General features: G+C 40.5%; 9 protein-coding genes across 18 annotated transcripts in view; 8 read left to right on the top strand and 1 right to left on the bottom strand.

The window, feature by feature from the left end:
• Positions 1 to 5,919, top strand: part of mast3a (microtubule associated serine/threonine kinase 3a) — a gene marked incomplete at its 5' end in the record, with an annotated part of 19,516 nt that extends 13,597 nt beyond the window's left edge. Inside the window, 7 exons of the mRNA XM_079651023.1 lie at positions 258 to 379; positions 468 to 656; positions 1,064 to 1,287; positions 1,507 to 1,629; positions 1,801 to 1,937; positions 2,148 to 2,332; positions 2,682 to 5,919. Coding sequence (XP_079507149.1) covers positions 258 to 379; positions 468 to 656; positions 1,064 to 1,287; positions 1,507 to 1,629; positions 1,801 to 1,937; positions 2,148 to 2,332; positions 2,682 to 3,550 — 1,849 coding nt within the window. The 3' untranslated portion in view covers positions 3,551 to 5,919. The remainder of the gene's footprint in view (positions 1 to 257; positions 380 to 467; positions 657 to 1,063; positions 1,288 to 1,506; positions 1,630 to 1,800; positions 1,938 to 2,147; positions 2,333 to 2,681) is intronic.
• A 525-nt stretch (positions 5,920 to 6,444) lies between these two features.
• Positions 6,445 to 39,906, top strand: pik3r2 (phosphoinositide-3-kinase, regulatory subunit 2 (beta)). Of its 3 annotated transcripts, none has more exons than XM_079649457.1 (16): positions 6,445 to 6,770; positions 13,382 to 14,250; positions 24,612 to 24,704; positions 27,111 to 27,185; positions 27,760 to 27,915; positions 28,044 to 28,254; positions 28,404 to 28,489; positions 28,712 to 28,814; positions 29,042 to 29,140; positions 29,331 to 29,511; positions 29,666 to 29,785; positions 31,499 to 31,641; positions 31,853 to 32,029; positions 32,130 to 32,201; positions 32,355 to 32,525; positions 33,288 to 39,906. In XM_079649457.1, exons 2-16 carry the CDS (start codon positions 13,932 to 13,934, stop codon positions 33,493 to 33,495), a joined length of 2,214 nt encoding a protein of 737 aa, XP_079505583.1. In that variant the 5' UTR covers positions 6,445 to 6,770; positions 13,382 to 13,931; the 3' UTR covers positions 33,496 to 39,906. The 3 variants fall into 3 exon arrangements, with proteins under 3 accessions (XP_079505583.1, XP_079505584.1, XP_079505585.1); XM_079649458.1 differs by lacking the exon at positions 6,445 to 6,770 and adding an exon at positions 11,669 to 11,812; XM_079649459.1 differs by lacking the exon at positions 6,445 to 6,770 and adding an exon at positions 13,139 to 13,285.
• A 1,422-nt stretch (positions 39,907 to 41,328) lies between these two features.
• ifi30a (IFI30 lysosomal thiol reductase a) lies at positions 41,329 to 45,067 on the top strand. Its single transcript, XM_079649470.1, has 7 exons — positions 41,329 to 41,577; positions 42,890 to 43,078; positions 43,376 to 43,450; positions 43,592 to 43,684; positions 43,834 to 43,986; positions 44,633 to 44,701; positions 44,807 to 45,067. The coding sequence occupies exons 1-7, from the start codon at positions 41,446 to 41,448 to the stop codon at positions 44,870 to 44,872; spliced, it is 777 nt and encodes a 258-aa protein (XP_079505596.1). The 5' UTR covers positions 41,329 to 41,445; the 3' UTR covers positions 44,873 to 45,067.
• A 1,566-nt stretch (positions 45,068 to 46,633) lies between these two features.
• Positions 46,634 to 94,488, top strand: pde4ca (phosphodiesterase 4C, cAMP-specific a). 6 transcript variants are annotated; one of them, XM_079649450.1, is made up of 17 exons: positions 46,634 to 46,939; positions 48,562 to 48,779; positions 83,291 to 83,482; positions 84,562 to 84,606; positions 85,248 to 85,284; positions 85,953 to 86,026; positions 86,130 to 86,182; positions 86,672 to 86,784; positions 88,836 to 88,929; positions 89,058 to 89,230; positions 89,315 to 89,413; positions 89,536 to 89,700; positions 89,807 to 89,906; positions 90,046 to 90,200; positions 90,296 to 90,418; positions 90,795 to 90,977; positions 91,185 to 94,488. In XM_079649450.1, the coding sequence occupies exons 1-17, from the start codon at positions 46,820 to 46,822 to the stop codon at positions 91,689 to 91,691; spliced, it is 2,451 nt and encodes an 816-aa protein (XP_079505576.1). In that variant the 5' UTR covers positions 46,634 to 46,819; the 3' UTR covers positions 91,692 to 94,488. The 6 variants fall into 6 exon arrangements, with proteins under 6 accessions (XP_079505576.1, XP_079505579.1, XP_079505577.1 ...); XM_079649453.1 differs by lacking the exons at positions 46,634 to 46,939; positions 48,562 to 48,779 and adding an exon at positions 57,198 to 58,262; XM_079649451.1 differs by lacking the exons at positions 46,634 to 46,939; positions 48,562 to 48,779 and adding an exon at positions 67,576 to 68,919.
• Positions 94,489 to 95,292: 804 nt separating this feature from the next.
• On the top strand, positions 95,293 to 107,915 carry rab3aa (RAB3A, member RAS oncogene family, a). Its single transcript, XM_079650483.1, has 5 exons — positions 95,293 to 95,422; positions 97,378 to 97,602; positions 101,705 to 101,823; positions 104,228 to 104,352; positions 105,162 to 107,915. Exons 2-5 carry the CDS (start codon positions 97,378 to 97,380, stop codon positions 105,350 to 105,352), a joined length of 660 nt encoding a protein of 219 aa, XP_079506609.1. The 5' UTR covers positions 95,293 to 95,422; the 3' UTR covers positions 105,353 to 107,915.
• Positions 107,916 to 108,218: 303 nt separating this feature from the next.
• LOC307019508 (transcription factor JunD-like) lies at positions 108,219 to 110,175 on the bottom strand. Its single transcript, XM_079650482.1, has one exon. It carries the CDS (start codon positions 109,864 to 109,866, stop codon positions 108,961 to 108,963), a length of 906 nt encoding a protein of 301 aa, XP_079506608.1. The 5' UTR covers positions 109,867 to 110,175; the 3' UTR covers positions 108,219 to 108,960.
• Positions 110,176 to 112,654: 2,479 nt separating this feature from the next.
• Positions 112,655 to 116,432, top strand: LOC307020617 (pyroglutamyl-peptidase 1-like). Its single transcript, XM_079652109.1, has 5 exons — positions 112,655 to 112,851; positions 114,083 to 114,135; positions 114,314 to 114,430; positions 114,543 to 114,775; positions 115,397 to 116,432. Exons 1-5 carry the CDS (start codon positions 112,821 to 112,823, stop codon positions 115,671 to 115,673), a joined length of 711 nt encoding a protein of 236 aa, XP_079508235.1. The 5' UTR covers positions 112,655 to 112,820; the 3' UTR covers positions 115,674 to 116,432.
• Positions 116,433 to 118,046: 1,614 nt separating this feature from the next.
• LOC307020839 (regulator of nonsense transcripts 1-like) lies at positions 118,047 to 135,886 on the top strand. The gene is made up of 24 exons (XM_079652437.1): positions 118,047 to 118,385; positions 119,198 to 119,334; positions 120,908 to 120,997; positions 121,693 to 121,860; positions 122,227 to 122,407; positions 124,545 to 124,706; positions 124,963 to 125,047; positions 125,285 to 125,383; positions 125,956 to 126,064; positions 126,533 to 126,692; positions 126,882 to 127,000; positions 127,359 to 127,523; positions 127,851 to 127,965; positions 128,324 to 128,467; positions 128,574 to 128,787; positions 129,210 to 129,327; positions 129,889 to 130,045; positions 130,940 to 131,082; positions 131,255 to 131,429; positions 131,665 to 131,743; positions 131,917 to 132,078; positions 132,171 to 132,433; positions 132,705 to 132,824; positions 133,635 to 135,886. Exons 1-23 carry the CDS (start codon positions 118,221 to 118,223, stop codon positions 132,819 to 132,821), a joined length of 3,327 nt encoding a protein of 1,108 aa, XP_079508563.1. The 5' UTR covers positions 118,047 to 118,220; the 3' UTR covers positions 132,822 to 132,824; positions 133,635 to 135,886.
• Positions 135,887 to 136,370: 484 nt separating this feature from the next.
• LOC307020840 (homer protein homolog 3-like) overlaps positions 136,371 to 142,708 on the top strand; it is a 10,453-nt gene continuing 4,115 nt past the window's right edge. For 2 of the 3 annotated variants that reach the window (XM_079652439.1, XM_079652438.1), the window contains exons 1-2: positions 140,831 to 140,857; positions 140,981 to 141,178. In XM_079652439.1, the coding sequence (XP_079508565.1) occupies positions 140,846 to 140,857; positions 140,981 to 141,178 (210 nt within the window). In that variant the 5' untranslated portion in view covers positions 140,831 to 140,845. Of the gene's footprint in view, positions 136,963 to 137,075; positions 137,125 to 140,830; positions 140,858 to 140,980; positions 141,179 to 142,708 lie in introns of those variants that run through there. The other variant, XM_079652440.1, reaches the window with a different exon arrangement.

Genomic DNA, 142,708 nt, shown 5'->3' on the forward strand with positions numbered 1-142,708 from the left:
GTTATAAATAAAGGATGAAAGACAAGTAGATACAGGCGAAAAGATGAATGTAAACATAAAAGAAACATACCAGCGCTAATTTGTCCAAACATATGGTAATGCAATTTACACTTAATAAGCGGTAAATCTGGATCATTGATAAAAAAAATGTAATTGCTCTATAGCTTTCCATAGGAAGAACATTGCTGCGACATCATTGTTCTACGTAAATAGACAAGTTTTCCTAAAATCGTCTTTCCACTGTATGTTCCTTGCAGTCTGCGACCTCGTGCTTCCTCCAGCTCCTCCCAGTCAGAGCGCAGTGCGAGCCCGCTGGTGATGAACAGCACCCAGAGCCTCGACATCATGCCCCGCTTCGCCATCTCGGCCGAGGAAGAAGGTAAGATAGGTAAAGACTGTATTCTCCTCTCCTGTTATTTGGCACTAATGAAGCATCATAACTCACACTCAATATGTCCTTATCCTAGATGGGTTGGTTTCCAACCTGCAGCGCATTCGGCTCCGGAGCAACAGCACAGGCACCAGGCCGTCCTTCCGCAGAGGGGCGTCCCGGCGCATCGCCCACCAGCTGGAGACCCCAGAGAAACCCAGATCCCCCGCTGGAAAAGTCCCCAAGTCTGCATCTGTCTCTGGCCTGTCCCTCATCATCACCCCAGGTATACAGGATTATAATACTGTCTATAAAATACAATGTACATGTTGGAATAGATTCAGTTGCTTAGTCAATTTCCAGCCATAGTAATATTTTGTTATATTTTATAGGCAGAACTGTAATCTCAATGCATGTGTTTACAGTGCCCTCTACAGCCTGATGCTGTGTAACTTGTGCAGTAAACACAAATCATAAATACAAATACTTTGGGGCCAAGATAAGAAGAATTTCACCTGACTAGTTATGATTCTGTATCCAAAAACCACACGTAGCAAAAATAACACCCCACCTTTAAGCAATATTATTGTATTTTTGTTATAGCAGTTTTATCTAATGCAAAATGTAGGAAAAATATCCATCCATAAGCACTCATCTGATGAGCTTTCTAATCATCTGTTCCTCCTGATCTAGATGACTCTGCAGGTCCTCCCACAAGCCCCAAATCGTCCCTGTCCCTGTCGTCCAACCCCTCGTCCAGGGACTCATCCCCCAGCAGGGACCTCTCTGTCAACGTCAGCTGCCTCCGGCCCCCTGTGGTCATCCACAGCTCTGGGAAGAGGTTCGGCTTTGCGTTACGAGCTATCAGAGTCTACATGGGGGACAGTGACGTCTACACCGTTCACCACATGGTCTGGGTACGTGTCTTCTCAGGTGTAGCCGTGGTAATCTTTAGTGAAACCAACCCATTCAACCAATTTAAAGTGTAATTGATTGATTAAACATGTTACATGTTTTTCTCACTGATAAATACATTGTTTGTGATAATTGCATAGGTGAAGTAGGTGTAGTCATGGTTACAGCTGATGGTTGCTTGAGCAGTCATTTTAATCTTTTGTGTGTGTTTGTGTCCACAGTGTGTTGAGGAAGGCAGTCCTGCGCACGAGGCAGGGTTGAGGGCCGGTGACCTCATCACTCATGTCAACGGGGAGTCGGTCCAAGGACTCGTCCACACTGAGGTCGTGGAGCTGCTGCTGAAGGTATGATAATTCATGATTCATTTATACAATTATGAAACAGTGTTGTATATTTTGATCATTACATTGTGTTTTAATTTAAACGTTTTGCTGCTAAATCATTCTGTGATAGCATATCATTTTGTGGCTCCTAAGAGAGATGCCTTATAGATTATGTTAATGTGTTTTTAACAGAGTGGCAACAGGGTGACTCTGCAGACTACCGCTCTGGAGAACACTTCCATCAAGGTGGGCCCTGCCAGGAAATCCAGCTACAAGGCAAAGATGGCCCGACGCAGCAAGAAGAGCAAGAAGAAGGATGGACAGGACAGGTACGTGACTTGATGCTTGACATATAGAACTCATGTCTGAAGCTTAGTATCAGATTTCAGATTGACACCTTACAATGACTCCATTCTTAAAGTCCTTCTCTTACATTTTGGTCGGCCTTTTGCCTCATAAGAGACACTTTTTTCCTTAACAGGCATACAAAAAACAATATTATTTACAAAACAAACCTGACACCTCTCTCCTCTGTGCAGCCGACGACGTAGCATCTTGAAGAAGCTGTCTAAGCAAACGCCTCCTCCGCCCATGCAGAGCAGTCGTAGCTTCTCTTCGGGTTTCCACCAGTCATCCAGCGACAGCCTCTCCGGCTCCCCCACACAGAGCCTCTCTCCTGGGCCATCCACACCGTGTCGCTCCCCTGCTCCCGATTACTCTGGAGGTGAGTGAGGTCACCCCACACTTGCATCCTTAATCTGCACACTTGTGCAAATATATCTTTATTCAAATGCTCAACATTTTACTGTGATACCTTCTTTCAACAGTTACTTTATCACTTTATTTTACAAACATTTTGTATTATTATTTTTTATTCTATTTTGTCTTTATTTTTACCTTGTGTGAATCCTGTTTTTTTAACTCTGACCCTGTTGCTGCCATAAACGCCTGAATTTCCCCAAGGGGATAAATAAAGTTTTATCTTATCTTATCTTAAAAGGAAGCTGTCAATCACTTTGTGTGTTGTGAAAAATATACTCATCCTAAGCTGTTTTATTTATTTATTTCGGCAGATTCAAGTTCCTCTCCGTGTTCCAGCTCCCCTAACTCTCCTGTCCCACAGCCCCGCCCCAGTTCCCTACATGTGTTGGGTCGTTACACCAAAGCAGGCCGCTGCAAGTCCACCAGCAGCATCCCTCCTTCACCTCTGGCCTGCATCCCGCCTCCTCAGCCCCTCTCTCCGCAGTGCTCTCCATCCTGCCTCCCGAATCACCCCAAGTCTCTTCAGGGTTTTCATGGAAAGACGTTGTCCCCTCCCACTATCACCCGCCACTCTGTGCGTCCCCGCAGCGCAGAGCCGCCGCGCTCACCGCTCCTCAAGAGGGTGCAGTCAGCGGAGAAGCTGACGGGAGACAAGATGACAGGGGGCTACCATGCTGAGAGGAAGGCCTACAGCACCCGCCGCCACACCATGGAGGTGCCTCTGTCTGAGGCGGAGGGGCTGGAGGACATGGAGGGGGACACCGCCACTGGGTTCGTCTGTGTCGGGGAGCATGGCCGTCAGGGTTTGTTCATTGGAGGGCAGAGAGGCTACCAGGACTCAGCCAGCGGAGGCAGCGAGCTCTACCGCTCCACCGCCTCGCCACAACACCGCAGCAGCAACCACCACTCCAACGAGGTGGTGGTGATGAGGAAGCTGGCCCTGTCGGATCGAAGGGATTCCTTTAAGAAGCAGGAGGCCGTGCAGGAAGTGAGTTTCGACGATTTGGAGGAGAGAGAGGCAACCCCGAGCCCAACGCCTCCTCTCACGCAGCCCAAGGATTTCAAGGCGTCCTGGATCAAGTCGGACAAGGCACAATCTGCTGTGAAACTGGAAGGAAGAGGAGCACAGGGTACAACAACACCGCAGAAAGCCAAGTCAAAAGACAAAGGAGGGTTTTAGTTGTATCGCTTTGCCAGGAAAACAGTACAATGAAGAGTGTCAGTGAGGCTGATTAGTGAAGAAGAGTCTTTGACCTGCTACTGTAACTTACATTTGAAGGCCTTGCATGTGTCCAGAAAACTGTGACCAAGTCAAAAATCATCACAAGCATCACCTCGAAGACGGAAGAGCAAATTAACATCAATTTTTCTCAGTAATATATGCATCCTGCAACACTGTTAACAGAATAATGACTGTCCAACTTCGTCCACTTCCTAGTTGCTTGTTTTCTCTCTTGGTTCTCAAATCACTGTGGGACCTGGAACTGATGTATTTTGTAAATAGTTTTTGTTTTAAATGAAGGAGACTTATTTATGAATTTGATTTGTATGCTCATCTTTGTTTGTGGTTGCTGAAAATGCCTTGGATGCTTCAGCTACTCTTGCACAAAAGAAAAGCCATGGAACAACTCTTCATTGTGGTTTTATAGCAGTTGCAGAAAAGGGCAGGTACCATCAGTCAATATTGTACCCTATTTTTTTTATACCTCAATACCTGTGTAGAATTGGGTGTTGTTTCCTGTTCCGTATGGGTCTTTAAAACAAACCAACGGTGTTTGTCCTGTGACGTATAATGTATTATAGACTCAAGAAGATTTAGCTGACTCTCCATCATACAGATTGTGGTGGCTCACAATTAGACTCATAGAACAAAGGCCTTGTATCAATATTTTGACAAAAATATCAACAGCTCAATACTCAAGGGCCTAGCTGTGGTGCCAAAGCATGGTTTAGCCATAGGAACCATTTAAACAGAGGTACTGTAGTTGTACATAAGAAGCTTCATGTATGCATGGGCTATACGTCCACTTCCTTTCTGTCCTGTAAAAAAAAGTGTGTCACTGATCAACACAGGTGTCTAGATAAAGCTTTGTGACTACCCTCAATAAGCAGACTGTTGTCCCTGTCACCCTTGTTGAATCGAGCCTCCGTCCACCTCCCCCCCACAAACCTTGTCTAGCTGAAGTGCACCAGTTGTCGTATCAGTATAAAAGTTAGCGCACCTTTTAATATTTCAGGACAATTTCATTCACTGATGGATTGAAAAGTTGTACAGTTGATGCCACAAAGAAAACTAGTTCCCTTGGCTGTTTTCTTAAAATGGGTGTTATGAATGATTGTTTACATTTTAGTGCAAATATGTGTGTGCTCATGGTTTTTGTTAAATTATTTAAAAAAAAAAAAAGTGAATGACTGGGAAGTCAACCAAAAGCCCTGCGCGGATGAAGGAATGAGTAGGGGTGATCTCCTTTTTGTATATTTTGATATGGAAACAGTCTTGTTGCAGTACTAATAGCCCATGCTGTTGATGTATATTGTATAAACAATGGTGGACCTTATAACAGCTGTTGAAAGTGTTTTTTGAAAGTGACCTTGTAACGGTAGATGGACTCGGATGCATTGTGTAATGTCACTTATGTGACAGGGTCTTAATCTCATGTTGTGATCAGCTTCAGAGGTTTGTGCATGTTTCACATCCCAGTATAAAATTCCTACTATTTTAAAACATATTTTTAGTTTTTCTTGAATTTGATGCCAAGTCACTGGTTTGGTCTTTAAAATTAGCGTCTTGTTAAGAAATGTGAACAAATTGCTTTTGGTTTTATCTTCTTTTAGAATTTTTTGTTCCTTTTTTTTAAAAAGCTGTTCTTTATTGGTTTTATTCAGAAACTGTTTTGATCAGCAACCGAAAATGAATATTTAAACTAATTAATTTTACAGAGATAAGACTTTTGTCCTGTTGGATTTTGGAGTAGAGGGAACTATTAATTTGGGAATTTATAACTGATGTTTAGCACATACTAAACCTTAAACGGTGCTTATAGATTGTTAGAAGCTTGTTTGTTACACATCGGTGAGGAAACTGTGTGTCTCTGTAGGATTTATCAGCGATTTTCTGATGCAATTAACATCATGGTATGTTATTTAAGATCCCTTTATTTTGTACCACCTCCAAACAGCCATATTATCTCTCGACCTTAAGTTGTATCATCATGTTATACTTCTTCAAACCAAGACTTCATTTTGTGGGGATAGGCTGTCCATGTTAGGTGTTTGGCATCACACATTAAAATGGAGCTCCAGTGTGTTTGTGTTTGTGTGTGTGTGATAAACTCAATGTGTTCATATGGGGGCTCAACTGTTTTCTCTTCCCCAACACTTAAGTTGTGGCTCTCCATTCAACCCCTTGTTCATAGATGACAAACTGGCCTTTATGAAATTCCTACAATGTGGGTATCTGATGCAGACTCGTGTGACATTTTTTTTTAATTGTCTTAACAGTGCTTGAAATAAATGCATTGCAAACGGGCTACAAGGTCCAGGAATACAGAGTGTGTGTGTCCTCGTCATTTGTCCCTCAAACAACAACAAATGCAAGGTAAACAATTGACACCATAAACAATCAAAAATCTTTCTTTGGTTTTATGCCGGTAATGTGTGGCACTTTAAACAGATAAACGCATATATAATCTAAATATAGATTACATATTTTGCACTATGTGTAGCAATAATAAACAATGTAAGATACACGTTTGACTCGCTAGATACAATTCAGGTTTTGTCCTTGGCAGTTGTTCTTCACACAGTTTTCCACATTTAATCCAAACCAGTCACATGTACAGTATGAATCATCTTTAAACTTTGAAAAAACGTAAGATATTGTTTGTAAAAAGTGACTTGAAGTGAACATTTGAGGATGTTCAAACATGGGAAAAGACACAGATTTCACATATATAGTCTTTTTCATAAGGACAGGATTATTTTAAATAAAAAAGAATTTAAAGTATACAGTAGGGGGAAAGCAGCCTTGCAGTTGAAATGGGTTCAAATTACCATTATGGGCCGAGTCAATCCGGTGACCCCTCACTGATCGTTCGGGATTTTCCGCTCGGCATCGTCCCTTTCCGCCCTCCTCATATTAGTTCCCACACACTCTCCTTCCCTGCGCCGTGCTGAGCTGGAAAATGGCTGTGTAGGGGAGCAGGGAGTCATGAACGGGAGAAGAAAGAAAGAGCGAGAGAAAGAAGCGAAGCAGTAAGTGAACCGAAGGTATACCTGATGTTTACTGCACACTGAGAAGCTATCGTCCGAAATAAAGCGCCACACGGACTCTTGTCTTCTACTTGGGAGAGTTTAAAGCTCCGCAACCTAAAGTGAGAAGAGTCAAGAAATATCTGCGGGTGAGTTTTTCCAAGTTATTGCAGATTTCCAGTACGGCCACTGTACTGGAAAATGGTGGAAGCGCTGCAAGTGTGCACACGCAGCTTCACGATGTTGACTCGTGCCCTGGTTTAAATGTTACAACTCGGGATTTATTTTTGTGTTCATTTAATTTATTTTGCGCAGCAGTACACATTTCGATAAAAAAGTATGTATGTATGTAAATGTATCGTGTGCTCGTCGTGCAGCATGTTGTCCGGTGCTTGTCGACAGTTGGACAGTTGACTTACTGAAACATTAATTTTTATTATTTATAGCTTTGAAGTTGTTTTTGTGTTGTTTCTTTATGACTTGAAAACACGTTTAAGAGGACTTTAACTAGCTAGTATCTATAAAAGCTGTCAACTTTTTCAGAATTGTAACCTCCGATTTACTTTGTGTAGTTAAATGCTTAATGTGTTAAATGGTGCTAACAAGTTGTACTGCAGGACCTTAACACAGTAAAGAAGCCACACTTTGCAATGTACTCCATGTGTGTACCACCATTGGTACGTTAGTCAGTATAACAGTGCCTTTACATTGACTGCAGACTATAGGAGGCCAACACAGCTGAAGGCCTGACATGATGTGTGTGCCTCCCTGGTTTGAGGATTTGGCATGCATCAGTTTATTGAAATTGTGCCACTTGCATAATAAGACAAGCCACTCAACTGTGTGGAGACCCATTTTCTCCTGTAATTACTGAATCCAGCATTATGCAACTTAAATGTAAATTATACTGCTTTATCAATGTGAAGCACGACTTGTGGCAAAGCCTTCATTCTTCTTTTAAAAGTCTTAAAATGCTCCAAATGACTCTCAGAGCTTGTTTCTTCCAAAATAAGTGAAGACTTCCTAAAATGCCAAGTTTCGTTTCTTGGAGTGGCTGCATAAAACATCAGCTAACTTCAAGTTCCACGAGACCGGAGTACAGCTGTGGTTATTTTTGTTACACGTCCTTCAGCAACCCAGTTAAACTGAAATGGTGTTATTTGATGGAAATAGCAGCAGAGTACGGATCTAAGGACAGCTTAAACGTTACTCCCCTTGGAAAAGCTGCACAAGCTGGGCTGGGACTGGTACCCAAGGGAAAAAATAAAATCTGATAGTTGACAAAAGTATGATTGTCTTAACTTTCCAGGAAGATAAGTGAGGCTATTTATACAAATATAGTTAGTCAGTTGTAATATACCTTTTCGAAAGCTCTGTCCTGGATGTGACCAATTGCTTACTGGAGTTGGAAAAACATCACCGACTTGTTGACTTGTCTTCAGGAACAATATTTACATCTTAAGACTTTTTTATAATATCAAAATTCCAATTGATAGAATGAAAGTCAGACTTGCAAATTAAATAGATGTAATGTAGGTACCAGTTAATTCGCATTACGTCATCGCCAGCCAAATAAAAGCGGTTACTCATTAATCTCTCGGATGGGATAAGTATTTGATTGGATTTGTCATTGCTGTGTTTACAATGGAGGCCACTGCCTGTTGCCAGCATATTTTCACGTTAAGGCAAAATAGAGTTAGTTATGGAGAGGTTAGTGGTTTTATGCTTTTATATCTATATATATATATATATATAAAGTACGAGGCCTGGTTACTAACCACTTTCTGGCCTACATACTAACTTCGGAGTAAAAAGTATTGTGTTATTTTCAACTAGTGCTGACTTTGCAGGTTTGTCAGATTGTATTTCTTTGTTCCAGACACAATGTTTACATATAACATTGTGGTTGCAGAGACTTAAGGTAGCATATTTGAGGCGTTGAATTGCCTGCATCTTATATTTTCTGATAAATACAGTGAGCCGTCTTTAACTGTAGAGCCTTGTGGTGTATTTGACTTTTCAGAACAGTGCCGTCTCAGTGCTTCATAATCTTCGTAGCAGATGTTTCTACTTAGTGAAGTGAGCTTTTCAGCTTCATTAAGGACAGATAGAATTTAGGTGAACATAACTTAAATCATAAAATGCCTAAGCCCACATTTTATGCTGAGAAAATGAGTCCTTTACAAGCGTCTGTGTTGTTGGCCTGTCCTCGCTGCCTGTGGCGCAGTAGATTTTTCAGCTCCATGTGGACAGATGGCTGGAGGCCAGGCTGCATGCGTGGTGACTCTGTAGTCAGCTCCTCACCAGAAGGGCCGTGAAGAGCCTACACTCACTTTAAAGCATAACTGGGTGTCCACGTAAATGTTTGAACTTAGTATAATGCATGTATTTCTGTTGGTGAAATTCACTTAAGGACAGCAGAAGACTGCAGCCTTTCTTTATGGATGCATGAAATCCATAAAGTGTGCCTCTGAGACATGACAGTGTTATCCTTTCGTGTAAGAACACTGTACTACTAACTAAGACTGCATTCTCTAATTTATTAACTCACAAGCTCTCTTTTAAAAATAATCCCAACCGTAGGGAGAATGTATATCTATCTATGTTTGCAGTAGATCTGCCAAGGCATGTTTCAAACGTTTGAACAAATCTATGGGTTTACATAATTTAACCCTGTACTACAAAGATGTAACTGTTGATGAAGTCGCAATGCATGATGATGATGATGATTGATGTACCACACCCTCAGGCCTTCAGAGAAACTTGTTCATCTGCATTGGTAACTGATAACTAGGTGACAGATTTACAAGACAAGTTAGTTTCATACAAGAGGTATGTTCCATGTGGGTAATCTAATATTTAATATGAAACGATTAAATGGCCAGGCTGATATAAGGGCTTGTAATTAGCTTGTTGCCGATAAATCATTATCAGTGTATACAGTATTCGGCAATACAATTGCCAAACAAAGTTTGAAGTGCTTAAGAAACCTGGCATATAGTATGGTATATTTGCACATTGGATAGCAAGTTCATTATTACGAAAAAAGTCAAATATTGTCCTATACCTAACGTATGAGTTACCACTGAAATAGCAAAACATTTTATTTTTACATTAATGTTATTTCTATCCACTCAAACTTTAGATTTTTCTAGAAAATATAACTTGCTATTGCATATAGCATCTTATCAACATTTCATTTTTTAAATACCATACAATATGATAATATCTTTATCACTCCCCCCTAATATACAGTATAGCACCATATAGTATATACATTAGTGAACATGTGGCTTAACAATATAAGGAAACGGGGTTAAAAGCCTAATTCATATTTTGTCTTATCAGAGCAACAGTCTTAGAGATTGATTCATATTCCTTCAACAAGATACAATAGAGAAAAGCAGGAATTTCACACATTGGAGAAGCTGGAACCTTAAAACAACCTTGAACATGTTTTTCGAGAAAATAACTCATAATAATAAATGAAATGCTAATTAGTGTTCTGTCAATCAACAAATCAGTTAAAAGACAATTTGTTGCAACTCTTAGTTAGTGCTGGGGTCTATTTATAAATGAAATAATCTTATAAATGAATATATCAGAAGTAAAAAAATCAATATTTTAGTTCAAACTACACTATTAAAGTCAAGGGCAGTATGAGTATATCTTCAAGCTGTATCAGTCGCTCTTGTCTCACTCCACTGTGTTAGTGACGCTCTGAATAGCTTATTTGACATTATGCATACCGGTGTATAATGAACAGGTCAGAGCTCCAGTGGCTGACTAAACAAATCAAGTCATGCGATGTCTGCAGACAGCGGAGGAAATCTCAATGCCATTTTGCGTTCAATCTAGGTCTCACTTTCCCCCGCAGTTAAACTTAACGTGAGTGAGATAAATAGCAAATGTGAAATAAGGATAATATTGATACTAACTGTGGCTGTTGAAATATAATTGTATATTATTTATAGAGTATTCATTACTTTACTAGTACACTTGCACTTGGAGTGGATTTTGTCATAGTTTCTCATCATGTTTCTTTTTATAAAGGCCAGCATTTCTTTTGCTTTCTTTTAGTTGCATATAATCATCACATTCATCATCCTGGTAACTCGGGAAAACAGAAATCCTCTCCTTTCACCTCATTGCTCCACTTCAACATGACTCATGGAATTCTCTCCAATCACACGCAGCCTTCAGTTTTTCCATGTTTTGTTTTTCATCATTATCCTGTGGCAGTTTCATTTGATTTGAATCACCGATGCATCAAAGATGATGAGCAGTCATCAAGGATGCACTGATGAAAAAAGTCAGGCGTGTGGGAAAAGCTGGAGTTGTTTGGTTCAGATGTTTGATCACTGCCTGGATACATTTTCTAATATTAGAACATTTCCTTGATTTGCCCGGCTTCTCTGGTGACTGTGGAGCACATGGCCTGAGCAGCAGCCAATCAGAACGCAGGATTAGCTTTCCCTCTCTCTAGCAACAGTGAGTTACTTGCTGCCTATTCATTAATTATTTTCGCGTGGTCTCCCTCAGCCCGTTGGACTCTGCTGATAGCAAAGTGCTCTGTCTCTCAGTTGGTATTTTTGTTCCCTGCTTTCTGTCGCTCTCTGCTCTGACTGAATACAAAGTCTTAAAGAAAGGATGGATCCTGTGACGCTGAGCCTGCCAGCTGCTGCTGCTGCCCTGTGAGCCACTTCAACACTATCAGACCAGGACTGTTTCAGAGATGACACTTCTCTCTCCTCGCACGACTTTTTCTCCTCTGGAACTAAATAATAAAAAGGGATTTCTGAATAACAGCGCTCCCTGCGTACTGCTTTTACTTCGCCTTCATCTTCTTTTCTCCTCTTTCCTGCAGCAGCGCTCTCGTAAACAAATAAAACATGGCAACTGGAAAAACGACTGGACTTTTTCGCTGGCTGAGGATGTGGGGGTGGGGGGGGAGCCGCAAGTTGGAGGCAGGACTCTGTGTGTGTTTGGGGGGGGGCTGGAGAGCAGGTGGAGAGAGGAAGGAGGGGGAGTTTAGGGTTGGGGGGGGTTATGGTGGTGTGAGGATTGCGGGCTGTGGTTGGGTATGCCAGTGCCACGTGTCTCGCCTGGCACCTCTTGCTTCTCGGCTCGGAGGATGTTGGACCGAGAATCTGCCTGAGCCTGTCCGGCTTCTCTCTGAACCAAAAGTGGGGTGAGTGTTGCACTCTGCCGCATCCACGGTAACTCTTTTTTTAAAAAGATGATAATGTTGCACACAAAGGTTTGCAGTGTACGTACGTTCGACTTCAGAATATCGTGTTGGGAGAGGGGATAATCTAGACTAATGTTTGAAAGCATGCACTTTGGTATTCAAAGATGCAATTTCGAGGTTAAGGTTTATTTTTTATGTTCTCCGTAGATTTTATTTAAGCGTCTGCATGCATCACTCGAAACATTTTCCACTCAGGAACGCTAATAAAAATGATTGCACAACATCGGGCCTCGCAAACCGGGCCTATTTTGATTCTGATGTTTTGGGAAATTGCCCCATATAGCTCCTTACTCCTGCCATACAAGAACTTCCCTCCACTATCTCTACCCGTCCCTCTCCACCTGCTCCATCTCCTCGCCGACCCCCTTTCATCTCGTCCTAACAGGTTAACAGGACTGCTGTCCTCGCCTGGTCCACAGATCACAGATGTACTTAATCTGGAAACCCTGATCTCTCATCTTCGCTCCCCGTCTCATCTCTTTGTATAGTTGCCATTTTGAATTGTTGAACTTTGTAGCTCAAATTTGGTCAGCCTAAAGACAAACATTATACTTCCATGTGTTGCTTTGGATATTATACTTAAGGGTTTTCAAATACGTAAATACTGATCAGTGTCTGATGAGTTTGATGGATTTTGTTTATTGGAACCTTTTTATTCTGATCAAATCGTATCGGTTATGTTGCTGGTAATATTTGCGGACTTTTGCATTTTATTGGGCCTCGATCATCTATTATCAGACAATATTCATTATGGGTCCGTGACTGCCGTTTTTGCTGTGCATATATGGATATTAAACTATGACACATTCAATACGAAGGAGTGTGATATTCTGCACGGAAACATTTCCTTTTAAGTGGTATTTTCTGCTATTGTGCAAGGTTTTGGTTTCTCAGCTGACTGTCCATTCGGACGCTATGATTTAGCTATTTTGACAGAGTGAAGCCGAAAATATTTGAGGCAACACAGAGCTGCCTTTTTTCTTTTCTACGGTGAGGGAACTGTTGTGAAGGGTTCTGCATGTTTCAGAAACCTCTGGTTGCCCTACAGCCATGAAGCTCAGCTTCTCCTGCATGCTCGTTCTGCGAAAAAAAATTCTTCGCCTTTTTTGCTTGAATTTGGATGCTGCTAATAAGTTGACGGGACGCCTATTTCACAGTGAAACTTGATGTTCCTGTGGATTATGTGATGGCTGTGGGTGTGTGCATGTAGAGTGGAGGGATTGGAGGCTCCCGTCCAGGGACCCTGTCTGCTGTTGGTCATGACGCAGCAGCATCATCCCATCTCTCTGTCCTAACCGAAGACTGCACAAGTACCGCAGATCGCCATTTTCATGCCCCGCTTTAAGCTTCGTTTCACATAGATATGCGCCGCTTTACTAACGGCTATTTATCGAATAGAAACAACATTCATTGGTAATAATTTGCAGTTTTCCGGATTGTTTTCTGTAATTTAAAATAATTATTTCCTTTTTTCCCTTTTTTAATTTTTGGGTTTTTTATGTCACGCAGGTCGGTCATAATCCGTGTCCAGAACATGTGGGAGCGTGAGAGAACCGAAGAGGATTAAAGACCTTCCCACTCGTCCTTCAGTCAGACCACTTCATCCGACCGCGGAGAGCCAACGACGCTGGGCCTTCGACTGGCAAAATATTTTACCCGACTGCTCCACTAGTAGCCAGCCAGCAGCTTTTGGCTGCTTGAAAGAGCATGTTGCCAAGGCGCTCCCTCTGCTCCATCATCTGGCTCAACCGGGGCATCAAGCTGAGGAAAGTGTCCACCAACACCGGTCAGGTCTGAAGCTGCTGCCCCTGCAGACACAGCAGCAGCAGAACGCCACCATATTGACTTTTTAAAAAATGCTTCTAAGCTTCGGGTGACTCCCCCTCCTCCCATCATCCCCCCCGACCCACCAAGAGTTAGTTACTCACCAGCCTTTTTGGTTTCAGAGGAGGATTTTTGTAGAGCCGAACTCTGTCGTCGCAGCATCATTGGTTGGTATTCCGGCTGCACCATATAATCCTAATTCAGTGGCCATTTTGATTTTTGCTTCCCGGACAAAATGGCGACGGAAGGTTTTCAGTACCTTGCCCTCTACGCCTTCACCAAGGACCAGGAGGAGGACTTGGACCTGCAGCCGGGGGATGTCCTGACGGTCAGCAGGGCCTCGCTGCTGTCCATGGAGAACTACCAGGAGGGCTGCGTGGAGCATCCCGAGCGCCTGGGCTGGCTGCTGGGCTACAACGAGCGCACCAAGCAGAGAGGCGACTTCCCCGGGACGTATGTCGAGTACGTAGGCCTCGTGAAGATGGCGCTCCCATTCAGTCAACCCAGGTTCCAGCGACCCCTCCCTGTTGCTCCAAGACTTGAGTCGTCTCAAGGTAAGAGTTTTTATATTTTACATTTTCACCTTGCTACCAAGCATGATACCATTTTAAATTTGAAGTGTTGCAATGTCATACATAGCGTTGGAGATAATTACCTTTGCAAGATCAGCAAAGCACAGTTGTGTACAGTGTGGTGCAAGTTGGATTGCAAACCTTCCCTTTCACACATTTTTAGATGCATTTATTGTGAATATTTGTTGTGAAACCTTCTGTATGCAAGTTCTATTTTTTATATTGGTATCGAAAGTTAAAAGACATGACCAACATGTTTACTTTTATCTTATTGGTTTGTTGGTGTGCAGAAATAATCAAAATGGAAAGGCTAAAAATAACAGTTGAAGATAAATGATAGCACCATTTGTGAATCATCTTTTTATTTTATTGTATTATTTTTTTAATTATCTTCTTTTAAGAATAAATCAAAACAATTGCAGGTAGTGTTTTTGACAGCGTTGTTAGTACAGGGCCAGATCAGCTATTGGCTGTTAGATAATTGGTGCTGTTAATGTTTGTTGCTGGTCAACCACCCTGGGAGTTTTGATAGGTCTCTCACATTTGGCAGTGACCTCGAGCTGAACCTCTAATCTATACTTAAACACGTCATAAGCCTTACCTCTTTGGAAGCGCAGCTAGCCAAACTCTGTTGAATAATAAAGGGCTAATCCATCTGCTTACTAGACTCTCCTGTACAGGTCTGCCATTGATTCTGTCCATCTGTGTGGCCCTCTTTACATTCAACATTAACATGTGTCCCGGGCTCCAAACTGCATCTGGGCTTATCTGCACAAAAATGCCTGGCTCTCCTCCGCTGTGACTTGTTATTGACCCTCTACTCTACTAAAAGATCACACAGGCAGGAGGGGCTGTACTGTTTTCAACTGTGTAATGGCCAAGTTTGAGATATGAGAGATGTTTTTGGCAACAGCTTGTTAACCAACGTTTGATGTGCAAATAGTTATATAACATCTCAGGAAATACAATGTCAAATGTTCTACTTGGAGATACGTGCTCCGTTCTTTTACACCTCTCTTCACTCCTGTGACTTTGGGAAAATATGCACTTCGGATATTTATTCATAATACATTGCTTTGAGCTGCGACAGTGTCCAACTCAAACATTCTGTTGGCTCGGATTGGCTGAATTTAGCAAGCTCCACTTCAAGTTAAAACTTTGATTTGTTTCCAACATTCTTCTACGCTCCCAAGATTTCCATCATTTTTCTCCTCATTAGCACTCCCTTGCTTTTGGCTTCAGCTGGTTAATTTATTGCTTCCTTGTATGGGATGCCAGAGGAGGCCAAAAGATGAATAAAAAAGTGTTTGTATAATTGTGCATATAAAACCATCCTCTGTCAAAAAGCTGTATCCTCTGTAATTCGCCTTTTCATTTTTATGACGGATGGGCTGAGTACCACTCTGAGCACGTAGGCTGTGAACTCTGAATTACCTCTGGTTGAGCCACTCGGCTATTCATCCCGTCGACACAGTACACTGGGCCTCATTCAATTGAACTCATTTCTCAGTAATAGATTTACTTAAAGGTTAATGTATCCGGTTTTCTTTTCACATGAGTGCCAACAATATAATACAAACTAAAAGTAAAGGGATATTTTAGTGAGTAAGCACAGGCCATAACTTTGTCCTGTGGATGCAGGTGAGGAGGAACAACAGTATCCTCGGGGTTTGACGGACAGTGAAACAAACCAGTCGGGCAGCAGAAAGTGAAACCCTGAGCGGGGGGGGGGGGCAGTGGCTAAAAGAAGTATATTGTAGATTAGAAATGGTCAAGTCCAATTTTTACAAAAATCATCTTCATCTCCCAGAAGGAGCCGAGGCCCTGGGTGTTGTTAGTGTGGCCCATTTACTATTCACAGGGATTTTATCATTTGATATCGGGGCTGGTGGTTGGGAAGGTTGCCCAAGTTACAGATTAAATCACAACGTCTGTCCGCGTAGCGGGAAAGGGCGTCCCCTCAGGTGAGCCACCACGGCGTCCAAAAGCTAGTTGTTTTCTTTCCCTAGTCAGTGCATTTTGACTTACTTAAGTGACTGGCTTGGTTAGGACATGTTCCTGCTGTGCAACATTGCTTATATGGAGTTGTTTATTTAAGTTTCAGTTTAATTCAAACATTTGGATTGAATTATTTTAAATAGAACTACAATTGATATTAACTTCCCTCCACATTGCTTCTTCTGCAGCACTCTCTCCGTCTCAGGTCTTTGTCATGCAAATACATGCATGTAAAACTCTCATTGGACACCCAGTTAAGAGTACTGTTGCCAAAAGATTAGGTTTCTATTGCTGAAATCGTTCTGCTAACTGGGTTTATAAATCTCCTACCCAGATTAAGGAAAACGGGTTTCTCATTTGCGGAAAGTCGACAACGACCCTTCTACTTTAGTGCAAACAAACCAATGTTTTTCAGCAGTAGCAGTCAAAATGAAAAGTTGGTCAAAAGATGCAAATGGCTCAGCGTTTCTTGTTTCTGAAACAGGAAGAAGGGTTGGCTGATGATGGCATATTATTGTTAATATTTGTCAGAGACGAACAGCAATACGAAAAGGGCCCTTGACCTGATGATGCATCACTCACAAACATACAAGAGCTTTTATGAATTGTTGTATGCTTAAAAACTAAATCCACATAACTGTTTTAAAGTAGTTCATATTTTATTTCTTTTTGTGGTTCTTTTTAGCCTTGTTTTAAAATAGAACAGTAGTGTTTCTGCATCAAACCACTAGTTATAGTACTGTTGGCTGGTTAACTAAAACTCATCCATCTCTGTTGTGCACATTTAGCGTCAGTACGACTTTTATTAAGTAGGCCAAGTATTTTTCTCGAGACAAATGATGAGTATAAATCAGTTTTATTCCCCAGATACGGAGGGAAACGTTTCTCAACTTGCAGCAGAAATAATTCTACAAACCCAGAGAGAGTTTTTCTTTTTTCTTTTCCTCTCCTTTCTGTCTCTCCTCTCCCTGGCCTCACTTTAACTGCCTGCTGAAGTGAACCATGGCTTGGCATGTTTGCAAACTCCTCCCTTCTTACTCCCTCCCCTCTCTTTCTCCCCCTCTTTTGCAGCCTCCCTCCCTGATTCACATACATGTCTGATACTGTCTCTGGGCAGCTATAAACCATGTTAGCGGGGCTAGTTCTCAGAAAGGAGAGGCCTCAACTCACTCTCCGCTCCCTGTGCCTTACCAGGAAAACACTTTCAAAGAACCCATGAAGGGAGGGGAGTCGAGAGAGAGGAGAAAGTGAATGGGAAAGATAAGGAGAGGCTGGAAGGAGAGGGAGAAGAGGGCTACATTGTAAGCCAAGGCCACCCTATCCAACTGCAAATATTAGAACGAGCTGTATTTGGTTTCTCTTCTGACTCTTGTATTTTCCTCCTGCAGTTCAGTAAATGTAGCATGTTACATTTGCAGGGTTATAGAAAATCCTTCTTTAGTGCCAGAGCACTAACTGAGAACTCGTTTAGGCGTAAAGTTGTCTTACTAAAAGATGAATGGCTTTCACAAAACCACAAACTGAGTAAAGTATATTCCGTACAGTTGCTCATTGTAGGAGTGAAGTAAAATCAAGTTTCCTGTTTGGTGCTTTTAGATTAAAATAATGGCACTAATGTGAGGTAGACTATGAACCAAATGATTCTCAGAGAGTCTGTATTTTTTGTCTGTGGGCAAAATCTCCAACTCAGCATTATATATATGTCCATGCTTCACTGAGTTGAAAGTATAGACTGACCGTGTCTAAAGGCAAAGGTGTTTATAGCTGTTCAAAATAGCTACGCTTGAAGGTGGGGTTTAAAAAAAAAACAGTGTGCCCAATTTGACCACGTCTCCTCTAAGGCATTCATGATGTTGCACAAAATGACTGCAGAAGTTATGTGAAGAATTAAAAAAAGGGTTTAAGCGATAAGTTAAAGTCCTGCCTACTTTATCATATCTGCTCAGTCGCTGCGAGAAGTGGGCATGAATGTTGGATTGACGCTTTTGGAAAGTTACAGAAATTGTTGGGTGCAGCTGGCCTTACTCCAACACTGGAAAGGCGTGGGGGAGGGGTGTTCAGACGGTGTTCAACAATCTGACAAGCACTTTGTTAGAAGCAAACTGGTCCCATTACTTTTAGACTGTGGAGAGTCATGTAACACTGACTCCAGTTGGACTCAATCCTATTTTGTCACACAGTCCTAGATGGCAATGTACCTGTTAATACAATCAGAAGCTTCATCAAACATTTACCAAAAAACACGGGTGGGGGAAGTACTCAGATCTTGTACTTAAGTAAAAGTAGAAGTACCACAGTGTAGGAATACTCTGTTACGAGTAAAAGTCCTGCATTAAAAATGTTACTCAAGTAAAAGTATCAGCATCAAAATATACTTAAATGTAAGTAAAAGTACTCATTATCCAGACTTGCCCATTTCCTAATAATATATAAGTTTTGATTATAATTATTGATGCATTAATGTGTTTATCAAAGCTGGTAAAGGTGAAGCTCATTTGAATTATTTGTATACTGCAGGGCAGCTTGTGAATGTACTCAAGTCTTACTTAAGAGTTAATAATATTTCACATCATTAATCAACATTTTCAAAGTAACTAAAGATATAACATGTAGTGGAGTAAAAGTAAAATATTGACCTCCTGACTTGTAGTGGGAAGAAGTACAACGTTTATGTCAGCAGAGTAAGCTTTACGTTCATTGCTGTTTAGCATCCAAATAAGCGGAGGAATAACGAAGCATCCGAGACAGTGGACACTCCCATTGGAGGGCGTGGCTTTATTTATACCCGTCATTGAACTTTAACCTGGTTCGCTATTGGCTCCAGCCATGCACAACAAATCACAAACACAAATTGGTAACACATTTACCTGAATGTTAACAGTTTACATTTAAATACTCAAGTAAAGTACAAGTCCCTCAATATTGTACTTAAGTAAAGTACTTGTGTAAATGTACTTTGTTAGTTTACACAACTGCAAATAGCCAACACATGCACAGCACAGATTTAAACTCATATTTTACATTAACACAACCATCGTCCACTCAATTCAAAGAAATAGGGCAACACAGCAGAAAAAACCCTTTTACTTCACAACACAAAGCGCCACACAAACTTCTATATGTAAAGCGAAATCGGGTAGCAATACATTAGCATTTGCATGGCATTATAAAGTATTTCTTCTCAGCAGAGCCCACAGGGGTATAAAACCAGATCCAGCGTTGTGCGGAGATCACCTGTCTGACATGTTTGCAGGGGCTCACTCGTACACGTGTAGCTGTGAAGCGTGTTGTGACAGAGGAATGGGTGGTGTGCCCGCTCACAACGCACTGCCTGTCTACATAGTTGGGATGCAGCGAGGACATGTAGCAGTGAAACCTGACCAGCAGCTACACACTGCTACACACCAGCCGTGAGCCAGACACCAACTGGCCTTGTCACCACGGCGCATTAGAAACACATGCTTGGAGTAACCGACATGGTTTGAAAATGTTTAAGCAAATGTTAAACCTCATTTGTTGATAAAAGTGTTTTGATTTAGCCTAAGTTTGTGTATTTGGAGGACACGGAAACATTTGGAGGTCTGTTTCTGTGGAGATTGAAATACTACATGTATTCTGTTTGTTAAGGATCCAGCATCAAACGCTTTTAGTAAACTGAATTAGGCTTGTGTTACTGCAGCAAATTGCCGATTAAAAATAAATGAATTTGTCTTCAAAAGTGTATTATTCCAGAAGTTGCTCAACATTGATTAATTCACGTGATCTCAAGACATGATTCAATGAATTTCCCATTATGTATTACTTACGGTACTTTGAAATGTAGATGAAGACAAAGAATAGACATGGGAAATAGGCCTTAAATTCAGTCATATTTTTTCATTTTTATTTGGTAAAGTATAAATGGATTTATCAAGCCAGTGACTTGAACCAGTGAATTTGGTTATCCCTGGATAAGATGAAAACTGAATGTATTACTTTATTAACGCATGTTTTAATTTCTTATTTCTCATTATCTTTTTGTCTACAGATCAGTAGTAATATTTTTCTTTTTTTTGTGGTAATATGTAGCTGTGACTGGCAGGGGTTGATTTAAATCCCAGATAGCCTAAAAGGTGACAGGGTCCAATGATAAACATTGGATTTAGTTTTTTATAGTAAGCATCGGGAGTTTTGAACTTGTAAAGAAATGGCCGAGTTTTAATACGAGCAGTGAAATCCTGTGAATGATTTCATGCTGTATCTGCATTTGGAAAAGCTTTGGTTTGTGACAAACCTCTGAGAGGGAGAATGCAGCAGAGCCAGCTATGTGTTACATAAGCATACTGATGCAGGAGATGCAGAGAACATATTTAGCTTCACATAGCTCTGCTTCATCCAGTGTGCTGTGCAAACACACAAAGACAGGATCTGCAACATTCATCTCACCATCAGCTTTATGTATAGATAACATCAGACAAAACCAATTATAGATGTTCTCACTAGCACAGATGATGTTGAATGACTCGGTTTGACTTTATCAAAGCATCTCTGAAGAAAACCAGCAGTCATGAGATCTAGCCAGTAGAAGTCTCTTCCAACCAATGCTTACATAAGCTCGACCTATATGGCCTCAAATTCACTCTGACTTACTTGTTAAGAGGCAAGAGTGCCAAACTCCACTCTGGCATGCTTTTTTTCTCTGTATCTCCCTCGCTCCTTATTTCTCCTTTTCTCCCATTGGCTATGTCTCATGGCATGTCAAGTCATAGGCCTGTCTCCCAGGGTGCAGTCTGCCAAGGAAGTGGTTCTAATTGACTAACAAGTTGCTGTTACTTTATCTCTCTTTCTGTCTTTCACTCTTTTTCCATACCTTTCCAAAACCCTGAGAAGACTGCAGGGCTTCAGCTGCTTTTGGCACGAAACGAGAAGAAAAAAAACCGATTCTCTCTTTGCACGAAAGTCAAAGTTTAATCATTTTTTTTCCCTTTTCGAGTGAATAGAAATATACTGTGAAATAAAGTGTTTATGTTTGTTTGCCTGTAGGGGTGAGAAAGTTCTTTCCTCTCGGGGAAAATATGGCAATCAAAATGTTCTTCCTACTCCCCTCCCAAACTGTTGGAGAGCATTCATTTTGTGGTTTTATAGCCTATATTTGTACTTATTTCCCTGTTTTTATTTGATTTCCATGTTTTATTGCCTGCATCCTGCCTAAACCCAACGGCATAACGGCTCCATGAAGATTGGCCTTTGCACGTCTGTACTGTATAACAAATACATTCTGCTTTCTAAAGTAATAACATTTGCATTTAGTTGCGTCAGTAATTATGACAATACATCATAATGTAGATGGTGTTCACTTATTCCATGCCTTCGTATTTTAAATGAAAGCATCAAACTAAGCAATTTAAAAAATGAATTTGTCCAAAGTGTTTGATTTTTCTCAGTAGTACCTTGTGTACGTTTATGAAGCGTGAAATAACCTTTATGTGCCAAAATCTATTTGCAGTTCAATATAATTGACCTGTTGATATTTTCTCATATGTGTTTCTACTCTTTTCACAAACTTGGATTAATATAAACCTTTCTGTTGGTCTACGAGAGGTGTCGATGCGAGCTGTGTGCAAAGGAGGAGCTTAACATGTGTACACATTTTTGATAGCACGCTATTTTAGTTTATATTTACATGACAGATATTTCTTGTCTGTCAGGAGAGAAGGCAGATGTTGCGAGCCATTGTCAGCTACCTCTTAGGACTCGTTCAGACTTCACTGCATTAAAAGCACAGCTAGCTCATTTATTTCAGCGACACATCTACGTTAGTACCAGTGGCGTAACTATCGATGGTGCAACGCACCGAGGCCCAGAGTCGGCAAGGGGCCCATGAAAAAAAAAAAAGAATACAAATGTAAACTTTTTTTTTTTTTTGGGGGGGGGGCCCAATGGCATTGGGGCCCCGTTCACGCAGTCTTCAAAGTAACCAAGCAACCTAAATTAATTTGTAATTTGTCTGTCCAATGACCTTGCTCCCTTTCATGTCATGTGATACCTTGCGTGACAAGCGAACCGTTTAATCAACCTGTAATGTACTGCAGCTGCAGCAGCAAGTTCGGTAGCATTATAAAAAATGTAATAGCTTGCATTTATAATGTACAGCAAACCAAAGCACAAGAGCAGCGCTCAAAAGAGAAAGGACAAGAGATAACAAGGAGATGTAACAGCTAAACTGACAAAATTAGACTGTTTTTTTTGTCATACATTGTCCTCGAAATCGAGCGCTAACGTTAGCAATGTTGACGTGCAGCCGGAACCGGAGGCTAACGATAGCTCACCTGCCTCACCAACATCATTGCCATCTAGCTCCACAAGTGAAGCTGTATCCGTGGCTGTGCAACCTTCTTCTCCAGCTAGCCAGGAGGAGAGGCTGGATGCAAAACAATATTTGCACCGGGGCCAATCACAACCTTGTTACGCCACTGGTTAGTACCTCAGGGTTGCAGACACTGGGGGCAGCAGCAGAAAAGGTACAGGGTTGCCCAGGAAAAGTGGGATCATGCACAACTTTGGTGAAACAGTGCAATCATCAAAGCTCACACTTGTGGCAGATTACTCAGTAACATGAATGGGTTACTAAAGGCTAGGATCTGCTAGATTGAGTTTAATCCTGTGGTATTGTGTTACAGATAAACATTTTGTGTAATGGTGCCTAAAAAGCCTTAAAACCCATGGAGCCATTACTGAAACCTGACTTTTTTTAAAGATTTATTTCATCTTCTCATGCCACCACAAACATGGCCAGTTTAGTTGCTTTAATGCAATTCTGTTTTCTGAAAATCAAGTCAGGGAGAAGACTGAAAGGGGAAGATATGGCTGTGTGCACGTTCAACATGACTTTGTTTTAAACTGTAGCACATCTCTGTGTAAAACACTACACTCTGTTGTCCTGTGGATAGGGGGGTCAGATCAGGATTCATCATGAGTTGTTTTGCAAGGCAAAAACAAACTTTAATTTGGGTTGACACTTTGTGCTAAAATGTGAAAACTGTACTGAACCCCAAAGAGAGACAATCTGAGGAGATGATGAGAGAAGGGGGTCCCACCAGCCAAAATGGCCAACATGGATAAGGAAGAGGCAGGGGTCTGTGATTTCGCTCCGTTAGGAAAAGTTTCTGTGTTTAACCGGCAGGCATGGAGACGGAGAGAGACGCAGAAAGAAAAGAGGGAGATTGTCTTAGAACTCAAGCAAAAGGGAGACAAATCTAAAGAAGGAGCAAAAGAGAAAGTCCAGCAAGCGCAAGAATGCAAAAGAGCAAAGGACGAAGAGAGGGAGCGAGAGGGAGAGAGACCTTCGGAGAAACTGAGAACAAGAACCAGAGTGAGAGAGAGAGAGGGGAACGGAATGTGCTGACGCTGTGTTTCTTGTCTGAACTCCCCAAATTAATAATCAGCAGCGGTTTAGCCCAGCCGTGCCAGGAACAGGAGCCTACTGCCAAGCCCCGGCCAGGCCAGGCCCTCCCTGCTCCCAGCGTCACCCCCACCCCTCACCCAAACCTCCCCCACCCCACAGGCCCGCTCTGGGGCCGAATAGGAGGCGCTGCCTGCCTGCCTGTCTGGGCCGGGCCGGGCCTGGCACACTGCCACAGGGCTTTTGCTTGTTCAGGAGTTTTGATTAAATCCTTTATTGTGCTCCACTCACGCAAAGAGCTAAGGCGAAACACCGAGCAGGACAGAGCGGGGGGGGAGGAGAGAAAGCGAGAGGGGAGAGAAGAAAAGGGGAAAAAAGAGAGGGGAGGGAGGGAGGGAAATGGGATCTCTCTTTTTTTCCCTCTTGCTTTCTCCTTTTCTCTTTCTCTCGGACTGAAAAGATGTTTGATTTGGTCTATGGGGAGTTGTAAAGTAGATAAAGTTTTTGCTCGCCATCAGCAGTCCTCCTCTGTGTAAAGCCTCTTTTCATTCTTTTGTACATTTACTAAATAGTTCTGGTTTTCATATCATATTTCTCATCAGCTAGACTTCCAGACTATAAATTCACACAGAAAGATGCATCACATGCGTTCAAGTGTTTGTGTTAGCTTTGGGAGTTTTTTATTTTATTTGAATACTTTCCAAACGAAAGCAACACACTGCACTGACTGCTGCTGCGCTTCATTGCAAAACAGGTGTTCTTCTTGCGAAATGGATACTAAAATCCACCTCATCATTTTTTTTATTGTCCTCCTCACAAATGTTATATGTTCTCTCAACATTATGCACACTCTATATCTCCAACTGCTCCTAGTTAACTGTGCCCATGTCAGTGGTGCAGCCCCCCGCGGTCTTTCAGGGGCTTTGTGCCAGAAGTGTAACAGTGATTTGTGGTGTTGTTTCAGCTGTTTCTGTGCTGGACCTGAGCGAGCAGTTCACACCGCCAGAGACGGCCCCAACAGCCCTCGCCAGCCTGATCCAAGCCATAGAGAAGAGAGGTATCTCCATGTCAACCGGCCAACGTGTTCGTCTGTCTCGCCTCCCCGTCTTTCCGTCTACGTGCGACTGTCTCCCTCCCGCCATCTGCCATCTTGCTTTCATGCCAGCATTTGCACAAGTGTAGACGCATAGGCATGTGGATCCAGTCAGGCAGTCACAGATGTAGAAATGCACACACATGTTCATGCACACTTGCAGTAGAGCTCCTCGGTTGGTTAGTGACTGCATTCAGATTTCATACATTGAAGATGAATGTAAAAAGTCAGAGCAGTTCTGTGAGGCCTCGCTGAGAGACCTGCACAGTGGGGCTGATTCACACTATGTTATTAACAAATAGCGCTCAGTGGGACTCCATTCACAGCTTTTTTCTTTTTTTCTGTCTTTACTTGTCTCTCTCTCAAACACACACACGCACACACACACATCCAAATTACACACACTCACGCACAAAGGCGCTGCAGCTACAGATTGTGTCATGTCAATCCTTAAATGGAAAAAAACATCAAAATGTCAGAGCCCTATGTAACGTCTTTAAATTAGCATTTTTCTCCAACCAACACTCCCAGACATCAGAATAAATTATTTTGGGTATTTACTTATTGATTAAACAACTTTTTCCGGCGCTACACCTATGCACATTTAATGTTCACTTAACCTGTGTCCCTATTCCACATTATTAATCTTTATGGTGTATTAGGTTTGCAAGAGCGAAAATAATCCACACATAGTATCCAACTTTATACAGAAACTAATGCATTACGTGTCCCCATTTTAGAATGAAGTTATACACTGATAGATGAACGAGGGGAGTAACATGTATTTCTCAAGTTATAATGATTGTCTCAACTTCCCACATTTTTTGCAGCTGTCGGAGCAGCATTTGCAATTAATCAAAACGGTTTGCATTTGTGAATAGCTTCTCTAAATTCGTACAACCATGTACACCAGCAGCAGTGTTCCTTTTTTATAAATATATTTAAATGTAATGTCACTTTCCTTTGTGAACACTCTACGTACTCAGTTATACAGAATTAGCTTGTTTGGAATGGGGCACTCTTTAGTTAAAAACAAACGGATAAGTTAGAGATTTCATTTCAATCTTTATTTCAAACAGATTAAAAAAATAACAAATAAGAAATGTGAAAAACAGAATACCGTATTGTTAAAATACAGTATTTATCCACATTCATGATAATATTTATATATTCAACAAAAAAAGTCTTCATATTAATATTAATAAATCATATGTATCCGAAAGGGAGCAGGAGGAAGCAAATGCTTATTAATTCCCACCCCTTACTTGATCAATGATTGTTCTTTAAATCATTATGCAAGTTTTTCCTACTACATTTACATGTATACATACATATACAATAGTTTCTATAATAAGATAGATAGTCAAAACATTTTCATGTGATTCTCCTGGCTTTCCATGCTGGAGATTCACTCATTGTTCTCATGCTAGGCCTTGATAAAATATTTATATATTAATATCTACTTGAAAGGCAACAGAAGGTCTGTCGTTTGAATGTAAATAAAATAATATTGAAATACTTCCCACTGTGACTGCATGGTGGGGTTTTCACACCTACCTGAGAAACTGGTCAGTCTCAAGGAATTGCAAGATGCATCTGTCCAGACCCTCTGTTCCTAAATGTTTGTTAAGCCTGGGACCCAAAGGGAAATGCAGTCATTCACAGTTAAACGATGTCTAAGGGGGTATTATAACTGGATGGATTACCCTCGTATGTTGACTGAAACATAAAGAAAATCAACGATTTGTTCACTTAAGTTTCCCTTATCTTAAATGGGAATAGATTACATGTATGTGCTTTCCAATGTGCTTTAAAACATGTCTTGATGATTTCATGATGTCTGCAATTCAGAGTGACTAAATGAATCACAAATGTTCCTCCAAGAAAAGAACCAACATGTGTTGGCTCTGCTCTGGTTAATATAACTTGTGGGAAATGTTTGACTAAATCTTCCACATTTGATTGATCACCTCCTTTTTGTTTCGATGTGAGGCTGGAAGGAAAACAACAAACAGCTGACACTTTGTGCGGAGTATTTCCATAGCAAACATCTGGCAATGTGCTTTGTCACGTACAAGTTGTTGCTTATTCACTAACATTATCCAGCTGGTGATAAATGTCAGTATTGATATTGGGTGTTGCATAACATGGCTTAACATTGCTTTTACATAGCAGTAGATGATATACTTCAAGTCAGGCAGATATAGAGTCATCCACTACATCAGACTAGTGCTATCGCTGCTCATGATTCCTCTTCTTTGAGCTTCTCTCTGCCTAACTGTGTTCTGTTTGCTGTACTTCACTGTATATTCTTTGAGATTGTCTGTCTGTTCAGACCTTTATTTAACTGGTCCTTTTGTCTTTTTTCAGGTCTGGACTGCCAGACATTATACAGGACAGATTTTTCCTCAGGTGCAGACAGCCCAATATACAGCCTGAGCTCTGGTGAGTTGGTTCGAGTCATACTTTTACATTTTCATTTAGTTCTGTTTTTAAAAAAAATAGTTTTCTTAATTAACTTTATTTGTATTTACATTGCATCAGAAATAAATCAATATATCGGATTATATCATTTATTGTAGATATTTCTTAATTGTGTCATAATTGCCAAATTTAGTTTGAGATCATTTACAAACTGTTTTATAGTTGCTTACATGCTCACTTCTGAGCACTGATAAGTTACATTTATCAGCATGCTTCCTGGTCATAATTGTTTAAGTAAAAAAATTACCATGACCTACTTTATTAGTTCAACGCTAAAATCCAAAAACCAGTGTGATCCAAAATCACATTTGATCAGTTAAGCTGTACATTTCATACTACAGAAGTATCATTGATTACTTTCATGGATATACATGGGAAGCTTTCTTTGTTTTTGAGCAATGCATTTCATCAGCAGGGTATCTTACAGCAGAATACATTTAGCAGATTGAGGTTTACTTTATGGTTGATTTATTGAATTTGGTGGGTTTTTCATAACTTGTCCCTAAATGTGTTTGTATGTGTCTTTGCGCTCCAGAAACTGAGATGTGTCAGAGAGATGTGGGATACCTGTCTGAGTGCGTCCTGAACTACCTGAGAGACCTCCCGTCCCCCGTCATCCCCGCCTGTGTGTACCCTCACCTTCAAACTGCCGTCACACTGCAGCAGCAGCAGCTCCTGCAGCAGTCAGCAGGTAGGCCTTGACATTAAGTTGACCTTTTAACCACTTCAATGTATCATCTTCTGAGATTCTTTTATATATTAAACCTGATGTTTACAGTATTTCATGTATACATCATTAATACCTTTATTTCCCTCCAGATGGTGCGGTCGCTGGAAGCCTGGACAGAGAGGTGAGCCTGGTCCTGGAGAGCTCCACCTCAGTGCCCCTCCACCACCGCCTCACGCTGCAGTACCTCCTCACACACCTGGCCAAGGTCACCCAGGCGCAGGCCAGCAACGGTCTGGACACACACACTCTGGGGAAGGTCTTCGGACCGCTGCTGATACGCACAGAACCTTCCACCCCCTGGCAAGTTTTGCTTGATATAAATTTGATACAAACACATATTGAAATTGGGTAAATATTTAGTGAATTCAGCAAATGTTGAGTTTGAATATCAAAAATGTGTCAAATAGGGAGGTTTTTTTTACACTGTCCCTCGATGGGTTGTTGTGCAGGTTGTCAGCGAATGAAGAGTTTCCTGCCCTCGTTGTGGAGAGGCTGCTGATCGAGAGAACTTCAGAGCAAGATCTCACTCCTCCAGGTACATTCCCTTTAGTAAAACTGGTAGAAATATGTCTTAGGTGAATCTTTTATCTTAGTATAGCACAAAGACATGCTTGGATACAATACAAGGTATTTCTGTTAGACTTTCTAAAAGTAATTTGTGCATATATAGGCAGATCTTTAGCAGCTTTAAGTGCCTGTGGGATCCTTTCCTTTAATATAAAATGATTCCTATGTGTGTGTCTGTGTCTGTTTCCAGTTCTTCCAGCAAAGCCACTCAAGTCAAAAGTTGCGCCATCAGCCATGACAGACATGAGCAGCCTGCTGAACGATGCTGAGTGGTACTGGGGGGAAATCTCAAGGTAAATTATTAAAATAAATATCTGATACTGGTGAATTTGATAAGAGTCAATACTAAGTTTGCATTTATTCAAAGTATTGGAGGAAAAATGTAATTGATACCAGACCAAATGTATGCTGGACATTGTAAAACAGGTTCCATACATCAATATATCTTATTTTATGATTGTGGAAATGTTATTTCAGCTTGTGTTAATGAAGTAAATACTGCATGTCACGATGTTTGCAGAGAGGAGGTGAACGAGAAGCTGCGAGACACTCCAGATGGCACCTTCCTGGTCCGAGATGCTTCTAGCAAACTGGAGGGCGAGTACACGCTCACCCTCAGGTAAAGCAACGCTACTGTCTCCTAAACCAGTTTTAACCACATCTGAATCCGTTGAATCGTAGCTATAGAAATACAAAAGTGTTACTTTCAATGGAAAAAACAGTCTTAGTTCTGAAAGTTCAGTCAGCATGTGCTATATGTGCTTTTATTTCCTTCCTTCCCCTCACATGGCTCCTGTCTCCCCCTGCAGGAAAGGGGGAAACAACAAGCTGATCAAGATTTACCACAGAGACGGCATGTACGGCTTCTCGGAGCCTCTCACCTTCCTCACAGTAGTGGAGCTCATCAATCACTACCACCACGAGTCCCTGGCCCAATACAATGCCAAGCTGGACACCAGGCTGCTGTTCCCTGTCTCCAAATACCAACAGGTTGGTGACTTTGTCAAATTAAATTCAACTACGAGCAGCATCCCTCTGCAAGTCTGCTTTGATTTAGAAACCCTTGATCTTCTTCTTTTTATGAATAACCAAAGCAGTTCTCAAAGTGATGATTTTGCTCTCATCTGCATTTTGATCGGCTCAGCTGGTGAAGGAGAACAGTATCGAGGAGGTGGGGGAGCAGCTGAAGGTCTATCACGAGCAGTACCAGGACAAGAGCCGCGAGTACGACTCTCTGTACGAGGAGTACACCCGCACCTCGCAGGTACAGGTTCAACACGCTGCAGTGGCATCAAATCCATTTTTATCCAGATTTGAATTCTTCATATACTGCTCAGACATATGTGTATCATTTAGATATCTTGAACACAGATACAATATATCCAAAAGATAAAACAACAATTATTCTACATTGGAAATGTGTTTAAAGCCATTTATAGCAAATGCAGTAGTAATAGAAAATTACAATGTACATGTAGATTATATATTTAATCTGAGTTACAAAAACATGAAGTTTAAACAGTTTTTTAAAATTAAAATAGTCAGAATATATTAGGAAAAAAGCGAATGTGCACTGAGAAAGTAAAAATGTGAATAACGAATGTATTTACATGAAGTTCTAAATTAGTAAGAGATACATCTGCAGTATACAGTGAAAATGTGAATTTAGATATTGAAGTCTTCATAAGGTCATTATGCATCTAAGTCAGGGGTGGGGAACCTCCGGCCTCCGGGCCGTATACGGCCCGCGAGACCATTTGGTACGGCCCTCGAGGTAATTTATAAACACACGCAAAAAAGAAAAATATTAAAGAAATCTAGACCGCAAAATAATTAAACAAGCGAGTGCCTGTTTTTCCTGGCCAAGGTCAGGGTCCTTGAACACAACACGAGCCTAACGTGTCATCACGTGGTATATGTGTTGTCTGACAGGGGTGCAGTTCTGACAGAGAGCACCAGAACGCGGCTCCGGCACTTCACAAATTGCAGTATCCATAAGGAGCCGTACACATGCTGCACTTTTTGCGTGGCTGTGTCTTTAGTTGAAAGCCCAGTTGCGATCTGTCCATCTGTCATACTGATCATACAGTCAATAACTTCTTTGTTATTAGCATCTGGTTAGCTAGCTATGCTAACGAATATAAGAAGCTTTTTCTACAAGCAGTGAGGTAAAGGCACATCTTTATATGATCATTATAGTTATAAAAAACAAGAGAATAAAGTAAACAGGTATAAAATACTATATGACAGTAAAAGAAAGTTGTTATTAATAAACAAAAATACAGTTTAAAATTGGGAGTGATGTGTAAAATATCCAAAAAGAAAAATCTGCTTACAGTTCTATTTCATATGGATGTTGATGTATCCATAGATCTCATGTTGCTCTCAAAGTGCACCAGATTGATGCTTTTAACTTCAACATATACAAAAAAAATCTTTCCGGGGGAGCATGGGACCCCCCTAGAGGAGGTTGGGTCCCCCTCCCCCGCCCCCCCCACCCCACCCCACACACACTTAAATCATGTTCACATGGATAGGAAACGAAATACATTTGCACACATCTTGTGTCCATATCTTTCTGTTTTGGTGGTAGTGCCACAACCGTGCATGCATGCGCGAGACATGGTAAGATATCTGGATTCAGAGGTTGCTTTTTCTTTGCACAGCATGAAAGAAAGGCCAAATGAATGGGCTTTGATTTTAATATTTTTAAGCAGAGATCAATCATTTGTACGGCCCTCGGAGGATATTGAAAAAATTGAAATGGCCCTTGAGAGGAAAAAGGTTCCCCACCCCTGATCTAAGTGCTGTGCTGTTAACTTGTGCAGTGTGAGAAACAAAGTATCCAACCTTCAGAAGAACATAAGCTTCACTGTCTCAAAGATGAAATACATGAAGCTAAAATGGCCTAATGTATATCAGCAGATAAGGATCAACGGGTCGTCACAGTCTGTTCCTCTGTCCCTGTCTCCCTCAGGAGCTGCAGATGAAGCGCACTGCCATCGAGGCCTTCAATGAGACCATCAAGATCTTTGAGGAGCAGTGTGAGACTCAGGAGCGCTACAGCAGAGAGTCTTTGGAGCGGTTCCAGCGCGAAGGCAACGAAAAAGAGATTCAGAAGTAAATTCATATTTATGTGCTTGTGTTTCTGTGTATCCTTGATGAATTCACCTTCGAAAGAAGGTTGGCATACGTTTAAAGCAGGCAGATGCAGAGCATGAATACCATTTGTTTTACTGAACTATAAAGGGGAACTAAGCTGCTAAATTGGAATGTATTCGTTTTTTGTTTAACATTTTAAAACCTATTTATCGCTATTCTCTCAAACCAGAATCCAGAGCAACTCGGAGCGTTTGAAGTCTCGTGTGAAGGAGATCCACGACAGCAAGTGTAAGCTGGAGCTGGACCTGAAGGAGCAGGTCTCTGACAACAGGGAGATCGACAAGAAGATGAACAGCCTCAAGCCCGATCTCATGCAGCTCCGCAAAATCCGAGACCAGTATTTAATGTGAGAATACATTAAAGTTAAAATACATACACTCAATTATTATCCTTATATCTTGAGTGTGATAGATCAGCATTACATCTGTGGTGCCCTGGCTTTGCAGATGGCTGACTCAGAAGGGGACAAGGCAGAAGAAGATCAACGAATGGCTGGGCATAAAGAACGACGCTGATGAGTGAGTGTTCAGACATGCTGTAAAGCCTCAGAGACGTGTGCTCTGATGTCCTGGCGCTGCTGTATCTCCACCTGTCATTTAGAGAGTTGCTGAAGCTTCATGATTGGCTGACGATATAACGTGTGACTAAAGTATCTGCTGCCTTATTTCCAGGTCCTACTCGCTGGAGGAGGACGAGGGTTCACCGCACCACGAGGAGTGCACCTGGTACGTGGGTGACATCAAACGCACCGAGGCTGAGGAGATGCTGAGAGGCAAATGTGACGGGACCTTCCTCATCCGTGAGAGCCAATCACAGAAGGGCTCCTACGCCTGCTCTGTTGTGTAAGTTTAGTCATTCTTTTTTAGTTTTCACTGTGATGATCTTTTTTTTTGTCTACTAAAATAACTGACCAAATGTATGCAAATGATAGCGGAATATTTCTTAACTATTTAAACACTATTGAATAAGCCCATTGAATTTGATTTGGGAAGCTAAAACTAATGAAAATGGAAAAGATATAAAGCTTGCTGTGGAAGCAATATATTTTAGAGAGGCGACCATCCGTTGTTTGATCGTGCTTTTGTGAACAGGAAACACCCCATGTCTACTGTTTTATAATTATATTGTTTTGTATTTATTTTTGCTTGTTTCTTTTCTTTTTATTATACGGTGGTCTGTTTGTTGTTTTTGGGTCACTAAAAAGGATAGAACTGTTAACTGAGCAAATTGTTCTATAAATACTATGTGACATTTTAAACTTTACAGTGGTAGCAGACAGTATTAATGCAAATTTGACCGACTGATCAAATGGAAAACATCTAGGATCACTAAGTCCGCCATGGCTCTAATAACTTATTGCAGATTTACGTTTGCTTCAAGACAAATGACTTCTTTAATGGACTTTTAGCACGGCAGATATTTGGACTTGTAGCAGGAAAGGCACAGTCGAGACACATTTCACTAACGAGGGCTTTGAGTTTTTAGTGTTATTAATGACATATGTGACATATTTTCTCTTCTACAACCAGTCCAAATATCTGCTGTGAAAGAGTCATGTATATATTTTCCCATAATTAACATTTGATGTCTGTCCTTCTCTCCAGTGTGGAGGGTGACGCCAAGCACTGCGTCATCTACAAGACGGCCACCGGTTATGGATTCGCCGAGCCCTACAATCTGTACTCGTCCCTCAGAGACCTGGTGCTCCACTACAAGAACGTCTCCTTGGTCCAGCACAACGACCAGCTGAATGTAAACCTGGCCTACCCAGTCCTGGCCCGCTCTCAGAACCAGAACCAGCACCCCAGATGAATGATCAACCAGCAGTGTAAGACACCGGCCAGGGGGGGAAACAACATTTTCACTTGTATGCGTTGGAAAAAAAGAATCCTCCAAACAATGCTTGTTCATGTTTAAGAGAAAAAAGACTCGACAGCCATGATTTAAAATTCATCCTTTTTGGGCTGGAAGCTGGTGCTTATTTTCCCACACCAACCCCAGCAAAGAGCACTCCTTGCTGACAGCATGGCTTCAAAATAAGCACAGTACTACCAGTATCAGAGCACTGTACAGTTAGCCCGGCTGACGCAGTGAGTTTGAACTTTAGGAGAGTTAGCCAGCCTTATCTGTACAGTAATGAAAAAACAAGAAAGTGTGAGAGTTTCACAAGAAAACACCTTCGGTACGGAGAAAAAAACAGTCAAGATGTGTTCGAAGAAGAAGACAAAATAAGCACACAACAATGTTGTTTTCAAGATCATGGGGAAGAGGAGGGGGAAACCAGATGGAGGAATGATTTACAGAAGGCACTTTTGTTTTTTTTGCCTTGAACACGTGATAACTGTCCATAGACAAAGGCCCGATCTGTCATCCCCAGACTGCCTGCAAACTCTCCGTCGACAAACGCCTGAGCTGTCGTCCGCTGAGAGGACTGGCTGGGCTGAAGCGGGCTGCTCGCTTCACACCTACATGTACAGGCTGAAAAACCACGGACCAGGGGCTTGAGTCACTGGAGCCGAGGGGGGTGAGGGAGGGAAAGCGAGAGAAATTGCCTGGGTTGATGTTTTGTATGGGTTTTAAAAAGATTGATTCAATTTCAAGCTTGCGTAAGTGCCATAGTAATAGCTTTGAATGACCACAAGCCTGTGTGACTATAACAAGGGGGCACGTCGAGGTTGAAAGAAGGAAGGAGGGGTTGAGCGGCTGTCGACAGCTACAGCTTTAAAAATAATACTCGTATATAGGTATATTTTTTATGAAATGATCTCTATTTCCAACTGCTTTGGCTCGTTGCACTCTCAGTGGGCCTCCTTTTGAATTGACGAGGTACAACGTACAGTAAATGCTGTATGGCGGCTTAGGAACGCATGGTACATTATTTGGTGTGTTGTGAATATAGAAAGGTAATCACAATACACTAAACGGAGAGGTACATTGATAAATGTAGTTTCACCACATGATTCAGGTTTCCTTTTTAAAGGGAAATTGTGGGAGTAATCCAGCATCACACGTCTCTTTATTTCTTCCTTCCTTTTTCATCTTCGTATATACTGTAGCACCTGTAGCCATTGACTTAAGGCATAACTGTTAGTGCTTCTCCTCTGTGTCTGGCTTCTTTATGCTAAAGACACTTGCAGAGCATCTATCTATGTGATTATTGTATCTTCGGTACTGTATTTGCCTTGTCTCTAGGTAGATTAGACTGTTTAGCGGTACTATGTCCTCGCAGATGTTTATTATTGTTTTTAAATGCAGATTTACTCACGGTACTTCCTTCCTTCCCGCGCTCGACTGTTCACTTATCACAAGCTTGACTCACAGAGCTGTAGAACATTTGATGTACAAAAAAAACAAAAAAAAAGCAGTAATATAAGTCATGTAAAGTATATCGCAGACATACAGTCAGTGTATCTGACACTACACAGTTTGATCGCTGTGATTCTTTTGTGTTTTCAGAATATTCGCTATGCTCTTAGATTCAGTTTAAGGATGCACAGTATCCAGCTAATGTGAGCCAAATGAAGGATGTCTTTTCATGTAGCAAGAAAACAAGTAACTGGTCCTTTTGCCATTCAGCATGGCCTCTTCGGTCTGAGAGATTATAGTATAGTATGCATGGAGTCCTTCATTTGGGTTGTTGTTTTTCTTTCTTCACTTGGCACCAGTGCTTAATTGTACTTTCTGTAGTGCAAGTACAGTATGATGTGTGCTAGTACTATGCACAACAGTCACATGTAGATAATAACTTCTGCCATTCGTTCCCTCCCTCGATCCTGGGCTGTGATGGGGAATTTCTCCCGGTTCACTCATAAAGATTGTACCATCGTTGTACTCTGTCACTTTCGAAGCACAGTTCATTTATTTAGAGGCAGGATTACTCAATTGTTGTTGGGAAAATGAGGCGTCACATGATGCCCCTTTTTTAGGTTTGATTTACAAAGCTGATATCTTGAGAATTAATGAAAATTAATAATCTCTTACATTTCTTACATGTAGACTCAGATTGCCAAAAAAAGAAACAAGTATTTTTGTAGAAAAGTATAGGAGAGTCAGACGTTGTGGGCAATAGAAGCTTTTAGAGAAAAGAAGTGCACTGTTTTTAAAGGTTGCACATTTGGCATTTTTTCACTTTTTTGTTAAGGAGGGATTGAAACCGAATTGAGATATTATCTACTCTTCCTCTCAAGAAATATAATTATGTACGTTTCATCTGAAGACCTTAGCTTCTGACAAACTCAATGCTTTTCGGCATAGTTTCATTTCTGTTTCACACATTTTCAGGTTTTTCCAAACAGACCAATCACACTTTCAAATGAACCCTAACTCAGCCTGAGAAGTTTCGAATCGAGACGTCATTTTTGATTTCGGTCAGGACGAATCAATTTGCACAGTTCTTGGCAAGTAGTAAATCCCAAGAATGAAACTAGAGGTGACGGCTGTGCTTCTGAAGGCTATAAACACGTGTGAGTTAGAAAGATTAGAAGTGCCTTTAAGTCATTGTGATGAGCTCGTCTTCTCCTCCTCTTCATCGGAGCGTCTCTCTACAAAGACGGTGCCACCACCACCATATGCTGTGCCCCCATGCTCACTCTTTTGCCATTTACCAAATTCTAAAAGGTAAAATAATGAGCATCGTGTGAGATTGTGTGTTAGAGCAAATCTGAGCATGTTCTAGATTTTAGTTGTGCCTATTTGTTGTTACATCTATAGTTGTTACATATTCCTTCTTTCTATGGTGGGGGCTGTACAGTAGCTTGGTTCTCTCTCACTGTGCACCAAAGCTAGATTTCTTTGGTGTGTTTTCTATTTGTCTGGTATATTTTTTGAGAAGTCTCAGATAAGATAGAAATGTGAACCATACACATCCAGGGCCCAGCCCAGTTTGAAGCTCATCTGATAAGCTCTCAAGTTAATGCATGCAGCATTTCTCAGTGTTTTATATAAAGAGTCAGTTCCTTTGCGAACAGGCAATCTGGTTGAGTCACCCGCCACTGCTGACACATCCATTATCCAGTTTGTTGGACCAACACTTTTGTGACTGCACTTTTTTTCTCAGTTCCACACACTCAAACTAGTGTGTCTGACGCCCAACAACCATAAACTCACACAGTGGTGAAGCTCAGTTGTCAATAGTGTTTTTAGTTGATAGTTTTATGGTCTCTCCTCCGTACAGTATATCGGGAATGATCGACAGTTTTCTTTATGATATCGGAGTATACAGTGTACAGTATATGCTTATGTTGTTTTGGCGGTCAACAGCTGTCATGTAATTCTGATGCTTTTTGACTGATTGCAATGTTTTCATTATAGAGTTAGTATTACTATATGGACTGTATAAACTCTAATACTTTCAAACAAACGGAGCTGATGGCTCATTATGCAATTTGTGTTCACACAGCATAATTGTCCAACTTAACAAGACAGAACATTTTCCTAAAAGGTAACTTCAACCAAATCACAGAAATACATGTGTTCACTTACCAATATCTAAACATGCAGATCGTTTACATTTTGAGATATCAATCCTTTCCAAGGTTTCAATAAACCACATAATCCACTTACCAAACAGTCGGGTTAATATATTTCGTTTCATGAAGAAACATGCGGTTTTGAAGCTGAATGGCTTCCTGCATCACTTGTTAAGATGAACTTTTTTGCAGTACAGGAAAAACACTTTTATCTGCCATATTTGCCATGTTAATCACAGATTATTGAAAGCTAGAAGCAATGCAACTTTAGTAGCAATGACACCTGGTCAGGCAGTGAGAGGGCAGGAGAGGAACTCTTTATTGTGCTTTGACTTCCAGTTGAGACTTTAAGCCCACTTTTGGCGGACGTTACTCTGAAACTCAAAGCTTTCATCCTGCTCGTCTAAAAAATATATGCATTTTATGTCCGAGCTTGTTGAAAAACATTTTTTTCTATATGACAAATGATCATTCAAGGGGTTAAATATTTTTTCATCCGCTTTGGTACACTGTAAATGATATTTCTTGAAATGGCCTCACACACAGAGCACATCTTTCACTGACTACAAAGAAACACACATTTGGTGTCTAAGGTTTTAAGAATGAGAGAATTACTAGAGAATAAATATTTTGAAATATATATACTTAGATATCTATATTTTTGGATGGTTGAATTCTGATTCGGACTGTGCTTGAAACGAATCGGAGAGAGGCTTTGATGTGAACGCGGTCTTTTGACTCGCTCTTTGCGCGGTTGCTTCGTACTCCTGCAGTTATTGAAACACATTTTTACTAATCAGCTGCAGTGAGCTTCATCGTGATTCGCAACAAACTGTGCTCACAGCTGACCGACATACAGGAAATCTATTAAGCATGATTATCAGGTGCGTTCAGAGGAAGAAGCAAGCTCATGTACATGTACATTCATATTTACAGAGCTTGGTCTTGGCTGCTTTGCATTTTATTAAATAATAGAGATTTGTTTTGTTTTTTTGAACATGAGAATCTTTTGTGTCTTTTTAGAAGATTCTGGTTTTGTGAGTAGATTGAGTGTTAACGTTGCACCACAAAAGATACACTTACAATAGTTTGCTGCCACAGAGATCCACCACAGACACTGAAGCTGTAACAGAGTGAACCATCTTACCACTGTATCGTCCCTCGGTGGATCTCTGCGGTCGCTGAAAGCAAAAAAAAACTGAGTTAAAAGGTACAGTTTGTGATCACTCCTTTACGCAGACCTTTGTACATGGAACTATGATGGCATTAGAAAGTGTTCTTTTATGGTGCCTGAGTATATGTTTTTTATTTGGCTTTTTAAAAAAGCCAATTGTTTGTCCAAGTGTTGGTTCTTTTTTTTTGTTTGTTTGTTTTGTTTATATCTGTTAATGATAACCTTACAGAGCCTATAAAGACAAAAATAAGCTAGCTTGAATTTTTTCCTCCGTACAGAAAAAAACGAAAAAAACAAATGTTTACATTATGTAATTAACCAAATAGTAAGTATGCGTTTGAGAATCAATCTGTCTGTCCCTCAAAGTGGCTGTGATAGATTGATTTATATTTCTTTATTTCCTCTGTCGTTTTAAACTTGAAAATGTTATGACTGCTTGTTCTGTTTCTGTTTTGGTTTGTTACTCTCTTTTTTTGACTAATGACAACAGTGCTCCCTCAATTTCAAAATAACAAGATTCATGTGTTCATAATACAAAGTCATCATCAGTCATTCTTTACCTGCTGACTACATCACATTACACTGAGCCTTGTATGTGCTGGAATGAACCCTCATTTGACACACTGTCTCATATTTGCTGTTTATATAAGTATAGATTACATAAAATAATCAGCAAGACTGCAAAGAATGGATATGGGGTTATCCACATGTTGTGCGTAATGCATGGGTACAGTTTTAGCATATTTTGAAATGAACTATCAAGATGATGTTGCACTACAAAGTAAATGATACTCGGATCTAAATCATTTGCTAACACATTTTAAGACCAAATGTACCCACTTTAGTCTCAGCTTGTTTGTTTCCATTGAAAATGAGGATGCCATCAACCACTGCACTTTCATTTCCACTTTCTCTGCCTTTTTCCTAACTGGTCATATCATCCGTCTTGATTTTGAACTGAAGGGTAGCCATTTTGTTTTATTAATCTGATTCTTCCCTGGTGTACAGTAGTTCATATCAAGACTCTGAATGTTGGAAACGAGATTGGCTGTGATTAATTTGGAAACAACCTGGGCAACATTACAGAGCGGCAACAATTTAAACATGTATCCACATTGTTTTACACTAATACCGTCTGGTCTGCTTTGCTCCACCATGTTGCCCAACAAGTTGCGTAATGTCACTTCCTCTGCATCAGATACAAGGCTGTTCATGCATTGTTAGCAATGATGTCTATTTCTTTAAAAAACGATAAACAATGGGGCAGTCAGATAAAGCTACTTTACACCAAAGTGCAATTGAACTCAGAGGGAGCACTGTTGTTTCAGCCAGTAGATGCCTATTGGTTGAGGTGTGCCCAACCCCTATGCACGATAAGATGGTTATTCTTCTTCTCTTCTCTTGTGTTATCCTCCCTCCGTTGGACTGTCAATTCAGATGGGACATCCTTCTTTCTCTCTCGTGTACAGCTTGCTTCAGAGTTGTGTTTGTCCTCAGACAGGTACTCTTTAATCTGTACGGTTCTTTCTTTAGGCTGATGCAATGATTTAAAAAGACAATAAAAGATATATAAAATCATAATGACTGTCTGGGTTTGTCTTTCGGTGTTGTTCTTTGGAGCATAATGTTGAGCGAATCATCAACTGATCACACTTTCACATACTCATGTATCAGACTATAATGGGCTGACTTCGCTGTACGTGAAACCATTCCTCATTTAAAGCACTCACTGAAAATAAAGGAACCATATGGCGTTGTATGACCACTACTACTGCTCTGGAGCAATGTTTTGGAGATATGGCCAAACGCATCAATAGCAGTGCACCAACAAATGAATTGGAAAACTGCCAGAATTTTTTTTTTTAATAATCTTTGCAAATGTTTTATGAGGAAAGAAGGCTTAAATGATACATGTTGCTAACTCCAAACCTACACATGGAAATCACTTTCTTATATTTCAGTTTCATAGGAAACTCTTTTCTAGAAAGCGGTTCAAATGAACACTGTACTTGGTTTTGTGGTGAAGAGTAAAACTAAAGGAAGTAAAAATATGTTTTTGAGAATGATGATGTTAGCCTTTTAAAAAGTATAATTGCTTAATGTAGTTTAAACCCACATACAGTATGATAACATGCATTCTCTTCCTTAAGAAGAGTTTGGAGACATAGACCTTATAAGGGTATTTCAAAATTCCCAATGAAGACATACATCTGAATGCTGACGACACCACAAGAGGGGGAGTGAGGACATATTGAATTTGTGACTTTGTCATACAGTATGATAGACTTTTTGATACACCATCATTAAATATGGTAAAGGCATATTTGAAAGTAGCACAGATTACACAAAACAGCGAAGCAGACGGGAAGCAGAGGGAGTCATGCAGTTGTGTTGTAATTTTGGCTTATCTGCCTCTTGTCCTGTTCTTTTAAAGAAGGCTGGGGTATCATGTGAGAGTCACCAGGTAATGTTCAAGGGTCAGTGTGTGTTTCTCATGACTCTTTCTTGAGCAAGACCTATGGCGTGAGGAGTTGAGCTGAGACGTGACATCATTTTATGATTAACCAGCAGGTGATGTGCAAACCATGCCAAAACTAGTATCCCATTAATGCATACTGAGAAATGATTACATTTTCAAGTTTTTGTGATGCAATCAATGACTTATGTTAAAGGTTTTTAACCAGTTCTTTCATTTTCAATTCCCAAGATTTGTGAAACCAGTGGTGGAATGTAACTTAGTATTTAAAGTAGGCCTAACTTTAAAAATAATACAAGTATGTACATTTTGCAATAGACCTATTTTTAACTAAGTAAAGGATTTCAAAATTTCTTAGTCAACACTACCATGTGAAACAATAGTCTTCTGACATTTTTGACTCATAATTTTCAGTCAACACAGTTGCGCACAGCATCAACGTTTCTCAGCATGGATCCTGCCTATGAACAAGTGACGCTGTCGTAATCATGTGACTGAGAGCCAATCAAAAATCAGGTAGCGTTCACGAGGAAGCGTCGGTGCGGTATTTAAAGTTGGACGCAGCGTATTTTGTAGGTCAGTACTGGGGGTGTTTTCTTCTTTGTTTTAAAGTGTTAAACCAAATACCTGTGCCGCAAGAGAAGATGAAGGCTGCTTTGCTGCTAGTTTTGACTGTTTGGTTAAATGTTCAGTACGGTGGTTGCACTTTTTCCTCTTCATGTTCACTCCCTCCGTCAAAGTGGTGTTCATCTCTGGACTCAGCTATCCAGTGCGGGGTAAGATTTAAGGTTTAATATTATTATCGTAATTTACATGTTCATTTTTCGGAATGAATGGTGTTTGTTAACATTAGAGCACACCCTGAATATACTTCTGGTCTTACCTAGATACCACTGCACTAGATAATACAGCAAAACAATAACACGAGTTGAGTGTCAACATCGCGTTATGTCTGCATAAGCTAGCTAGATTTCACTGTTGGGACTGCACACGTCACTACATTAATGACTTATTCGACTCATCCAGTCTGCTGTAACTAATTAAACGTAACAGAAACAAATGGTTCATTAAAGTGTCCGGGTGAGTAAAAAGGTATTTGGCGAAACATTTTCCTCATTTCTCTTTGTATCCAGCGTTAGCATTCTTCCCCCTGTTTTTTTAACAGTATAACTGTGTCGTTGTTAAGTTTAACAGGAGACGGCTACCTAAATGGTGTTAAGTGTTCTCTATGTCATCTAATTACATTACATTGCATTTAGCTGACGCTTTTGTCCAAAGCGACTTACAGGAAGTGCTATAAACCCTTAGAATTCAAACTCAGAACAAAAAAGAAAAGTGCTGGCATATCCACTTCAAACAAGCAAGGCCATTGTAAGGGCTGCTGCATAAGTTAAACTCCAAAAAAAATGAACTTTTGAGGAAGAAGTGGGCAGCCTACGTAGTAGTACCCAGCTGAAAACATACCTCTTCTCCCAAGCCTTCAACTTACCCTACCCCCCAACCCACTGACTTCACTCACACCCCACGCTGTATCTGTTATTCACCCCACGCTGCATCTCTTATTCATACATTCATCAACTTTTTCTTTCCTCTTTTCCATTATGTTGTCTTTTGCTCGTTGTCCTATGCTTGCTCCCCCCCTGTGTTGTCCTTTGCCTGTTCATGTAATGTTCATGTTCAATTTTCTTGTCCAATATGTTGTCTTCTGCCTGTTCACCCCCTTTCTGTACTTTTAATTTTTTTTGTAAGCGACTTTGGGTTATTGAAAAGCGCTATATAAATAAAAGTTATTATTATTATTATTATTATTATTATTGTGTATGCGACGACCGGATTTTTCTATGGAACAATCAAGGAGGAAGTTTAAACCTTTAAAAAAAAAAAACTGAAAAACCATATCATTTACATATTCGACTTTCTGGGTGAGCATTAATTTAAACTCCTATTAAATGGTAATGCCACCAACCTTAATTGAATTTCAGGAAAACAAACTGAAAAGTTTCCTCTTACATTTTTTGGTACCAAATGGAAAATGACACAGACAGACAGACAACAATAACCTCTAGCTGCTTTCCCCTCTTTTTGCAGGTTTTGAAGCAGTGTCTTCTGTCCAACTTCACCAGGTCCCATCAGACCTCAGACCAGGTGGAGGTGGGGCTGTACTATGAGAGTCTGTGTCCCGGCTGCAGGTTGTTCCTCACTCAGATGCTCCTCCCCACCTGGGTGTTACTGCAGGAAATCATGTCTGTGACTCTGGTGCCCTACGGCAATGCACAGGTAAGCAGTGGACGAACCCCATGGGGTGTACACTGGTCTAGAAACTCATCTTTAAATTATGATATGTTTTATATTGTTGTGCTGAAAAGTCATAAAGAATGAAAAGTTAGCGCAAAAGGCTTGTTTAAAACCATATACAGTCACTGAATAATCCAATAAACATAATTATCTGAGTGTGGATGTACCTTGAACTTGACCTGGAGGAATGGGCTTATCATGTGATGTATGTCATAATCTTGGTTTAGAAATGATTCTCTTTTTTTAATTTGTGAATCTCTTGCATGTTCCCAATCCCAGGAGAAAAATGTTGGAGGGAAGTATGTTTTTGAGTGCCAGCACGGAGAACAGGAATGTCTGGGAAACATGATTGAGGTACAGTAACATCCCCAACATGCAGAGGAAAAAACTGCCATCATTTCCCTGAGAAATGTTAATTCAAAATGCCTTAATTATTTTATTCTTAGTATTGTCACAATGCTGCCACTGATAAATGGACTCCCTTGTTCCTCTCAGACTTGTCTTCTGAACATGACAGACGCTAGTGCTGCTTACGAGACCATCCACTGTATGGAGTCGGCCGACGATGTTATCAGTGCAGCAAAGAGCGTAAGGAGGTCCCTCCCCGGTCATTTCGCTAGTGTCTTTGTCTCTCTCTCCTTCTTTTGATACATCTCTTCTGTCGCCGTCTCATCACTTTATTTATAATATCCCTACTGAAGTTGCTGTGTGTTAATTCCCTCCTTTGCTGATTGCAGTGTGTGGACCTCTTCAGCCCTGAGTTGAAGTGGGAAAGCATCGACAGCTGTGTGAATGGGGACAAGGGAAACCAGCTGATGCATCAGAACGCCTTGAAGACCCAAGCCCTGAATCCTCCCCATAAATATGTGCCCTGGATTACTGTTAACGGGGTAAGGCTCCAGCGCATCTTCTGGTAAAACATATGGCCTCTGGCGTTATGTAGGAAAAATATAACATGCTAGACCACAAGAAACTACAGCGTCAGAGCTAAATAGATCATCCCTCTTCCCATCATAACTCACTCTGAGGCCACTCTCCCTGCAATGCCCCCATTCTGCCACTGCCATTGATGCTCAGTGATGGTACATCTCCAGTGATGATATGATCTTGTGATTATTTTTGACATTTGATCTGCCCCAAAACTTCTCTCTGTAAGGGAAAGACAGCTGTGACTGTAATGTGTGTAGCTGCATCTTCTAAAGCCCAGCACCACCGAAGCCACTACCTCTCTGCCAAAGGGGAACTGAAGATGTTACAAATGGGTTGTCAGATAACACTTCAACACATATTAAACTGCAAATGTAAAGCATATAAATATCAATTCAGTCTGCCTGTAAGTGGCCATTTCTAATGGTTCTATTAAAATAGGGTGATGGGTGGCGTTTTTATTTCAAAGACTCTCCTTTATTCATATGGTGATCTGTCGCTTTTATCAATGCCTGTAGATCTGCTGTGTGAAAAGTCCACTATGTCCTTTGCCTAAATGCTTCTTGTTTCCAAGGCTTTAGGAGAGACTCATTCTTGTTTGATTTGCAGGCTCACACCGACGATCTGCAGGACAAGGCCTCGACTTCTCTCTTCTCTCTGGTCTGCAGCATGTACAAGGTGCAGATAATGCCCATTTTTCACTCTATTTTTAAGTCCAATTTAAGTGTGTGTGTTGTGAAAGTTCACGCCTCTCTTCATTAAGATGTTTATTTTTTTTCTCAGGGCCCCAAACCTGCGGCCTGTGGAGGGAGCCAGAGAGTTTTCAGAAGCTACTCCAACAATGAGTGAAGGAGCAGCCCTGCACATGTTGCTCTGTTCCAGGTGTGGCCCCCAATAAGGAGCACTGAACAATATCACCACATCTTCTTTAATCTTGGATTTTAATTTGTTTTTATAAAGGGAAAAAAAATGATCTCACTTTTATAACTTTCAGAATATAAATACAATACATTTTTTTGTCCTCATTAAAATGTTATCCACTGATTTCATAAACTCTTCTTTTTTTTTGTTCTAACATTTTGACTAATAGCCTTCTGCTATTTCCAGCATTCCTTGCATAATCTGTTCAAAGACAGTTTTCTATCAAAACTCTAGATGGCGCCATATATCAGAAACTAATCTTTAGTCCCCTGTTCCAGAGTTATTAACAAGTAACGTGTAAATAAATGCTGTACTACCCTTTATTATTTATAATGTTATTTAGGCATACTACTCTAAACTCTAAACCCAGTTTTTAACTTTGTATTCAAACACAGATACAAAGAATACTATATGATCCATCACACAAGGTGCATGTCAACTTTTAAGCCATAGATCATGGTCGGTTACTCGTAATGAGTTACAGCTGTGTTTTCCTTTTATCTAATGCATTTTTTTTAAACCTGCGTTACTGTGTGTGTGCAGCCGAAGGGGAGTGGCTCATTAAAGTTCATAACGTCTCCTGGGCCCAGGAGTTCAACACTTTTAATCCCTATCTGATCAGATCAGATTTGGATTTTGAGGAGTTCAAAACCAAAAAACAGGATTAGGATCACTTTCATATCAGATCAGGAAATCCAATCCAAGCTTTAATCTGGATCAAATCTTCAAAATGGGTAGTTCAAACCGACAACACAGGATTGGGATCAGTTTGATCCCAAAAAACTGGATTATCCTGATCCCACCAAAGGGGTGGATTTCCAGTGGATTACCAGAGCAAAATGTACTGTACAATTTATTTTTAAAATATGTTCCAATTGAAATAAGATGGCAAAGTTTGTTAACTGAAATAATACACAATTTTTAGCCTTCATGGGAAATACATTTTATTTTTTCCATTTTTGCTCACGTTTGTGGTGTTCTATTTTGTTTTTAACCAAATGTTGATGACATAAATGTTTATGCTCATAAAAGTATCACAGCAAAGATTGTCAATCACAAATGTAATTTAGATTAAAGTAAAAATATCTTCAACAAAAAAAAAGTCCATCTGTCATCACCTTTCAAATAAAAAAATATAATTAAACATTATAGATGTCTCTGCAATGTGGTCTCTTGTCTTCCTTTTATTATTTTTCATGTCCACTAGATGGCGATCGGTAGGATTAAAGCACTGATATTCAGGATCTAGTCATCTTGAAAAATCTTAATCTGGATCAGGCTGATCCTATCCTGAATTGCTTTGAACTCCAGGGACAAAATCTGGCCGATTTGTCTGATCCTGGATCACAAAAAATGGGATTTCAAAATCGGATCGGCTCTGATTGAGATTAAAAGTTTTGAACTCCTGGGCCCAGGGGATCAAACTGAATCTTGAACGCAGACTCACAATGCAAAAAGAAACCGTAAATCCATTTTTGTATGTTTAAAGGAGACGGCAGGTTGATCAAAGACAGAATCTGCCTAACCAGAAGGTTGGCTGATCCTACTGTCAGATAGACACAAATGAATTACAGCCTGTAATGCAGCTCCCCCACTTCTATGTCACAGCTCATCTGCATGTTCGTATCTTTATTATTCCTGCTGGTCGGACTAATTCTCACCATTTCATCACCCTTTTCCTCCAATATATGTATTACTTTAGGGTTTATACGGTTTACAGTATATTAAAGGCGCTGGTAGAAAACTCAAAAGCGTACAAAGAAAGATTTATCTTTCCACTAATGACTATTTGAGAGGGGGCGTGGAAATGGGTATTTAGTGAGTGACAGCATCAGGAAGTATTGGTGCCCCAGACTACTTCATATCTGATCCTAAATGTGGTATCTCTATCCTGAGCGTTGGTATTTCCTTTGCTATTTGTCTTGTTGCTCCCATGATGCAGTAGCCGAAAGTATGAGGAGAAATAACTCATCAAAAATATTCTACATCAACGAGGTAAGAAGAAATAGAGAACTCTTATATTGCACTAGTTGTGTTGATCTGCTGCTTAGGACTCATCGCTATCTGAATTTTAGCAAAAAACTGTTTACTTGCATTACTTATATTCCCATTCATGTATTCTTTTGTGCATTTGAGCTACTTCTGAACAGTTGAGAAGATTGTACAGTATGTGAAAATTAGCCCTTTGTAATTCAATGTTCAGGTTAAGAGCAATTATCTGTTGTGTTTATTAGCTTTAACAAATGAGCTTTGGGAGCCTGTTCAAAAGCCATTTTGAATTTAGATACATAACTTACAATCTTTTTGTGAAAGAAGATGAATGAGTTGATAACAAGACATTCTATATTTCACATGAGTGACATTTGCAGGAAATTGACACTGTATCTTGGGCAACTTGGTCAGAAATGGTGAACAATAAATAATGTGAGTTGACTATTGTTTATGGGGAGGATGAACTCTCCACTGAGGAGATAAGGTCACAGGATACAGCAGGAAACAAGCGCTCCTATCTGCTTCCCCCTAAACGCTGACGCTGAGAGAGACATGCCCTACGAGCTGGATCTCAAACACTATCTCACTGTGAGAACCGTCTATTGTGTCCAAGGTGATAGTGTGCGGGTCTCAGGATCTGCAATCAGATCAAACTTCCAAAAATGATACCTGACTGGGCTTTTTTACGTGACTCGACATATTTTCATCAACAGCACAAAACCAGCCCGGTCTGAAACTAACGTCCAGGTCTCACTGGATGCTTTTGTGTTTTACACTGTGTCTTTAAGATGTCCAACAAAGGCCAAGCATGACTTGTTTAATATACTAATTTATGAATAATCTAAATGTATTAATACAAAAGTGGAATTTTATATATTTTGCAGTGGTGGCTATAGACCCGTTCAAGTAAGGGGGGGCAGTGTACGGCGACATGCAATATTATGGGTAATAATAGTATCAGTTTGGTTCTCCGAAAGAGTAACTATACACATATAACACTTAAAAAGAAAATACTCATTCACTGTTAACATCCTTTTATTTCTTATCTATCTAGTGATGAAAAAGTGTGGACATTTTAACAATATAATTTCTTCAGTTAAGAGGGTGAAAGAGAGTCAAGGCGTAAGGGTCAAGAGAATTGCCCACCCTTAGAATCACCATTGTTCCACTACAAGAAATGTCAGTGTTTTTAGTGATGAGTCGCTCAAGTAGCCAAACTATAACTTCCCTTGTGCGTCAAAGCTCATACTGCACCAGTAATTCAATTCCAGTAACTGAGGTTACAGAGTATCAGTGTTTATTCACATGGCAATTACAAATAAATTGTGCTGACACGTAATTAGGCAAATACAATATTTAAAGAGCAAATAAGATGGAGGAAATGGCTTTCTGGTCCTTGAATTGGATGGGTACAATGCAGCTTACTTGAATAACTTGACTTTGCTTATCCTCTTTTCTAATAAGTGGCCAGTAATCAGCTGTCTATGCAGCATCTAGTTTCCACATATCCTTATGCAATCACAGTTGTTATCCGGTAGTGAGAAAAAGATAGTTATCTGATCTGATGATGTAACCAAACTGGCCTCAAACTGACCGCAGTGTCCTTTGTTTCTCCTGCCGTCCAGAGACAGTGGGACTCTTTGGAGCAGGACCCCGGCACAGAGCTCCTCCAGGACCCTGAGGTGAGATGTGCTGTGAAGAGGCTCTGCTCAGGCCCCCTGCAGCTGCCCAGGCTCTCCTGCAGACCCTCCACTCGTGATGGCCCCCAGTCCGGCCCCTCACATCGCAGAATCAAGCATTCCAGGAGCCTGGGGACTCTGACCAGCTGTATCTCCAGAGACTTGTGAGTCAACTTTTCTCCTTTCTACCTTTTTATTTGATATCCTTTTGACTTACACTTTGGAGTTATACATAACTAAACCTTCAAAGTGTCTTTTCATTCTTTAAATAATTCTGTTGAAATACAAAGATCACATTTAAGGTATTTTCTTTTATTTACTTTTAACGTTCAACTTCTGAAACAAATCCCACACAGTTCCTCGAGAAAAAGTGTATTATACAACTAAGTTTTTGCCAGTTTTGTTTGTGTGTTTTTTTTTCATCCTTTCCAAACAGTTTGGCACATGTTCAAGTTTCATGATTAAATGTGGTTAATAAATAGCGGAAGGTTGTGACTCCAGCATATTGTGTCACACATTATAGTCAACACACATTTTAGGATGACTTTGCAGAACGATCTTACAACTGCGTCTGGGAAGGGTTTGAGTATTTAGCAGAGTTTGATGATATGTTTTGCTTCAATTATAAAGAAATATGGATTTGCTTCTTCTGATTTTGCGTCTTGTATTTGAGCATATGATCCAACAAAGTCTCCAGCTTGAGGAGTTGCTCTCCCATATGTTGAATAACTATCACTATAAAAGATCAGACAAACAAGGCTCTTGTGATTGTTACCTTAAGAACATTCAATGTGCGGCTGCAAATACATCTCTGTGTGTCTGTTTGTGTGTGCGTGTGCAGCCCTTTTAATCTATTTGTTCACATGTTGAAGGAATGCAGACGGACCTGTTTGTTTACGTAGGCAGTTGTAGTGCATGTCAGAGGTGATCAGATATGGCTTCTCTCTGGACAAAGACACAATTGTATCATTGGTGTATTTTTCCGAGCTAACAAATCTCCACCATTGTGATATCAATCACTTTGAATGTTGAAAGCAATGCATACATGCTGAGTTCTGACAGACGTTTGTCTAACTTTAGTCACAGCACGAGAAACTTGCTTTTGTTCATGTCAAATTCTTCGATAGCATCTAATTTAAATCGATGAAATCAAGTTATGAAGTAATTAATTTAATCCTAAAATGATGTGTAGTATAATGGATTTCATTTGTTTACACAATTCTTTGAATAAAACTACAATTTATTTAGGTAATCGTGTCCATTCAACCGTTGTTCTGAACAGTACAGATATACAGTCTGCAACATAACATAATGTGGAACGATACGATTCATCATTTTTATTTGCTACGGTCAATGTTTGGTTAATATTTTGTGATGATCACGCCATATTTATTCCAATGTTGTTTATAAATCAGCAGGTATAAACCAATAGACAGGACTCCTCAGTGCTGATGAACTAAAAAGCATTTCATTGTGTTCTTCTCCATGAAGAGGGCCATGTGCTCGCCTGTTTACAAGTTGGTAGTGCAATTTTGATGCGGCGCCAGATAAATTGTTTATGGGGCAGCATTCAAAGCTGCAGATTGTTATATAACGACAATGCAACACATCATAAAATCTGAATTGGACTGAATTAGTTTGTTACTCATTTGATATAATATCATAGCTAATATTCACTGTGGCTTGAGCACTGCCTGAAATGATGACATCCTCAGTGGAGTGGACAAGTGTTGTGAGCGTTCTCACAGCAGAACTCAAGATGGTTTGGTTGGAGGCAATGAGTATTCATGACATTGTCAACAAGTCCTTGTTTGTTTTCCCCTCCTGGCTGTTTGATCGTGGAACATACTTTCCAGAGAAGATGGTTCCAGGAGGGAGCCGTAAGCTTCCCAAAATCATAAGATGAACAGTTACAGTATAGCTTGAAAGTATGTTAGGGACAATCTGTGGTCAATAATCGAAGAGTGAGTCTAATCAAAACCATGAAATGCTCCTCTTTGGAAATCTTAATCTCTAGGTTTACAGTAGCATTATGAGAGGGGGTAGCTCTGTTATAAAGTGTGCAGGAGGGTTGACTTTAACACACAGTTGTTGGGCACATTGGACGGAGCAGACTAATAGGATGTCGTATCAACGACTACGTTTGGGCACATGTTGTGACATCAAATCGGTTCGTTCTCAATTTGCCGATCCAGCCGAACTACCTCTTGAGGAACTTGGTGCTCCAGGACCAGTGAGAGTGCCTCATGGGGAATGTTCTCTCTATTCTGGCCTTCCTAAATCAAAGTGACGACTGGGCAGTCCTCACCTCTGCCTCTAGCATCCGCATGACTGGTGTTATGATGCACTTCAGGGCCAGAACCGCTTTGGGCCCCAGGATTATGAACACATTTACTTGGCGAAAGAAAAACATCTTGTTGCCTAGGCATTAGAACAAAGCAATATAAAAGTGTTTAACAATGCCCACTGGGCCTGGCACAAGTTAAACTGCGTCACACAAGGATAGTGATAAAGATATCACCAAAAAGGATTGAAATTGATATTCAGTGACTGTGAAACTCTAGTTCGGATGGAAAGTGGACATGGAAATCTTTTGCTAGTGGACGATCTGAGCAAAGAACAGAAGATTAAAGCAGTAGACTTCAGATGTTGAGATATTATCACCTTTGAAATGGAAACCAATTGCTTAATTTGGCAATGAGTAGACATGAAGTCATGATTGTGATCACCCAATACATTTTCAGTCAAAAATGTACTTTACGTTTAGATTTGATTGGGCACCACCAACTTCCAAAGGCTCCACTATACTGTATTTACCAGCCAATTGCTAACTTTGTCTGTGTTTTGTTTGATGTTGTCTTGATAGTAAACAGTTGGTTTGTCTAAGATTTCTGTTGCTCAAAAAAGGGGTTGAGAGTTTGGTTTGTAAAATCGCATCATTTCTGATAAATGTAAATCCAAGGCCAAGTCTCAGAGCAGGCTCTACAGTAGATCAATGACCAATGATGGCACTCCAGAGAAAATATTATCCATGATAGATGAAGTGTTGAAGCTGAAGTGTTGAAACTGGCGTCTGGTGGTGAAATGGAAGTTATCAACTGAGAAAGACAGACCAGAGGTTACATCCGGTGTTATACACTCATACTTTGTATAGTCCCTTGAGACATCCTTTGGTGATGACTGATGATGTAAATATCTGCATCTGCAGTGCTACATTAGAATACATTTCTCTGCCTACAAATACAGTATCATTGCTCCAGCTCACATACAGTGCAGGAGCAATGAGTGTTTCTCCGCCAACAGCCTTTAACCAAGGCATCTTTCTTCCCTGCTCTCCCTACCAGCTGTTGGTCATAGGTTCAGCCTTGTGTCAGATGCTCCAGCTCCTTGGGTTATTTCAGTTACTCCAGACACCGCCGGTGTTTAGCTGTGAGTCCTGAAACACAGGCGGACCTTTCCTCACTCCGCAGCGATAAACAAAGAGATTAGGTGGGGGTGAAGATGATGTTGCCTGTGGTCACAGATAGAGAGCGCCATCGTGACAGCACCCATGCTCTCTATAGCTTTTATCTACCTCTGCTTTTTATAGTCAGAGGCCCTTCATGTGACTCTTCCTGGTGTGCTCGGAGCATGTGAAAGGCAAAGAGGCCGTCTCTGAGGAAAGAGGCAACCTCACAACAAATAGCACCTCAGGGACCAGAGAAATCGCCTGAGTATGCAAAGTCATTTGGAGTGAGCGTAAGAAAGGCGAGCTGTAAGGCCGAGCCAGGCGACGGCTTAGTGTTTATACACTGGAGGAAGTAATTATGGAGCACAGTTTGAAGTTGATGTACAATATGCTCTGCGAGATTAGGAGTGAGGGAATGGGGGATGGCAGAGAGCTGGAAAGAGGGAGAGGGAAGCAGACGGAGGTGATCTGTCATGCTTCTCCCCTGTAAATCAGACGTCCATATTTAGCTGGAGAGAGGGAAGGCCCAGCGGTAATGTAAACACAGCCTGGGAGAGAGAGGCAGGGAGAGTGCATCAACACATAATGTTTGAGTTCATACCCCGGCACGGCAGTCAGCGTGGTCCTTAGGCAGAGACACAAAAGGGATTCTAGTTGATAGGTTACATCTAAAAATAAAAACTCTGATAGAGAGACCTTTGTTTTGGGTTTTTTTAGTGCTCTTTTGGGATTTTCAAAGGAATCATGAGCAAGCCTAAGTTTAGCTCAAAGATGAGTGAGCGTGGATTGGCTAGCTTTTCCTGGATTTGAAAAGCAAGAACTTTTTTTGTAGGCAATGTCACAAACAGGTCCTTTAGGTGTTTTTTGAGGAACCAGAAATACTAAAAACAACAGAGTGTACTTCGGACTAAAGTCACTCCAGGCAGAACAAGCGAAGGGACTGACTTCCTGACAGCTGACCTTCCTCGATGCGCTCGGAGAGCTCTGAAGAGGAGCAGGCCGAGGTGGAGGAGAAGCCTCAGGACCGCAGGTTGGGCCGGTTGCCCATCATTCAGCTCATGCCTCGGTCCAGAGCGGGCTCCCCGGGAGGGTCCCCAATGATCTCACCCAAGGATTCTCCACGTGGATCCCCCCGAAACTCCCCGCTGCTGTTCAGGAAGCTGCTGATGAACCGCAGCATCAACCTCCAGAGGCGCCGCTTCACTCTGGCCCACACGCCCAGGTAGAGTCCTTCACTCTGAGGCCTAAGATAGCAAAAGATCACATTTATAGTTAATTTAAATGCGAGCATATTGACTTCTACTGTGCTTGAGCTTTCAGAAGCACTTCTAGGTCTTCTACTTCTATGTCGATATTTAAACTCTCAATAGCTTTTCCTCTGGTTCAGAGTGTACCTTTAGGCGCTGTTTAATGTTTCAGCATATCTGTGCGTGTTGCTGTAGTAGGAAATGCTTCTTGTCACATGGCGTGGGGGCGGTTACTCTGCTTGATGTATTTTAGGTTTATTTCCGTGTAGGCAACAGCATTTTTACTAATATAGTAATGGTTTCCAGTAAGCTTATGTTGTTAAAATGGATCCTGAGAAGATGTGCAGGTATTGCTTCAAGTTGGCTGTTGTTTCAGAGAAATTCTGCTGAATAAAATTCTCGTAACGTAAGGATTGTAGAGGTGTTGTTTCATTCTCTATAAATAGATTAGCACTTAGTAATTTTACTGAGAATATATCACATCAGATCCAATATGGTTGTTGTTGACACTTGCTTGATTTTATTTTATTTTTGCAAAATAGATTCACTTTTGAAAAGGTAAGGTCTTAGAAAGAGTTGAGTTTCCACAGCGCATTCTGTGCGTATTTTCCTACAGGTGAACGTGTTTTTCCAGAGCTTTTGTTGTCCCAGCTAGTAGCATCATCTCAGTAAACACACAGCTTAACGACAACCCTGCTGTCCCTACAACCGCACACTGATGATGTTCCATTTCTATGTCAAACAAGTCCTTTAAACCTAACACACCTCTGGATTAGTGCACAATATTTCTTGCTTAGATAAAACATGTTACATTTAGTCTTGACTTTTTGTGACAGTGGCCATAGCTGGTTTGTAAAGAGTACAGCTGCCAGCTCTACACTGGTACATGTTAATAACTTTAGATTTATGAGCCATTATTGCATCAGAACCAACCCATGATTCAAATGCAAAAACATTTAGTTAGTTAATGGTGTCAAGGCAAGAACTGTATGATCAATTAAACTATACTTGACCTAAGAGAGGAAGAATAAACAGGGCAAAACAATTATGTGTGGATGGATAAACAAACAGGCTTGTTTGTTCTTTTTTTGCCATTAGGGGAACATTTGTTTTCCCTTTGGTGTGTTCAATACGTGTGTAGGTTGATTCACAATAAGAGCCTGTTGCAGAAAATTGTAAGATCAGTTTTTTACACAGATGGTTACTTTCGTCTTTGTAAATGTTTACCCTTCTCTCCTCAACATATAAACACAGTGAGATGTAGGCCCCTTGTAACTCTGAGCTGTTACAAGTTGTCCTCAAATTGTTGCAGTGATGTTAGATCCCATCCACCAAATTAAAAGCATGGAAGAAACTTTAGCCGGGGCTGTAAAACCCTGGCTTAGTTTTATTGGCACAAAATGCATATTAAACATTCCTAAAGAAAGCCCACTAGAAAAACTCAAAACGTGTTTAGAAGTTCATTCACCTTTTATAAACATGTAGGTCCCCCCCGGGCGTTTAATGGTTGTGCATTTGAGATTTAGAGAAACATATCTTGACCAAAGTTTACTCTGATTCGCAAAAACGGTTTCATTAATCTCCCTGTGTCTGTTGAAAATCTAACTATTACAGAGTAAGAGGCTCAATCTGACAAGTCAGCTTGCAGATATTCAACATGTCAGAGCTGTTATATTGCACAGCGTATATTGCAGGGTACGTAGAGTCACAGCTGAGGTAAATGGATGGACATGAGTTATTGCAGGATGGCTGGTAAGGAGAAGGGATTAAACAAACTGGGGGTCCAGCGGAAAATGAATGTCGCAGGGAGCTCAAATATAGAACGAACCCTTTTCACTTACTGTCTGAAGTGATTTAGCCTCTTTTTCCACTCCAGAGACACCACTTTACATTTTGTGAAAGAGTTTCATGAAAATGTTTTTCTCAGGCCAATTCTTGGGTTGAAAAGTTGTCTTGGCTTATTGAACATAAACACAATCATTTTCACTTTATTCATGGACGACTCTCTCTCGTTGGCTTAAAGGGGACCTATCATGAGTATTCTTTTTTGAGATGATTACAGCAGAGTTAACACATAAAGCAATTCAACTGTGGCCACCATTGGCACATGCAGTGGTGGAAGTACATTCACTCAAGTATTGCACTCAAAAATGTAGGTTCTTGTACTTGAGTATTTTTATTTCATGTTTTCTACCTCCACTCCACTACATTGTGTGAGAATATTTGGTACTTTCTACTCCACTACATTTTATAAACGTATTTAGTTACTACTTACTTTGCAGATTTAGGTTCTTAAAACATAAAATAAATCAATAATACATATAATATTATTGGTTAATCTACCTAGTTGTAGATAAACTAATTCAAATAAGTGCTACATTCAAGTGATAAACACATTAATGCATTAATAATTCCAATACAATCATTTTAAATACATGGTGCTTAAATTGGCCATTCTGCATGACGAGTACTTTTAATTTTGGTACTTAAAGTATGTTTTGTTGCTTATACTTTTGTACTTTTACTTAAGTACAGTTTGAATGCAGGGTTTTTATTTGTAACTTAGTAGTTTAGCACTCTACTATTGCTACTTTTACTTAAGTCAATAATTTGAGTTCTTCCATCCTGGGCATGTGTTAAAGTTCTAGTCGTGGAAACAGGGTTATGTTCAGGATGTTCATCCTTTCTCCGGATGAAAGTTGACATTGCATGTCCTGTTATTTTCCACTAGAGGCTGCTACGTTGTGAAATGAGAGCATGGAGCATCAAGAGAGTGTTTCTGTTGCTGTGATTGGTCAGAGAAGAGGAAAGAGGAGAGATATTCTCCTTTGGCTGGTGTGTGTGTGGGTGGGGAGGAAATGTAATATTTCAGGAGGTATAAAAAGATCCTGGTGTGAGAAATATTGTTGTTATTTCAGTTATGTTCAGCCCTTTCTCTCAGTGGGGACAGAATAACATGAAGCTGGCTTATAGCGTTCATATATCCGCGTAAAAACAAACATTTGACCCATTCCCTGTGGCATTCAAAACACCCCTTTTCATCCGACACTCAAAAAATGTAACATCCGGATATGCATTCAAAGAACCACAAGAATATAAATCATTAGTAACAACATATATATTTGTACTATTAGATGCTTTCAAATACCCCTTAAAATGTATTCAAATGAAGCTTTTTCTCTCAAGTAACTGCCTAATGTTTCTCAGTGGAACAGAGCTTTTTTAGTCCCAGCTTCAGAATAGATAATTTAGCTTGATGGCTATCATGGACAGTAAGTAAACCTCCAATATGTAACTTCCTGTCTGCTTCCTCCCTCACATTATGAAAAATCTGATGTTTCCATCCTTTACTAATCCCCTTTTCTCTGCAGTAATTTCACAGTTGCATATTTGCCGACACCAAATATTTGTTTAAAAGTGAAGAGGATAGTGTGCGAATCAGATGGATTATAGCGTGGCATGAGAGGAGAACTCAATATCAAAAAGGAAAATTGAATCTCACACACACACTATTGAAGTATTGATTGACCGGTGCACTATTGCTGCTGGCATGGAGGCAGGCTGGTTACACGGAAACAGAAACAGGACACACTTGCATATGATAAAATAGTTTGAATACTTAAAAAAAACTCTTCTATTTCCTCCATTAACCTCACCTCTTCTCCTCCTAAAATAACCCCAGTACTGTTCACACTGTTCCACTTTCTCATGCAATGACTGGCATTCTTTAACTCTCCGTTCAAATTGCTCTCGCTCTCCCAACCGCCCAGCACCCCACCCCTCCTCTCTGCCTCCACAATATATCTCTCTCTCTCTCACTCTCAGGGGAGATAGTGTTGTTGTTTGTTGTTTTAAGCCTGAGTTTGGTCCCACCACTCTCAGGAGAGACGAGAAGAGAGAGCAGAAGTCTGTTATGGCCTGCTGACAGGGTCTACATGGGACGGCCCACTCCAGGGAGCATCTGATGGGATTATAACACTCTTTCCAGCTCACTTTTTTCCCCTCCACTAAGAATAACTCTGCTCAGTCTCTTGCATCACAGAGGCAACCCGAAGTTCAAATGAACAACTTTGTGCCAAGTTTGTTGGACCTGATTTTTCTAAGAAAGAAAATACCTCATGGCCGCTTTTGAGGAATTTGTTTTGCTGCTGATTTGGGAGAAGCCAGAGAAGCGTTTATCTTGGCACGTCTGTGGTGAGCTGAAACAAGTGGAGGAAGGAGTCCCAGATGAGCAATGACAGCTGACACCATCCTCAATTTCACTTGATTTGATTCGGCCCCCTATCTTCAGTCACTGAGATGATATGATTACTGGGATCTAACAGCCAAGCCTTTTTAGGCTATTCACACACACATACACACACACACACACACACACACACACACACACACACACACACACACACACACACACACACACACACACACACACACACACACACACACACAAGCTTTCTGAATCTTCCTTCTTCACTAAAGCAAATGGACATATCCTGTACGCTGGGACCAAAAGCTGAACTGCAGTTTGATGCACTTTGATCCGTTGATTCTGCACTGAGCTGGAAGGGAATTACTTATAGCTAATAACTTTTATTTTATAAATACACAGAATACTCAGCAGGCCTGACTAACTGTTCCATCATTATTGCTCTTACCCTGCGTGGCTGATGATACTCCTGGGTTTGCAAATAGCTGTTTTTACCATTTAATGGACATTCTTATACAACATAAAGGAATTTGGAAAGCTCTCCTTTTTGATTCATGACGGCATGGGGGTTTTGGTCGCTCCACAGAGGTTCACTTTCATCACTCGCATCCCAAAGCTGCCGTTTTGATGCTGCTCTGAATTCAACTTACTCTTTTTGAACTACCAATACCATGATGAACAAAGACTCTCGCTTTCCAAGAAAGACGCTTAGCAACTTCTCCACCCGCAGACACTCGTGCATTAGGTATGTATCCAGGTTGTGTGTTGAGCATTTTGAATGTGACTGCAGTCGCTGATTTGATGCAAATATTTGGTATACTGGAATGCTGATTCCACTTGTTACTGTATCTCGCAAGCACCTGTTTTCTCTTTTAAAGTACTTGACATTTAGTCAGCTGATGGGGAATAGTTTGACGCTGCTGCTCTGTGTCTTTATTCTAACAGTGCGATTGCATTGGGTTAAGGGTTCGTTTTATGTGTTTTATTCTGTTGGTAGTCATGATGTTTCAGGCCCCAGTAGATTGATATAAAAAAGTTATTTAAAAACGTTGAACATGGATTTTTGGCAACTGTCTGACAATCTCAATCTTTATTTATATTGCACATTTAAAACAACCTCAGTTGACCAAAGTGCTGTACAAGGAACAAATACAATATAAAATAACACAAAATTAAAGTAGTGTTTTGGTTTGCTTTAGTGACGGTTTATCTGGTGGTGAATTTGCACCTGCATCCTTTTTCAATTAAACCCAATCGACTGTTAAAAACAAAACATGTGCCACATTATCCAGTGTGTGCTGTTGGTGTTGCTGTGGTTGGCGGCGCAGGCCTCAGGGGGGCTTGGTGGATCGATGGCTCTGACCACTGATGGCCCTCCTTGGGGTCCGTGGACCGGAGCCAAACCGAGGCGTCCGTGTTAGACACGGTATGCCTTTCATGTGGTCCAGGACTTTCATAACGAGGACTGAAGAATAACGGCACTTGGTGGAAAATTGTCGATGAAAGCGACAGATGGAGCAGATTTCATCTCTGTTTTCTATCTTGTCCTCTAGGTAACAAAACAGAGGAATAATACAATAATAATGAACTCACTTCATGTACGTCTGTCCTGGCTACAAACTGATGAGACTGATTGACTCGATTGCAGTTGTAAAATGATACGACTGTGTTATAACCAGCACGACCTAAGGAAAAAGCATAAAATCTACTACAGCTGTCATGAGATCCCTGCAGGACTCGTCGTTATGTGAGATTGCAAAAACTAAAAACAGATACTTGATAGATGAAGTACAGAAATACACACACATAAGATCACACAGCATATGAATATATACGCAGATCCGGGGGTCAGCAAGACTCCATTTGGATAGGGAATGGTAACTCAGAATTAGCCATGGGTCATTAAATAAGCACAACAGATTCATAAAGAATCTCCCTCCCTTTTTCATAGCACACAAAGAAAAAAGAAACATTTCAGGGCTTTGGTGGGATTTTTTTTGTTGCAATGTTTGGTACTTTTCTGAACTCTGGGCATAAGGCATGTGCTTCACAAGTGTCATCTGAACTCCTCCAGCCGTGAGCCTGTTTGGATCATATGAGGAGATCAAAGCAGGAGATTTTGGACCACAAACAGGGAAAGAGAAGTGCACAAGAGAACAGAAAAAGCCTCTATTCTCTCTACCTGATTTGTACATCGAGTTTCTTTACTAAAAAAAGAACAATCAAAACGTTGTCACTGTTGGGAGATTTACATCAAAGCAAAGTTCCGATATAGTTATTCCACTACCAGCAAACACCATCATATGGGGATTAAGAAGATATAGATGTGTGTGTTAAAGCAGTCGTAACATTTATTAGGGTTGTTATTATTTAGTAAATTAATTAATTTCTCTGCTTATGTAATAGAGACAACGCAGCCTCTTGTAATCCAGATGTGTCCATCACAATAGAGAAAGCTCTTTCCTCACTTGTACTAACAGTACCAAGGCACCATTCATCCTCTGACGCAAACACACACACACACACACACACACACACACACACACACACACACACACACACACACACACACACACACACACACACACACACACACACACACACACACACACACACACACACACACACACACACACACACACATACTCACAGTCCATATAACCTTCTCACCAATGCTTTTTATGGCTTCTCTGGTACATTTAAACAACATAGGGTCACTGTATTACTGTAGATGGAAAAGCTCTTAGTCCTTATCTTTAGAAGAGACTTTGGTGAAGCATCCAATCAGCTTGTAACAGTTTGAAGATGGGCTTTATCTAGAGTAGAGAACCATGGGTAAGAGACGTGAGTGATGTGAGAGCGAGAGAGATACTTCACAACGGCTCACCAAGTGGGAAAAATAGATAATTTAGGCCAAAAGGGTTACAGGCGCAGACGAGAGGGCGGTAGAAGTGATAGAGAGGCCGTTGGTCCAGATAGTGCTGCTCTCAGTGCAGAGATAATGACAGGAAGCGAGGGGTAAAACAGGAAGACCAGGGTGAAAAGAGAATTCAAAAGATACTTCTGAGAGGTTAAAGTGATTGTGAGGGAAAGAATAATGATGAAAACAAAGAAAAAAGTGTCAAGTGAGGTCATCCAACTAAAGGGCAACAGTGTCAGTGTCAGAGGTCCCAATATAGCTCCCATCCCCCCTCCTCAAACACACACCCAGATTAGTCAATAGAGCCTGTGTGGCTGTGGCGGGCCGGCTGCTCTGTGCGTCACTGCTGTACTCCATATTTTCAGCATGACTGATTTCCCCAATCGCCTCCAGAGCCTCATCGATTTGTGTAACTGGCAGGAACAGCAGCAGCCGGGTACAAAAATCTGCCATGCAGAATTTTTTTTCTAAACTAGTAATCTTTCTTTTATCCGAAAGAGTAAAAGGATGACGATGTGATTAACATGTCTGATAACCCTAACAGATCCAATGTGCTGCTACTTTAATACATATTCTCAGACATTAAATGTTAAGACATTTCTTTGTCAAAAAATAATGTCAGGTAGACAGTACAGTTTGTAAATGGCCTGACAAAATACATACTGCATCAACTTGGCTTGCTTTTATTTACTTTATAGTTGGTAAATAACTGCATTTCAGAAAAAGCAATCACTTTTGTATCAAACACTGGTGCTGGGTGTTTGGACAGTAAGAGAGCAGTGTGAGGTCGAGTGTTTGTTGTGACCACTAGAGGGGGAAGTTGGCTCAGTTATACTCGGAGACTATTAGAGCGCAACAACCTCCTGCGGACCAAGGGGTTGTGGATATAGTTACTGTATATATAATATAAACAACGTGGTGGTTTGATAGAGTATAATTCTATGTTCAGGCTACTGGAAAGAGGCCATGCTGTGGAGAGTTAAGATGAGTTAAAGGGATTGTTTCAAAGCAATTTTATCCAATGTGAAAATATGCATTTAAATGTATAAACTGTCTGAATCAACAGTTATTATTGTTCTTACTTTGAAGGGCAGATAACTTCAGATTCATAATTTTATGCTGGGAACTATTCAATATTTTATATTGACATCCTTTTTCATCTTAGTATTTTTTCATCAACTCTACTATTGCTCCTTCTGAGTAAATGACATGAATTACAGATCAATTTATTCTGATTATCCTAATCCAAGTAATATCTTTGAGAATAGGGTTGTTGTTTGAGGTTGATACTGTAAAACCCTTTTTGATAGATCTGATGATTCTTGAACTAAATGAACTTGACCTCAAAGTTGCTTAACTGGTTTGTCACATTGAACCTGTAGTTTGTACCTCGGCCACTTGAGGCAAAAGAATACAGTTGAAGATTTATTTGTAAGAAGACATGTAATGCATAGAAAAAAAAACATTACAACCAAACCCCAAATCCAAACTTTTCTGATTTACAGATAACATGTGCTTCTGAAAAGTATATTAAACCCCTTTTAAATATTTTATATAATTAGTGAAACTAAGCTCACCCCCAAAAATAATTTCATATATTGATATGTTTAAGTTCATTTTCAATAGTCCTCACAGAATGACTTCCAGTTTGGTATTTAATGAACGTATCACAACAGCTGACGTTGTCCTCTCCCATACATTAGATACCTTTAGATCAGCTGGTTGTACTGCATGTCTATTTATGTCTACTATTACATAAACAGCACTCATACAAAAAACCTATGCACACATATCTACTGTAGCCTACACCCTGAGTATGTGTGTCTCAGGTGGCATTTTTTCTCAGATGAAATAGATTAGATTAGATTCCTTTATTGTCACTACACAGAGTAGCCTACAGCTAAATTACAAGCATTCCCGATTGTGCAATCAGACATAACAGACAGTATAAGTATAATTTTGAAAAATAGTGACGAGGCTGCATTTCCCTGCCCTTTTTTTCACACATTTAACTTCTCTGCGTCCATTTCAATGTAGGTGCATGCACATTAGTGAGTTCCCCTGATCATGTGTCCAAGCCTTTTTCGGCCGTGTGTGTTTGCATGTGTGCGGCAAGTCTGTCATCCACCCCAAACCCACCGTCATGCTAGCAGCAGATGGCAGCCTAATGAATCATGAGGCGACACACTGATATCCTTTACTACAGTACATGCTGTGACACGACGTTTGACACCATCAAGACTCTGATAAATATAGTCTGCTAGCAACAGCCACATGCTGACACCTGGCGCTGCCGCTTTGTTACGTACGCAGCATATTAGATGACATGTGAACCGAAAGGAAATGTGTCTTAGTTTTTGGGATTTACCCCGGCCCTGTGTAATCCTCATTCATTTAAACTGACCATAACAACTGCAGTGCTGTTTAAAAAGATGTAAGAGTCTGTTTATTTTCTTTTTAAAGAAGCAGTCATTATTTTTAAATGATTCTTCCTGGGGATTTTGTGACCTTATTATGAAGGTGAAGAAGAACCCACTTGGTGTGGTCCAAACTCACAAGTTATTTTGAATTAAAGTGGATATCCCGGAGTCAAAATATGTAAATGTTCCTATGAGGTGTAATGATGAAGCAACATAACATTTTTGAGTTTGATTTAATCAGACTTTGCCACGCTTTTTCGGTAACTACCAAATCAAATAGTCTTTGGTTCCTATTTATAATGCAACCACACAAAGCTTTCTTGCTGGCATAACTTTACATTTGAGTTAATGCAGTTTAATTTTTGGGGCATTTCTATATACTGTGGGAGCTAGAAGAATCAAGTGAAACATGTGAAGGACTTGTAAGCATGGCGGCTGCTTTTGATTTGTTATCGTGAGACATCTGAAGCATTGAGAAATAACAGGGTGTTTCTAAACTGCTCACCACTTTTGGTGTGTTAGTGAAACGTTATGCCTAGTACTCAAGTAATTCAAGATGTTTTACCGTATCAGTTGTCTGATTGCATTCATTCATTGCATTTTCTTTTCATACAGCCTTGTCCTTAACCGTTGCTGACTGTTTTTCCAAATAACCAGATTGGTTCCTATAATATTTCAGTGTCAGTAGCAGAACCCCTTCTACTTTCTCTATTGCGCATTTATATAGTTATGCCGGTGAGTGTTTCGGGTTGCAGTATTTTAGTAAGTATTATTAACATCTGCTATGCACTTTAATGTTACACATGTTAAATGTCTTGTCATTTTAATAGCTCACAGCAAATCCTCTATACAGTAGGTATGTAGCTAAAACACAATCCAACGTCACTAAAGTTGTACCTTTGCAAAAATGTTACACTACTTTTTTACATGTAGCTTGATTAATTTCTCAGAAACAATCAACTAACGACATTTAGCAGGTGAACACAAAAAGAGAATCAGGCACAGGAGGGAAAAAAACAGGACGTAAGACACAAGGAGAAAATAAACGTCAAAATAAACGTCTGTGTTGAAGAAGCAACACAGAGTGACTCACAGTGCATTTGCTTACAAAGGCAGGCGGGTTCGGTGAATATTCAGTGTTTATTAACCCACATGAGCTAAGTTAACAATGACAGGCATCAACTTTGACATACAGCGCTCCTCATTGCCTTCAAAACAGCTCGTTATCCAGGAATGCTAACCATGCCTTCATGTAGCCAGCACATGATGTCATGAGGCCCCTTCGCAAATAATGGATCATTAAACCCACCATGGAGGGATCAGCCAGAAAATATGATGTCTCGCTTTTTTATGAGCCCAAGAGATTAATTCGTCACATCGCCTCGGCCTCGGTGTTCGCCGTTTTATAGTACGACTGTCTAAAGACGAGATGTGAAGATACTGAGAAAAACTAAACATTTAATGTCTGTCTTTCTTCAAACATCCTCTCTCTTTCACCACGGTGACGCAGATAAATAGAACTCTGAAATCCTCTGGTACACTGCCATCCAATGTGTGTGTGTGTGTGTGTGTGTGTGTGTGTGTGTGTGTGTGTGTGCGTGCGTGTGCGTGTGTGTGTGTGTGTGTGCGTGCGTGCGTGCGTGTGTGTGTGTGTGTGTGTTCCCTCTAGAAAATCAAGGATAAGACTCTTGAACCACGTTGTTTAAGCATTTAATTATTTCGACTCCACATGAAAACAATTTTCCTGTCATGAAAATGTGTCAAAAGAGCAAACAGCTGTTCATTTTATTCCTCTCATCCGTTTTGCATTAGGACACTTTTCATTGCACTTGGGATGAATTCTTCAGTTTTACAAGTCCAAAATTCTTACTCCAAATCTCGAAGTAAATAAAGGAACATAAAACTAAAGAAAACGAGTAACTGCACCCCTGGAAAAATATTTCTTAAAATAGTTTATTTCTCTGATAGTGATTCCTGCTCAATCTACCCTGTTGAAGGTACCAATTAATTCACTGTTGTCATGTGACTGGATAGTAATCTGCATTTTTACATGACTATTGTAGGTCTCCACAGTTTGTGGTTATAATTGGCTCTTTTTTGTGTATGTACGTTTTCATATGACCTTATATGGAAGTTTTCTTTGAATACCGCAGGCACTAAACCTTTGTATTATATTATAGGATTATATTAAACACTTTGTTTTAGACAGACCAGCTGTCTTTGTTGCAACCAGTGCACATATAAAGTTGAAAAATATAACCATATGAAATAAACATAAGCCAACTTTTTCCATGCATGTAGGTAAAGGATCATCCTATCATGTAATGTATTCTAAACTCTCTGACCTGTAGAAAGGGGACCTGGTTTGTGTTAAAGATACCTGAGCTTCTGCTGTATATTCTTTCATTTTCTTCTCCATTCCCACCTATTGTTGTCTATTCTCTGCCAAACATTTCTGAATTCCATGTTGATGATGTGATCCTATAGATTGATTCACCAATTTAATCGGAACCATGTCATTGTGCAGATGGTAGCTTAAAGTGCTAGTCCAATTATGGAAGTGTTTTTTGTGTGTTTGAGCTAGCGGGCTAGCATTCAAGCACTCCTCTGGTCACATGCTGTGTTTGCCTAGCTTTATGTTGTTGCAGGGGATTTAATGCATTTTATTTCCGATTTCAAGCTGCGAATAATGGGTTCTTCTTTCGGATAGAGGCAGGCATCGATTTTCTATGTTCAAGCCCATTTTAGAGGCTGCAGCTAACAAGTTAATGTGCCTAACGTTAGCTCCATGAGCTAGTTTAAAACATCATCTCTAGGTTGTTGTGTTGCCTGCACTGAAAAAACTGAAATGTTGACTTTAATCAAATGTTTTGTCTCAAAGCATTTCACATAGCTGTATAAGGTTAGTTGAAACCAATAATATTAAGTTGAACCTAATATTTTTTTATTTGAACTTGATGCTTTAAACTAACCTAATACAGTTAGGAAATCTATTGACGTAATACATTTAATTGTTTCAGTTTTTCAGTGTGCTCACCCATTTTAAATTACGATCTTTTTTGAAGGGGTCTTGAACAGGGTTTCTGCCAGGGAAACAAAATTATTGGCAATGTCACTAAATGCTGGTCCACCTTAAAAGGCAGCTCACATAGGGGGATTTTTTGTTGATGTAGCTTTTTGGCTAAATCCTTTCAGTTGCTAAGTATTACAAGCCTTACATGATTTGAAGTTTGTATTTGACTAGTTGCAGCTTTAATTAGCTTACAAATAGCCTTAACTGTACACATGCTACATTTCATCCTCTCTGTTTAATATTAACTTGATAGCTACAGACAGGAAATACAAACCATAAGAGTTACTGCCATTCTTAAGCTACATTTAACATGCAAAAGGCATCCCATGCATCATCCCTAGTTGATTGTTTATGAATATATTTGACATTTTAATTAAGAAACAGAGTTTTTCTTGTATTGCAGTGAAGAGGCATTACGATTTTGGCTACGTTTGTCTATGTGTTTGTGTGTCAGTACCATTGTCATGGTAGCAATATCTCAGGAACACCTTGTGAGAACTTCTTCAAATTGGACAAAGACATCCACTCAAGTTACTCAAGGAAAAACTGTGAAATACGATACAGTGTCTCGTCTCGAGGGGGCTTTTTTGATGTAACCTGCTACCCCACAAGCTAATGTAGCTAGGGTAGGCAAGTTCATTTAAAACCACTGGATGGAACTATCAGTGCATCCCAACCGCAATCAATAAGTCAAATGCACTAGGAGGCCTGTTATAAGCCCATGAAATTATTGGATGGCCTGCCTTTGCACTCAATGACATCGACAGCTGTGAGTACTAAAAAAAGCAATTTTCTAGTTGACATTCATTAGAACATAGGTGTCTTCTTGAATGTGAATAAAACAGGAGGTAATTTGAGAGGATAAGCCTATAGTCAGGGACTGTGCATTCAGTCTTTGGTTGGATATATCCAAAAGCTAGCTTACTCTTGCTGGGTTCTCCTAAGTTGCCTACACCAGTTTTATTGGTGTGTTTCTTGGCTTTGAAACTAACACCAGGTTACATCTGCTGGTATAAGTTAGCCACACATGCCAAATATTTCATATAAACAGCATTAAATCATCCTATTTTTTTTACATTTTGATTTGGGAAGTCAAAAATAAACCTAAACAACCCATTTGACTCTTTAAATGTCCCATTTTTCACAGCATTATTTACACCAATTCTACATTAGGACATTTCCAAATCTTGACAGGTCTCTCTAGTTATGTTTGTAAAAGCTATGATTTAACAGTCACTGTTTGGGCGAGGACTTTAGCTAAAGGTCAATAGGTAAAAATTAGTTTTAAATACCCGTTATGATATCACTCATATGTGGATTTCTTTTTTGACTTGGCAACACCATAGCACCTGCTGTGCAGTCAGAAACCTTCCCTGCTTCTGTTCTCACTGCAGTAACTCAATCTTCTCACACACACATCCTGTCCTGGTGACATTTTGCAATTTTTTCTTCTCTGGTCCAAAAATCCAGAGCTAATCTGTCTCCCGGTACACAGCCTTTAGATTCATAGCCCCTGTCTCAATTTGCTGATCTCTTGTCAAATATTTCCTGTTGAAGTTTTCACATGAAGCGTACAGAAGGTCGACCAGCTAAGGTTTCATATTTACTTTTCACATTTCTTGTCTTCAAAAATACACTGCCCCTGGCCATGGGTGACCTTGCATGCTTTTACCTAAGCCTGTGCGTGAGTACATACTGTATACGGGTACGTGTGTATGTGTGTGTTTGTTTGTACGTGTTCTTCGTTCTCAGAAGGCTGAGTCCCAAGAGCTACTTACTATAATACCCTATCATACTCATCCTGTCATCAATCTCTTTACATAACCCAGACAAAACATACCTGTGTCCCACACACAGACACACACATGGATACACATTCCATCTGGTAAGGATAATAGTCCTGTCTAAAGAGAAAGTGCTGTCCTGGGATTAGGATTCAGTGTGTGCTGGTGTGTGTGAAAAAGTAGAAAGGGGTTAAAATGGCTAAAACATTTGGGGCAGGCAGAAACCATGCTGGCTCAGTTCCCGCCCCCTTTCTCAGCTCTGACCTCACTCTGAAACTTGTTCCCCCTTGTGTGTAATATACACTCACACACAGACACTTGCATAGTCACATGCCTATACACACACTTGCTCTCTGACGCACACACTTGTTCGTTCACACACACACACACACACACACACACACACACACACACACACACACACACACACACACACACACACACACACACACACACACACACACACACACACACACACACACACACACACACACACATACACACACACACACACACACACACACCACCCCTCGTACAGAAGATCTGGGCACATTCTGTGGGGCTCTGAGAGAGAAACACACACACTCACAGCGTAGGGCTTCTGTGACAGCAGATTGAAGCAGGAGGGCAAGTTTGTCCAGGGAAAGGAAAGGTCTCTGTTTGTACTGAGATTAAAGGTGGAGCAGCAGAGGAATAAGCAGAGAGAGAAACAGAAGAAGAGCAAGAGAGGGAGATAGAGAGAGGGAAGAGGGCAGCAGTGTTGCGCCACATTTAGACCCGGACCAGAGACAAAAATGTTCATGGGGGACCGATTACTGCGGCTCTGCTGAGAGTGATGAAACGCTTTTCTCTATAAAGCAGACAGCTCGGAGTGTGCAGCTCCCACAAGAGGAATCCAGGTGCTCAGGAAGGAATACACTCCTAATTTATTCAAATCATCCAAAGAAGAGCAGATTTTCACCAGCATTCATTGACATGGATTGCATCACCCTTCTCATTCTGGCTCTGCGCTGAAGCTACTGGTCCTAAACCTGGTGTCCACTCCTGCCAGAGGTAATGAGAACTCCTGGGAAGCCACGGAGAGCCGGACAGCCCGACAGAGCAAGTCACATAAGGAAGAGGGCCGGCTTTTCCAGGGATGAGAGCAGCCACAAGCTGAGGAGAACCAAGAGAGGGAGAACAGCGGAGCGGCCGCGAAGAGGAGGGTGAGGACAAGTTAGAAGAGAGTAGGCTAAAGAAAGATGAGTGTGCCGACCAACTGCGGGTTCTGTTACTCCGTGGAGCGGAGTATCACTGTGCGGAGTGGGAACATATGGGGATCGCCGTGCGCTGTCAACAGGCCTATTGACATCATACAGAAACGCAGGCGGTAATTAAGAGCTATCTCATTTACTCTCACTCAGACCTTTGTCTTTTTCTCCTTCTCAGTGTCTCCTTTCATGTCACACACACACACACACACACACACACACACACACACACACACACACACACACACACACACACACACACACACACACACACACACACACACACACACAAACAAATATACAAATAATTTATGACCCAGCTTAGATGATTAGTCGACTAACTGGTTGTCATTTTTAAATGCTTTTTCTTACTGTATACTTATTTCCAAGAGATTTATGAAGACATCTCTGGTAAAAACTTGATTTTAAAGCTGTGTTTTTACATTATTATTTTTGTTGAAACTCAGATCTGTTGAATAAATCAATTTACAGAATAATCGACAAAAAATGTGCCTGTTAGTCAACTTGGGATTTCTTTAGTCAATGACAACATGTAGATTAATTTATGAGCATGGTTAGTATTAAAATCAAAGTTCAAATTCATTTTTTAGTAGCTTTGACATCCATCCGGAATATATGGCCATTTGTTATATCAGTTCAATAGAAACCTAAAAATGGACTACCATAATAAGTCTTTTTGACATTATATTATTGTGAGTGTCTGAAATCTGTACCCTGCATACAGACTTTTATCAGCTTCAATATTTACAAAAAACATTCTTTAGACTTATCAGTTGTTTTTGGTTCATATCTGCATTTCCCAAAATAGGATTTCCTCTTGACCCTGTGCAGACTTCTCATTTGTTACTGCTGCTTTGTTCATCATACACAAACACGAAATATGTTTCCATTTTGACGACATGTTGCAAAAGCTATTATTTGTGTGAAAATAATAGCTTTTGATTCATTCAAGTTTTTATGCATATGTAACTTCATATTAAAACTGCAAATATTTGTATTCTGGAATGATTACTGAGGCCAAATCACAGTTGTGGCTAAATACCCCCTCACTATATTATGTAGTTCAGACATGACTTGATAATTAGGATACAAGCTGTTTAGGAGTCTTACAGAAATTGTAAATGTGTAACAGAGATAGAAATGCGATTGGCAGTTCACATTTTCTGTCTGCTGAAGTTTAGCCAGCACCAAGCACATTTATTTTACAAATATATTCATATATTTAATTGGATTTTCAGTTGTCTTGTCAGTTGACAGTGGATTTATATTTCACATGGTGGTTCAATTAACTTCTTGATGGTTGCTGCAGCTGTAACCACCAGCAAGTCTGTTTCTTCTCTAAACATCAACTTGATGACTTTTTCTTGCACGTCATGCGAAATAACCACATTCACACTCATGCAACACACAACAGTGTGTGTGGATGTGTTCTGTAAAGACATCCATGAGAGAACTCTTGATCGTTCTCAGCGTAATACACTGCCTTTTGTCCATCCAACATTAATGTCATTTACGCAAATATTCCCACAGAAAAAGTCCCCCAGAAGTTTTGTATCTTTGCACATAATCCTCAGTGCCAGCGGGAAGGCTGTGAAGGAGGACTCTGAGATAAAGTCGTGTTTACATAATGTTCCTGTGTCCTCTTTCTCAGGCGGGAGTCTTGTTTATCAGATATAATGCAGAACAGTTGTGAGCATGGGGGATTTTAAAGGGCAGTTGTCCTTTCAATTTGATTCTCCTCAAGACCCATGCCAAGAAATGTAATTGACTTCTGCTCCTACAAATGGTCCTCTGTGGTCATAAGTATGGAAATGTCCAACTATTGCTTGTCACACATTACTTTCACCTGTGGTTCTAAAATGCGATCCAGAATTTCTTTGCCCTCTGAATCACAGTTTTTAAGGCAGTGATATCATTAAATGTACCCGAGGAGGGGGTCACAGATTTGGAGGCCAGGACGGTGTAGCTTTAATTGGGTTGAGGTATTGACCTTGGTTGATTTAGGTTATTTTTGTTGAGGTATTGATCTTTCCTTGTACGCATTTGTAGACATTTTGAGAGTCTGTTTAATCTTCGGAGGGGAAGCGAGGCGCACTGCTAGGGGAGTGGAGATGCACAAGATTATCAGCCTCGTCAGTGCCCATTTTGGGAATCTATTAATATCACATATTTAAGAAGTCAACGCAGCTAAAGTAAAAGCTATATTTATAAGTATGAAATTATTAACAGTAATGGTTGCCGGTGTTAACATTCTAAATCTTAAGGATCCTGAAGTGCATCCAGTTTCTTCCTCACCCTAGTAACATTTTCCCCCATTTTTTCTCTTTCCTCCTCCATCGCCCTTTCCACATAAAGTATAAGACAGTGCTGGTAATGAAGTGACATCTAAAGAACTGATGTAGGCACTCAGACATGCAGGGGGGAGGAAGGACATAAATCTGCAGCTTTTGACATCAGACACCAATCCCAGGCGTCTCATGTGTGATTTAAAGCCCAATTATCCGAATGTCGAACAGCTAGATAACAGTGGCCCTTTCTCCTTAGAGGGATAGGTTGTTAGAGCATGCATGTTTTTACGTGTCTGTGAAGGCAACAGGTTCCATACAATCTGTAAGGTTGAATACATCTGTTGTTGATACTACTTGCGGTGTGGTGGTGGTTTTCTGTGCCCCGTAGCGTTATTGGTTTCTCTTTGTAACCTTGAACTGGAAAGGTAACACCTGCTTTTCCTCAAGAAGGTCAGATAAGAGGATTTCTATTGAAATTCTGGCTGGTATGGTAACAGTTTATTGGCTTTGATGAGTTACGCTGCATTCATTTATCCTTTGATTTTCTATTTTATGAAGCTGGAATTGGCTTCAGGCTTTGAAAGCAGTCTCTAAGGTACATCTAATTTGTCTGCATTGCCAGCTCAGAATAGCATGATTGCACTCTTCAGCATTCATTTGAAATGCCATGAAATCTTGTACGGACATTCATGGTCCTTCAGAGGATGAATCCTAATGACTTTGGTGGTCCTTCAATTACTCCTCCAACAACACCATGAGGTTGTGAGTTTTTTTCTTAAATGTCTTGACCTTATATGGGCTTGATTGTCATGGTATTAGATACATACCTTCTTGTTTTCCTGTCAAAAGTGTCCTGTTCCTTCCTGTTCCTGTGTTTGCTGCTAATCAGCACATTTTAGTATGCTAACATGCCTAAATAAGATATTGAAGATGGTTATATTGTATAACCATACTCACATATATTTTATATGCTTAACATCAGCATGTTTTTGAGTTTGTTAATGGGAAAAGTATTAATAACATTCTCTAAGAACATGAACACATTTTAAGCTTTTTCTCCTAACGAGGGTTACCATAAATGAAGAACTTTTCCATTAAAAAATAGTTCATTTATTTAAAAACAGCCTACTCCAGTGTAATATGTCATCATCTTGCATACATCCCACAGGGGCCGGTAGAGTTGGAGTCTCCATGTGGTTGGGGGTCTCTAAATTGGAGAAAATAATTCCTTTGGTTTGGTGGCTGGTGGTATAATTGACGTGTACATGCGTATGCTATGACGTCAGAGCTGATCCGCAGTACAGCCGCACAGATGGCTGTACACACTTAGTCTTATTTTAGGAGAAGTCCATGTACAGTATTTTTTTTTCAATTGTAAATTGATTAAACATATATCTGTTTGGTTGAAAGAACAGTTATTTGCCTCACAGAAGCCATATTCTGATGTCAAATTGAATATTATATGGTGGGTAATGACTCCATTAGTTTGAGCTATGCTGCTCTCCTACGGTTTACAGCCTGCTTTGTGTCAACAGGCTATTGATCTAATTTCTATCAACACTGTGTGCAGACAGCCAAGTTGAAATGAAGTGGCAATGACACTGAGCATTATGTACCTAGTAGAGCCAGGGAATGGATGGAAAAATCCTTAAAGATTATTTCTAAAGAAAGTGCTGACAGCAAAAACAAGTATGAGCTTTGTTGGCTGTTTGGAAGTGAGGGTGATTTATGCAGAAAGTAATTTAATATGAATTAAGAGTCTTACAAAGACGAGGGGTTGGCAGGTTGTATTTTAGTGAAGTAACTGGGCTTAGCTTTAAACGTGCATTTAATAAAAACCTAATACTTTCGTGTCAGTTCAACTTGGGAGGAGAGGAGGGGAAAAGAGAAATCTTCATCTGCGTGATTTCTCAAAGTTTGAAGTGTGAATGTTGGACACGCTGATGTTTTCGACGCCAAACCCTGTCTAGTGGCTTTTCATCTTTTCTCTTGTTTTAGATAAGTTTGTGGACATAAACTCTTGTCCTTGACACAGACAAACACCACCTGTGCTACAGGTCAATCACTATCAATATTTGCGGGCTCAGAGTGTCCGTTATGAATGAATCTTTGAGTCACAGTAAATTAATCTCCTCATTCGAGGAATCATCCCGTGCCCTCCACGAGCATACCTCTGTCTGATCCTGGCCAAGGGGAGGATTCTGTCGTAATAAATGTGTCTGAAAGTGTTTCCAAAGCTTTTATTATATCATCAGTGGCTTCTAATGGTGGTCTGGCCCACAGGGAGCGTAGCGGACCCTCATTTATCTCCCTAGCAGGCAGGAAAAACTGGCCTGCTGGTGTGGGGTTGCAGGCCTCACACACTCCGACACACACATTCTTCCTTCATGTGGGACGTGAGGTCTGGCTTGTACCTGTGTTTTCGTGCAGGAACACTTGGAACGATCTCCCTCGAACACAACTTGGTGTTGGATCATCTGCAGCGAGTGTTTGCAGTGTTTTTGTTACATGACAGAATAATTGTGCAACATTGTGTGTGTGTGTGTGTGTGTGTGTGTGTGTGTGTGTGTGTGTGTGTGTGTGTGTGTGGGTGGGTGTGTGTGTGTGTGTGTGTGTGTGTGTGTGTGTGTGTGTGTGTGGGTGGGTGTGTGTGTGTGTGTGTGTGTGTGTGTGTGTGTGTGTGTGTGTGTGTGTGTGTGTGTGTGTGTGTGTGTGTGTGTGTGTGTGTGTGTGTGTGTGTGTGTGTGTGTGTGTGTGTGTGTGTGTGTGTGTGTGTGTGTGTGTGTGTGTGTGTGTGTGTGTGCGTGCGTGCGTGCGTGCGTGCGTGCGTGCGTGCGTGCGTGCGTGCGTGCGTGCGTGCGTGCGTGCGTGCGTGCGTGCGCGCGTGTATGTGCATTCATGTCCATTTCTTTAAAAAAGGAGTTGAGTCTTTTTAATGTATCCAAGAGTGTTAGGCATGAGGGGGCTTAAACATCGTATTCATGAAGCAAGATAATGCATTTTTTTGAGTTGTGTTGCTTGCAATTGAGCATGTTGATTTTCACTCACAGTGGCTGTATTATTTGTCATTCCTTCTGTACATGAGGGACATTGGAGGATGACATTAATACAAACAACTACTATGATAGTGTGATCTTTTTGGGTGCCTGAATACCCGAATGAATACTGTATATGACAAGCAAAAGACATTGGCTGCATTTCATGTTTATTCTTTTTTTTAAATGTCACCTTGCTGCTGAACTTGATGTTATGAAACATTCACAATTCTAGAAATGTTGATATTGGTACATATGAATCCACATTTAAAGACATTATGCCTGTCTCTTCAAGGAAAATAAGGTTTATTTTATAAATGGTAATTTATTTGAGTACATTTTTACAACATGACATTCAAAATGAACCAAAAAAGGAGACAGTTATAAGGACATTTAAATGTATAATGTAAAATATGGTAAATGGATAAAGAAATATTTGAGTCGAAAAAGAACACAAAAATACATGAAAAATAAAGGAAGAAGATGTTTAGAAGAAAACTAAATACAGATTTTGAAAAAAAAATGGTAGGCCAAGAATTATGATCTATCAGCTTAACTGTAGTGTTCCCCCCATAGCTATTTGGCTCACAACACATGACCTTATTTCATAAACTCTTACAGTTAGGTTTTTTGAATAATCTGTGTCTTATTCATACAATAGTTTTGCCCATATGCTGTACCAGGTGTGGTTGCTCTCATACTTTGACCAGTGGCAATGCTTACATTAAACGCCAATTGTTGCACTCTCCTAAATTACTTTTAAAACAAAGAACCATTGTCTGAATTAAAACCATTGTCTGAATTAAAACTGCTTCTTAGTGGATTCATGTTGTCGTTACAAAGCCACATATTGGGTGCGTAAAATGCTTCAGCATGTTTTATTATTATATCATCATCACACATTTATTTCTCTTTCCACATGATGTCTGATGTTTCTCTGTGGTCACACCTCACCTCAGGAACCTTTACCATTCATACCTCACGCTGATCCTGTTACAACACTTTTATAGAACAAGTTCTTAACCTTTTCTCCCTCCTCATTTCCGCTCTCTTTAAACCAACCACTTTTATTCATTTCCCTCCGATTCTTCTCCTCTCACCTCACTGTTTTCTTTGCTGCGCTATACGATCCTGGAGGATAACAGTCCATGGTGTGTGAACGTAGGTAGCCGACGCTCTTATGACTCACTTTAAATCTCTTCTGCTCTCTAACTCCCTCAGGTTTACAAACCACAGCCACTCTGTAGTCCTTTACACAATGTCATACTACAATTAGGCTTTTAAATTAAAAATACATTTAGTAAGGGAAAGACAAAAAACCCTATTTTAACCTGAGGAGTGTTTTTACAGAGGAGGATTGGTTATCCAAGTCTTTTCATGGGCAAAGGCACACAAAACACAATCATTTCTCAATATTTGACTGCATTCAAATTATCTGAATCTTTTCTAAGATGATGAGAGCTTATCCAACTTTTTTTTTAAATTGGAAAATTGGAGATAACACTTCTATCAACTATATAAAATAACAGGAGAAATCAGTCTGTCCTTTTGCTTTCTGCACACCTCTCTGATCATGATACTGTACTGAAAATACAACAAACACATTTCTACTGTAAATGTTAGACTGTATCAAAGTAGAGGCGTCATTGTGTTGTTTCCCTAGGAGAAGATCTGAGGAGGAGGACCGGCCTCTGAGATTACAGGCGTCAGAGAGTCAAAACACTGAGTGTACCGACAAAGACACGCAAAGTTACTCGTTTTGTCTTTATTTATCTGTCTTTCGCTTACTTCCAGCTGTTCTGAGTTTGTAGCAAAATAAACTGTTGTGATTTAATCACAGTGGACGGACTTCAGCCATACACACACACACACACACACACACACACACACACACACACACACACACACACACACACACACACACACACACACACACACACACACACACACACACACACACACACACACACACACACACACACACACACACACACACAAACACTTACACATTTAAATTACAAAGCAACTGCTGGTTTTAAAATCAGTTATTTGAATGCTAACGTTTTTCCGTGTGTGTGTGTTGCTGTGACAAAACAAATACAGCCTGATTTGAAGTAACATAGTCTTTGTCATTTGAATACATAAATTGTTTCCATCATATTTGACACACTAACTCTTACATCAAACTGTCAACAGGAGAAACAATGTGGTCTTTTCCTATCACTGGCTCCATACAAACGTCCCATTATATAGAATAGCTCCAAACTCTGACTTGTTTTATAAAAAGGTAATTGAAGTGATTCTGTGTTCCTGCCTTTCTAAAACATTTGTCACTGCCTGATTCTGAACAATGTGCATTCATAGATATCGCAGTTATCCAAGGTGTTGACATACTGGCTCTATTGTCATTGGGTGTGAAACAATACAGTGTCTGAAAGTGTATTGTTTGTGTAGCTATTCATAAGGACTTTCTGAAATAATAACTCTGCTTTGAGTTTTAGTTTTGCTTTGTTGAATTCTTTGAGTGTCATCTACAGGATATATGCAGCATGTAGTCGTTTCCCTCGTGTTTTTTTAAACAATGGGATTAGTGATTAACAGAGGCACAAACAGGGAGGGCTGGGAGCCAGGTTTTATGCTTTTTCTGCGTGCTGCTGCCCACGCAACAGTTGTACCACGGAAATCAGTTAGAGGAAGAATTTTGGAAAATTCCCTTATTCTCTCTTGCAGGAAGTAACATGAGAAAATGAACACCTTGCTCATGTCTGTAAGGTCAATATAGACTGCAGCTATCAACTGGTTAGCTTAGCTTAGCATGAAGACTGGAAATCACTAATTACCTTAACAGCAATATTTTTACATGGGTTACTTACCAAACTAATTATTTCCCAGAAGCCGTTACCAGGCAACCGGCAGAGACTCCAGGAAGTCACTATTGCCACCTAAAAAAACGTCTGACTCTTAAAGACGATGGCATATTAAGCTTTTCACTGTTTGTTTGTTTCAAGTTGAGCTAACGGTCTCCTGGCTATAGCGTTATATTTATAATACAGACATGCGCGCAATCTTAATCTTTTTATCCAACTCTCATTAAGAAAGCAAATAAGTGTATTTCTCCAAAAATGTCTAAAGGCAAGGCAAGTTTATCTATACTTATAGCATCTTTCAACACAAAGCAATTCAAAGTGCTTTACAAAAATGAAAGACATTAAGAGCATTAAGAAATAGTGCAGTTGAAACACATTATAAAATGGCATTTCAAAACAGTCATTAAAAAGCATAGATAATAAAAGAAACATAAAAAATACAAGAATAGTTGTCTTTGGCCTTTAAACCAATATAGTCTACTCTGTCAATTCCCAGAATTAGGATATTTAAACCTGAACTAAACTTTTACTGCTTTTGATGCTGAGACCTATTTAGAGAATATTCAGTAGATATAGCCGCTGTTTAATCAAATGAATATAATTAGAGTTCATATTGCAAATCTGTACTGCAAATCTACCCCGGTAGCTTTCATCTCAAAACGCACATTGGTGATTTTTTGTAATACATACAAAATGTCGCTGTGCATTTGAAATTGCTCCAAGACTTCTTTTAAGGTCTGCCTTTGTGATGTGGCCAGATTTACCACCTCCGTGGTTCACTTTGTTCCGTGTGTTGAGCTTCAGGGTGTGGGCCCTCAGCTGCTGGTGTGAACTCTGAGGTTGTCTCGTTAAAACAATCCTAATCCTTGTTTACTCCAGAATATGTTTTATGTGTCATGTGCAGATACGTACAGCCTAGACTATAAAGCTTAAACACCACAGCAGGGAAGATCATTTTGAGTTTTGTTGCTTTTTTCCCTCGCAACTCTTCATTTACTGTTTTTAACACTCTCATTGTCACGTTATAGAGATTATTTCAATACTCTCAAGCGTCACTAAATGAGATATACGTTACATGTATTCATTGCATCCGTTTACAGTGAATGTCTTTTGAATAAATGGCTGAACCGGTCCTTCGAGTCTGGTCTAAAAAACTCTACCTCTGGCTGTGTCACGGCTAAGGCCTGGGAGTGATGAATGAAGGTTCAGATGACAGCTTGCCCTGGTTTACAGGCCTATCTCCTCTCTCCCTCTCCTGCTTGCTCTGCCCCGTAGCTCCTGTATTTTAATGCTCCCCAGATGGGATTGACGTTGCCGTGACAGGCGGTGACGCAGGCAAGGTGTCGAGTAACAGGGCCACTGACAGTTTACCATCAATCACACTTCCTACCAGCCAGCCACTTAAATAACAAACGCTGTAACACACCTCGCTCTATACACTTTCTCTTTTTGGGCTTTATGGTGCCCAGGAATGTTGGCTCCAGTTTGGTCTTCAGAAAGTAATCAGGTGTGTGTGTGTGTGTGTGTGTGTGTGTGTGTGTGTGTGTGTGTGTGTGTGTGTGTGTGTGTGTGTGTGTGTGTGTGTGTGTGTGTGTGTGTGTGTGTGTGTGTGTGTGTGTGTGTGTGTGTGTGTGTGTGTGTGTGTGTGTGTGTGTGTGTGTGTGTGTGTGTGTGTGTGTGTGTGTGTGTGTGTGTGTGTGTGTGTGTGTGGCCCCATGTGTGGCCCCATGTGCGAATGCAGAAGCCAAATCAGGATGGATCTATTTAAACATATACAGTATCACAGGAGTGGAATGTGTTTCAGATTGCTTGTTATCTTTCATGATGGATTTCTCCTTCTTAGTCTCATCTTTTATCATCTATTGCTATTATAGTCCTGTCATTCTAACTTGTATCTTGATCACAGGTCATTATGTGTAATTGTTTTACAAAACTATGTCACAAAAGTTAACTAAAAACGAAAACAGATGAGTTAATGTAAGTGGATTCACTTTTGCACATGTCTGTTTTTTTGACAGTTCAATTTATTGAATCAATTTTATTTGCAATCTTGCATACTTTTTCCCTAGTGTCACATGTTGTTATAAATGGGGTTTCCCCCCCGAAAACAGTTTGAACCCAGAGATATTACATTTACTATAAAATCGGAGAAATACATCTTCCTATTTCAGAGGCTGTTGGAAATGTTCTGCATTTTTTGTTTGTTTTTGGAAACATTTCTCAATCAATCAGTTATCCAAACTGTTGCTAATGAAGTCTTTGTCAACCGAGTAACCAGTGATGATATTATTTTCGCTCTAAAGTAAATGTCCAAAGTCTACAGTTGAATATTCACAATTGCCAGCTCTTGCAATCTCACCGACGCCCAGTAGAGGGACTCTGTCCTCAGAGTCATTTGGACGATTTCATTCCTCAGAAAGCATCTACTATACATTTCAGCCATCACTCACACACATGCTTATCTGGTAAAGTTAAATAACATGCTCCATTCAACGGGAATATAACAAAAATAACGCCATTTAGTTATTTTATGTTTATCACTTGCGGCTGAGACTAAAAAGAGAGAGGGGAAAGGACTGAAGAGAGGAATGAGTTCAACTGGCATGTGAAAAACTGAAAGACAATAGAGCCATATATGAAGTCCAGCCGTGGTGTGGGACAAAGTTCCTGTCCGGACAACGAGCGCGCTTAGCCTTAAAACTGACCTTTGAACCTTTGAAAACACAGAATGCCTCAGTTGACATATTTACTGAGCATACTATGCAGTGTATGCTTAGAGACTGTGCACAATGGAAGTGTTTCGGAGCACATTCACTACGTCAACATTGGCTCCAAACAAATATATTAAGCCCTGCTATGTAGTTTATGTATGAGTGTGTGTGTGTGTGTGTGTGTGTGTGTGTGTGTGTGTGTGTGTGTGTGTGTGTGTGTGGGGGTGTGTGTGTGTGTGTGTGTGTGTGTGTGTGTGTGTGTGAAAATGAATATTCTAGTGTCATGAGCAAGAAATGACTCTATGCTCACTTCCCTGAGAACGGCAGGGAAATAGCAACGCGGGGAAAACGTGGGCCATATTTTGATCCGTGATCTAATTTTAGCTTTGCATCGGCTTCAAATAGAATCTTCTCCATAAATATTCATGAATGGAGGAAAGAAATGTGCTGCAGAGGGAAAAGAGAAGGGGAGGGGGTGGCTCTGTGTTCTACCTGACAATCTATTTTTGGCTGCTTCGCTGCCTCTATCGGTATATTCCCCGTGTGTGAGCAGGCTAAATTTAGCTGCAGAGAGGCGGGAGCGTCGTGCAGGAATACAAATAGAAACAAGTCTCTGGTCAGAGCGTGCAACATCATTAGAGAGGACAAACAAGACAGATAGAGAGTAAAGAGTGGGTGGGGCTCATAGCTACGTGTGTACTTGTAGTAACTGAGATGATATGTGTTCTTACAGATCAGAATCAAACATAATATGTGTGCAGTTGGTACATGCTTGAATCTTGAATTTTTCTGCAAAGATGATTGATTGTCCTCACATCTGTGAGACAGGGGAAAACACATGTGTAGGCATGAACCCTGACAGCGCGACACAAAGCACAGTTAAGACCTTAAAGAACTCATGTGCTTGTCTCGTGCTTTGCCCTGTTTTACCCTCAGCACGCTGCCTGCCCTCCCTTCCTTTGACTCCTCTCCTTGGCTATGTATAGTGCCATCAGTGAGTCTGAATCTGCCACATGAATGGAGAGATGGGGACTTCTGTTCAGTGTGACGTAATAGCCAGTAACAAAGTCTCTTGTCCTCATGCAGCATCTGAGGAGAGTATCAGGGTGGGGAGGGGCAGAAGAGGATGGAGTGCAAAGAGGAATGGGATGTTTGCATGTTAGAGCAGCACACCCACTATTAGATATTTCACTGTATGAAGCTGCAAGCCTGGATTTTTCAATGGAATCACATTTAAGTATAAATGGTGTAAGTAGCGCTAACTGAAATATCTCATCAACTATTGGATGGGTTGGCACAAAGGCATCAGGATGTGGTAATCCCCTGATTTTCATTTAGAACCTCCATGAGGTTAACATTTGTGGTTTTGAATTCAATATCTATTGGATGGATAGATTGAAATGAAATGTGCTGCAGACCTTCACTACGTCTATAAGATGAATGGTAATATTTTGGAGGTCCTTCTCATCATCCTTAATGTTAATTTGTCCAATGCTTGTAGAATAACGACTTTCCCATCAGTTGTTTACTTAGTGTTGAGTGCTAATTAGCACATGTCGATCATGACACACCAATATGTTTAACATAGTACCCACTAAACACAAACATTTATATTATTTTACAGTGTTAGTCAAATGAAATGATGAGTAGCTACAGAGTATTTAGTACTGTGTTATGCAGTAGTACAGGAATCTTTGATGTATTTGGTACTGTGATGATATTTTTCGGTGTAGTTTCATTATTTCCCACACTATCAACAACAGACATCTCCAGCTAATACTGCTGCAGCCATAGCTACAGTTTTCTGTTTGCCTTGGATTTTAGGGATTTTTATTTTTGAATATCCTTTCCACTGCTGTATTTATTTTAAAAAGATCGAATGTGTTTCTTAGCGTCTTGCCTGTCCAAAATCCTTCACGTTCTGCTAATGGTTGTTTTGCTAAAGCCTAGATTTCTACTCTGGAGTTCCTCAGACTGTTTAGAAAAGGAGACGTGTTGCCAAAGGGAGCTGCAGGTTGACGAAGTCTCTCTGGGTTTGCATATCTGCACAGGGGCTGTGGGAAAATAGAGATGTGGATTATAGCAAGAACGTGCCCAGACTGGGAAAAGACGCCTTGCCGTGACTTTATTTTGTGTTTTTCCTTTTAGTCATATAATGTTTAAGAGAAACTGCTCCTCCACCTGAACGCAGAGATATTTCTAGACCTGCACTCACACCTGAACCCACCTCAATACTCTGATGCAAATGTTATACCAGATGTTCCTTTAGCCCTTGCAGGCCTCTTCTGAATGTTCATTAGCATGCATGCTTCACACCTCTGATGAAGTGCATATCATGTTGGCTTTTTTCAGGCCAACCTTCTATAACTGAACACATGCTAGCCCTAAGTCAGTCTTTCATTATAGGCGGAAAAAACCCTGAAAGTATCAAATGGAGAGATTTTTGCTCCCATTTCTGATGTCATCGACTTGATGTGAATGGCTTTGTTGGTCAGTTATAATGGTTGGCTCAAGAATTGCAAGAATATTATCATTTGTAGACATCAGAATTAGAAGCTATTCTTTATTTTGCTCTCAACACCCCTTGTTGTGGTTCCTGTCTAATTGTGTTTCCTTCAGACACATTTAAATGCAGTGCTGATTATAGTCTACTCTGTCGGATATATCAGTGTGATAACTGCAATCCCACATATTTCACACTGTCACATCCATTGTGCAACCCTCCTAAATTTGTCATTTTCACATCTTATGTTGTGCATTACTAGTCACACTTCCTTTCTAAAATACACTATTTCCTGTGAAAAAGATAAAAAATAGCTGTATGGTGTTACAGAGTGATGAAAGTGTGTTATATTTTTAGATTTGGAGAATTGCATATTATGTTTCTCCCTTTCATCCTTACTGGAGCTGAATCAGACTCTCTTATCTGGAGTAGACTACACAGTCACAAGTGTAATATTGTAATAGCATAATGAAACCTGTGGTCTTTGGATCAGTCCTTATTGATTTATGTATTTGTCTCACTATTACATCCACACTGGCTGCTACTCTCACTGAAACTAGTTTATTCAATTGTTATATCAGTACTCCAGTTGTTCCTACGTGATACAAACAAAACACAAAACTGTATGTGTTACAGGAATGTCCAGAAGCAGATTAATACAGGACATTAGTTTCCTTCTGCACACATTCTGTCTTATAATGATGTGTTTAAATCCGTTGTAGGATTAACATGTAATGAGAAAACATTCACTCGCTATTGGTTTTACAATGCCAACACCTTATTCAAGAAGTGGGTGTCAGGACAGATGCATGGATTCTTCTGAATCTGCATGTTTACCCATGAACTGTGTGTTGAGTTATCTAACCTGAATACATTCTTTCCCTCTCTCTTGTTGTTTTAGTTTTGATGTGGAGAATGGATTGTCTGTGGGGCGCAGCCCTCTGGACCCCCAGGCCAGCCCCAGCTCCGGTCTGGTCCTACAGGCCAACTTTCCTCACAGCCAGCGACGGGAATCTTTCCTCTACCGCTCCGACTCTGACTTTGACCTTTCACCCAAAGGTCCTTCCAGAAACTCCTCCACTGCCAGTGACCTGTAAGTCTATTTTAGTCGTTACACAAGTCTATACTGTTGATCTGGCACTGCTTCGTCAATGGTACTACACAATACACAATCATTTATACTTATTTTCTTTGTTTTTCTTGATTTGTTCAAGATTATAGCCTTTATTTCCACCCCCCACAACTGTCTCAAAAGTTCTCGTTCCTACTATGGCATGTCCAATTCAATACACAAAATGAAGACTGTGCTGCTTTGAGTTACAACATCAACAAAAGTCAACCATACTGTAAGGTTAATTATATATCATTTAAGAAGAAATGCTTTAGAGCCTAAGCATAACTAAATAAACACAGATCTTCAAACATGTTGAGTGCTCCTCTGTCAAAGAGACACTGACCTCCTCTCTAAATTGCAGGCTAGTCAATAGTTGATTGCAGAGAGAGATGACATTTCTCCACCAAAAAAGGGGCAGTTTTGGTCGAGTGGCTTTTGTGAATACCCTTCTGGTTTCCTGAAATGCGACAGTCCAATTATCCAGGCCCCTCTGTTTAGGCAGCTCAGGAGGACGTTAAGCTTCAAGACACTAGTAACAAGAGTTAGGTTAACGCTTTACAATTAACACCTTTCTAAATTAAACAAAATTGCATGGATTCAATCTGATAATCTGGTACAAAAATAACTGTCTGCATGTATTGTGATGTTAAAAAATAACTGAAAACATACCCTTTAATATGCCCTTTTTCTTTGGCTTCATAGAGAAACCCCAAGGCCAATGCTCTGGTAAATGGGGTCTACCTTAAGTTAACTTCAATTTCGTGTTTCATTCTTTCAGATTCATGAGGGCAGTTTTCAAACAGGCTGTTTTTTAGGTGTGTGTATTAAATCCACCGATCTACCGCCCAACATTAGTTCTTCCAACTATTTTTCCATCTCAAATGCAAGAAAGAAATGGGCAAAATACAACATTTTGTTGATACTTTGATTCCCCTTTTGTGTTTACAATGTATTTCTAAAACCAGTCCCCTACAAAGGTCATAATGTCTGAACACCTTTAAGTCTGTAAGTAGCAGTCGCAGGTCTCCTCATCGACTCTCGCCTATCTGTTTTTGAAGGGAAGAAAGCTTGAAGCACTGGGAAGTCAACTGGTTGTCATCTCGGTGAGAAGAACACGATAAAAAAAATTGGATAAAAACACTGACTCTCCTCTCCTGCATTCCTTCTAGATTGCTTTATTTCCCACCTCCCACTTGACAAACGTGACTAAATATTAAACACTTCACCTATGATCCTAGTTAACCCCCCCCCCCAGAACATCCAGTTCTCTTTTGTTATTTTTTGCATGTGGCGGTTAATCAGAGACAACCAAGTCTGTTTTTTATTTGCTTGTGAATATTTACCAGTTCCAATGGATATCACCCACCTTTCCACCCTCCTTAAACTGTTTCCTCACCATCCTAACCATACACAGTGCATGACATTTTAGCTTCATTTAACATGAAAGGTGCTTTACAAATCGAATTTATTATTATTATTATTATTACATTTTAACAAAATGATGACAAAAAAGAGTGATGAATGAGCATATCCGAGTAAGTACATTTGAATTCTCTGGCTCCCTGGTTGCTTCATATGGAAGTGCTACCAGGTGTAGTTTGGTTTCTATTTAAATCCTCTTTACAACATTATCAAGCCTTGCTATTTAACACAGATGAATTATCATAATTCAGGAGCTTAAAGACAGTTCCTCTAGTCAGTGTTTCATGCCTTTTCCTCCTGTGTATTCTGTTCTGAATTGCAGACATACAGAAGACATGATTGTCACACCATTTGCACAGGTGAGTCATCCAACCTTTCAGGGCTTTTTTTCATCATATGCCAATTAGAAATATTGCCAGATGGTCAAATGTAAAGACAATCCCGTTCACTTGTTAGCTAAAGACAGCAGGTCTAAAATAAAGTACAGATGGTATCGAGACCGGGCTTCTCTGCCTCATAGGAACAGCCCCTCAGCCTTTTGTTGGCCCCGGGACAGGATCAGGCATCCCGCTAGCATTGCATGGCTCTTGCGTGGGATGTGCGTCACACTTATGCTCACTTTAAACTTTTAATAAGCAGTGAATCCAATACTGCTTGATCATGCTGTTTAAATACGCATGTTGGCTGATAAGGGCTGCTAGATTGGTCAGGCCTGGATACCGGATACTCTGGCTGCTGAGCAAGTGTTTGACTCCAGATGGAGTGACAGACATGACATCAAAATATCAGAAATGAAAACGGGGATGCTTTTGTGCAGCACTTTAGCTTCGAGCATGAAAGCATTATCTGATTGCCAAGGCTCGTTCTAGTTCAAGATGAATTAAGTGAAGGCATGTGCAAGTATTTAAGGCTATGGATTAAGTGGCATGTGTGGTTTCATCAGAAATGTATTGTGCGTCACATTATGATGATGATGAGGATGATGATGATGACCTTGTGCATCTAATCTCTTCTTCCTATCTTTTAGGTTCTCGCCAGCCTGAGGACAGTCCGAGGTAACTTTGCCGTCATAACCGGCCAGCAAGATCGCACAGCCAGCAAGTAGGTCTTACTTTTTTTTTACTGTCACACAAGTATAAATATAATCATGCTGTAGTTACATTATGAATTTTGCTTGCTCACTTTGGATGGTTTCTGTCTGCAGGACACGATCCTCAGGCAACAATCCACCATCCATGTGCAAGACCAGCCTCGCAGGTTGGTACTGATGTCAGAAATGGGCTGTTTACTTATCAATATCCCATGATCAACACTGAGCCTGGAAAGCCTAAAAGACTGAGAGAAGGGCATTATCATGCTACAATTTGGGTTACTGGTGACACATCACAGAGATAAATGTCACTTAAGTACAAGTTCAAAAAGTGAAGGTATTCACTACACTGGTGGCCCCTGTTTGTGTGCACAAATATTATTATTATTATTATTATTATTATTATTATCATTATTGTTGCAGGATGCGTTTTACTTTTGTACATAAAATCTTGCTAAGAGGTAACTACAGTAGTAACTAGAAATGTGACAGTATAGTTGCCTTCCACAACTACATAAACATTTATTTAGATTTCTCAATCAACAATAACAGAAAGTTAAACAGTAAAACGACTTTTTGGGAATTGAATCAAAATGTGAGCAGTCTCTACTAGTTGTAACTTTCCCATAATTCCTTGCTGTGTTTGTCCTGTACAGAGGAGCCGCACCAGCAGCTGGCCATAGAGACTCTGGATGAGCTGGACTGGTGTCTGGAGCAACTGGAGACACTGAAAACTCGACACTCTGTCAGCGAGATGGCTTCCAACAAGGTACTAACAAAATGCGCAAACACACAGTGAGCCCTCAGCGATCCTGAAACAAATCAGAAAGCTCACTTTTAGAAAGAAACCATCATGAAAATATGAAGCGCATCTTCCATCCATCGACAGAGTGGAGAGGGGCTGATTTAGTGAATGAGCGGGTTGGTTTCGTGTATGCAAATAGTGACTAGACACACTCCTCCCCCCACACATCTGCAGACAAATCAACTGAGGCAGGTGGAGCTGAAGATGCAACGGCATCCCCCACATCCGTTCCTCCAGGCTTAATGATTCTTCAATTAGACCGCCCACACAATATGCACAGGCTCTCTCATGTTTACACACACACTCCCCATTGTATACATGATACATATACCATTACACATGCCACATGGTTACGCACCAGCCCATTTCTCCAGATCAGTCAATGAGCAGCTTCTGCATCTCTGTCACAAAACAGTTTTCTTTAATACATGACTCCTAAAAAGAGTGAGAACTCTATGGACTTTTCAAATGTTAAATGTTTAAATAGCTCAGTTAAGGCAATGCTCATTTAAGTCCATTCAGAATGTTACAACATAGTTAATTAAGTGTAAAGTTGGGTTGCCGATTTTATAAAGAGTAATTGCGCCAAGTTAAAAGTTTGTGTTTTTTCTGTGCAGCTTTAGTTTATTTCCACTCATTAACATAACATTTCAATGATGCTTAGGCAGCCTGTTTGGAGCTTATCTTTGTGCCAAAATACTTTGTTTACAATCATATTCATAAGGTCGATTCGGGAACTGTTTTTATTTTTGGCTCCCTGAATGAAATCCCCCACTCCATCCTATCAGAGCTTCTCCTCCATGTCTACTTCAAACTTGGTGCACATGGTGTGTCCCACAACCTCTGCCTCCGTCACACTCAGCCCTGCCCACTGAGTGCATCCCCCCACCAATGAGATCCCTCCGTCTCTCCCAGCCTCTGCTGCAGCAGCCGTCTGATTGGCCTCTATTCTTAGGCATGTTTGGAAGGAGGCGGAGATTAGAGTACCTCGTTCTGCCTCTGTTTACACACACAGAGGAGCAGGCAGTAACTGAGTGAATGAGGGAGAGTCAGGGGGAGCACAGGCTTCTCTGCCTAGCATCCTCGCATCCCTCAGCATTCCTGCCACTATGCTTCCACTCTCTTCTTCTTCTTCTTCTTCTTCTTCTTCTTCTTCTTCTTCTTCCGTGGACCTCTGAACAGGGTTTTTGTTTTAATCTGTTCAGCTCGTACTGATCAAAGCTTCTTCTTGTGGACTGCCTGCTAACTTTAGATTTTGCTCAGTCCATCAGTTTAGGAGCACCAAGAGTCCCTTCCCTTAGGAGGACCAGAAAGCTCAGCTCTTTCACTCAGTTTTATTTTTGCTCCCATGCTTGACTTTGCGCTGAAATGCCAGAAGAGAGTTATTTCATCACTGTGTCGTGGATGTTCATTCAGGTAAGTCGAAGCGAGGGCGAAAGTGGGCGGGAGGGGATGAGCACTGCTCACATGTTGCTCTTTTGAAAAAGTAAAAAACTGGTGGCTGACATGAGACAGCGGACTTTATCTTTGATAAACCAATCCATATGCATGTGTTTGGGTGCAGCAGACTACTTGCTCTTTGTGTGTTTTATGTTTTCATTGGCTTTTGCACTTTGTGACGTGAGAAGAAAAACAACACATGTGAATGCTTAAAAGAAGGCATCTACATGTTGTTGGTGTAAGTATTGCGGTTATATTTATAGATGATTATAGTTGTCAAAGTGACCTCTGGTAATGAGTTCCAGTAAGTTAGGCATTATTCAAGAGGACATCTTCTGCCTTCAAACTCAGGGGAATCAAAAGTTTGTGAGTTGCTTTGTGGCATGACACAATTTACTTGATCTCTCTATACAGTACATACATACACCAAACCCTTGGACATAGAGAGCAGGATGTAAACCTGATGGCATTCAACAAGTGTTTCTCCTGACTGAAAAAACCAGATTGTGCTGATGTTATCTATCCTGATCCAAAAAGAGTTTGATTAATGAATGTTTGTGTGTGTTTGTCCTTAGTTCAAGAGGATGCTGAACCGAGAGCTCACCCAGCTGTCAGAAACCAGCCGTTCAGGGAACCAGGTGTCTGAGTTCATCTCCAGCACCTTCCTCGGTAAGATACCTTTCACTCTGGTCAATGCACTTGCTGCACATAAACATATGTATCAGATAAATGTGTGATATGGTTAGCGTTTGAAATGTAATAAATAAGAGACTGCTGTGTCTGTCTTTATCTGACAGAGAAGCAACATGACATGGACATCATGTCTCCGTCGGCCAAGGAGAAAGACAAGAAAAAACGGCCCATGTCTCAGATCAGCGGTGTGAAAAAGGCCACCCACAGCCCCAGCCTCGCCCCCTCCACCATCCCTCGCTTTGGGGTCAACTCCAGCCAGGAAGGACTTCTAGCAAAGGTGTGGTCACAAATGGCTAATTTTTACTCTCCATTGTACAGTATGTTGTAATGATGTATATCTGTGCTTATTGTCCGACAACAGGAACTGGAGGACATAAACAGATGGGGTATCGACATCTTCAAGGTCTCTGAGTATTCTGGGAAACGCCCTCTTACGGTCACCATGTACAGTGTCTTCCAGGTAACTCTTCACTTTCTCAACATTTGCTACGGTAAATTGACGAACAAGACAGTATTTGAATGAATGAACTCACATTTTAGTAAATGATTGAGCTTGACTGTCCTTCTCTCCTGCTGCTGTAGGAGCGTGACCTGCTGAAGTCCTTTAAGATTCCCGCAGACACCTTCATTACCTTCATGATGACTTTGGAGGATCATTACCATGCCGACACGGCCTACCACAACAACATCCATGCTGCAGACGTGGTCCAGTCCACGCACGTCCTACTGTCCACGCCTGCTCTGGAGGTAGGGTTTGTAATTTTACCAAGGGAGGCAGATTCGTACTTCCATTATCATTAACACAAATACATGCACACATGTTGACAGTATTTTCCTTCGTGTCTCATCCAAGGCTGTGTTTACTGATCTGGAGATCCTCGCCGCTCTGTTTGCAAGCGGCATCCATGATGTGGATCACCCTGGAGTTTCCAATCAGTTTCTCATCAACACCAGTGAGTTTGAATAACTCCACAGCTGTTATTTGAAAGTGTGTGAGTGCTGAGTGTCTGTATACACGTGTCTGTGTAGATTTGTGTTTCCCATTTTGGTGTTTTACTGTGCTGTCTGTAAACGTTTTGTTTTTGCATTCAGACTCTGAGCTGGCCCTGATGTACAATGACTCCTCGGTGCTGGAAAATCACCACCTTGCTGTTGGCTTCAAGCTTCTGCAGGAAGATAACTGTGACATCTTTCAGAACCTGAGCAAAAAGCAGAGGCAGTCGCTGCGCAAAATGGTCATTGATATGGTAAGATTAGCGACATAGTTCTGATCTTTCTCACTTCAGGGATTACACTTTGTTTATTCAAACAATCGTTTTAAATCTGGTTGCTTTATCTACAGGTGCTGGCTACAGATATGTCTAAACACATGAACCTCCTGGCAGACCTGAAAACTATGGTGGAGACCAAGAAAGTCACCAGTCTAGGAGTGCTACTGCTGGATAACTACTCAGACCGCATACAGGTAAAAAACGGTTTATTATTAATTTTAAGAGCTTCAATATGTTCACATTAAATAGAAAAAAATACTGTATTTTGTAGTTTACCTTAGCACTACAGAGCATTGTAACCTCTTTCAGCTAATTGATTTGTTTTTTACAGCCTCCAACTTGACTGTTTTAGTTCAGTTTAATCCGGTCTGCACCATGTATGTTCCCAGCAGGAAAGCTAAAAAACAGACTGTGCACTTCCTACTTAACACAGAACTGCTCACTAAGTTACAACTAGCCGTACAATGTTCAATCTCAGGGCCTGATGGAAACCAAAACAAAAGCAAACCAAACAGAAACATGTGTGCTGTATATCTGAATAGGCAGATTTTTTCATGTATTTCACTGTAGGTCCTTCAGAACATGGTGCACTGTGCAGACCTGAGCAACCCCACCAAGCCTCTGGAGCTGTACCGACAGTGGACCGATCGCATTATGGTGGAGTTTTTCACCCAGGGGGACAGGGAGAGAGACAAGGGCATGGAGGTCAGCCCCATGTGTGACAAACACAACGCCTCCATAGAGAAGAACCAGGTACAATATTAGAGCTGAAATATTTAACTCATGAAATCTACTCAATTTTTGCAATACGGCTCCCAAGCACTAGGATGGGTCAAATGCAGAATATAAATGTACCCTCTGTGGGACTAACAAGGGTGTATGAAATAAATAACAAATACAATGGTGGAGAGAATTTAGCAAGAAGGGTACTGAAAAAAACACTTTTGTCTCGCTCTTTAGGTGGGTTTCATTGACTACATTGTTCACCCTCTGTGGGAGACGTGGGCCGACCTGGTGCACCCCGACGCTCAGGAGATCCTGGACACACTAGAGGATAACAGAGAGTGGTACCAGAGCATGATCCCCCACAGCCCCTCCCCCCACCCAGAGGGCCCCGAGGAGGGAGCCCTCACCGGGGAAGCCTCAGCACTCGGTGGGGGCAGCGGCTCTATTTCGGCGGACAAGTTCCAGTTTGAGCTGACCTTGGAAGAGGAGGGAGAGTCTGATGATGAGAGTCTTCCCGAGGAAGAGGAGAGCTACAGTGGCAGTCGGGGGCCCGAACTCTCCAGAAGTGATTCTGGCAGCGGATTGGATTCAGTTTCGTCCACGTCTCGCATGCTCACCAAAAAGCTCACCACTGATTCAGTCAGAACGTTTTCATTAGACTCTGATAAAGAAATGGCTGAAGAAAGAGAAACAGAGAATGAAGGCGTCTCTGGAGTCCCACGCTTCAGACTTGGGACATAGCACCCGCCAAAAGTAGTATTTCTTTTGGCCTTTTTTGTTTCTTTTATTGATCTCGGTGCCTCCTCTTGACTCCCTTTCTCCCACTCCAACCAACCTGGTTTCTGCGGACAAAATCACAGCAAACCTAGGGTGGGGATTAAGTGAGTGCGGTGGTTGCGGAGGGTGTTAAAAAAATGCTGCAGTTTTACCCAGCAGTCACTTGCACTGGAGAGAAACAGATGGACATTTTAATAGAGGACAGGAAACCAAGTTTCTGAACTGTCCTCTATGCTCTGCGTCTTTCAGTCAGACGTACTGTGGATGAACTACAACGAGGATAAGAAGTTTTAAACCTAAAACTTCCCCTTTACCAGCCAACCCAAGGTCTACTTCAACAAAGACAGAAATGTCTTCCTCTTTGTGAAGAAAGTGAGGAAGCTATGAATGAGCGTGAAAACATATTTTAAGACATCTTGCCAAACTTCACCCTGCCTTCTTAGTTCTTATTTTGTTTGTTTTGTTGTCTTTTATTTAGGTCCATTGAATTGCAGTCAATGAAGGTACAGTAAATAGCAGACTCCAAAGCAGTGTAGGCAAAGTAATGGCAGAAAGGAGCTATGCATGATTTTATGCAGTCATTTTTAATGTAGCAAACATTTTGAGTGGCGCTATCATTATTATTGTATACGTAGCACTTCTTTCAGCTTACACAGCCTATTTAATTATGTTCTGCAAACAGTAGTGTTGCTATAAATGGCATGCAATGCATAATATTTTATGTAAGTTTTTTAGAAGTGTTTCAGGCTCACTATTTCCATTTTTATAAACCTAAACTATGATGTTGTCGGTGACAATAATGAACCACGGTCAGCGTAGTGTTATTCAGTCAGGGATTACATCCAGCTATGTGGGCTGTGCATGTGGTGCCTCCCAGTGTCGACATGTGGAATTAAAGTTCTGGCATTGGAGGCAAATGATTTGCAAAGCTATATTCAAAACCCATTGAAAATCAGGACTAGCCCAAATATCAGTAATGTTTCAGTTTTGTTGCTATTTTGACTTACATTTCAAGTCACTAATTCTTGAGTTCTTAGTATTTGGCACCCATTTTTATAGGTTTCCCTTCAAGTTGAGCACTTTACAGTTGGGACTGAGCCAAAACATGAACACATGTCATGGCTGTTGACTTCAAAACAGCTTTGGAAGGGCTGCCAAGCAACCAGCGGAGACATCATGCAAAAGCTAAACGCTACAGTACATCTACAAACTGCATCAAACTATCCATACAAATCCATCATGGTAACTACAGACGTGTCACACAGCATCCAAGCACAAGGGTTGCAAAGACGGATGTCAGCATCATTGTAACTGTAGAAACAAACAAACCAGGATGGCTTTTTTTTCCTCATTGATCAATATTTTGCTCTTCACAGGGACATAGTCAATGACAAACAAGTGCCAAGCAAGCATGACACAACCCGTACTGTAATTTCCATTTTGCCACTGGCTACTTTCCATCCATGGCTGATAAAGTTGGTTGATTGTAGCACACTGTGTGCCAATCTGACCCGAGTGTCTCTGTTACAATTGTTTTTAAACTCCAGTTCTAACGGTAACTGAAACTGATATTGTCTTAATACAGTGTTTTGTTTATTGTGTGAGAGTGAATGACTGGGTTGACTTTTTTGATGTATTTGCTAAGAATAAACCAAAGCACTTTGTATGGTACTTTTACAGTTCTGCACTTCCAGTACAATTTAACATGTATAGTGACTGTTTCACTGTTTTTCTGATGGCTGGTGGTTGAGTTGAATTGCACGGGCTGCACCACAGCTCTTAAAGGTCGGATTTCGGAGGGACTGAAGTCGTTTTTTGTTGTCCTTTTTATAAATGAGTGTATGAAAAAGAGGCCTTCTGTTGAAGTGCATGACGTTGGCTGCAGGATGAAGAATATAGAGATCTTACAGAACTTGACCTGTGGAAAAACTTGTTTTATTTTATAACCATAAAACAGAGTGAAAACTATTTGAATGTGTGAACGAGCTGAACGCCTTACCTTCAAACTTGGGATTCTTTTCATAGATGTGTTAACTGACATGCTGGAGTAAAACATGTGCAATCCTTTCTGTAGCCATAAACATCACCAAACAGACAAACACTCAAGGATGCCTTCAACACTAAGGACTATCTAACAACAGCTCAACCAGCACAACATGCAAGGATTCAGTCTGTCTCTGCATGTCACTAATTGTTTGACTTTGTACATTTTCCTCACAGTGCTTCATGTACAGTTTATTTATTATTTCGGTATTACCTGTCAGAAACGATGGAACGGTAGACTTATTTTAGTCTGAGGTTTAGTACTTATGTGTGAGAAAGTCACACAGGACAGATGTCAACTGTAACTCAGCTTTTTTTTCCCCTTCTCTTTTCTTTTCTTGATGTCTGCGAATAACATTATACATAAGCAAAAATATTCACTTTCATGTTTTTCTTGGTATAAAAATAGTTTAGTGACATATTTCTGAGACATCTCTCATCTCCTGTTTTCCTCTGTTTTCAATGATCTGATCACACATTCATTCACGATCTTACAGTAAGTGTGCTGATCTGAGACTTCTTTGATATATAGTGAAGATAATATAGTCACACGGCCTCAAGTCATCCTAGATCAGTTTTCTGTTCTTAGAGATTTTATGAATATTGGTCGTGAAGACTTTGCAGCTTTGACAATCCAAACTCTGCTGTTTAACTGTGGGTGTGTTAGCCCTCTCTCCAACTAGAACTGTTTGCCTTGCCAATAAAGGAAAAAACGATTCACTCTTTGATGTCTTTTTCTATAAATGTTGAGGAAACTAAACCAACCTCCTAAAAGGAAGCAGCTTGCTGATGGTAAGTCATTAGAAAATCGTACTATGCAACTGATTGTTCAGTTATGTGGGCTTATGAAATATAATGCATTAAACAACCCCAAGAGATGGCTAAAAGAATATGCATTTAACAACTACAATAGTCAAATATTGCATATGATTATGCACCTGTAATAAATATAATACAATAATAGGATATCAGTGGTAACATAACTCCAAACGAGACCGTTCTTCATAATAACTATACTTTTGATAAGGTCTATTTTTGCTGATCAAAACAAAAGCTGAAAATTAACTAATGACGGTCAAAAAAGTACTAAAGTTAAGGGCAATTTTGAGGTACTTATACTTTACTTGAGTAGTCTATTTACAATATAAGCTATTTCATATTGTATTGCACTACATTGCAGACTTAAATAAATACAAATGTTTCACCAGAAAGAAGTTTATAACGTCATTAACTTCACCTTTACCAACTTTAGCATTGTGAATCAATAATTACAATCCAATAATATAGTAAAAAAAAAGTAAAACATGCCCCTCTCTTGCTCTACTGTAATTGCATTTGTCTATTTTATTATTCTGTTGTATTACAACGTTTACACCTTCTTCATTCACTTTTCAGCCTCAGCTAAATACTGAATCAAACCCCCGCAATAATTTACAAAATGGGTGGAGGCAGGGCTCTGTGTGAATGAACGGATCCTCTTCTCTGATTGGTCAATCCTCGTGCCAATCGTCCTTAAACTCTATACGTAGGTACGTAGCCGCTTATGCCGGGGCTGTCACTCAAGAGGCGCACGGAGCTACTGCAGGTGCATAACTGGGCATTGACTGGGCTAGTCGTTGCTGGGAAGCTGAGGATTAAACACACCTTTCACGGTAAACACTGCGTTGTTTTTGTCATTGCGCGGCCGTGTTAAGTCTAATAGTTTCAGTGGATGGTTACACGCTTGTTATACCCTGGATTTATACTCAACATTTAGTCGTAAATAAGAAGAGTAACCTTCATTTGACATAGCTGGGATGCTTAGCTAGCTCCTGCTGCCACTTTTAAATACTGGTAACGGTCTGCTGTGTTAGCATTAAAGGTAGCGATGCTAGCTTGATTTCATGCGTTTTCACGGGATAACAACTGCATTTGTATCTGTGTTGCTATCATCACTTTCACAACCGTTTAATATTTAATACAGGCGGTAAATAATATATGACAAAACGACGTGTAGTCTAATGTATGTGTTTTTTCTGCAGCTAACGTGAACCAGAGTGTCAATTTCAGGCTACGTATTCACTAGCAAGCTAACGCTAGATAAGCTCTGGATAATAAGGATGTGTTTAAGGCCGTTTTAATTGAGAGCTTCTTGTGTTTAGAGACGGGCACAGAGCACTACAGACGTATGAGAGTTTGTCGGCGTTTCTTTAATGTAATGCAGGGCAAATTCAGTCCAACCATATGGTCATTCATAATTGGCTGGCTATCGCTGCAATGCCCTCCTGGATGGGGAGGGATAGTCCGTTTAGCAGCTGATGCTTAGCCTGCTAAGCTCCGGTACTTCCGTCCTCTTATCTTCCGTGGGGCGGAGGTTTGGAGTCCTTGCCCTAGCGGTATTATTGGCATGAAGTGGAAACCCTCCAGCCTGTGTGTGGGTATCGACTGGTACTGTTGACACAGCCTCTTGGCGAAACGGCTGCATCATTTTAAGACCTGATAAAGTAATGAGTGTTGCTGAGTGTAACCTGGCCTCACGCAACACGGGTTAAATGAGGCTGTGGTAGAACGCCTCTTTTTTCTTTCTGATGAATGATGGAGATCAGCAGTACATCTCTGTTTTCTGTGCATTCGTCTTATGTTATAGGTAGTGAATCATTGATGCCACATATGAGTTAAAAGAGAGAAGACTAACCAGAAATAGTCAGTCTAGTGAACACATTTTGTCTTGATACATGCTTTCTTTCTTTCTTTCTTTCTTTCTTATACTTGTTGTAGACCTTTTAACCTTTGACTTAAAGCTAGATTTTTTGTGTTATTTTAATATTTCTTGTTTACATGTGTTTTAGATGTTGGCGGTCTTGTTTTTCTTTATGTCAGTATATCCTTTCAAAAATCTTATGTTTCTTTAATGTTACAATGTTTGTTTGTAGATACATTGTTATTTAATATTTTATTTACTTGCTATTACATTAAGCTGGCGCTTTTATCCAAAGTGTCTTACAATAAGTGCATTCGACCAAGAAGATACAAACTAGAAGAAAACAGAATCATATAAGTACATCAGGTTTATATAAGTGCTTTGTTAGTAATTCTATTGCTCGAAGTGGAGTCGAAAGAGATGAGTTTTCAGTCTGCGCCTGAAGATGTGTAGGCTTTCTGCTGTCCCGATTTCAATGCTATAAACCAATTTGAACAAATACAGTTTTATACAAAAATATACAAACTAATAATCTGTCACATTTCCTAAACTAAAACAGTAATACTTTATTAAATGGCTGTTCAATTTCCTTATTTAAAAAGAAAATCCTTTATCTGCCTTAAACATGAAATGTTTTAGCCAGTGGCAGGAGAATTGTGTATGACATTGTAACAAAAGGGAGTGGACACAATATCAGAAATAAAGTACCTGCACAATCTGATGTGATCAAATACAGCAGCTCTACATTTGTAGATTTATATAATGTCTAGTTTTTCAGACACTGTCAGAGAAGCTTTGATTCAAGCCTGTTAGATGTTGTGATCTATGTCTGCTGTGTTGTCTTTATTGTATTGAATATAATTGATGTTGTTGTTTTAGGCAATTTCCTTTTTAACTCATTAATGTCTGATCTCAATCCTTGCATAGATGGCGTCTGCAAATGCCACATACGGACAGAAGGAGACTTCAGACCAGAACTTTGATTACATGTTTAAAATCCTCATCATTGGCAACAGCAGCGTAGGAAAGACTTCCTTCCTTTTCCGCTATGCAGACGACTCATTCACGCCGGCCTTTGTCAGCACAGTGGGCATCGACTTCAAGGTGAAGACCATCTACAGGAACGACAAGAGGATAAAGCTGCAGATATGGGTGAGGAAGTTAACCGTGAACATTTGATTTGGGGCAGCAAGTGAAACACTGTCTGCCCAATGGTTGCTTTTCTGTGGCTGACACTTAAAACTGAACTGCTGAGGTGTTGTGAAAAGGACTTGCTAACTTACCTTGCTTTGCTTATTGCTACCTGTTGTGTTATCAGTGTTCATTATTCAGTGCCACTGTGCTGTCTACACCTCGGTACCACTGGCACTGAATAAGTAATGGTGTAACAGTGAGAGTTGTGCCTGTGGCCACAATTCATTTGACATTATAATAATTACAGATGTCTCTGAGTGTTTTGAGTTTTATGTCGTTGTCATATTTCTCTTCATTATTCAGTGACACAGCCACAGAAACAGTATATTACAAATACACATCCAAAATGTGAATGAAAGCTAAACAAACTTAAAAAAACGTCCTGCACTTCTGCTCTACCTTAATGGTTTCTTTAATGGAAGACTTTATGGGATTCAATACATCCAAAACAATATACTGGAATATAATTACAGATTTCAGCAGCAGTGACATTTCTGATACCCTTCAACTAACAATTGCAGGGTATTATCTACATCAGGCCTATTCAACTGGCGGCCCACGGGCCAGATGCGGCCCAGAACCAACTCCCGAGTGGCCCAGCCTCCCGTAGCCAAATTCCTACACTAGTACAGACCATGAACGCAACACTCCGCGTTGCCTAGAAACCACCAAACCACAACGCAGCACGTTTTTTAAAAGTGCATCTAGTTGTGCTAGTAACGGTGGTCCTATGATAGCAACTCTAAAACATGTCTCTCTCAACTCTGAAGCGTAAACAGAGACAAAACGGTCATTGATCTTGTGGAGCAGATCCAAGTCAAGCTGGACCTTTTCGCGACCGACTTGAGCACGGGTCGGACACTGCATTTTCCTACGCTCCCCAAACACATCACATCTCCGTCACAAATCACGGATGTAATGACAGATTTCATTGCGAGGTTGAAAGAGAACTTTGCCGGTCGATTGGATGGACTTGCTCTGCCCACAGAGGTGATGATGGGCTTTGCCAGAGACCCCTTCACTGTTGCAATAGAGAGGGACGTATCAACCAGAGCAAAAGAAGTGGTCCCCTGCATCGACAAGGGGAAATATACACTGGAACTTATTGACATGCAGCGCACTAACGGGCCAGCGAAGTTTTGGAGTGATGTCAAAAAACAGCAGTTCCCTAACGTTCAGAAAGTAGCGATCTGTGTGCTCAGTATGTTTGGATCAACATACACATGTGAATCAAGCTTTTCACACATGAACTCAATCAAAAGTAGCACTCGCTGCTCCCTGACTGACAGCACTCTTCACCAATGTCTTAGGATTGCATTGACATCTTATGAGCCAAAAATCACTGCTCTTGTTCAAAACAAAAAATGTCCCTTCTCCCATCGAGAAAGTCAGCGATGACGAATCACAAATGAGGTGATAGTAAGCACCTAGTTTACTATAGTAGGCGTGTAGTGTAGTATTCATTCATATAGTTACCTGTATCCCTTGTTATGGGTTTGTGCACTGAAGGGTTGGACAGTTCTTTCTGTATTCATTTAAATGCACTTTGTAATGTGTCTGGGTCAAATGTGACCAAAATGTATGATTTTTTTGTTATTACTTGAAAAGTGAAAAAATAGTATTGCTACAGTACTACCTCTTTGTGTTGCATTGGAGCTCTTTAGCTGTTTTTTTTGTATGTGAGCACATTTATTAAGACTGCTATTATTGTATTCAGTAAATGCACTTTTTGATGTGCCTGGTTCAAAAAACATAACCTGAATACTTGACTTCTAAAGCAAACAAATGTAATGCTACCACTGTGCACTTTCTTTTCAGATTCTGTTAAATTAATGCTAATTTGTTGTGTTTTTATGCACTTTTTGACCTACCTTTTGTTAGATGAACAATGAATAAAAATGGCATGTTTTTCATCGCAGTAATATGTGTTGGTTTAAAATGTGTCACTACCCGCTTTTTACAGGCCGCTGAATGTCTGGCCCAGCTGAATTTTGTAGTTATAAAATCTGGCCCAACTGAATGTGTAGTTGAATAGCCCTGGGGCCGTATTCACAAAGCATTTTATCTTACCGCTAGGAGTGCTCCTAAGTCGCGCTAAAACATTTTACGTAGGAGTTTTTTCTTAAAAGTTATTCACAAAGCCGCTGAGACCTACTCATACTAAGGATAAATCACTAAGAGTGACGCGCCGTTGCTATGGATTACGTCGATTCTCGTGCATGAGTTTAGAAGCGGTCAGTACGGTGATTGGTTGTTCAGAGCAGGCGGTCTTGGTGAAACTCATCCGCAACATCCCACAAACGAGCCCACTAAATCACCGAAAAACAAGGAAATAGCCTAGGCTAGAAATGTATTCCTATCAAATAGTTATGGACAGTGCAGTTAGCAGAATACACGCATGATGACAAGTTTGTGCAGACCACGATAATGACGTTGTATATGAACGTTAAAGAGAGAGAGCAAACAATAAAAATACGTAAATTGCATTAAATCAAGGAGGCAATTAAAAGCACCCTGCAAACTATTATCCAATGAGCATATTTCCAGCACTTAAACACTTTCAATAACAGCCCATACCGCCGTTCAAGTCCCCCTATCATGATGAATGAAAACAATCTGCGTGTTGATGGAATGTACTTTCTTTCTATTGACGAACACGTCCTCATCTTTTGATGGCGCAATTATTTTTATGTGCGTCCCGTCAATAGCACCGACCACACCGGGCATACCTGCAATTGCCATGAAGTTGGCTTTGATCCTGTGTAGTTGTTGATTGTCCAAAGGAAACCGGATAAACTGTTGGATGATATGTGGTCTAGAGAGCGCGTTGATGGTTTGGTTTATGGCACGGCTGACTGATGGTTGCGATATTCCTAAATCGTCGGCCTTGCAAAGTTGCATTTTCCCTGTTGCTAAATATCGTAGTGTTGCCAAACATTTTATTTCCGGACTAATCGGGTTATTCCTGTTAGTCGGCGATGTTATTGCATCCCGCACTAATTCCACAATAAGTTTGATACCCTCACGATTTAGCCTATATCTCTTGATCAATTCACAGTCTTCCATTGTCTCCAAAACAGTTCGTCTCGCAGCCATTTTCAGATTCTTTGTGAATAGGTCTTACTGAGTTACGAGTCCTCTCGAGGACTTTTAAGCTCTCCTAAATTTAGGTGCTACTTTCAGGCCTAAAATACTTTGTGAATTGCTCTTAGTGAATAAAATAGGAGTCCTACATTTAAGACTGACACGCCCATTATGTTTAGGAGTTTCTCCTAAATTCGCCAGTTAGGAGCTACAGTACTTTTAGCCCTAAGATCCTTTGTGAATACGGCCCCAGATCTACATGATCAATCAACCCACTTGTAACAGCACAAAACACCAAAGATATTCATTTTACCATGATGGAAATCACTGAAATCAGCAAATCCTCCTATTGGAGAACTAAGCTTCAGTAGTTTTTGACATTTTTGCCTGAAATGAGCTTTTAACTGAAATGAATCATCAGAGAAATTGCAGATACATTTTTTGTCAATCGTCTTATCCTTTTGGCATTACAGTACAGCACAAACTAGATTTGATCAACAGAAATAGGGCACATTTCCTTGGATTGTCCTCAGTAAGATTGCCTGTTTGTTATCTTGCACCCTCACATCTGTCTGAGACGGTCTTTGTTACTGTACGTCTCTAATGGTTACCAGCTGCCCTCTGCAGTCCTAGAGTCACTTCATCGGCTGTGTAACGCCAATACCCTTTAAGTGTTCTTAACTTGAGCCATAAAGCCTGACCCTGGGACCAATTGCTTGTTTCATGGGACACCAGAGGAATACCTAATGCTCATTGGCCTAATGTTAAACCTCGGAGATCATCAGGAGGCACGTGCATAAATCCCTCGCTGGGTGACGGTCTGAAGACAAGACAACAAACGCAAACACACTCATGTCTCCAAACGCTTTGGATTTGATTTTACATTGACACTTTTTAGACAACTGCATGAGCAAGTGCATTTTCAACATAATGTTTAACTGATTATTTGTTTGTGTTTTGTGTGTTTCTTTTTCAGGACACTGCTGGTCAGGAGCGCTACAGGACGATCACCACAGCTTACTACAGGGGAGCCATGGGCTTCATCCTCATGTATGACATCACCAACGAGGAGTCCTTCAACGCCGTTCAAGACTGGTTAGTGACTCCTCTATGTGCCTTTCTGTGTGTTTAGTAGTCGGGTAACTCAAAAACAAGGCCCTTGTGTATACATACAGATACATTGACAGCTACATAAGTAAAAATTATGTCTGCTTAAATTAGTCAAACTTGAATCAAAAAGTGACTCAGCAGAAAAGATAGTTTTGTTTACATTTCAACCTTGTCCTTTCTTTACCTAATTGGTTTGGATAAGTACTGTATGTTAAACTTGGATGATTATAAACCTGTCTGGTGACTTGTGTTATGCTTAATGTTTTCTCTATTGAAGCTTTACCAGTGGCTTTGCCATTTCCCATATCTCAAAATGAAGTGGTTGATTTAAAATGAGGCTGGGGGGTATTTCAATAGTTTAATGTCCATGTAATGGAATTGCTGTGATGAAATCATCTATTGAGATATAATGAGTTTTGTTTTGCTTCAGACTGTCACAAGTGTCTCCAGCCTTTAAGCTCCATTACCCGAGTACATAGTAAATACAGTTCAGGGGCCTCATTTATAAAGCCTTGGGTTGGATTGATATGGGAAGGTTGCTTACGTAGGACAAAGTAAATACGCACAGACATTTTCCGATTCATAAAGGACTGCGTACCGGCACAGGACTCGCATACGGCACTTCCTACGCCGGTTTCCCTTTTTATAAATCACAATCAACTCGAAATGCGGTGCAGCTTTTGCGGGCTTCACGTAACGTCCATATTTGCCTATAAATAGTCAAAGAAACACCCTTTCATTCATTCATTTTGACTGACTGCAGGAAGAAGATAGCAGGAAATGACGACAGAACAGTTAAAAAAAACATCTCACATCGTGTCAGATTTTGGTTATTTTGGGGAGGTCCAGATAAATCATATTGTTTGGTGGATGCAGTTTGAACTAGAGTAGCAGCATGGAGGTCCGATTGTCACCAAAATAAATAAGTGGTCTGAAAAAGGTTAATGACAAAAAGAATACACATAGCCTTCCTCAGGCAGTGTGTTTGTACCGGGGACAGGTGACCCCCCCCCCCTTGATGAGAAACTAAGAAATGATCGGGGAATCCCTCCGGAGTGGAGTCATGACGGCTGGATCAGAATTATGTTTTTGTATTTGGCGGTTTGTGTCCCAGCTGTCGATCAGCTGTGCGCAACGTCTGCACTGCAGCCTGTGCATCTCAACCCCGCAGCAACTCTATATCCACCGGTTAAAGGAAATACAACTAATGTGGTGTTATATTAGCTGTACAATTGACCAGATATGGTGCTCTTAGTTTCCAATACCTCCTGTGTTTTACGAGCGACTTATCAAGTCTTGGCAAACGGCATAGAACACGATTAAACATGTATTAAACATATATAAAAGCATGCTCGTATCTACAACCTATAGAAATGCAAAACGGCGTCAGTGTAGACGTAATTCTGTCCTCCTGCTTACCGCATCATTTATGAGAAAACATTTCATAACATTAAATTAACATAGTCGAGGTGGTTTTAAATAACATATCCGTATTTATTTATTTTTCCCAGTTATGTTTTTGTGTGCACTGAGGAGTCTCAAACAGGCGTTTGTTAAATCATTTTAAGATTGGCTTTAATCAATGTTTGAAAATGAATTCTTCATATATGATAGATGAGAGGTAACATTTTATTTATGGTATTATTTCCACATATTTCTCTCCATTCTTCCTTCTGCCAACGGTGTCGCAGTTTCTCCTCTCTCCCGTTTTTGTGCTTGGTGCGTACGCATGGGTCAGAGTGTGCGTGGAGGACCGCACGTTTTCCCGTCAAGTTTGTTTTTTATAAATCGCAAACATAGCGTAGAAACTGGCGTACGCCATCTTTGGAGCGTACGCACCGTTTATAAATGAGGCCCCAGGACAGGCTTCTCTCTTATACTGAAGAATAATGCTTAAAAATTCACTCAAAGAACACAACAATGTGCAGGATTTTCTTCATTCATTCATTCAGCTTTTGTTTGTTCTACCCATATATGCTTACACCATTTATGAGAATAACCCCAATGTATTTGTATCAAACTACTGCCTCAATCTGATGAATGTGTACTTGTATATGTGCATGCATGTAAACAGGGTCAGTGTATAGCTTGAAATATATATTTTGTATGTCTCTAGAAATTAACTTAAAACTTTGTTTATTATGCTTAATATTTAAAATGGGAAAATACTGTAATGACAGGATTTAAAAAAAGAAATTCCCATGTAGTTATTTCATATAGAATATATTTTAATTAAAGAATCTGAAAGCTTGCTACATTGGGTTTCATATATGTATCCAGAAATGAAATGACTAAATCAGGATAGAAGATAGAATGTCGCTCTGCCCCGAAGTTAACTAAATAGTAAATGAGATGATGAAGCTGAGCCCCGCCCCCTTTCTGCTGACAGGTCGACCCAGATCAAGACGTACTCCTGGGACAACGCCCAGGTGCTGCTGGTGGGGAACAAGTGTGATATGGAGGACGAGCGGGTGGTGGCGGCAGAGCGGGGCCGACAGCTGTCGGAACAGCTGGGTGAGTCAGCTGATCTCTGTTGCTCCTCTACTATCCCTCCTCTCTTCTCCTGGGACCATTTATAAACATTTGATATAATCATGACCCCAACAAAGAGGAGGCAGTGGTGTGTATATTTAGCATCTAAACATAAATCAAATTCATAATGTTTGTGATATGTCTGGACATGTATGGGATCCTAATCAGCTTAGAAATTGTAGTTTTTAAGGAAATGAACAGTTTAATATCTCTCTGTGAATATCTCTCCCTTTCCGTAGTCGCCAAACTGTTATGTCATCTTGATTCTATGTAGCCACGTTACATCATTTCACTGTGTTTGGAAGTGATGTTAGATCACTTCAGGCTGAAGTCATTGTAAATCAAGATAGCTCTGCCAATGAGCCTTACTTACAGGAATCTAAACTGTCTATTAACCTTTTTAAATATAAGAGATCTAAATATCAGTCAACCTCATAAAGCAACCTCTGGAGACGCAAGAGTCAGGTTGCTGCTTGTTTTTGGTCTCATTTCCTACTCTCCCTGTTGGAACATGTACATCAAAAGCATATTGCTGTGGGGAGTGATCAGCAGGAGTCATAGCATATGAACAGATGAAAGAGTTTTAATTAGGTGAATAGATTTCATTTATAAACACTGACACCAATCTGACAACGAGGGGGAGGGATTGAGCTGCCTGTCTCACCGCAGCCTCGGTGTGTCCTCGCATGAGATAAGTGGATCAACTGGGTAAGCTTCACCTGGGAACATTAAGCATAACCCACGGCCTCTCTCCCTCTCTGTCCCCCCCCCCCCCCCCCCCCGCCCCGCAGGCTTTGAGTACTTTGAAGTGAGCGCTAAAGACAACATTAACGTGAAGCAGACCTTCGAGCGGCTGGTGGACATCATCTGCGAGAGGATGTCCGAGAGTCTGGACAACAACGACCCGTCCGTCACCGGCAACAAGCAGGGCCCGCAGCTCGGGGAGCAGCCGCAGAGGTCCACTCAGGACTGTGCATGCTAAACAAAAACACACACTCTCAAACACACACACACTCTCAAACACACACACACACACACACACACACACACACACACACACACACACACACACACACACACACACACACACACACACACACACACACACACACACACACACACACACACACACACACACACACACACACACACACACACACACACACACACACACACTGTCTGCTTTCCTAAAGCCCACAGACATTTTTGGGTTTGTCTCTTACTTTTTCTTTCTCATACACACACATATTACACACAAACACTGCCATATAGAGACAAACAACTAGGTAGATTCTCCACCCCTTTTTTTTCCACATGAGCGGCTCCCCCCAAAGATTTGGCGTTGTCACTAATCTCTTTTTTATTGTATGTTAGTAATACAGGGATTATGTGATAGTGCTAATTTAGTCGCAGGGGTGAAGAAAATGTAACGGAGGTACAATCTCAAGTTTTCTTCTTGTTTTGTTGGCACACGTTTACACAAACATACACCAGACTGTCTCTTAACAGAAATGTAAAAGGCCAGTGAAAGCTGAGACTCCATCATTCCTTAAAGACGTGTCTACAATTGGGTTTCAATATAAAATGCTGATTATCATCAAATCCCAGGCCCTACTTGGCTCCAACGCCTCAAACCTACTTGGGTATAAATACGCTGAATTCGTTTTACTCTTAGTCCCATTGGATAGATTTGTTTGTTGCTGTGGATAGATTTTTTTTTTTACATTTCTGAGTTGGTTGGGTGTGTTTTTGAGCATGTGAAGTCACTGGTCCTCCCCAGTGTTGTGATTGAGTCTTTTCAGGTTATTATAGTCCAAACAGGTCTTACTTTTTTTATTTTAGGAATGAACGTGAGAATAGCAAGACATTCATATCAGTTTGCTTGTGAAGTTGTTTCTATAATTCATTTTTTGGCCCCTTTCCCAGATCCCAAACATTTTTTAAATTCTTTTTTTTAGCAAAACTGGATGTCAGTTGTTTCGTTGGTGTCGGCGTCCGGAGCTGCAAAGCCTCTGAACACTGCTTGATTTTAGATTCTTGGTCTTTTTTTGTTTTTAACTTTTTTTATGTACTATGTTTTTTTAAGACATACAACATAAGTTAAAAGGTAAAGGATGTCTCTCAAAATTTAAAAGAGTGTATAAACGTTTTAAAGTCAATAGTTGTGCATTTTGAAATGCATTCATAATATATATATAAATGTATAAAAAAACAAATGATACAGTAATAATGTTTGAGGATATTGGATTCCTACATGTGCTTTAGTGGGAGATTCATGTTGTTGATGTTTTTTAACCGACTCTGGTTGACCGGAGGGTTCTTTGAGCTGCTGTCTGAATTTAAAAGCTGCCATCCTACAGTTTGAACAGTTGGTTAGCTAATGGAGGCTAAAGCTTTCACATGTTAAGCCCACGCCCCCTTCTCATGTATTCACTTTCATCCACTGCATACATTGTGCTCACTAGGCATATGATTCAGTGCGGACCTCTACATCAACGCAGATTGTCTCTTGTGTTACGGTGGATCATATTTGTATCTTTTCGTTTTGGGGAACATGATGGTTTTAGGCATGGTAAATGTCAGATTATGAGCTTTATTTCCCTTTTAAGGTTAGGGATGTGTCTGCTTGTGTATACAGTACAGAAACAGTTAGTCATGCAAGGCATGCAAAAACACCTGTAAGTTATTTTAAAAATAAAACATATTTATTTTGTATTATTTATAACTTTAAATTTGCTTTAAAGATAATCTTCTTCCTAGATGATGCAGTGCAATCTGCACTCTGCTTTTTAAAGTGATGTTCAACAGTATTCACTTGCTTAAACTAAACTTTGAAGGGAAAATGTATTTGTGTTTACAGTGAATATTAAGCTTAAGATGATTCCTTAAGAGGAAGTTTAAAACATTCCAGTGAGAAACTGTTATCATGTCCGCACAGCTTTGTAGGGAAGTTTGTTTTTCTTTTGATATCATTTATGTTATTTTTAAGACTTGGAAGTGTAAAAGGGGACTGTTCTTCTCACAGATCAATAGCAGTTATTTCTCTCTACACATATAAACAACATGAACCCTGCTGAAGGGTTATAATGCACTTACTGTACGTCGGTGTGCGAATGTGCTGTTTATGAAGGAGGTCTTAGTAACTGTTATTTCCAAAGAGATCTCTACAAGGCATTTGGAGCCAAACAAAGCGCTTGTTAGACAATGTGCAGTAGCTTCAACAAGTTAAAATGTTTGTAGCTAACTGAATACTCTGAACACTTCGTTAAAACAGTGATTCTTACTGCATTATTCACTTTTTAATTGTTTGTTGATTTTTTTTGTTACTTTTATTTATCGTGTTTTGCTACAGCTGTAAACTTTCTGGTGACTTAGAAAAAAAAAACTGGATCATGTTCAACTCTCCTCTTCATCCTCCCTCTCTGCCATCTTGTAAATAGAAATGTTCTTTCTGTCGGGTATTAGTTGTGTGAATTTGTGCTGTAATTCTGTAAAGCCAGATTTGCTAAAATGAGGAAATCAATAAACCAATTATAAAAGCTGGAGTTGTGTCGGTTCTACTTTAATTCCCAAAAGGGAGGGATTTACAAGAAGTGCACATGTGATGTTTCAGAAATGGTTTAGAATAATTGTGCCCAGCAGAGGGCATAATAATACTGCATTCATGTTTTATTTTCTACCCTCAGAGTTGTTTGACCATCTATGGTTTGGTTCAGCTTCTCTACTGCACAACTGAATGAGAGAAGACTCATGTTAAAGGTAAGAATTTATATTTTAGTCTTTCAAATGCTCCTTCCAGCTTTATAAAGCAGGCAAATCCTCCTGTCTTAAGAAACAAAACACATACGTTTTAGTAATGTAGTGAATTTAATAAATGTCAGGTAGAGACTTGAATGTCCTTTACACATGTGTATATATAGGGTTTCTCAGCACGTACACATACATTCATGGACGTTTTGGCGCCTGAAGAACTACAAAGCAGCCACCAAAATAGAAAATACAATGGGTACTGTACACAAGAGCAACAAGACATGCAGTGTTCCTTTTTGCAAAAAAATAAACAAAGTAAGACCATATGTAAAATAAGAAACGTTTCAGTAAATAAAATATATATATTTGTCATTGCTAAGTGCTTGTAAACAAGTAAGGCATTATATTACACGGTGGGTGCCAGCACTTGGTGACACCCTGGTGTTTGGTTGCACTCTAGTAGAGATTGTCCAGCTTAAACAAAGATAAACCCTATCCTGCACCAGTCCAGCACTTTGCTACATGGCTTCCCAAAAAACATTAGGGCAACAAAATAAGTCTGTTAGCAGTAAAACACTGCCAGATTTCAGGCTGCAGCCCACACCTGCTGCTGGTCATTATTCCAGTAGACTTTCAGCTCCCATCAAGGCCAGTTCATTCACTGTGCAGTGCAAATGCCTGTTTTGATTCTCAGTAACAGGCTTTATCTGGAGGGTGCATTTACAATGGCCTCATATCAAGTCTCTGATAAGTATTCTGTGTTACAAAAGGCAAATGTTCCTCATAATTCATGCCTGTATTCTTCCTCAGAGCATATTTAGAGCTGCATAAACAGAGGCTTTAGTAAGCTTGGACCTGGTTTGGTAAAAGCTGGCACCCACTGCTGACATGGTTCATCACCTTCTGCTTCAGCTGAGCCACTTGATCCCTGAGGACGCCGGCTGTGGATGCCAGCTCGGTGTTTTGCGTTTTCAGGTTCTTGACCTTGTCCTCCAGCCGAGAAATCCTCTCCAGTTTTCTCTTGCGGCACTTGGAGGCGGCTACCCTGTTCCTTAGCTTTTTCCTCTCCGCCTTGATGCGCTCCTGGTTGTCCATGTCGATGGGAGACAGAGGGGGGCTGTCCCCGAAGCTCTGCATATCTGGCACAGTCTGCGGCTCGTCCTTCACCAGCCCGGCGGACTGGAGTCGGGACAGCACAGCCGCGGCCTGCTGCTGCTGCACGCTGGCCAGATGAGACGGGGGCGGCGGGAAGGGGATGGTGTCCGTAGAGTAGTTGATGGTGGTTCCGAGCGGACTGGAAGCATAGCCGTTCAAAGTAGTGTAAACAGGGAGGTCTGAAGTCTGAAGCCCGCTCCCCATTGAGTTGGCGACTCCGAGGAGCTCCAGTCTGTCCACGCAGCCAGCCTCGCTCAGCTGGTTCTGCTTGTGGAGATCCTCCAGCGCCTTCACGAAACCCTCCGCGAACTCCTGCTCGTCACTGGCCGACTTCGGGTAGAGGAACTGGGAGGACGGGTTGGCGGTGGTGACCAGACCGTTGGACTGGATGATAAGGCGCTCCAGGTCCGGGGTGGTTAGTTTCAACAGTCCTAAGTCTGGAGAGTTAAGGAGTCCGTCAGTGTCCCGGAGAGGGTTGGATTTGTGGTCGTCCAGGTTTAGATTAATGTCCTTCTTCATCATCGTGCTGTGGGAATAGATGCTGGGGACCCTCGGAGTGTTCACGGAGCCTGGGTAGAAGGTTGTTTCCATTCTACACCCTCACACGAGGGAGTGCTGAGCGATACGCATTAACGATTGTTCAGCAATAATATCCAAATATGAGGAAATCAGCTGATCCTTATTGTCGTGTGATCCTGTTTCCTTATCCACTTGTATCAGTCTCTTCTATCAGTAGACTCCTTGAGCTCTCGTGCCTGTGTGTCTCTATACAGCGCGCGGGTGATATTGTCTTTTCCCGGTGGCACGACTGCTATGCGCAGCGCCAGACCTCGCTCGCTTTCTAGCCCTAAAAATTCCATTATGTCACTCCAGAGCGCGCAGATTGGCCCAAAATGACGTTGGTTTCCGGTTTAATTTGAATAAGGGGCAGAGCCTGTCTTTATTGCCATGGAGACTCTGGGTAAACTACAAACAGTGCAATGCATTGTGGTTTGATGTCATAGCATAAAAAAGCTCAGGGTCGCCAAAAGAGAGCAGAGACTGGGCGGGGAAGGTGTAAGAGGCGAGGGCCAAGGAAAGAACAGAGGAACAGGACTAACAGAAAAATATAACTTAAACTAAGGCTGGGTAACTCACTTTAAAAGACTTAAAGAGTGGAATAAAAGTCAGCTTTAGAAAGTGGATCTGACTCGACATAAATCTTAACATACAAATCAAGTGTAGTCTTGTACTCTTCCACAAACTAGTCTCTAGGATTTATTTAATCTTAAAGTATGTGTTCAAGTTCAAACTGATTTCATGTTTTATTACAAAATCATCAGATTCCTACACAAACCATGTCAACTCCTCTTGTTCCAACTCTGTGAGATCAATGGTCAGATGCAGCCCCCACACACGACCAACAGAGTGAAATTTGTGTCTCTATAAGTGCTCTGAAAGTGTTTCTGGGGAAGCTGCGTAGAAAAAGGGAAGGAAACCGTGACAGTAGAATGAGGAAACCATGTGCTTTCTGTGATTTTAAATTTGAAAAGGTTGAAGGTTTAATGGCTGTTGCTGAATTCAGTGTCTTTATTTATCCCTTTTTCAATCGATTTCCTCCTAAACAAATTGAACTCATCATAACAACGCAAGTGCAACACAAAGCTGTGAAACCTCAGGCATCGCCACATGTAAATTAATTTTTAAAATCATTCTAATTATTAAAATAAAGAAATACATTATTACAGAACAGATTAAACATACAGTAACAAAATAAAAGAGAACACAATATTGCAGAACACAATATATTGGAGCATTGTAGAATACAAAATATATAAATAGAATAGAATAAACATTATAGAAAAGAACAGAAAATAATAGGATTGTATTGACGATTAGAATACAATAAAGATTCAAGTAGAAATAATAGAATAGAATAAAACATTAGAGAATATAGCATTGTAAATAGATTAGAATAAAACATTAGGACAGAAAATAATAGAACAGAATAGAATAAAGCATTATAGAGTAGAAAATAATAAAGCAGAATACAATAGATCATTATGGACTATAAAAAGGCAGAATAGAATATCAAGTGTTTACATCCAGTCCACATTATATAAGGCATTGACTTCCTCAGTAAAATGTTGTTGTTCCGCCCATTCACATCGAGGACGTCAGCAGACTGTCTGCATCAGCACCACCATGCAGAGAGGGCATCATCAGTTTCCATGGCAACACTGACATAGCCGTGACGCAGGCGAGACAGAGAGGAAGGTGAATGGGTTGAGGGAGAAGAGGGGGTGTTAGCGACTGCAGTGCACGTTGTGTGTGTGTGTGTGTGTGTGTGTGTGTGTGTGTGTGTGTGTGTGTGTGTGTGTGTGTGTGTGTGTGTGTGTGTGTGTGTGTGTGTGTGTGTGTGTGTGTGTGTGTGTGTGTGTGTGTGTGTGTGTGTGTGTGTGTGTGTGTGTGTGTGTGTGTGTGTGTGTGTGTGTGTGTGTGTGTGTGTGTGTGTGTGTGTGTGTGTGTGTGTGTGTGTGTGTGTGTGTGTGTGTGTGTGTGTGTGTGCGCTTTGTGCTTCGTGGCAGACATCAGTGTTGTTCTGTAAACCTTAATGAATGAGAGAAATTAGTTTGAAACATTCAATGCAAAAATAAAAATCTCCACTCTATGAAAAGCATATTTTATTCTCTGTGCCAGTGTGGAGCCACACAGGGTGCAGTGTCCAGAATGTGTGACTCATTTCGCAACCCAAGGGTGTGGACGGCACAGAGAATGAAAAGAAATGCTGTTAGGCGATATTAGATTAACTCTGCCTTCATGACAACAAACTGGGAAGAGGGTTTGTCCTCTAAACCCAGGTAATGGAGTGTGTCAGGGGTTGTGTAAGATACAATTTCCCCTCCCTCAGCCAGAGAAGTGTCCTTTGACTTTTAATCCCTCGGGCAGGCACGTTCAGAAACGCCCTGTGTCACTCTGACGCTGTTACACTGCACACATTCACACCTGGGAGCTGCCTAGTAAAACCTCTGAGCATGTCGCTTCATGAGCAGCTGGTCGGGGTCAAATGTTCATTCATGGGTTGTCTCAACAGCTCTTATTGATGGAGGGGAGGTTGTTTTTCATTCTCTTAAACACGCTAACCTTTAATCTTTGAATGCAATGCAGATGCTTGCTTTTCATTTTAGCACACACACATGGCTTGAATTACATTCTATTGCATTAAAAACAGTTGGAGTAAAAGTATCAGTTTTCATCATCTCCTGTCCCCCTTTCCAACACTTTCATGAGCATGAAAAACAAAACAAAGATAAAGAGTCCTGTTTTGTTTTTTGTTGTTTTTGGCCTTTTAGTCAAATGCATTATAGGCTGCTGTTGAAGATTGTATGCCCATACAGCAGGTGGCAGTATAATCCATCCAGATCTGGTTTGTGACTTCCTTTCACCTCTGAGTCAGAAGAAGACGGCAGCAAGCGTTGACAATCCACAATCCTGGGATTCTTGTTTGGGATATTTGATCTCTCATTATCAATCTATGACAGCTCCTGTCCTAACAACCAAGGATAATGGCCAATAAGAAGAAAGTAATAGTAACAGGTGAGAGGCTTTAACTGGTCAGTGTCCAGAGAGACTAAGGTGTCTTAGAGAATTCTTTATTGCCTAGTGCTGTTACAGCTCATTGAATTGTCTCCTTGTGTCTGAGCTGCACTTTAATGGATCTGTTTATATGATAAATATGTTATGACATTGCAGTGAGTATCGCTGCTGTGATGAGAGAAGGGTTGTGTCTATTGGTTTACATTAGGAAACAAAGATATGAATTAGGTGAAGGAATGATATTTTTTACACTACCATCTGCGAGACAGAAATGATCCTGCACCTTTGTGACGAAGGTAACTTCGTTCCTGTGGACTGACGGCTTCGGACCTTGTAATATTGCACGTATGGGTTTGCACTTTATGAAACAACTTTCTTTTGCACAGTAATATGTCACTCAGCACTTTAGTGAACAGGTTTCACTTTATTAACGTGATTTGCACAGTACAGTTTGGCATTGCATATTTGCACATTTTTATATAAATTATACTATTTATTAATGTAGTAGCTTATTTATTAAATGATTAAACCGTATTAATTGGAATGTCGTCTGGCAGATGCTGGACGGTCCTCGGCTCCACCTGAAAAGAGGGGAGTTATAGCGAGAGCGCCGAAAGTGTTTGATTGTGTAAGATTGACAGCGGTTGAGATTAATCATTGTGTGCAAATAATATGTTTGAGCGTGTATATGTCATGACGTTAAGTTGCATTAATTGTACAAGTGTTCCCCCTCCCGTCTTGTCTGTTACTGGTGATTGTGGTCACCTGGTGTCCTGTGTCGTCTCCCCCCCCCCCCACCTGTGTCTTATTGGCCTGATTAGTGTGTGTGTGTGTGTGTGTGTGTGTGTGTGTGTGTGTGTGTGTGTGTGTGTGTGTGTGTGTGTGTGTGTGTGTGTGTGTGTGATCCTTGTGGCTGCTGACTGTGTTCAGGTGGACAGCAATTGAGGCTGTGAATCATGTGCCCATGATTTGAATAAATGCCCACACCGGGTTGTATTTGAACTCTGCCTCCTTGCTTGGTCGGGCCGCTCAACGGTCTGTCTCACAACCTTTTACTGTAATATGAATACAATTAATGTTTAACTGGTTGTTGGACTTTGAAATGTTTTTAAAATGTGCCCTTAGAACTACATGACAGATTGCCATCATTGCGTTTTTATTTTCTTTGCTGCACATGTCTACCATTACTGCAGTGAATATTGTTTTATTTTAAAATATTTTTTCTCTGTAGGTTTTGAGCCTTTTGGTGGGCATGCAGTGAACTCCAGCTGGGTGGCAGTACAGGTAATTAGTAATCCAGTTATCCATTTCAACAAAGGTGCATTTAAGCTCCTGAATAATCATTTAAAGACAGATGTACATTTTTGGTGGGTTTTCCCTCAACTCACTGTTTGCCTGCAAAGCCCTGTAAGACTGCATTTGAGTTTAACATACAGTATACACTTTTTCCCTGTGCTGACAGGAACTGGAGAAGTTAGGTCTTGGTGAAGCAGTAGACCTCCATGTGTGTGAGGTTCCTGTTGAATACCAGGCTGTTCAAGACCTACTGCCTTCCCTGTGGAAAGAGCCCCAGCCACAGGTATAGAAAACACACAATATTGTACATGACAAACACATTTTTCCACCATATTACATATGAAATGTTGTCTTAATCCAAAACAACCCTCCTCTGTGTTTGGTCCTGTGAGCAGCTGGTGGTCCATGTGGGTGTTTCTGGGTTAGCCACCACTGTGACTCTGGAGCAATGCGGCCACAACAAAGGTTACAAACGTCTGGACAACTGCAGCTTCTGCCCGGCCTCCCAGTGCTGCATGGACAGCGGCCCCGACTGCATACAATCGGTCCTGGACATGGAAACAGTCTGCAAAACAGTCAATGGCTCTGACCTTGGGGTCACTCTTTCTGTGTCCAAAGATGCTGGAAGGTTTGTTTTATAGTTTACACACGTAGGAACATTTACACACTCACATACTCTCCTGGACAGGTGTTAGTCATAATGGAATAATGAATACAATGATTCAAATGAAAATAGATAGTGTGCTAATAAGATAAGAAAACTTTATTGTCCATTCCATGATGCAATACTGTGACAATATTCATGTTATTTTTCAGTTGTTGCCATTGTTACAGGCAAATAAATTATTATAATTTGAAAGATAACAGGATTACCCTCAATAAACCAATTTAGCATTGCAAAGCTTCCATTTTCATGCCTGAATGAAGGCCACAAACTTAAGAGTTTGGTCTGAAATGGACAAAATATTTTTATTGTTTATTTTAAAACTGCATATACTATAAGTGTTTTGGCTTCTGCTTTGTGGATTTTGGTTTGAGTTAAAAAAAAATCTCTCAATCTTCATCTCTTCATAGTCGAAATATCCTTTCTTTTTCTCAGCTGGATAATTGCAAATATGCATGATAATTAGGAGTGTTTCATGACTCATCTTGAAAGTCTTAACAGCTTGGTTTTCCATTAGTATCTTTATCTGTTTGGTCATGTTGACATGTGATAATACAGACAACCTTTTGTTTTGGTGTATGGCAGGTATCTGTGTGACTACACCTACTACACCTCTCTGTACCTGGGGCACGGCCACTCTGCCTTCATCCATGTGCCTCCTCTTGGGAAACCCTACAGCAGCCAGGATCTGGGGCGAGCTCTGCAGGCCGCCGTGCAGGAGATGCTGAAAATACTGGAACTGGATCCTGAACACAACAAGCACTGCAATCACGAGCATCATCATCATCAGCAGCAGCAGCAGCAGCAGCAGCAGCAGCATCATCATCATCATCATCAGCATCATCAGCATGACCACGTATGACTTACAGGCAGTGAGTGCTGGTTGACTATCTTGGGGTAAGCACTGTGCTGACCCCAAGATAGTCAACCATTAGCTCCAGAAAGTAATGGCCTTAACTGGGTACTTTTACCTGTAATATCCGTGCCATTTGTAAACCATGTTAAAAAATATTGAAAGTTTAGTTTATTCTAGATCTGGTCTTGGTTCTTTACATGTGTGTGCAGGATCAGTGGACACCTGTGAATATCAACCATTCCTCTTCCTCGCACACAACTGTGAAAATAGATGTTAACAACAATTATAGTTGTATTAACATTGTATGATGTGAAAGGGGATTTATGTGACGACTTTAACATACAATAGTAGCTGAAACGCCAATTATTTGCAACACATTGTGGGAACATTTACAGCTTCACTAACGTTTAAAGCCACACCTTCTGCCTGTGAGTCTGTCCTCTCACTTTCAAGTGTTTTTTTTTCTCCAGTCTTACACCTCCTATTGGTATGATTTGTGTTTTGTCTTGAAATTATGCTTCCATGCTCCATTGTATTGCTTACATTTGCATTAGAGAAATATGATTATATTGAATTGAAATGTTAATATTCACACTTAATGTTAAAAATTGTTTGCTTATCTCAGGGAATATATTGCACACACAATCGATATTAAGTAATCTGATCAATTGTGATCAATGTGTCTGTCCTATGTACAGTATGTAGTGCACCTTTGCAAGGCAAAGCCATCTTCAAACTGTTTATTATTAAAACATGTAAAACAGGCTTCTTTTATTTATTTTATCCATGTCTAAGGTACTGCTTCAACATGCACTGCTTGTACTTTGAAAATAACATCAACTAAAAATGTATTGCTCATCATTTTCCTTTTACATTCATGAATGCTAATAAAGGCCTATAGGTTTCAGTAAATAATCCTAAAAGCCATTTTTCTCACCTTGATATTATTTTATCTAAAATCTACATGCACATTTGGCTTAACCATACCCATGAAATGTAAACTCTTAAAGAAAATAAATTATAAGCCAAAGCATTATGATCTGTGATTACAAAGTCAGTTAGAAGTTAGGCCTTGAATCAAGTTTTGAACTTAAAAAAGGCAACACTGGCATTCAAATAGTTGAGTCTCAAAGAACATTGTGTTCTTTGAGACTCAACTATTTGAATGCCAGTGTTGCCTTTTTTAAGTTCAAAACTTGATTCAAGGCCTGGCACTGAGGATGAACAAAGACTTGTGTGTGGCCTCTGTCAAGATTTTCCTGAAAAGGCAAGGCTGAACAAGAAAACAGATTAAAGTATTATCAGATGAATTACAACAACCACTTATGCTTCCATTTTCAAAAGGCAGGTAGATTTAAGGTCTGTGATTTTTCTTAAGACATTCTATTTTTTAGATGTGAAACATTAGGAAACAATGCATGGATTTGTCATGTGTATTTTTCCAATTGTGATATAACACTTTGAGATTCCTGTGGTGCAGGGCGAGTTATGCAAATACTGGGTGTAGTTCATCCTGGTTCAACAGACCTGCTGAACTTGTTCTGACCTGACAGATCTGTGAAAAGAACATGGAGTTAATAGAGGGGAGGGGGAGGTGTCAGAATCCCGAAGACAATGCATAGATGCCAATGTTAAAGGTTCATATTTACACTGATTTTCCCACATAGTGAAAATGGGAAATAAAGATTGCCTCTGCTTATATTGATCTATCTTTTCCTTCCATTGCATTTTGTTTGAGCTCTTACACATGTATATGGGATGATTTATGGGGGCATGTCTACTGAATTATCTTTCATATTCAATCATTTTATATGTTGTGTATATACACTGAAATAAAATATTTCATTATATTCAGTTTAGGACAGTTAATCTTTGTTAACACCAGGTACACGACTATAAAATATTATATTATTCAACTTCAATTAGATGACCTTCTATTTTCTAACTCTTTCTTTTTCACAGAGCAAATAAAATAAAATAATGTGAATGAATGTGAAAAGGATTTAATTAAATTAAATTAAATCTCTTTGACTCAACTCCCTCGTGTGGTGCCCTGTTATTACTTTCTGGTTATCAGAATCAGAAATACTTGAGAAAAATAGAAATAAGGATGTACAAAATATGGGATTTTTTTATACCAATATATGGAAATAAAGAAACATGCATACTATATATATATATATATCCAACTGTAATTCATAATTGAATTAATCATAAAGGTTGGATCTATAATTCCGTGAGTTAAAAGGCAAACAATTATGAATTAGACACATTTAATGACAGAGAGGGCTTTCAGAAATAAAAGTGGCACATTCAATTCTGCTCACGTATGTCTCCTTGCCTCCTTTCTTGTGGGTGACTTACTGTATGAGACAAGTGGGTGTGAGGGAGGAGAGTAAATGTGAGGGGATGCAAACGGAATGCAGCCGTAGTCCAGGTTCTCTCACCACCAGTATTTGTAATTTCAGCAGGACTGTGTCTCAGTCATTCATTCTTTTTTACTGGAATAGCAACCGTTTGGGGGGAAATTGTTTTTATTAAAAAGGTAAAAACATGAGTGTCGAGGCGTACGGGCCCAGCTCGCAGACTCTAACGTTCCTGGACACCGAGGAGGGCGAGCTGCTGGGAGCGGACACCCTGAGCTCCGAGTACGACTTCACCGACTTCACCCTGCCGAGCCAGACCCAAGGCCAAACCCAGAGTCAGCTGGAAAACCAGGTGCATGAGGCTATTGGTGGCATCTCGGTGTCAAAACGTCTCTTCTTCTGTGTTGACAACTACGCTAACGTTAGCTGACAACACCGCTGGGTCGTGGTAACGCCTTCCATCTGTTACCATGCTTTTATCCCGCTAACTGGCTAGCATGCTAGCTACCCTACACAGTTAGCAGTCTGACAGCTAGTTTGTCAATGCATAACTTTAATGGTATCCAAACCAAGATTGACTGGGGTTTGCTAATGTAGCAGATACGATTCATGTCCATGTTTATGCTTATTAGCTCTTATATGCATGCACTAAATACTTCAGCGATTACAGAGAGTGGTAGATGCATTTAGTTGGATACAGTCAGTGTGATATAACTGTCAACAAACCGTCTGTTGACGTGACAGCCACCAACACTGAAATAAATGACCATAAAATGCTTTATATATCTCCTTAGCTCTTTAGTTTTACATTTGTTGTCTTTTTGTGATACTACATTTTTTTGTAATTGTCAATAGGGGCCTATCATATTTATTATTATTGGTAAAATGTTTTTAAATGTAATTTTCCAATATTACTTCAGGTATCATGTGTTAAATATATATTTGAGTTTATTCTATTACTCATTAATTGTCAGGCATTGTTATTATTACTTTTTATACACTTCCATTTCTTAGTTTTTATTCTTATGATGTAGCCTAAGTTTTGAGCATTTTATGGCACAATAATTTCCTTCAGGATTAATACAGTTCTTTCTTATGTCATTTTATCCCCTGTCGACATTAAGTCTAATTCATAGTTATAATATGATATCTCTGTCTCCTCAGGTTAATGGCCCTGATGGCCTGCTACAGAATGGAGACGACCCAGTGTTAAAAGTCGGTCAGCTGCTGGCAGAGTTGAACTTTGAGGAGGATGAGGAGGACGCGTACTACACCAAAGATCTTCCAATACATGCCTGCAGGTAAACACTAATGTGACACATCACAGTAGAACATAATCACTTGTAATGTTTTTCATGTTTCATTTTCTGTTTATTTTCATCATTATTTGCTGGTTGTTTTTATTTGATATTACTCTATATGGTTCAGCAACACCTTTATAACAAATTGAGTCTCAGTAGGTTGTAGCAGTTTTGTTGACATAAATGTCTGAAAATAAATTCTACTTTTCAAATGTAATTTCTTTTAAATAAAATGGTTACTTTTGAGCACATTCCAAGCAAATACTTCTCCCTTGTTCTCAACCGCTGAACAAACATCTTTTCAACTCTACAGGCACTCATTCACACACTTTACAGATGGCACATGATCCAAATAATCTGTACATCTTTTATCATGTTTATGTCAACAAGTGGTTGATTACTATATTTGTTACATAATGTTGAGCGCTGCAGCCCTTCTTATACTCACAGCCTGTATACTCTCTCACTAACAAGTTGGCTGTCAGCCCTTAGTTTCGCTGTGCCAAATCACTACTGTAGAGAATGTCTGACAACCCAGACATTCTCAGGTGACTAGCTTTGTCTGTGAAAAAAGTGATGAATTACCATACCTTTCACCAATAGATGAGAAGCAAATTCAAATGTTGTCATATTGAAGTTTGACAATCAAAACACAGTTTGTTGGACAGAGAATGACAGCTTTGCTTTTTTTAGTCACCCTCTGCTTTTCAATATTCGTATAAAATCTTTGATACCCATCAGCAACATACAGCTTGTGTATTAGGTATGCAGCTAGAGTCTTTGCTGTTTAACTGGTTATTGCACAAAGTTTCAAGTGTCATATTAATTAGAATATGCATACTACCCGGTTACACCATTTCTCTAAGATTAAGAGGAAGAGTTTTACAAAAGCTCACAACACTCAAAGATAAAAGCTGTGAAGCCAAAACTGATATTTGAGAGTTTTGACAAATCTAATTTGTGATTATTTATTTTCTTACACAACTCATTACCTAAAAGACAACTTTTACAATGTGCCTTATTTGGTTTCATAATTGCAATTAATAAAAGTGCTGGACAAAAAAATAAACCTGGCATTACTTTCTTCCTGTACAAACTATAGTATTTTGTATCCTTTGCAAATCCGTACTGGCAATACAGATCTACTGCAATCAGTGTATGTTTGCAATATATCATCCAAGGTGATTTATTGCTTGAGCTTTCATTAATGTGCATATTCAGTATACAATATAAAAATCAATACGATAAGTTACAGAGTCTCTCTAAGTTGTTGTTCCCAAAAATGGATAAAAGTCAAATAAGTAAGTTAGAAATAGTTTTATTGTGTCATTGCTCTAAACCTCTTCAAGATGTTTGGATGGATTGTTGCATCACTTTACTTTCATCGATAAAGCATTAGTTTACAACACTCAAGTAGCAGTGTCATTTAAATGAGACCATTTTGATCATTTTTGACAAGTCAAGGTTATTTTTCTTGTTTTGTTTTTTGACATACTAGATTGTAAGCTGGCCCATGAACTTAACTTTCATGTTTTGTGTTTCTTTTTTCAATGTTGGCCCCCTTCTGTTTTAGTTACTGTGGTATTCATGATCCAGCCTGTGTGGTCTACTGCAACACCAGCAAGAAGTGGTTCTGCAACGGCCGGGGAAACACATCCGGCAGGTAAGACACACGCAGTGTAAACTAGGTTATTATTGACTCTCTGTTGGTGGACTTATCTGAAAGACTACAGCGAGGATCATTTTACAGTATAGTATACTACAATATCATCACAGCAGGTGTTCACAGCCACTATTATAATACGTCTCGGTAGGTACATTTAAGGGAATAATGTTTATTTAATTCAAAGGGCTAATTTAAATGCATTGAAGTTATCGAAGGCAAATAGGATTTATAATTCTAAATTCAAAGTCATTTTTTATGTTGTCCTCCTCCTTTGAATCAGCCTTAATACATTTTTGTGTCCTTTACAATTGAAGCAGCTTTTGCCATTTTTTGCTCTGATAGTTCTGCCACTAGATTGCAGGTGGAGAGCTCTGCGCAATAAATACATAGTGACACATTTGGGCATTCTTATGAACCCCCACAACTACTTAAACGTTTGTAGAACTTGTGTTTCTATCAGCTGTATGTTAGTATTTCTATATTAAAAGCTGTATAAACAAACATTTGCAAAATTGCATTATTCATTAATTACTTTTTCTCCTGTAGTTCTATGCAGTCATGCTTCATTTGTGTCTAAATAAAATGAAGAATGGCACATAAGTATTGTACAGTACACCCTAATCCCATACAAGACTGCAGTGTTTTGAATTTCCTCCCTATGATGCATTCATTGTCATTCGTTCTACTTTTAGCCACATTGTAAACCACCTTGTGAGAGCAAAGTCCAAGGAGGTGACCCTGCATAAAGATGGCCCTCTGGGGGAAACTGTGCTGGAGTGCTACAACTGTGGCTGTCGCAATGTCTTCCTGTTGGGCTTCATCCCTGCCAAGGCCGACTCTGTGGTGGTGCTACTGTGCAGGTAAGGTTGCTTGAACAGGGTTGGTACAAAGTCTTCCAAGTTTATAGAAATGCTTATTTGCTTTTACTCCTTAGAAAAATGCACGATTTTGCACAGAATATTTGTGTTTCATCTACAATATCATTGTAATACTTGAAAAGAAACATATTAACTTAATTTTTGCTTCTCACATTAGGGTTAAGCGAAGTGGATCTATCTAAGCATAAATAATTATGATCAAAACATACTCAAGGTAAAATTAAAAACCCGTAAAATAAACAAAGTGGGGTCTTTATGTCCCTGGCCATGCAAACTGACCTTCCTTGGGGAAATAAAAGAAAATTCCAAATGTGATTGTATGACATTTCTTCTTTGGTTGTGACCCAGGCAGCCATGTGCCAGCCAGAGCAGCCTGAAGGACATCAACTGGGACAGCTCTCAGTGGCAGCCTCTCATCCAGGACCGCTGCTTCCTGTCCTGGCTGGTGAAGATCCCCTCGGAGCAGGAGCAGCTCAGGGCCCGTCAGATCACCGCCCAGCAGATCAACAAGCTGGAGGAGCTCTGGAAGGTATGTAAAGGACCTGCGGTGGCACACACACGCCATTACATTCACTATGTCAATATTCTGAAGGCACATATCTCTGAGCGTGGGTTGGGCTTATCTTTAAAGTTAACCAGATAAAGTCATATCGTTGGGTGTGATGCAAATAACTTTATTGCAGGTTTACTGATAATTTTCTTTCGGTTTCACTGCCTGTGATGCTTTTTTGCCCAGTAGACTGTCAAAGTGAGCAGGCATTCACAACACCAGGGCTCTCAAACTGAAGTGGCTAAATGGAATGCAGCCTCCTGTCAAAACATGTCAAAACATTTCAAAATGTCTTTAGAAAAAGGACCTACTGTCTAAATCCTTCCAATTGGAATTAAGGCAATTTTAGCTTACTGAAATAAAGTCAACTCAACCTGTGTGTGTGTGTGTGTGTGTGTGTGTGTGTGTGTGTGTGTGTGTGTGTGTGTGTGTGTGTGTGTGTGTGTGTGTGTGTGTGTGTGTGTGTGCAGTGTGCGAAAAAGTACACGTCCCACCGTCCGGGACGTGTTATTTACAATATCGGACAAGTAGATCTTTCAATTGACTTGTCCGGCGGACAAGTGACGTTTTTCGCCCTGATTTATTGAAAAATTATTGATAAATTCAGTTTACAAAAGGCAGAACTCATTCGCAAATTGTACGTGTCCACCATTGTTCGTTTAGAAATGTTAGTTTCGGTTCTGCTTGTCGATTCCTAAGGAAATGCATCTCGCCGCTTTCTGTACAGTAGACGGGGGCGGGGCGGGAAGTGTAGCACAGTGGCAGAGTTGGGAAGCAAAACTCGGTTCCGAGTAGGAACAAGAAATAACAATTGTCCGGTCCCGGGATTGATAAGAGTTGTGAGGACAGGAGGCCGAGCCCCGCGGACCGCAGCTCTCTCTCTCTATGCTCCGTATCAGCTGATCGCTGCACGGTGCGGCTCAGCGTCTCTCTCTCTCTCTCTTTCTACACACAGCGGATCTGATGCCCGTTTAACAGCCTCATCTTTGTCAAACTTTCTTATGTTCTTTCTTTAACGCGTAATGAAGGTTATTAAGCGTTTTAGCTCCTGTGTTGTTAATATTGACTGCCATTTCATTTATGAAGTGTAGCAGCCTCCCTGTGTCCTAGCGCTTTCCTCACATCCCCGGACCCCCAGACTCGGAGGAGCACAGGGATGTCAGTATTGTTTATGAAGCAGGGTATAGAAAGTACATTATTGAAATGAAAATACTATTTATTTACTTTTACAAACAGTGAGCAGCTGGGCAGCTGCAGCATGTGTATTGCAGGACATGTGTAAGCGTGCAAGCGTCTTTGAGTTGTAGAAAAGCGCTAGGCCTATAGGCTATAAATATAATATATTATTATTATTATTATTATTATAAGGCCTATGCGTTGAACATGTGTGGTTGGACTCTGTCTCACAGGCAGGTTGCAGTGTAACATCAGAGGAGACTGGGCCAATTGTACATTCTCAAACTGCACCACTTAAAACTAAATAAACAATGCAGAGATTATTTTCATATAATTCTATTCAATAACCGTAATAGATTAAACAGTATGAAGTGATTTGTACATAGGAATACAGATTTGACTTAATGTTTTCATAAATATATTTTTCTCCCAGTTTTTCATGGGACTTATTTTTACCCTCTCAAAGAACCGGAATCGAGAACCGAAAATGACTGGAATCGAAAAGCAGAACCGGAATCGTTCAAATCCAAACGATACCCAACCCTATGTGTGATGCAGTAAAATCTCACCGCTCACTTACGTTAGCGGTGTCGTAAAACCGTGGGAAAATGTAAAATACGATGGAGAAGAAGAAGATTCCAGTCGCCCCAATTTGTGTCCATTCTGGACAAGTGAAAAATGTATTCGGACAAGTAAATTGCCAAACTCACTTGTCCATGGACAAGTACTCTCTAAAAACTTTTTCTCACACTGGTGTGTGTGTGTGTGTGTGTGTGTGTGTGTGTGTGTGTGTGTGTGTGTGTGTGTGTGTGTGTGTGTGTGTGTGTGTGTGTGTGTGTGTGTGTGTGTGTGTGTGTGTGTGTGTGTGTGTGTGTGTGTGTGTGTGTGTGTGTGTGTGTGTGTGTGTGTGTGTCCGCCCCCGTGTGTTTCCGCCCGGCAGGAAAATCCCACTGCGACCTTGGAGGACCTGGAGAAGCCCGGCGTGGACGAGGAGCCCCAACATGTGCTGCTCCGATATGAGGACGCCTACCAGTACCAGAACATCTTTGGTCCTCTTGTGAAGCTGGAGGCCGACTATGATAAGAAACTCAAAGAGTCTCAGGTTGAAAAAAAAAAGAAGGAGAACATTTATTATTCAGAACATATTTGTTACATGTATGTTATAACAAACAGCTAAAGTAACAATTTGGAATGATAACTTTTTTAACTACTAATCAATGAATGCACAAACTGATTTAGATGAGTTTAATTTATAATTAGTTGATGGTGATGAAAGTACTCGTTTCTACTGTGTTTTAGTTCATCGATGCATTGTGAAATACTTGGTTTCAGTTAACAGAAACTTTGCTTCCTAACAGACTCAAGACAGCATAACAGTAAGATGGGACTTGGGCTTGAATAAAAAGAGGATTGCTTATTTCACTATTCCCAAGACGGACTCGGGTATGTGTTTGTATCTTTGCGTCAAATGTTTACATTGTTGTCATCATGTTTTGTTTAAAAGGAATATTTGTAATGTTATTTTAAATTAGTTACAAAAAACAGACAATCCAATGTTATTTAAATATATGTATATATGGCTATGGTGTGTTTTTGTATTTTATGACATCATTTTGCCTTTACTCCAAGCAGTAATGTGTACTTAATGGCGTTTCCTTTTTTGTCCATCTCAACCTGTAGATATGCGACTGATGCAGGGAGATGAAATCTGCCTGAGGTACAAAGGGGATCTGGCCCCTCCGTGGAAAGGCATCGGACACGTCATCAAAGTCCCCGATAGTATCCTTATAACTGTTACGATATAATAATATACTGTATTTAACCACATTTATCTATTTAATCTGAAAATATCACATGTATCACTTTTGCAAGAGTGTCACAGGAAGAAAGGTCTCTTAGTGCATTAAAGTGAAGCTCAACTTAATTATCAGTAAAATGAGTCTTTAGTAACATCTAGTGACAGCAGTGGGAAACTACAACAACGCCCTCAAACATCCCTTTCTCTAGTCACGGGTTGTTTTTTAAACAGATTCTTTATTTTGAAAGTGATTAAACAGCTTGTCACTTGTTAATTAATAGGTGCATTACTCCAACAATAAGAAAAGAGACAGAATTATACCAGTTGTTGTTGCATATATCCAACATTTCTTGATTTCACTTTGAAAAGTGTCTACAATTCCACCTAAAAGTCCTGTTGACAATGTTAATCTGGTTTTTGATTAAATAAAAAATGCTAAGACCCGTTAAGAGAGCTTGAAATATCATTCAGTAACACATGCGTAACTGGTATTGTTCATTAACTCTTTGTGTAGCAGTACTATGTTTACCTCTTCCTTGACCTTCTGTCCCAGACTATGGTGATGAGATTGCCATAGAGCTCAGGAGCAGTGCCGGCGCTCCAGTGGAGATCCCTCACAACTTTCAGGTCGACTTTGTGTGGAAGTCCACTTCCTTCGACAGGTATTCAGAAACAAACCCACACACACCTTGCCGTGATAAATGTTGATGCAAGACTTGAAACCTAGCTTTATGTATCAGTTAAGCCAATCTTAAGTTGAGTCATTTGGTTAAAGTAGGAGCCAGAGTGTTCATACAATCAAGAGACTACATATTCATTTCCTGTTTATTTGTATGCAATTGTTTATGCATATTCAGTGGAAGGTGGCTTTTAAATGCTTTTTGCATTTCACTAGTCTATGAAGTCTAACTTTTAACGTGCAATGAGTCACTTTGCCCTGTATTTACTTTAATATTTGACACCATGGTTTATGAAATGTTTTATTTTTGGAAAAAGTAAATTACTACCTTAATGTTTTCAATGACTCATTCTGGGCAGTTCGTTTCTGCAAAGCTTTTCCACTGAATGACAAGTCTTTTTTTGGATCCAGCAAACAACTTGATGTTTATATTCCTGTCTTCATCACCCAGGATGCAGAGTGCCCTGAAGATGTTTGCTGTGGACGAGACTTCAGTGTCTGGTTACATCTACCACAAGCTGCTGGGACACGAGGTAGAGGACGTGGTGATCAAGTGCCAGCTGCCCAAACGCTTCACTGCTCAAGGCCTGCCCGACCTCAACCACTCACAGGTGAGTTGGAGGGACGGGGGGAGAAACTGTTTTATTATATAAACGGGAAAGTTACAGACCACATAAACAACATGACAGATACCATGCGCAGTTCACTCTTATTCCTCAAGTGCTTTCCAAAATTCAAGGAATGCAACTATTCATATAGCTACTGTATGAATCCTTTGTGTCTTGGCTGTTGTGATGCAGGTGTACGCAGTGAAGACGGTGCTGCAGCGTCCTCTCAGTCTGATCCAGGGTCCTCCTGGCACGGGGAAGACGGTCACCTCTGCCACCGTCGTCTACCACCTGGCCAGACAGGGCAACGGGTAAGACACATGGAGAAGTATTTTACTGCTTTGTCTGTGTTTTTGATCTGTGGGCTGGTGTTATCAGAAATAATACCACCCTCCTTGGTTATAAAATTAGTATTTGGTTTGAATGTTTTTATTTAAATGGTCTGTACCCAATGCATTTTATTTACATTTGAAGCTTTTATTGAGGTTGTTGAATGATCATTGTTGAATTTGTTATGATGTCATCACCCTGAAAACAATTTTGTGTGTGTGACAAACAGGAGAGCCAAACTGTTTTGTTTTTTGGACAGTCTGCCTAAACTATTCTCCAAGAATATCTTGGCTTTTAGTTTTGCCCCCTAAGACCTCGTTGTGACTTTTGTTCCTGCAGGCCAGTGCTGGTGTGTGCTCCCAGCAACATTGCGGTCGACCAGCTGACGGAAAAGATCCATCAGACGGGCCTGAAGGTGGTGAGGCTGTGTGCCAAGAGCAGGGAGGCCATTGACTCGCCTGTGTCCTTCCTGGCTCTGCACAACCAGACCCGCAACATGGACAGGTAACACACTACTGGCTTTGATCAATACAAAAACCTTTGTGTGGTTAATTGCAAGTACAACTATCAGATTTATACTTGTATACACACACCATCAGTCTTAAAAGATTTGTCAAACAGAACTAGTATCGAAACAATTATATTTGATAACATTAAAAGCATGTTGTTGCTAAGCAGTATCATATCATACAAGTCCTGTTAGAGACAAATGTGTTCATGTTTTGTAGCAACAAATGTGAATCCAGGAAGTACAAATATGATAATTATTGGAGTAATGGTAACATCTGCTCACAGGCATGGTTATGAACTTATGAGTTATGATTTATGCAGCATGCCAGAACTTCAGAAGCTGCAGCAGCTGAAGGACGAGACTGGAGAGCTGTCGTCCTCAGACGAGAAGCGCTACAGAGCTCTGAGACGCACTGCAGAGAGGGAACTGCTCATGGTATGAAGAATGGTCTTATGCAATACCTACTACTGACTGTTTGTGACACTACATGGCTATTTTAGTTTTGTAGTTTAAAAGTTTGAAGCCTCATTCATAATGTTAACATTCAAATTGAGATATATTCCAGTGGTGATAGGAGCTTGTAAATGTGTGTAAGTATGGAGTTAGTACAGCCCTTTCACATTTAATAGTGATTTTCAAGTGGCATATGTTTTTTAGGCTAATCAGTTCAGGCCTACTGAAAAGAGTGTGTGATGGTAATGGTTTCTAGAAATCTCAAGAATCAAAAAGACTTAGAAAAGTGTTGCAGAAAGTTCATTAATATTTCTTCTTTATCGCTTCCCTCTTTTCCCAGAATGCCGATGTGATCTGCTGCACCTGTGTTGGGGCGGGGGATCCTCGTCTGGCCAAAATGCAGTTCCGCTCGATCCTGATCGATGAGAGCACCCAGGCCACCGAACCAGAGTGCATGGTGCCCGTCGTCCTGGGCGCCAAACAGGTAGGGTCTTCATGAGAGAAAGTAAACCTGTCTGCTTAAAGCTCTGTCTTTCCCAATTGTGAGGACCACATTTATTTATTTTGTCTTAATGACTTTTGTTCCGTAGTTGATTCTGGTGGGTGATCACTGCCAGCTGGGCCCGGTGGTGATGTGTAAGAAGGCGGCTAAAGCCGGTCTGTCCCAGTCTCTGTTTGAGCGTCTGGTGGTTTTGGGGATCCGGCCAATCCGCCTGCAGGTCCAGTACCGCATGCACCCGGCCCTCAGCGCCTTTCCATCCAACATCTTCTACGAGGGCTCTCTGCAGAACGGAGTCACTGCGGGTAAGATGGAAAATAAACATTTTACAAAGCTATTTGTTTTTGGTTCATTTACGACCTGTGGCCCTTTTGCTGTGTGCTGTCTCCTCTCTCTTCCTGTAAGTCTTCATCTATCCTAATGTAAAGGTTATCTAGTGTAATCTTAAATGTTTTTACTTGGCATAACCTTAACTGCCTTTTTAAATGGCACTTAAAATTGTTCTCAGGCTTCAGTGTGCAGCTAAATGCTCTAAAGTCATATGATGCTGCTCCCAGACATGTCCTTGAATTTATTCCTCAAACCCTATGACCTCTTTTGCCCAGTAACCCTGTGAGACCACGGAAATAGTTTTTTGTGAAAGGTGGGGGCTGGCAGACTTATTTATCTTGTTGTATATATGCTGCACATGTCCTTATTCTCATCGGGTTGTTTGTTTCTTCTACAGCGGACCGAGTGAAGAAAGGCTTTGACTTCCAGTGGCCGCAGCCCGACAAGCCCATGTTCTTCTATGTGACCCAAGGCCAGGAGGAAATAGCCAGCTCTGGAACATCCTATCTCAACAGGTTACACTTTCTCATTGTGTTGACCAGATAGAATAGAATTGAGAGGGATGAAACCCTCTTTAATGGTCACACATGCAGAGCACACAGCACACACAGTGACATTTGTTCTCTGCTTTTAACCCATCCTAGTACCAGGAGTGTAGTACTAGGAGCAGTGGGCAGCTATTGTACAACGCCCGGGGAGCAATGGGAGTGATGGGGGAAGGGGGGTGTCCGGTGCCTTGCTCAAGGGCACCACGGCAGGGCAGGAGGTGAACTGGGACCTCTCCAAGTAGAAGTCCACACTCCATATTTTAGGTCTGGTCGGGGACTTGAACCGGCAGGTTCTAAAGGTTATACAGCCCCCAGTCCAAGCCCCTACTGACTGAGCCACTGCCGGACTATATATAGATATCTATAATGTTCATTTTCCTGAGTCAATTTAACCCTTGACTGATCTACATGTAGCCACTAAAATGACTTGGATGTTCAGAAAATGTTGTTGTAAAACATAGTAAATATCACACTCTATAATGTTTCAGTCAAGCATTTGTCATGTATTTACCATACTTGTCTACGCAGGACTGAGGCAGCGAATGTGGAGAAAATAACCACCAGGTTACTGAAGGCTGGAGCCAAACCCAATCAGATCGGCATCATTACGCCCTACGAGGGTCAGAGGTCCTACCTGGTTCAGTACATGCAGTTCAGCGGCTCCCTCCATACCAAACTCTACCAGGTAAAGCTGCAAATAAGTTTTCAGTTTAAATGTTATGTAGTGGAATTCATCACAATAAGATAAAGCATTTAGGTCTGCATGCAAGCGATAATAAAAAGTGTTTGTTTATGGAAAAGTATGCAAGAACAGTCCAAGCCTGAATACTAGCCAAGGTTTGCCAAATACTTGCTGATATCCAATTTCTATTGATAGAGAAGAAGCCAGCAGCAGGTCGTCATAATGTTGATTCTGTGATTGACTTCATGATTTGCTAGAAGAAAGTCTGTGTTTGGGTGTATGCGCTCTCTACATGCTGGGGTTTATTTCCTGACAACAATGTGACACACTATGTGACACCCCTGCACTACCATGAGTGTGTTTGTAGGACCAGCAATTTAATGTTACGTTTTTCTAATGAATAGCCTTTCTCAAAGTTATGGTTCTATGATTTAAGCTTCTCAACTCAATGGAGGACCTTCAGTGTTTGTATCATAAATAGTGAAAAAAAGTGTGCCATTGTAAGTAGGCGACAGCTGTTTTTTAAGCGTGCCAGATACATATGTAATTCTTGATCGTAACACCCCTTATGAGATTACTATGTTGTCATTCCATTATTGAAATGTTATGTTGATTTTTAATTTTCCTTGTTTCTTTTCTTTGTTGTTGTTACAAATGTAGCTGCTGTGATGCAAGAAACGTTTCAGATTTGATCTGATAATAAAGTATCATCACCTTCATCCCCATCATCATCATTAGACTAAGAGATGTGGAAGTGGCTCCAAAATCCTATAGTTTGTGGCCATTTTCATTAAAATTGTAATATGTGTGAAGAAAGCACAGCCAATTTTCTTTAATTGTGTAAATGATTGTCCTGATCATCAGTTTGCCACTGACCGTGCTTTATTCTCCCTGTAGGAGGTGGAGATAGCCAGTGTGGATGCCTTTCAAGGCAGAGAGAAGGACTTCATCATCCTCTCCTGTGTGAGGGCCAATGAGCACCAGGGCATCGGCTTCCTCAATGATCCCCGACGTCTCAACGTGGCACTCACTAGGGCCAGGTATACGAACACAGAGGATCTTTGTGTAATATCATAAAGGTTTTTCTACTCTAGACATTTTCTATTTACTCAATTTTTATACTCGCTTGATTATTTTTGATATGTTGATGTTGTCACAGTTATTCCTACGCATCTGTTTCTTATCATTAAGTCTTCTGTTAATGTCACGTAGGTATGGTGTGATTATTGTGGGAAACCCAAAGGCCCTGTCGAAGCAGCCTCTGTGGAACCACCTGTTGAATTACTACAAGGAGCAGAAGGTCCTGGTCGAGGGGCCCCTGAACAACCTGAGGGAGAGCCTCATGCAATTCAGCAAGCCCCGCAAGCTTGTCAACACCATCAACCCTGTGAGTTTAGTGTGTGTATTAAACAGAGAATAAATCTAACGCTGCCATCAGGGTTTCTTAACTGGCTCATGAAACTGTTGTTTTCCGGTGGGGCATGTGCAGGATTTAAGGTGCATTCATTCACTCATGCAGATAGGACAAGTTTAAAGAAACGGGGTAATAAATCAGTGTTCATGCAGAGATGATGAGACATGTCCTAAAAACAAATTTAAAATGGCGTTTTTATTTTTTGCAGGGGGGACGATTCATGAGCACAGCCATGTATGATGCCAGGGAGGCTCTCATTCCTGGATCTGCTTATGACCGCAGCAACGGTGAGAAACTGTTAACCAAATACCAATCATTATTTTTGAATGTTAGAAAAATACTAATTAACCAATTGCAAACATGTTGAATTTGCTTGCTTAAGCATTTCAAATACAAAAACAAGAGCCATGTTTTAGATTTAAAAGGAACTAATATTAACCCGTACTGCTTTCCTCAACAGGACGTTCATCCAATATGTATTTCCAGACCCACGACCAAATTGGTATGATTGGCACCAGCCCCAATCCCATGAATTCCCTGAACATCCCCATCCCCTTCAACCTTGTGATGCCCCCCATACCTCCACCTGGTTACATGGGGCAGGTCAATGGGCCCTCAGCAGGTGAATGAGACATCAAGCTGTAGCTAAGTGTGGCATGCTTAAAAGGCCCTTGATGCTATGGAACACTTATAACACAAATATCCTGCCTTCAGGTCGTGGTGGTGGAATGAAAGGCAAGGCAGGCGGTGGAGGCGGGAATCGAGGTGGCCGTCAAAGAAACCGCGGCAACATGGGGAACCACAGCGGAGGGAATGGAGGAACAGACCGGCATGGAGGCCACATGAGCGGCAGCCAGGCCAGCCAGGACCTGGGCTCCCAGTCGTTCTCCCAGGGCCCGCTGACGCAGGGCTTCATCAACATGAGCCAGCCCTCTCAGATGAGCCAGCCCGGGCTCTCACAGCCTGAACTCTCTCAGGTTCGATCACTGAACTGCCATCTATTGTGAAAACATCTAAATTATAAAGTCAGTATTTAGTAGATTTATGATGTGCACTTTCTGAAGCCAGTTCTTTGTATTACTGCCGGGTCTGTTTGCACATATATTCCAAGTGTGTGTCCAGGTTTCCCCTTCAAGCAAAGACGTCTTCATCTTGTCCAAACCACTTGCTGCTTTTCTGCCTGGAAAGAAATTAAGGCGTAACTTTTGCCTGGCCTCTTTTTAACTTTTTGTTTTTTTCCCATTATAGGACAGTTACCTAGGAGACGAGTTCAAATCCCAGATTGATGTGGCGTTGTCCCAGGACTCCACCTACCAGGGGGAGCGGGCCTACCAACACGGTGTGACTGGACTGTCCCAGTACTAGACTGTAAGTAATTCCACTGTGGACTGAAACTAAGATGTTTCAATGAAAGGAAATTAATAGTTTGATATTTTCGAGAGAAAAGAGCCAATTCACTTCCTTGAGTTAAAGACGCAAGAGACACGTTTTTGCCATAATGAAGTAAATGTTGATTACACAATGTAATGGCTATAAACTGATGACACTATCACCATCTTAGTTGATTCCCTATAATCCTCACTATGCAATTCAGTCTGCCACAGGGTATGTTCTGGTCAAATTAAGTCTTGAAGCAGTCAGTCCTGTGTTGCTGCAATAATCACAATATGACTTTGTGACAGCAGATCCAACAAAATGTATACTTGGATACCTTAGATGGCAGGGGGAGTTGTTGCCACTTAAACCTGTAGAAAAATTGTAAAAACAACAGTTGCTCAATGATGGCAGACTATTTCTTGGCAGAGGCCAGTAACTTGCTGGAGTTTCTTTGCTTGTTGGCAGCTTTGCATTGAAGACTTTAAGAAGTCACTGCATCTGACAAAGAAATAGTTTATACATATTTAATATATGTGACATAGCATGTAGATAACTGGTGGGTGGATTTTGTTACCTAACTAGCTAGCATTCCCCAGATTTCAGTCTTTGTGCTAAGCTAACTGCCTGCTAACTCCAGCCTTATATCTACTATATGGATGTGATTGGTATTGACTTTCTTATTGAACTCTCTGCTCTCACTATTCTTTTAAATAAAGGGTTTATCTGTTTATTTCTTAAATGACAACTGAATATTTCCTAAAACAAGTATTAACGTATTTGTTTTTTGTATTTGTCTCTCAGGTTGCTGGTAAAGAGCTAGGCCTGTGTGAAGCTTAGTTCAATGGTATTTTAATCTGGGTAATAACAAAAAAGAACAAACATGGATACCCGTTTTCCACTGCTACAACCGAAGCACCACTGTGTGAAAGTAACAGGAGAGAGACCGTGAGAAACCAACGAATCACAAGTGTGAGAGCAAACATGGGAGTAGAGCTTGACAGGAAGCGAGCTAGAGACGAGGAGAGAAGGCACTGCTGCTCACACGCAAGGACATGGCGAAGGAGAGAGCTGTCGTTGTCGGCGCAGCGCAGTCGGAGAAGCAAGACATTCGACAGGTCAAGGAGGGTGGAGGTCCCAACGATTCTGAAGGCGGGAATGGGGGGCGACTGAGTTCATCTTGTCCCTCGCGAGTCCCTGAACCCTCTGAGATCTTCAGGCAGTAGAGGTTAGGAATCTTGCTCCAAAAGCTGAGAAAGATGGAGGAAAAGTGTCTCTCACAAATGTCCTCCAAGCTAACTCAACAGGACGTCTTCTGTAGCTTGGAGAGAGAAGACAAAAGGGGACACAGCTCTTGAAGCAGTTGTTATGGCAACTTTTTTAAACTCAAAGCTTGAATTGAGGCTCTAAATATTTAACATCGAAGCATCCAGGAGAGATGAGTGTGAAAACACTGTCTGGCTTCTCAAGTGAACTGAAAAGTGCTTGTCGTGCCTCAAAGAGTTCCAATGAAATTTGAGGATTACTTAACAACGGATCATTTGCTTTTCTTTCTCAGCTTTGAGTTGGAAAGCTGTTTTCATTGAGGTATTCAGTGATGTAAGCTAGTGTAGTAGCCGTCTTTCAAGGCAGGGCTTTCTCGAGGCGGTCTGCAAGGAACAAGTGGGGGATTTAGCTCTTACAGATATAAACGTAAAAGAAAAACATCTTTGTCTCCAGACCTGAGGCTCTAAACATCTAAATAAAGAGAGACATTTTAGTTTTTTCTCTTCTAAATGTATCTTTAAACTAGTGTTAAAGAGTGAGTGAACACCCTAACTTATGACTGAATTAAGCTGTCATTCTTTCCTGCTGACCCTAAAGCCACTAAAGCTTGCAGACAGGGATCATCTTGAGCATCTATAGCAAAAGGCATCAAAAAAGCCAAATCAAGAGGACAGCAAAGACCCTGCTCCGAAACGACAACAAAAAACTGCATACATTGAGATTATCTCTGAAAATAAATCATCATCATAAGGCATATTTATACTTTTTATTTTTCAAAATACTAAACAGATCATGCATTTTAGCCATTCCTCATTTCGCTCAATTTCAATTTAATTTTCAATTTCGCACTGTCTTTGCATGGGCTGATTCTGTGAGAACAGCACCATCTACAGGCCTGGCATATGTACTACAGCGTTTCCAGCGCTTTCGAACGGCAATGTCCGTGGCTGTCTCCTCCTGATTGGTGGAGTTGGCCCAATAGCCTAGCGCCACTTCTGTGACGTCACAGAAGTGTTCAAATCTGGATCAGTCTGTATCAGATCCGTTGCAGCCCCTTTTTAAGAGATTTGGGTATGGAGGAAAATAGAGGCTTGTGTTTTCTGACACTTGGTGAGTTCCCTGGAACACCGGGGACACATATTCATGTATAAAAGACGTACAAAAGTGCATTTTGCATGATAGGTCACCTTTAAGTGTTGAACTAATAGAAATATGTCAAACTGTCACATATAGTTATGCATCATGCAAGAGTTGTATAACTTCAAAAGACATTAGTGAACTTTGATTCAGAGCTCTACGTATGCCGTTTGGTCTTATTTTACATGTTTTTAGATGGACGATGTTTCCATGAAGCTTGTTATAATCACTTTCTAATTGCTTTTAGGTTTACTTAGTTTAGTTTCATGTCGTCAGTACAGTATTATATATTGATAATATTTAACGCTTTGGCCAACTTTTATTGTAATAATATGTATTTATTCCCTCTTTCTGTATATTCTCTGTAGATCAGTTTACTCTTAATTTATCTCACAACCTATCTAGATGCTCCCTATTAATATTACCATGCATTTCATTTAATGAATAAAAGTAGTTTATTCATTTTTCCATCTTATATTTTCGAATGAAGGAATTTGTTTGGCCTATTGCTGATAACAACTGAACGGAAAATTAAGTTTTGTGTTTGGAACATTTGTATTTCTGCCCACTGATGGTGTTTTTACAATAATGCTCACTAAGATTCTCCTGTTGATATTCTTGGAAGATTAAAATTCCCTTCTTTGCTGCTTCAACTTGACTTCACTGTTGTATTTCTGTGTTAAAGCCTCCATGCCAGTAACAGGCATTATGTCTGTAAGTGTATATCTTCACATTTGGCACAAAGTTTACTTGGACTCAAGGTCAGGATGATTTATTTAAATTTGGTAGTTAAAGATCAAGGTCATTGTGATTTAGTAGATTATTCATGACTCACGGATGCAGACATTAATTATGAAAATGTTACGCAAATGTGTAATAGAATAAAAACAATGAGGTGATCACACTTCTGACAGAAATACACTGGTGGCGGAGGTATACATTTTCTATTCAGGACTAATTTACTCATTACTATCATGTATTCTCTCTTAAATACGAACTTGCTATTTAAAAAATGTATGAATTCAATATTTAAAAAACTATTTATAACAGCTTTAGGCCCGACCCCTAAATGGACGTATTTTTAAGTCATGACTTTCCTCGGGGACTATATCACATTAAGCCTTAAAACTGGTTCGCGCCAAGCAGACTAGATCCGGTTTGCAGTATGCACCCATTCAGGCTCATTGGCTGCATGCAGGTTGACACTGTTTCCCTGCCTCCTGCAGCTGTAGCGGTACTCGGAGCCTGTGGAGCCAGCAGGTGGTACTCTACCGTCGGCGGAGTCCCACTGTTGAATGCGTGCAGCCGGCTGGAAGAAAGCTGTACAACTACAAAAAAGAGAGAACTGAGCAACACTGAGGAGGGCAGAAACAAAGAGGCTGTTTGTTCTCCAGCGGAAGATGGACACTCGCAGGAACGCAGTAACTTCAGTCGCCGGGGTAAGCAGCTCTGCCTCAACCGGGTTGTGACTCCTCGGGCTCTGCAGAGCTGAACAGTGGACGCCGGTGGTCAGGACCGGACGACAGGGACACTTTGCGGGTTACGGCAGGGACACTTTGCGGGCTGCAGCAGGCTGTGTGCGGCGCTTTGCGGTGCTTTGCGGTGAAGCATCCGCCTGGAGAATAAAGCATTTTGTAGCTCAGAGTGAAAGAAAGAGCAGACTGGGAGAACAGTGCGGAATTATTGTGAGATAAAACAAAGGCTCGGCAGAGGTCTACACCGAAATGGGGTGAGTTTTCCTATTTAATTAGGTTTAAAATGAAATATTAAAGTAAAGAGTTTGCCTTTTGTGTTTATATTTGAACCGTGGGTTAATGGAAGCTGCAACTCTCTCCTGTGTAGAAAAGAAGCCACAGCCACCTTTTAAGATGTTTCCTCACCACAGAGAAAGGTAAGAACAAGCTTGTTCCATACTACATTTGATTTCTTTTGACCTTAGGTTGCTAGAACAAATTGATTCTTGATTTCCCAACAAGGGAAAGTTTGTCTTAACTTGAATAATTAGGATAATACTCATTATTAAAACATATTGTATTATTAGAATAAAGATTCAGGAAACTTGCATAATCTAAAAGCATTCTTACTTTAATTTGCTCCTGTGAGTATTGTCCGCAGTATTCACTGTTACATGATTACACTATTACACACTGATATGTGTAGTAATGTAAAGTGCTTTGAGCACTTGGAAAAGCGCTGTCATAAATGTAATGATTTATTATTATTATTATTATTATTATTATTATTAAAGCAGTGCTGGGGTTTCTTACCAACACTGATTCAGCTGGGGCTTTTCAGATAAATCTGTGAAATGAAAGCCATAATCTTCTGTAATATTTTCCTGTTTGGCCCAAGAGTCTTCATATTATTTGAACCATAATTCTCATTAATGACTCTACTTAAGATGCTTTTATTGCAGGTGTAAATAAGAAATGACCATGGAGCGGTTACACAGAGATCATATCAGGGCATTGATGTATAAAACTGCTAATTTATTGACCAATAATGTACAACTTATTTTTGATTTGTTAAATATGAATGTGTAAAGGTACTGCCACCAACTGTTTTGTTTCACTACCTGTCTTTAGACTGGGGGGTTGGGGCTAAATGCCTACATTTAGAATTCTGTCCTAATGTACAACATATCTGTTGAAAAATATTTTAGATAGAGCAGGTCAGACAGTGACAGGAGAGACCCAGCAAAGCAGATTGTGGTAGGAATTAGAGTTGTTCATCATGAGGGGCAGCCGCAACCCCCATTCAATCACTGCCAGGCTTTGTTACGCTTAGAGACCCCCTTTAAGCCTTGAAGGCCACATCCGTCTACTGAGGATGAAGGTCGAGGGACTGAACATCCTCCAGAAGTGTCGGGGCTGACCAGTGAGCAGAAAACATGCTGAGAGACATGAGCACACACACAGTTTTTATTTTTACACCGCCATAGTGTTGCAACACCAATTTCCAAGTGTTGACACACACACAATGATCCTCTGTTCAAACTTGATGGTGTAACCAACAAGGAGGTTCCAGGTTTGATTCCTAGTTGTTGTGAAGCTGAACATGTAGCTCTGGTAAACCCCATCAAACACCAAACCTGAGGCAAGGTCAAAGCGTGAGGGGATAAATTGATGTTTGGAGTGTGAAGTCTTCCTCCACTGCCCTTTGGGAACGCTTCATTTAGAGTGTCATCTTAATGTGCGTCTTTTGTGTTGTTTAAAGTAGAAAGTAGAATTTGTTTGATGGGTGGTCAAAGTATATTATTAAGTGATACGTACAGTTATGACTATATATAACATGACTATGACTTAGGATAAGCTGTTTTTCTTTGTCTTATATGATGATTATCTGAATATCTTTCGACAGCTTCTTGGACAAAAACAGTAATTTGCAGACGCCCTTTTGTGTTTTAGGAAACTGTAATCAGCATTTATTTACGATTTTGTGACAGACTTAACAAAAATATTGAGAAAATAGTCAACATTAGAACTGATGATTTCACTAAATGAATTGTTGCTGTGTTTTTTTAGTGTCTGTTATTTTATACATGACACATCCCTCATGGAATTTTATAGACATATTGATAAACAATAAATCAACCATGTCGGTATGTAAAACCTTCAGCACATGATACATGACATATTGGCACAATAAATCGACCTCCTACGATTACGTCAGCCTAAATATAATGTCCAATGAGACCTCCAACAATAGAAATGTAATAAACATATACACTAATATAGACTTTTAATTTGTTTTCATAATAACAGAAAAAGCTTTTTCCCTTCTCCTTCTGTCATCACAGTTTCTTTTTCTATGCTCCTGTTATTTGACTGAAACTTTATCAACTGGGGACCATGAAAAGAGATGAGACCATTTAATAATAATAATATAATATTGGGAGGGATGAAACGCTCTTTAATGGTCACACATGCACAGCACACAGCACACACAGTGAAATGTGTTCTCTGCATCAGAAACATTGCATAATGGGAGCTGTGGGATCTTGTATTTTGGAAACTGCACTCATACCAGGGTGTAATAGTCGGGATATGTTGACCTCTGTACATAATGGTTAATGGTTAGTTGGAATATGGGGAGGATTACTGTGAGAAGGAGAAGTACACTTATTATTATTATCAGACAGGACTGGGTCAGCTATCAAAATGACACTATTCATATGAACGCCATTACAGACGCGTCTTAACACAGTGCATGTAGGAGTCTAAAAAACATTTCATTTTACCTTGATTTCCCTGCGCAGAGAAACACAAAGAGAATGTTATTGGATTTGTGTGTCGCTAATGGGGTCAGATATAAATGTAAAATGACTGGCCAAAAGAATGCAGTTCTATTGGGAACAGCCGCTGCAATGTACAATGGTGCATAGAAAAGAAGTGTCCTGGTTTATATTCTTTTTTTATTTTAACTTTACACCTCTTTTATGCAATGTTTAGAAGAGATGGAGACACACAGTGAATAGTTAGAGAACAGAAGCATCTTATCATGATTTCTTTTATTTCTAACAGTCAAATCAATGTCGGTATTGTCTTTATCAAAACATTTCATTTTGAAGACATTTAACATCTCAGCCCTGTATGTAAGGAGCTGTCTGTGTGTCGTGTTTGTGAAGATGGCATGGACACATAGTCAGGTCTTTGTTCTGTCATCACATTGACATAAGTGTTTTTCTGTTTTTGTTTGTTATTGATGTTGTTAGCCACATAAGTGCCATGGCTCTAGGCATAGCAATGTTGGTCGATTGGCTGAAACCTCTCAACAGCTATTAGATCTGCCATGAATTTTGGCAGAGACATTCCTATTCCTCAGAGGATGTATCCCACTGACTTTGGGGACCCCCTAATTGTTCTTCTAGTATTTTTACTATAGTTTGGTTTATGACCTAATACCTAAAAAACTGATCCATCAGCCTCAGTTTTTAAGGGAAGTGTTGGCATGCTAACAAGGCAAAGTAAGATGATGGACATGAGAAACATGGCTCCTGGTACACATCAACCTGTGGGCATTGTGAACCCGAGAAGTTTAGCATGCTGGCGTTAGCATTTACCACAAAGTACTGCTGTGCCAAAGTGAAGCCTCACAGGGTTGTGAGAATGGCTGTTGTTGGCGGTTAAACGGTTGTTTTGTCTTCATTTTTTTTTGCCTTTGCGTTGATATAAATAATAATTTGAGGAAAAGAGGAACAAAGGACTTAGCAGAGAGAAAGACCTCTTGCTGTTCACACCACATGACTGGCTAAACCGACTCCCAACACTGGGGACTCTGTTGCTTTGATATATTTACCTCGTATCCAGGATACATCTCTGGCAGGAGCAGAGCGAGGGTGGAGGGTGACCGACTCGAGAGAGGGTTCAGAGCGTTTTGAGTCAACATCATTTGCCAGCTAAGTCTCAGCCCTGTATGGGGAATGACGCAGGGAACAGTGTGGGAGAAAGCCAGCCTCTGTCCCTGGATGGCAGATGGAAAAGTGGAGTTATGAAAATAATGAAGGATCTTGTTTAAAACATAAAAGGGACACACTTGGAACAGTTGTATGATAATGGGTTTTAATGGAGGGCTTTTTAAGTGATTTAATGGAGGACAATTTAAGTGTTTAAATGAAGAAAAAGGTAAGGGGTTTAATGGAGGACCATTTAGGTTTTTTATTACGCAAATCACGAGCAAAGACATTTGTCTTGTTTTTATGATTTTAAGATGTTCCGAATTTTGCTCCTTGACATTTCCATGTACAGAAACAATTTCCTCATCACCATGGCTGTGCTTCCTCCTCCAGGGAGCAGCCAATCTTCAGTTCCCGGGCTCATGTTTTCCAGATCGACCCCGCCACAAAGAGGAACTGGATCCCCGCCAGCAAACATGCCGTCACTGTGTCTTTCTTCTATGATGCCAACCGTAACGTCTACCGCATCATCAGCGTGGGCGGGACCAAGGTGAGGGAAATGCTCATTATGTGGCCAAAATGTTAAAACAACGAAACTAATGATATATTAACAAAATAATATAAATAGTTCCAGTAGATTTAATATCCAGGGCTAAAATGTGCCTTTTTCAACAACAAAAAACACCCAATTTCTAAGTGGTTTTCTCACAGTAGTGTTGTTTTGTTTGGTTGCAGTAAAGATGGTGTCCTTGGCAACTCAAGAGGCTATTCAGTATTTGTACTAACGGTCACAGGCCAAACAAACCAGCTTCAAATTCATTTTCCTCATCCACAGCAGTGCTTCCACCAGACAAATCTTCAAGGTTAAGAAATATATAGTGAAATAAGCCACAGTAGGCGTCAACAAATCAGCAGCTGGAGCGTCTTTCTGGCAGCTTTATGGATTTAGATTATGAGGGAGGGGCCACATCAATCGCTGAGGAGGAGGGGTTGGATCTATCTGATTTCTTCTTAGCACCTCTTGTCTGACCCACATTTCTGATTCCCAGAAGGCTTTGCGGGGGGGGGGGGGGTCACCAGCCCAATCCTGCCAGGACTTGTGTCTGGGTCCACAATAATCTCTCCGCTGTCCCCACCGTCCAACATGTTATGTCAAACATGTCAGCGCAGCAATGTAGACCAGTTCATCCAATCATTTGTTGGAGAAAAGAGGAGGACCAGACAGCGTAACTCCTAATCTGTTATTGCCCTTCAATTCTGGGATTTCAAATCCATTATTGTAAGGTTTCAGATGACGTAAAAAGATTTATAAATAGATCCGGTCTAATATATTTTTTGCCCCGGGGTGACTGAGGATAACCTGTTGGATGTGCTGTTTTTGTGTCTGTACTGCTTTGTCATAAATGTGATTTAAATGTTCCTGTGCTCTGAATCTGCTTGGAACAATAAGAGGTTGTGTCTTGGCAGAGCTTCAGTTTTTGATCATTTTCAGAACAGTGATTTTCGAAAAGAACAAACATGTCTCAAGGGAGGAATTGTGTTCAGGTTAATGCTTCACAAATGTCAAAATAAGCACGGATGTTTTTTCCTGAGTTCTTCACTTTTCTAGAAAACATTGTAAACACAAAGGGTTTACGCAGTCTGTTGAGGTTAAAAATGACCATTTTCCCATATTTACAATGCAGGCAATTTAGGTAATTTAATGAATTAAACCTTTGTACCTGAGAAATTGTCAGGTACTTTGATTTGCTTAACATCCTAGAAGCAGTGTCTAAAGGGAAAGGAAATAGGCACTTAACCAATTGTACACATTAAGATCAGTTAATGTGACATGAAGAGAATTGCTCAGCTTGTACAGGCAGGTGTGCAATATATTTAGTAAAGATCTTTCTCAATTCTGAAATCCAACATTTGTGACTGAAAATCCATTATAAACTACGGTTGAAGAGTTGGACAATGTTGCTATTTAGGAAGCAGGAGAGGTTTAGCAAAAATATGATGTGTTAAATTAAGCTACCGGAGTTGCTGATAGCTCATGCTAGCTCATTAACCAATAGAGACAATAGTGTACCCCTTAAAG

The sequence above is a fragment of the Notothenia rossii genome (assembly GCF_949606895.1).
Source record: "Notothenia rossii genome assembly, chromosome: 9".
Lineage (NCBI taxonomy): Eukaryota > Metazoa > Chordata > Actinopteri > Perciformes > Nototheniidae > Notothenia > Notothenia rossii.

Excerpts from the sequence above, each read along its gene's own strand:
- pik3r2 (XM_079649457.1), top strand. The coding sequence starts at position 13,932 with ATGGCGACGGAAGGTTTTCAGTACCTTGCCCTCTACGCCTTCACCAAG. Across the intron at positions 29,141-29,330 it reads GAGTACACGCTCACCCTCAG|GAAAGGGGGAAACAACAAGC; the intron begins GTAAAGCAACGC and ends CTCCCCCTGCAG. Across the intron at positions 32,202-32,354 it reads ATAAAGAACGACGCTGATGA|GTCCTACTCGCTGGAGGAGG; the intron begins GTGAGTGTTCAG and ends CCTTATTTCCAG.
- ifi30a (XM_079649470.1), top strand. The coding sequence starts at position 41,446 with ATGAAGGCTGCTTTGCTGCTAGTTTTGACTGTTTGGTTAAATGTTCAG. Across the intron at positions 43,685-43,833 it reads TTATCAGTGCAGCAAAGAGC|TGTGTGGACCTCTTCAGCCC; the intron begins GTAAGGAGGTCC and ends TGCTGATTGCAG. Across the intron at positions 43,987-44,632 it reads CCTGGATTACTGTTAACGGG|GCTCACACCGACGATCTGCA; the intron begins GTAAGGCTCCAG and ends TTTGATTTGCAG.
- pde4ca (XM_079649450.1), top strand. The coding sequence starts at position 46,820 with ATGTGGTATCTCTATCCTGAGCGTTGGTATTTCCTTTGCTATTTGTCT. Across the intron at positions 86,183-86,671 it reads GTGCAAGACCAGCCTCGCAG|AGGAGCCGCACCAGCAGCTG; the intron begins GTTGGTACTGAT and ends TGTCCTGTACAG. Across the intron at positions 90,419-90,794 it reads ACTACTCAGACCGCATACAG|GTCCTTCAGAACATGGTGCA; the intron begins GTAAAAAACGGT and ends ATTTCACTGTAG.
- rab3aa (XM_079650483.1), top strand. The coding sequence starts at position 97,378 with ATGGCGTCTGCAAATGCCACATACGGACAGAAGGAGACTTCAGACCAG. Across the intron at positions 97,603-101,704 it reads GGATAAAGCTGCAGATATGG|GACACTGCTGGTCAGGAGCG; the intron begins GTGAGGAAGTTA and ends TTTCTTTTTCAG. Across the intron at positions 104,353-105,161 it reads ACAGCTGTCGGAACAGCTGG|GCTTTGAGTACTTTGAAGTG; the intron begins GTGAGTCAGCTG and ends CCCGCCCCGCAG.
- LOC307019508 (XM_079650482.1), bottom strand. The coding sequence starts at position 109,866 with ATGGAAACAACCTTCTACCCAGGCTCCGTGAACACTCCGAGGGTCCCC.
- LOC307020617 (XM_079652109.1), top strand. The coding sequence starts at position 112,821 with ATGGCCAATAAGAAGAAAGTAATAGTAACAG. Across the intron at positions 114,431-114,542 it reads GGAAAGAGCCCCAGCCACAG|CTGGTGGTCCATGTGGGTGT; the intron begins GTATAGAAAACA and ends TCCTGTGAGCAG. Across the intron at positions 114,776-115,396 it reads GTGTCCAAAGATGCTGGAAG|GTATCTGTGTGACTACACCT; the intron begins GTTTGTTTTATA and ends GGTGTATGGCAG.
- LOC307020839 (XM_079652437.1), top strand. The coding sequence starts at position 118,221 with ATGAGTGTCGAGGCGTACGGGCCCAGCTCGCAGACTCTAACGTTCCTG. Across the intron at positions 124,707-124,962 it reads AGAAACTCAAAGAGTCTCAG|ACTCAAGACAGCATAACAGT; the intron begins GTTGAAAAAAAA and ends GCTTCCTAACAG. Across the intron at positions 131,430-131,664 it reads TTGTCAACACCATCAACCCT|GGGGGACGATTCATGAGCAC; the intron begins GTGAGTTTAGTG and ends TATTTTTTGCAG.